The 121,826-nt window shown below is 42.6% G+C and overlaps 1 protein-coding gene across 2 annotated transcripts; it reads left to right on the forward strand.

Annotated features, from left to right (window-relative positions):
- Positions 1-43,733: 43,733 nt before the first annotated feature.
- RNASEH2B (ribonuclease H2 subunit B) lies at positions 43,734-111,050 on the forward strand. Of its 2 annotated transcripts, XM_058670810.1 has the most exons (11): positions 43,734-43,957; positions 62,807-62,878; positions 64,977-65,084; positions 68,826-68,902; positions 73,893-74,007; positions 85,135-85,199; positions 87,472-87,577; positions 89,781-89,862; positions 90,932-90,974; positions 95,312-95,392; positions 97,772-98,204. In XM_058670810.1, the coding sequence occupies exons 1-11, from the start codon at positions 43,894-43,896 to the stop codon at positions 97,877-97,879; spliced, it is 921 nt and encodes a 306-aa protein (XP_058526793.1). In that variant the 5' UTR covers positions 43,734-43,893; the 3' UTR covers positions 97,880-98,204. The 2 variants fall into 2 exon arrangements, with proteins under 2 accessions (XP_058526793.1, XP_058526794.1); XM_058670811.1 differs by lacking the exons at positions 95,312-95,392; positions 97,772-98,204 and adding an exon at positions 110,462-111,050.
- The last annotated feature ends 10,776 nt before the right edge of the window (positions 111,051-121,826 follow it).

A 121,826-nucleotide genomic window follows, 5' to 3' on the forward strand; every position in this document is an offset into this window, starting at 1 on the left:
CACCTGACAAAGAAACTTACAGGGAAATGCAAAGGACCCAAGATATCCAACATAGCTTGTAGCAGGATGATGTTGTTTTCAAGGTTTTTTGAGGCCATAGTAAGCAGGACAGTGTAGTATCAGAACAAGCTAAGCAAACAGAGAAACAGAATAGAGTCCAGAAATAGTCCTACACATATGTAGTCAATTGGTTTTTGACAAAGTTACTAAGACAATTAAATGGGAGAAGAGCTTTTCGATAATTGGATACTGTAACAGAGGATTTAAGGTTAACTTTACATAAATTTCCATGATTTTTGGTAAATGTACTGAGCTAATTCAAAGGAAAAAAATGTCTTTTCAATAAAATAGCAGTAAGAATGTAGCAGTCCTTTTATAATTGCCTAGCAGTTTTCCAGTTTTTGCCAGAAGACCACTCTTTTAAAAAATACAATAATCATACTAAAATTTGCATGTTTATATTAAGAGATTTCCACTCCTATGTTTTTCTTTAGAGAAAAATTAATTTGGGGTGTATCATAACCTTAAATGTGAAAAAAGTGTAGCCATACGGTTTCTAGAAATCTAGCTAAAATATTCTTACACAGAATTCTAAACCTACTAACCATAATAGCAAAGTATTGATAAGTTGGATTTTACCAAAATTTGTTTTTGCTACTCAATAGCCGTGTCATTGAGAAAATGGGCAAGTCATGGATTAGAGAAAATATTCACAATGCATCTCTTATAAGTGACTTGTATCATATGATATTTGCAAGCCCACAATTTGGAAATTCCAATTTTGCAAATGGAAAAAATATTTTGAATCTTTTACAGAATAAGACATCTCAACCAGTAAAAAGCACAAGAAAAGTAGCTGAATGTCATTAATCATCTGGAAGTGCAAATTAAAGCTGCAGGGAGATATACTTCACACCCACCAGATTGACCATACACAAACAAAAACAGACGAAAACAAATGTGAGGAGGCTAAAGAGCAGTTTGAATCCAGACATGGCTGATGGGAGTGTAAAAAAATTATGTAAACAATTTGGAGAAGTGTTTGGCAGTTTCTTAGAAAATTAAACATACATGTCCCCCATGTCTCAGCAGTCCCATTCCTAAGTCTTTACCAACAAAAATGTAAACATATGTAAACAAAGCGCTGATAAGATTGCTTATTCTTATTCACAATAGCCAAGGATTGGAAAAATACACGTCAGTCCACTAGGAGTGCAAAAACAAACTGTGATCTATTCACAGCATTGTTACCGCTCAAGAAAATATGTTAGTACCAAACTACTGATAATTATAAAAATATGTTAGCATTTTATAGAAAAACACCTGATGGCAGGAAATTAATAGAATATTTACCATAAACCTCACTTTGGCCCCTGTGATTTTTGTCTTGTAGTGCTTGTGGGTATGTTGCATTCCACAGCCAAAGGGACTTTGAAGATGTAATTCAGGTTACTTTCCAGTTGACTTTAAGCGAGGGGGTTTATTCATGTCCACTAGTAGACCCAGTTAATCACAGGAGTCCTTAAAGCAGAGACGGCAGGGAGAAGTCAGAGGAATTCAAACTTTGAGAAGATCTCAGAGCAGCTTGGGATGGGAGGATTCCATGGGGAAGGTAAGAAGAAACAGGATTCTGTGACAGCAGGTGAGCTCAGCTCAACCAACACCTTGATTTTGGCATGTGTGACACTAGGAAGTGAATTTGGCCATCTTCTGCCACAAGTCTCACCAACAGAAACTGTTGGTCTACTGATTTTAGCCATGAAAATTCTGGCAATTAGACAGAGATGGGCAACTAACACACCCATGACACCATTGATTTTGGTTGTTAGAGGCAAAGTCTAGGGTGATGTAAGTTAGAAATAGTTGCCTCTTGAAAGAGAGGACTAACTCAAAGGGGCACAAAATATTTTTCTGAGGAACCATGAGTGGGGAACATCTGACCCAAAATCATTTGGTCTGGCCTTGCCAGAGCAACAAGAGATGAGACTTGAAATTCAATAAATCTATAGCAGGCTAATTTTAAAGTTAATTTTGTATTGTCCACAAATAGTTTCAGAAATATCCAAGTGGTCTTGGACAAAAACAACAACAACAAAAATAATGATCCCCAACCTCTATGTGACTGCCTGATGTTATAGAATTGCCCAAACTCATTTAGCTGTATATCTTCATTTAAAAAACATACACATTTAATAAGGCACCACTGCATGCCCACTAAAATGGTTGGATAAAAAGAAGAGAGACAGTAAGCATTAGAATAGGTGAGGGGAAATTAGTAAGAGTTAGGGTGAAAATATAAAATGGTACCATTGGGAGCCTGGTACAATGGCTCAATTGGCTAGTTCTCCCCTCTTCAAGTGCCAGGATCCCATATAGGTACCAGCGCATGCTCTGGCTGCTTCACTTCCAATCCAACTCCCTGCTTAAGGTCTGGAAAAGCAGTGGAGAATTACCCACAGCCTTCGGACCCAGTCCGTGTGTGGGAGACCTGGAAGAATCTCCTGGCTCGGGATCAGCTCAGCTCGGGTCATGTTGCCACTTGGGGAGTGAATTAATGAATAGAACATCTTTCTCTCTGTCTCTGCTTCTCTCTGTGAATCTGCCTTCCCAATAAAAAGAAATAAATCTTTTTTAAAGCAATGATACCATTGGGTTAAAGAAATGCTTGGCAGATCTTACAAAATTAAGTTACCTTCTCTCCTTAATTTAGGAATCCACTTACCAAAATTATATAAGAAACATGAAAAGTTACACTAGCAAAATTGCAATGTAGCAATGTTCATGGCAGCTTTATTCTTAATAGCCTTGAACCAAAAATGAAAAATAGCCATCAGTGGGGGAATACCTTGTTCGTTGACTCCTCCACTTCTGATCAAGTTTTCTGCTAACAAGTATCCAAGGAGACAGTAGTTGATGGCTCCATTACTTGAATCCCTGACACTCATGTGTATGACCTTGATGGAGTTCCTGGCTGCTGGCTTCATCCTGGGCCAGTCCTGGCTGTTGCAGGCATTTGCAGAGTGAATTTGTGGTTTCTCTCTCTCTGTCTCTCTGTCTCTCTGTCTCTCTCTCTCTCTCTGTATTTCTCTGCCTTTTTAAATAAGAAATGAAAAAAAGTTTTTAAGAGTTATTTATTTTTATGGGCAAGTCAGATTTACAGAGAGAAGGAGAGACGAAAATATCTTCCTTCTGCTGGTTCACTCCCCAAGTAATTGCAATGGCTGGAACTGAGCCAATCCAAAGCCAGGAGCCAGAAGCTTCTTCTTTGTCTGCTATGCTGGTGCAGGGTACCAAGGCTTTAGGATGTCCTCTGCTGCTTTCCCAGGTCACAAGCAGGGAGCTAGAAGGAAGTGGAGCAGCTGGGACATGAACTGGCCCCCGTATGGGTCCTGGTGGGTGCAAGATGAGGACTTTTGCTGCTAGGCTGCTGAGCTGGGCTCAGAAATAAAAATAATTTCAAATAAAAATTACACAATGTTGATTCAGTTAGATGAAATTAGTGAACAGTAAAAATTATTTCTAATGATAAAACTCAGAGAATGCTTGTCCCTGAGTTTAAGGGAAGTTAATTAATGGGAAAAGGGTGGAAAGAAACTTTCTGATGTGACATAAGCTTAAATATTTTGGGGTTGAGATGACATGAAATTAGGTTAATGATAAAACTCACTGAACTAAATACTTTGTATTCTCTACAAATCATATCTCATTAAAGCAATGAACACAAAATCCCCAGAGGTTAGGACTAGTATTTATTTAATCATCATTCACTCTGAGTGCCTACATGTGCTGAATCCTCAAATAGGACTTTTAGCACAATTCTACTTTGAGGAACATACCTTAAGATAGTAAGTAGGGGTGGGTGCCTAAAAAGGTTAACACAAACATATTAGTGAGGGCATTATTTATACTTTAAGTAGTGGGAAGTAATCTGTGTAGCGACCATAAGGTTTAGTTAGGTAAATTATGATGTCTCCAATTAGTGGACCACTGTGAACCCACAAAATCTGTGTTTTCAAACAAGTGAAGATATTTGGAAATACCCATGACATAACATTCAATTAAAAATCAGCATACCAAAATTACATTCAGAATGATCTCAATGTGCATCATGGCACGGTGGATGGGATTGGGGATGGGGCAAGCTTGGAATCTGGGGATTTAAACTTCCAGCAGCCTTTTGGCTGCTGGTTGGTGCCAGGCCGGGATTGTCTCCATGCTCGGAGCCCTGATTCCAGTCACCGCGTCCATGCAGTGACCTGTCCCTGGACAGCCAGTGCGCCATTCGGTGCCAGGCTCTGCTTGTTGACTGCCTGGCAGCCGGCTCTGGGATTTTGGGCTTTGAATTGCTGCTTAGGTATCTCCATGTCAAGCCCACTGTACTTCTGGGATGTCAGTCAATCCTAAAGAATCCCGATGACAGAGTAACTTTTCCTTTGAAGGTTAGCGAGGGTAATGAAACCTAGTAGGTTGGAGGAGAGGGACCAGATGATCTTTATGGATAAGACTGATATACCAAACTCCTTTAAATACTGTGTAGTACTTGTAATCACCGAACACCAGTCCATGCAAAAGCTGAGGCTCGGGCTTGTCTAGCAGGATCATATCCTATTACCTGACATGTTGATGGATCAGGAAACAGGTCATATTAGGCAGGGCCATGAAATTAAGTAGCACACGAGAGAACCATATCCAGGGATCGATTCTGTGTGGGATGTGTGGGCCAAACCCCCATGGAAATACTAGCCCCACTGGTTAGCTCAAGAGTTGAAGGGGTGATGGATTAAATTAGGTGTGACCAAGGAGCCTGCCATCACTCACAGGTAAAGGAACCCACAACATTCTGGACTGGTCAAGGCAGCAGCACCCGAATGTGCATCCTCAATAGAGTGTGGGGTGGACTGGGCTGCGGTGTTCACCAGCTCATACAAGGCCAAATGGAAGGCCAGACTTCGCCAGACACTGGCCTAAAACCAACTGGCATGTATGAGAACTGGGTCCGGGAGTGGGTCAAGTGGAGGAACTTGGGAAACTCCCCTAGTGGGTCATAACTCCCACTGGTGAACACATGGTCCTGACCTGGGGGTTGGACAAGCTGGACAAAGTAGCTCCAACAGCTGGCTAATGTGTAGATTGGTAATGGACTGGGGTGGACTGGGCAGGACTGAACAAACCTTAGCCCACAAGGAAGATTGGAAACCAGGATGGAGCACAGGACATGCCCAGCTAGGCTGTTGCACCAACTGGTCTGCGTGAGCCAGGGACACTAAGCACTGTGTAAGGCAAGGACCAGGACAGGTGAGGGGCTGTGCCAAGCTGAGTCAGAGCAACCACTGGAATATGCTCAATCTATGGCTGGGAACAGGCCCGGTTGGGGAGCTAAGGGGACACCCTAACTGGGTGGAGGTTCCCACCAAGGGGCGCATGGGCTGGAATGGGGGTTGCGTTCTGATCAAGATACAGTTGTAGTCTCACTTAGCACAAGTGTGGACTGGAACTGGATGCACCAAGCTGGGCCAGACTCCACCACTGTCTGGTGTCCTGGAAGACCAGGGTAGATGTGGAACGGACTAGGCTAGGTCTCAACCCCTACTGAGCCATGTGTGAGCCATATGTGGGTATGGACAAGCCGTGGCTGGGCTGAAATATCCATTAGTAAGAATCAGCTTGGGTTGAAGGCCACTCAGGAAAAGCTACTGTTCCTTCTAGGACAGTAGGTGAATTGAGTAGGGCTGGCTCATGGACCCCCTGGCATGTGTGAAATCTGACACTAGGAGAGGTCCTGATGGAGGATCCTGTGTCCTCTGGCAGGACACAGACCCTGCGGGTAAGCGCAAGAAGCATGGAGAGAAACAGCCCAGAACAGGCCATGGAAAGTGTCCCACTGGCATACATTTGGCATGGGTCTGGGGCAAACCAGGCTGAATCAGTTCACATCTCCACTGGTGAATCCCAGCACCAGAACAGAGTGTGGGTCGAGTCAGGTTCGGTCATGGCAAAAATCAGTACACATTACAGAATGCCAAGGTGAGGTTACCTGTACCACATGTGACCGCAGCGCCCAACCAGCACATGTGAGAACCAGGAAGGGAGGGGGCAGAGCCGGTAGAGGGAATACAGGGGTACTCCCCTGCTGGACGGCTACTCCCACTGGAGAGCATGAGCTGGGATGGGGGCAGACCAGACTAGGCTGGGCTGCAACACCTGTGCACTTCATGTGGACTAGATCAGGGAAAAGCCAGGCTGGGCTGGTTATTCCTACTGGTGCAAGCATAAATAAGAGTGGGTGAGGGTTGTTTGGGCTTTGCTGCAGTATCAACTGGGAGATGCTGGCACAGGGGGGCAAACTCTGTTAAGTTAAACTGCAGAACCACCTGGAGAGTGCATAATCCAGAAGTGGGAGTGGCCTAGAAGGGAAATAGTGGGCTCCTCCCTCTTGGGTCACCACTCCCACTGGGGAGCACAAAAACCAGAACAGGGGCAGGAGTGGCCAGACAGAAAGACACCCAACAGCATGTGTGTGGGCTGGCTAGTCAGGCTCGTTGGGTTGAAGTAGGCTTCATTTTCCATTGACATGTAGGAGAGTTGAATGGGATGTGGAACAGACTGGACTAGTCTGCCTCACATACTGGCAAACCAGGATAGGGGGCAGGGCTGGTGGGGGTTATTGTGGGTCTCTCCAATTAGGCTGCAGCTCCCACTGGTTTATGTGAGGGCGGAGTATGTGCTGGGCAGAACCAGGCTGGACTGTAACACCCATTGCTTTGCGTGGAAGACAGCGCTGGAAACAGAACCAACCCAGCAATTGCAACCACCAGCTGATTGGGCAACGGACTGTGCCAGGCCCTGTACTTGCTAGTGCATATAAGAGTCTAGTCTGGGAACACCTCAGACAGAGTTTCTTTGGGGATCCCCCCAATCGAACTGCCGGACTCAGAACCCTAACCATGAAAAGACAGAGGACAGAACAAGTCAATCAACCACCTCAGCTATCTGTTAGCAGAGAAATACTGGGCAAATGGAGACTCTATGATGGACTATGTCAATCAGTGGATTCTCCAACGACCTCATCATGCTTAGAATGTCAAGATTGGCAGCAATTCATAACTGTTGAACTATCAAAATCACTTGAGCAAGACCCTCGGAGCATGCCCCACATCAGGGACCTGGGATGGGTAGGTGGGAGACTGGGTGGGGCTTCTCCCTTAAAATCAACTTTACCTCAGATACATGCAGGAAACAATGTGGAAGCAATAGTCTGTAGCCCTTGAACGTTTTTACCCTAATTAACTATGTAAAGATTGCCAAAAATATAATTTAAAAATGGAGGAAAAAGAGATAAGGGAAAGGCTAATACTACAAAAAAAAAAAAAAAAGTAAAGAATGATCTCGATGTGACAAGCATCTGTGCAGCCACACTGCTGAGCAGGCGCACATGGGATACTGGCTGAAATTGAATCAGAATACAAAACAAATGTAATCTATCTGAATGAGATGGATATCCTGTGATAGGATTCTTGCTTACAGCCTTTTTCTAATATCCTGATGAACAGCAAATTGAATTTTTTCCCCAGCTTACTACATATTGATATATTTACCTAATGGAGTGTTAAGCCTAGGATTGCAACGTGAAATGGAAAGATACCATTGTAAAAAATAGGGAGACAAAAAGAAATAAGAAATACTGGTATGTGGGGAATGGGGGGGAGGGTAGGTATGCTCCATGAAATTTACACACTGTATATAAAGAAAAAAAATGAATCACAGTGTCAAGCTTTTTCTGAGTGATGAATTCATGGATAATCTGTAAATTGTCTCAAAGATTCCTGTATTTTGTGGAAGGGAAAACTGTCCAATGATACTTGTAAAAGCACAATCAACAAGGCTTGATTTAGAATGGCCAAGCTAAATACAGGAAGCACATCAACAGGATTTTGCAGTAGGAGGAAAGGAGAAACTTGCAGCCTGGGTGGAGGGGTTCAATGTGGAAAGCACTCAGGGGTGAAGGTCTTTTGAACTGAATTAGCAGGGGTTTTGTTTGTTTGTTTTTGATAAAACAAGGTTTCACAAGGTGGGCCTAGAAGGTTCAGAAACCTGACAAAATTTTGACTGAGTTTTGGCCCTGTGTCCTTGCAGATACTGTGTCTGAGTCCGGATCAGAAGATGGAGGGTCCCAAGTCCCTCCACAGTTTCTGATTTGGAAGGGACATTTGGCACAGCAGTGAAGACTCCGCTAAAGGGGCTGGTGTTGCATTGCAGAGGGAAGCCACTGCCACTGCTTGTGTTGCTTGGCATCGTGTAACTGAATGCTGGTTCAGTCCTGGCTGTTACATTTCTGGTCTAGCTTCTTGCCAGTATGTCTTGGGAAGACAGCAGAAGATGGCTCAAATACGTAGGTGCCTGCCACCTGTGTAGTAGATCAAGGTGGAGTTTCTGGCTCGTTTTTAGCCTGGCATGGATCTGTCTGTTGTAGCCATTTGGGAAATGAACTGGTGAATGGAAAATCCCGCCCTCTTGTTTCTCCCTGCCTCTCTGTCTGTCTTGCAAATATGCTGATTAATTTTTATAAAAAATAAGACTCTCTTAGGATGCCCGTATTGCACCTCACATTGCCTATTCCAGGTGAAATTCTACTTTGGGTTCCAGCTTCTTGTTGCTGTGCATCTTGGGAGGGAGTGGGTGATGGCCCTTAAGTCTCTGTCCCCCTTGTGGGAGACATGGACTAAGTCCTGGTTCCTGACTTTGACCTAGCCCAGCACAGGCTGTTGCAGGTATGTGGGAAATTAACCAGTGGGTAGAGCTATTTCTGTATATCTCTCTGTGTGTGTGTCTCATTCTTTCAAATCAATAGAATAAATAAGTAGAAACTTTTTTGGAAGTATAATCTTTGATAACCTTCCTGTTTCTCATTATAAAATATGCTCATATATTTTATAGTATAGTTTTAAAATCTTGAACCACATAAGAATAAACAGTGAAGTTCCCAATTTACATTCTTTTTTAAGATTTATTTATTTTTATTGGAAAGACAGATATACACAGAGGAGAGACAGAGAGGAAGATCTTCCGTCCAATGGTTCCCTCCCCAAGTGACCGCAATGGCTGGAGCTGAGCCAATCCGAAGCCAGGAGCCAGGAGCTCTTCTGGGTATCCCACATGGGTGCAGAGTCCTAAGGCTTTGGGCCATCCTTAACTGCTTTCCCAGGCCACAAGCAGGGAGCTGGATGGGAAGCAGGGCCACCGGAATTAGAACTGGCACCCATATGGGATCCCGGGCGCGCAAAGCGAGGACTTTAACCACTATGCCATTGTGCCTGGGTCCCCAATTTACATTCTGATGAGAATTGATTTCCAAACCACTTTGTATGTATTTTCATGTGTATCAATGAATAAAACTATTTTTAAATTACTTCATTGAAGTATGACCTACACATAATAAACAGCTTACATTTAAATTAATGAGTTTGTCAGACTTACAACCTTATTAAATCTTCAACGTAATCCAGGCACAGTACATTTTCATCAGCTCCAAAACTTTGTTTATGCCGCCTTTGCAATCCAGTAATCACATTTTTATTACTAAGGATGAATTTGCTTTTTTCTAGACCTTTGTGCAAATGAAACTATAGCATATGGTCTTTTGTATCTAACTTATTTTTCTCACTGTTATGATTTGAAATTCATCCATTTGGTTTTGCATAAAAAATAGTTCTTTTCTTTTTATTACTGGATAGTATTTGATTGTGTGGGTACACCATGTTCTGCTTATCTGTATACCTGTTGAAACGCTTGAGTTATGTCTAGTTTTTACTGTTGTGAACAAATCTGCGGTGACCATTGTGCACAAGTATTCATGTGGATATATGTTTTTATTTTTCCTGGCTAAATACCTGTAACTGTGTAATAGCCTGGGTTCTCCAGAGAACTAGAACCAATGCGTTGTGCATGTGTATATATATAAATCTATTCATATTCATATTCGTATTCATATTCATGTATACATTGTGAGCAGTCAGTTGGCTCATGGCACTCTGTTGTGTGTGGTCCACATATGCATATGTTGGTCTTACTCAGAAATATCCTCACAGACTCACCCCAAACAATGTCTTATGAAGTTTTCTGGGTAACTCATGACACAGTGGAGTTGACACATAGTATTAACCATCACACAATGGAAAGGTTGGATCATGGAAAGCTTTAAATTTTTTAAAGATTTATTTATTTGTTTGAAAGGCAGGGTTCTATACAGAGAAAAACAGAGAGAGAGAGAAATCTATCTGCTGACTTACTCCCCAATGGCTTCAATGGCTGGAGTTGGGCCAGGTTGAAGCCAGGAGTCAGGAGCTTCATCTGGGTCACTCACCATGGGTGCAGGGACTCAAGCACTTGGCCCATCCTCTGATGCTGTCCCTGGAACATCTACAATTAACTGGATGTAAAGTTAAGCAACCGAAACTTGGACCCAGTGCCCATATGGGATGCCAGTACTAATATAACCAGTCTTTTTAACTTAATCATGCTAATAAGTGTGGAGTGTTGATTCATTGTGATTTTAATTTGCATTTTCTTGATGACTAACTATGAGCAACTTGCACATATTTCTTGATATCTGCATATGATCTTAGCTAAAGTAGATGTTCAAACATTTTTTTGCCAAACTTTGTGTTATTTCTACCAAATTTTGAAAGTTATTTATTATCAAAAGTATGATTTAAAAGTCTTTTCTCCAAAGCTGTGACTTCCTGTTTCACTCTCTTAATAGGGTCTTTCCAAAAGCACTTTGTAATTTGGATATAGTAAAATTTGTTTTATTTAATAGTATTTGATTAATTGCTTATTTTGAAAGGCAGAGTTGGAGATAGGAAGGAAGAGACATACAGAAGAGATCTTACATTTGTTGGTTCACTCCCCCAAATGACTGCATTGACGAGAACTGGACCAGCCTGAAGCAGGCTCCTTCAGAATTTCCCATGAAGGTACCAGGTCCCAAGAACTTGGGCCATCTGCTCCTGCTTCCCAAGTGCATTAGCAGGGAGCTGATTTGGAAGCAGAGCAGCAGGGACTCAGGCTGGTGCCCATATGGGATGCAGGCATCACAGGTGGAGTTTACCCTAAGCCACAGTGCCAGCCTCACAATTTGTTTTCTATGTGTTATTGCCTGCTCAAGATAACAAAGATATTCTCTGTTTCATATTTTAAGATGTATTTATGTAAGAAATTCATTTTTAGTTAATTGAGTAATGCAAGCTGTAGGTCAAGGCATTTTGGTTGTTGTTTTGTTTTGTTTTGCATACAGATATCCAAATGTTCTAGTACTGTTGTTGCAAATTTTTACCACTAAGCTGCTTTATCGCTATTGAAAATCAGTTATGCATAAATGTGGCAGTCCCTTGTTAAATGTTCTGTGAATTTTTTTAGGTGATGTCTATCAATAGCTGTTTATGCCAAATCAGACTGTCTGAATTAATGAAGCCAAGTACTCAGCTTTGAAATCATGGAATCTAGGCCTTCAACTTATTTTTCTTTTTCAAAATTAATTGAACTATTTGAGATTCTTTGCATTCCTATATGCTTTAGAATCAGCTTATCATTTCCTATCAAAAAATGCCTACTAAGATTTTATGTAGATCAATAGACGGTGTTTTAATACACCGGACATTTTAATAGTATTTGATTCATTCATGAGCATGGTATCAAGGGTATCAGGATCTAAATCTATCTACCTATATCCTTATCACTTATCTTAAACTTTGCTATAACTATCAGACACAGTTGATACATGCACATTTTTGTTGTATGTTAGTCATTGTGCATTAAAATATATATATATAAACTGAGACTAAACATGTTTACTCCTATAGAATGTCAAGACTACTCTGTCATTTCTCTCTGAGAGACAGAGTGCACTGATCCATCATTTCCCTGGGTGCAAGCTGTGTTGTAGTCAGTTCCTAAGTGGTTTCAGTATTTTAGCAAAGAGGTCAAGACTTTCCTTTCTTGAAATCCTAGATCCACTGCTCAGAAAATTTCCTTAACCTTACAGTTCAGCCCCAACTTTATAAATGTTGGCAAATTTTTTTATACATTAGTCAGCCACCATCTTTAGGAGTTGCTGGGACTTCTTTGCATTACCACTCTACCTCCACATTTCAGAACCATAGTCTATCTCTTTCTACTCTGTTGTCCCCACCTTATTGTGTGTGCAGCAGGTATCTACGATGTCCTCAGTCAAATGCTCAGGTGCCTGCTGGAGGCAACCTTTCTCTCAGCTTTCTTGGCCACACTTGTACTTGGAAAGCCCCTTGTCCCATAGGAGAAGATTTCTCCCAGCGTACCTTCCTTGTCTTCAGTGCTTACAGGCACTGCCTTGCAATCAATGCCATTAGTATTCCTTTGAGAATTCCTATCACCCTTCCTGACTTGCTTCCAGTTTCCCACAAACTTGAAAGACCTGGAGTATCTTTGCAGGGTGTTTCTCAGTTTTTCCCACCCATTTTCAGGGTGCTACTCAAGGGAGGCTGGGAAGGGGTGACGACCAGATCTGTTACTGGGGTACCTGGTGGGCCTAATCTATTATGTCAGTCCACATAATAGTCATTCAACATTTGTTTAAGGAAAGGGTTGGTTTTCACTTTCCTTTCAGTGATCCTTCCAATATATGCCTAGGGATAAAAGCCTTAAAGTTCAACACTCATGTTAAACGCGGAGGAGCTAAAACTTCCTTTGGTCTCTGAAACTCCCCTCTAACATCCTCTGTATTTACAATGGAATTCACACAGTATGTTTACTCAACAGTATTTAATGTATTCCCACTATGTGCTAAAACCTGCTTCAGGACTTGAAGACAAGAAAAGAGTCCTCTAGAACTTACATGCTGATAAACTTCTGGAATATCTAAAGTGTTGCGTGGTAGCCATGTACACACATGGTGTGTGAGTTCAGCACAGTTGAACATTTGAAACAGCCATTTCAGGAGCCAACTTATTAAGCATAATTTATTCCAGATCTCAGCAGAAATAAACAGTGCTTCTGAGTTCTGTGCAGATGGGTAGCCAGTTGGGAGCTGCCTGATCCTATCTGTTTTTAGTCTTTCTTCAGCAAAATCAGAGTTCCACATGGAAAACCAAGTACTTGTGGACTTCCTTGAATATTTAGGCAAAACCTGAGACTCAAGCTAATTAGGAGATTACATTCTTCTTTGCATATAATTTTTCATGTGTGACAGATTAAATGTAGATAATAATGCCCAGTGAATAAGCAGTATGGGATGTTCAAACAGAAGATACGACTGTAAGTTATAGAATCTTCATCTATGATTTTTAAGACAATTATGTGTGTGACAGAGGAAAACAGTGGTCAAAGAACTAACCTAAAAGCAGCAACATCCTACCTGACTTTAAGCATGCACTTCTTACATTTAACCAATTGAGACCATGAACAGAAGAGTACACTTCAAGGGAGGTATAGTTTGGGTATAATATTAAGAGCTTAAACCAAAGAGTTATGCTATTCACCTATTAGATATGAAGTCATGCTTACTTACACAGTTTTCCCCTGCCAACTAAAGTAGGTCAAAATCATAAATAGTTAAGGCTTTACAGACTATAGTCTTAGTCACAATTACTCAACTATCTGTTGTAGCATGGCAGTGGCATGTCTGTGAGCATGTCTGTGTTCCAATAAAACTTTATTTATACAAACAAGTGTCAACCCAGATTTGACTTGTGGACCATAGTTTGTTAACCCTGGGAGGGGGGGAATGGGAGGTTGAAAGCATTGGGCTTATAATTATACTCCCATCTAAGAGCCAGGGGATTTTCGCAAGCACCAGATGGGACATTGGGCAAGGCTGTTGATCAGAAGGAATTCTCCGTGAGGGAGTTGGCTATGAGCTAACTGTGAGTCAATGCTTCTGAATTTGGGGGTGGGAATGGTAAATGTTCTGAGAATCTGGGGAGCACAGTGCAGAGCCCACTACCTAAAATGACTATGATTAGTATTCACGTGATTACATTTTAAGCACAACAAACGATGTTGGTTATGTATATGTAAATGTATGCTAGCCTAATGATAAAGTAATACTGCCTTCATTTTGGAAGATCCTCAATCCTATAGTTGCCCGCTCCCTCCCCACCTGCCAGATATCTTAATTGCTGCTTGAGGAAAATTTTAATTCCATGTAGAAGTGAATTAGTCCTCCTAGTGAGTAAGAATGCATAATCAATCCTTTGTCTCTCCTCTTCCCCCAGAAACAACAAGAAGAAATAGAAAATTTGGGGGAAAAAAAAGATTATCAATGAGACAGCACAGTGTTTGTGATTGGCTGGGGTGGATGACAGCACCTGAAGGAGGTCACTCTCCTGGTGTGTGGGTAGGGTCCAAGGTGGGGCTAGGTAACTCTCTAAAGAAGTAAAAACAACTATAGAAAAAAAAAAAGAAAAGATTTATCTAGTTGAAATTCAGACACAAAACACAATAAAAGAGAATGAGAGAGAGAGAAAGAGAGGAGAGAGAACTCTTCCATCCGCTGGGTCATTTCCCAAAAGGCCATCTGCATCTCCCAAGTGGGTGACGGGCCCAAGTACTTGGGTCATCTTGTGTTGCTTTCTAAGGTGTATTGTCAGGAAGCTGGACTGGAAGTGGACAGCTGGGACTTGAGCAGGTGCCCATAGAAGATGCCTGTATTGCAGGAGGCACTTAGCCCTCTGTCACAATGTTCTTTCTTTTACTTTTTATAATCAGTTATCAGTTTTTCTCCTACATGTATCTAAGGCATATGGATCACTTTCACTAATCATAAAACAGATCTTTAATAAATATTTGCTAGTTGTCTGTTACAAGCTAGGCACTGTTCTAGGCACATGGGATACATACATCAGAAGCTAAAATAGATAAAACTCCCTATATTACGCACCACATACTAGGAGATGTGCAAAATACATTTGATAAAGGACTCATATCCAAAATATAAAAGAACCCCTGACATCCAACAGTGAGAAAACAACCCAACTTACAATAGGGAAAAGATCTGACAAAACTGACTGAAGAAGACACTAGATAGAAAATAAGAATATGAAAAGATGTGACACATCATATGTCATTGAAGAATTACAAATTAGAACAACCATGAAATATCACTTAAGGTCTGTTAAAATAACTATAGTCCATAACACTGACATCATCAAAGGATGCTGAGGATGTGGAGCAAAAAAAAAATTCTTTGCCACTAAGAATTCAAGATGGCGGGCCTGGCAGTGTGGCCTAGCAGCTAAAGTCCTCGCCTTGAACATGCCCGGGATTCCATATGGGCGCCAGTTCTAATCCTGGCAGCTCCACTTTCCATCCAGCTCCCTGCTTGTGGCCTGGGAAAGCAGTCGAGGATGGCCCAAGGCTTTGGGACCCTGCACCCGTGTGGGAGGCCCAGAAGAGGTTCATGGTTCCTGACTTCAGATCGGCACAGCACCGGCCGTTGTGCTCACTTGGGGAGTGAATCATCGGATGGAAGATCTTCCTCTCTGTCTCTCCTCCTCTCTGTATATCTGACTTTGTAATAAAAATAGATAAATCTTTAAAAAAAAAGAATTCAAGATGGCACAGATCTTTGAAAGTCTACTTGATAATTTCTGTGAACCTAGTCATCTACTCATGGTGTTTTCCATGTAGTCTAGCAGTTACACTCCTTGGTATCCAAATGAATTGGAAATTTATATCAACCTGTAAACATGCATGTTACATTATTAATAGCTTTACTAATCTTCCTCAAACTTGGAAGCTAACTGCACATCTTCCAGTGGGTAGAGAGATAAATAAATTGTGGTGCATCCATATAATAAAATATTATTGACCAGCAAAAAAGAAATGAGCTGCCAAGCCACAAAATGACATGGAAGAACCTTAATTGGATATTGCTAAAAGAATAATTTATTCTGAAATGGCAACATTCTGTATGATTTCAACTGCTTGACATTCTTGGAAGGGCAAAATCATGATGATATTGCAAACCTCAACGGGTTCCAGGGTCAGAGGGACAGAAAAGAGAGATGACTAGGTAGGGCGGAGTGGGTTTCTTGGGACACTGAAACTGTTCTGCAAGGAGGTAATTGTAGATAGAGGACTTTAGACATTTGTTCAAACCTATAGGAGTATACAAAATAAGGAGTGAACTGCAAAGTCACTGTGAACTTTAGTTAATGCTAGTGCATAGTATTTGTTCATCAGTTGTAACAAATGTTATCACTTTGATGTAAGTTGTTCATAATAGCAGAAACCATGGCTGCAGGGGTAATGTGAAGAGAAGGAGAATATATATGGGTACTTTAAAAATTTTGTGGAATAGGGAATTAGAGGGGAAGTTTATTTTGGTGCCAAAAAATCAAAAGCTATGCATAATTTCTTGTAATATACTTGTAAAATTTCATGTATGCATGTTTTTTATTTTTTCTGCACCAGGATAAATTTATCTTTTAATTCTATTTTCTATGAAATTTCTGAAGCCTCTCTTACATGGGACTCTATGTATTTTTGATGAAATTTTCTGTGCCCTGGAACTACTCTATAAAACAAACAATTAATTAGAAAAAGAATTTCTGCCTTTATGGAGCTTACACAATGGTTTAATACACAGACTAACTGTGATCTGTTGCATGGAAAAACATGTTTAGAGTGGGAACTAACTGGATGCAAATTTCCACCAGAAATGACATTTAAGAATCAAGAAAAACTCAAATTACTTCTGAGGAACTAACTCATCAGACCTCATTTTCTTTCGCTAAGATTTTATTTCATCGGGAAAGCTGAGTTACAGAGAGAGAAGGAGAGATGGAGAGATCAGAGAAAGAATCTTTCATCCATTGATTCACTCCCCAAATGGCCACAGAGGACAGAGCTGAGTTGGTCCAAGCCAGAAGCCAGGAGCTTCTTCTGGATTGCTCATGTGGGTACAAGAACCCAAGAACTTGAGCCCTCTTCCACTTCTGTCCCAAACCATAAGCAAGGAGCTCGATGGGAAGTGAAGCAGCCAAGAATTGGCACCCATCTGGGATGCCAGCACCATAGTCAGAGGATTAGCTTGCTATGCTGTCGTGCCAGCCCCCAATCATTTTGAACGAAGCTTCTGTCCAAGACCCAAGGAAGCAGCAGAGAAAGTATAAATTAGCTAACAACACTCAACCCTTAATCCATGTTGACATCATTGCAAATGAGCCAATAGACAACATGTGCTCCTGAAGGAATGTGATGAGAAGCCCATAGAGGGACCCTGAGGAAGTGCATCTACATCTAAGTAAACCTCACACTCAAGAAACAGGCTCCTGGACAATGTATGGTACAAAAGAAGTTGGATTAATGGGTTGAATGAGAATGCAATCACAAAGTTCATCTTGGGGGAAACATGGTGGGAGAGATTCGACCAATGTCTTCGAATAAAATATGGCTAAATGAGAGGAAGCAAGAGCTTGTATATATTAGGACCTACTCAAAAAACGTTCCCAGCCAGGGTAGCCAGCTTTATTCTGTGACTTCAACAAACTATAATGTCTTTCTATTCAAGAACATGTACTAGAAAATAGATGAAATTTTACAATTAAAGTTAATTCTGCTAGATTTGATCCTTCAGTTGTGGATGTATGGTTTTAAAGTCCATGACTGTTAGATTTATACACTACTGAAATAATTGTAGATTGAACAATAAAATGTAAAAAAAAAAAAAGTAGATAGGGGGATGATTGCCTTGGTGCAGTAGGTTAAGCTTATGTGCTGGTTTATGTCCCAGCTACTCCACTTCCCATCCAACTCCCTTGCTTATGGCCTGGAAGGGCAGAGGAAAGTGGCTTAAGTCTTTGGGCATCTGCACTCTCAGGACAGAACTGGAAGCTTCAGGTTGGCAAAGCTCCTGCTGATGTGATTATTTGTGGAGTGAACAAACAGATGGAAGATCAGTCTTTGTATCTTCTTCTCTCTGCAACTCTGTCTTTCAAATAATGTGTTTCAAAGGAGTGGGTTAGGTCTCCTAGAACTGCCTATGTTATCACAAGAATAGATTTTTCTAAAGCGAGTTAGTTTTCTTGGCTTTCTCTTGCTTTCTCTCTTGCCATATGATCTTTTTTACTCTGTTGTACCTCCTGCCATGCCAAGTTACCCATCACATTAAGAAGCAGCAGGAGTTCCTGGCCAGATATATCCAGTCAGGCTTGGACTTTTCAACCTGCCAAACTTTGAGCCAAACAAACTTCTTTTGTTTATGAAGTACCGGGATTAGGTAGTTTATTTTAGCAATATCAAGCAGGCCAAGATGCAGTCTCCCTATCTTTGGGTATGTGAGAAGTTGCATAATAGAAAATATCAAGAGATACTAAAAAATGAAGAACAGTCTAAGAGACTGTGATTCTCAGTGTTCTGTGCTTTGTTTTAAGAATAATTTTTAACTGGAGGAAAAAAAACAGATGCTAACTAGCTGTAATGGAGGTAAAACCCACTCTTCCTATCTGGATACATGGTCAACATTAGAATTTGGAATTCATTCAGTTAAACAACTATTTTGATGGCTTGCAAAGTGGATAATTCTTAGTCTTTGGGATTTGCTGGATACTTTTACATACTAGAATTTGCAACAGTAGCACCATAGAAAGAATTAAGAGAACACTAAAACAGAATAACAATACACTAAGAGATCCACAAAAGATATTGCCAATGAATATATTACTTCATTTCCCTGGTCTATTGTCTGCCAATTTGTATTCAAACTCAGACTCCAGATTTTGAGTCCAGTAAATGGATGCTACATAGATATAGTTCAAATTGTTGCCACTTACTTTTTCTCAATGAGCACAGGTGATTTTTGCTCCAACTTTGAACTTTCTGTTCAGTGTAGCACATAGCCAATCATTTTACAGAACACCATTTAGAAGGGAATCTGAAAGAGTTATCATCAAGTTAGAAATAAAAAAAAGGAGTATTTACTGAACTATACTGGAACGTTGCCATAAATACGAAGGCTATGGAATCACACTCAAATTTTTTGGAAGCTGAATTTACCTGCATTTCCCACCCTACTTACACCTTCTACGTCATTCTAGACATACACTTTCTACGTCATTCCATATACACGTTGAAAGAATTGTGAATTAGTATGCTCTTTGATAAATTACATAATAAAAGTTGCCTGCATATTATTTTGGAAATATATTTGAGAGATGCTGTCTGTTCAGTGACGACAGTAAAATTGTACTGTTAGAATGGTTGTTTTGTTTTACCTATAAATGATGTTGTTTCCTTGTTGTCTTGACCTTTACATATGTCAGAGCTAATTTGATGTCACCATAATTAATGTAGTTCTTCCTGCATAAGTAATCATGTTCTCATCTGTTGCTGGCTTAATTTTGTAGTCCTAGTTATTTGATTGTTATGGATGTCTTTTTTCTTTTTTGCCTGCCTCTCTTCTGCTAGTAGTACCATCACCTTCTTTCTGATAAAATCTCCTTCTCTCACTCACCCAACTATAGTCTGTTGTTTCAAGAAGACAGTCAGCCTCTATCCTCTTCCTGTTTCAAGCTTTGGCCATGGTGCTTGTCAAATCCAGAGTCCTTGCCTTGCATGGTTTCCAGTTCGAAACAGGGAATCGAGGAACCAGGTATCTTTTGGACTGGCAGGAAATCAGATGTCTATAATCTTGAAAGATGTGGGAGAAGATAGCACAGAAAAATACAGAGACACTGTCTTGCCTCTGGAACCATCTGCCTCCTGCCTTTTCTACCTAGATTACCTGAGTGATAATGATCCTTATGGCTTCAATGAGTTTCTGATTAGGTCTCTTATTTGCAAGCAAAGGCCTAATACAACACCTTACCCTGAACTGTCTTGAGCTTATTTACTTATTCATTCATATAAGATGTCCATTAAGTATCTCAAATAAATATATAAATACCAACTCTGTAGAAGATCCTCCTAGAGAAACAATATACAGAAAGCACAATGAAATCAATTTGGAAAATAATTATATTTCAATCTCTAACACACCTCTTTCAGGCTCCCCCCAGTTTCTCTGGAGATCCATAGAGAGATGTAAATATTCGTTACCGTTTAAATATGTGTAGAAGCATTAATAGTAAAAGGAGCTTCTGAGGTTATATTGGTGTCTCCATCAATTGACATATCAAAACCTAGAGTCGTTAGATCATCAGCCCAATATCACACAACTGTGTCAGACCCCAAGCTAGAATCTGGCTCTCCGGACACTACATCTGTTGGCTTTTCCTCTGCACTGCATCCACAGCCCTTTTCAAGACAGTTATTAGGGAAGTGATAGACAATTCTGTTTAAACAACAACAACAAAGGCATTAAAGCCTGTCTGTTAGGGCTTTTCTTGGCATCCCTATGTCTTCTGAGATGGAGACCCTTTATTCCTCCAATACAGGGAGGCCACCTCTCAAATGAGGGTAGAGTGATCTACTTTAGAGGAAGCTCGAAGAATTCATTTCTGTTCTGCTTCAGAGGGGGATGTTGGGAAAATATCAGAGAGAAACCTTTGTACACTTGCTCATCTGGGGTAGGTACCTTGGCCCCATCAGACCTCAGAGCAGGACACCCAGACTGACAGGCGTGAAGGTGGGGTAAACCCTTTGGACCTGGGCTTAATGAAGTCCGTGACATTTCTTAGCTTCCTTTATTGTATGTTTCATCATTTCTAAACTGATGTAAATAATAATGCATATGCTGTTCTATCTAACTCCAGAACTTACAGATAGGATCCAAACAAGTACTGTATGTAAACATGCCTGGGAGGAGGAGAAGGAATAATCTTCAAATGTACAAAAAGTCTCCTCTATAAGATTAGCAGGCTGTCACAGTGACTAAAAACCTGTTTTGTCTGTTTTTAGGACCATGACTTGCTATTGTGAGCTCTAAGCTTTGCCTTGCCTGGAATGCCTTCCCTCCTTCCTTCCTTTCCTTAATCCCTTTAGCATTCTCCAAGCACACCTGCTCTGCTAAAATGCCTATCTTTTGGGCCTGGCTGTGAGTCCCTTCTGTGGAGTTTGTGGGTTCTTACTGCACCCTGCTTTCTTGGGGCACTGCTTTGGGTATGTTTCTCTTTTAACCCAGGAGCACCATTTCATGTTCTTTCTCCTCCCACAGTACACAGCAGCAGTGGGCTTGCAGTGGGAAAATATTTGTTGAGTAGCTTCCTAGTCCCTGAGCTAGCAATGTTTGCTCTCAGAGCCAATACTGCACATCAGTTTTCAACTGTAGATTCAGCAGTATCAGCTTAGTAGCTTGAAATTGGCAGTGGTGGAAGCATTTACACCGCACAAATTGGCAAATGCTATAAATGTCCACCCACCTTGCCACTACCCCAGACAGCCTGATGCTAACAGCACGTTGTACCCTAGGGCAGCTGTAAGGCAGATCTTCAACATGACCACAATTCTTGAAACAGGAGCCACAGTTGGTAGATTTAATCTCATAAAAGGATCTCTCTACTTTAATCTCAGTGATTTCGTGTTTTCAGCAAAAGTATATGAAAGGGGATAGACAGAGAAGGGAAGAAAAGGAGCTGGCATCATTTCTGTCAGGTTTATAGCAATAAACACTCCCTTAAAAAATTCTTTGGAAAGATGCTTGACACATACAAAGGCCTGACAGCACTTTAAATGACATAATGAGTTGTGGGGGAAGATATGATTGTGGGGATTTATTTGAATCTCAGCATTCATGATGCTGAACATTGTTCTCAGTTTCACTATAGAAGAAATTTTCGTTTTGAATGAAGAGTAAATGTAAGCTGATGAAATCTTACACTTTCTGTAAAGGGCAGCATAAGGAAGTGGGTGAGCCTGGTAACTGACAAGGGCGCATCAGGAAGAGGATGGGGGTAGAGTGGAATGAGCCATAAGCTTTTTTATTCATTTTTTTCTTTAATCCCTATCTTTGCTGTTAATTATTCATTACATAAAATACTGCAGCATTAGAAATTTCTGAATTAAGAAATCGGATCACTCTAAACTTTATATCCCACTTGTTTGAGCAAATACACTTTTAAAAAAGATTTATTTATTTATATTGGAAAGGTAGATCTACAGAGAGGAAAAAAAGACAGAGAGAAATATCTTCCATTCACTGGTTCACTCCCTAAGTGGCCATAACAGCCACAGCTAAGTTGATCCTGAAGCCAGGAGCCAGGAACTTCTTTTGAGTCTGCCACATAGGTTAAGGGTCCCAAAGCTTTGAGCCACTCTCTTCTGCTTTCCCAGGCCACTAACAAGGAGATGGATGGGAAGCAGTTGGGACACAAACTGGTGTTCATAAGGGATCCTGGAGCGGACAAGGTGAGGATTTAGCCACTAAGCTATTGCACTGAGCCCGTAAATGCACTTTTAAAACAAGCATTTTCATAATATTTGCCTAAAGTCTCTGGGCATCTTTCATGAGAGACCAAGCCCACATCCCTTGGCCATTTGTGAAGCAGATAGTGTCCTCTGGGAGCAGAACAGGAGGTTGGGTGGTAGCACTCCTTTGTCTCCCCAGTCTCAGCTTTGATAGTTGAATCCTTTTGTGGAGAACATTGGGAACCTAATCTGGATTCAGAAAGATCACTTTCACTGTAGAGGAGATGGAAGTAAGAGAGGGGAAAGGAAAGCCAGTGTTGTGCTCTAGTGAGTGAAGCAACATCTACGTTGCTGGCATCCCTCATGGATGATTCTTCATGTCCTGGCTGCTTTAATTTTAATCCAGCTCCTGCTAATGCCTGGGAAAAGCAGCAGCATATGGCCCAGGTGTTTGAGCCCCTGCCACCCATGTGGAGATCATGATGAAGCTCCTGGCTCCTGGTTCCTGGCTTGGGCCTAACCCAATGCTGGATATTAAGGGTGTTTGGGGAGTGAACCAGCAGATGGAAGTCTCTCTGTAACTCTTTTGACTTTTGAACGAAATACATACATCTCACCAAGAATCAGGGGGTCGGGGAGAGGAAATCAAGGAAAGTGAAAAGGGGCTTGGAAGAGAAAAACCATAGGAGGAAACCGGATCCAAAAGGGTTGTCGAAACACAAATCCTGGGACACAAACAGGAGTTACATTCTGAAAGCTATGAGGCAAGGTCATGAGAGAACTAAAATCTTCAATCTGGAAAACAATGTATGAATTACAACAAATATTAAGCAAGTGACTCAAGAGAAACTTCTGAAAGCTGCTTAATCATACCAAAGGGCAGCTTGGCAGTAACCTCATGGTCATTGATACCCATCAAGTAAGAACAATAACCATCCATTGTGAAGCACTGAAAAACCACCTTCTGGGAAAAAGCAAGAGCTAGTTTGTTCTGGTATTGACTGGGGTAAGTGAGCTGCATTCGCTTCATTAAAGTCTGCAACGGTCAATTGACTTTTCAGATTCTATGAACCAGGGAGAAAATTCCAGCTCTGCTAGGGAAGCTCTCACTCCACAGTACTGGTACCAGAACCTTCTAAGTGTTTTTATAACAAGAAATCAATGCTGTTTAAAAAAGCAATCACTTGTAGGAAAAATTTCAAACAGAGCAGTAACATATAATGATGAAAATGCCGAAGATATGAGAAATAGAGACGAGTATTGCAAGACACCATGGCTCTGGATGTTTGCTTTTATGTGACAGATGTTTTTAACCAAAGCTCAGCACTGGCAGCTTGAATCCACTTCTGATTTCAATTTGTGTTCGATTTCCTTCTCCTATGATGTCTACTCTCACATCTGTGAAGGCTCTGAAACCTGAATTTGACAGGAGAAAGTGAATAGAGTGCTTTTGGAGTGTTTCCATTAAGTCCACGTAACAGACTGTTAACAAAAATCTTAAATGGTTATTCTGATCATCAACAGCAATCTTACACAAATTAAATTAGGCCCAAAGGGCCCGATTAACTTTAAAATGTCTTACAGGAATGTAACATAAATTAAATCTCCCCCCCCCCCTTACTTTGGAGTAGAAAAGGGATTGTTTAGTATGAGTCAGAAGCACAGTTAAAAAACATAAATGTATTATACACATTAGACTCATAATGACATAGAGACAAAGGTTTAATTTTATCTACAAGAAAACCACACTTGTGTGCATAGAAATTTAATAGGCCACTGCCATGCTCCTTGTTTACAAGTAAAATGGGTTCATTCTGAGATGAGGGTTTTCACAGAAGACACAGCTCCTCGTAACTGTTCAAGAACGCCCTAATTACTGTAGAAAGGAGACCAGGAGTTTGTAAGCTTGCATAATGCTAAAATGATGCCACAGGCAGAAGTAAAGATTGGGCCATCTTTTCTGTGGTTCCAACCCACCTATCAAGACATAGGTATAATTCATGATTTGGAATGTAGTCATAGCATGAATCACAAAGGAAAATACTCCTCTAAAAATGTCTCTGTTTCAGCCACATCTCCAGAGGTCTGTCCAAATATATTTCCTGAATGTTCACGCACCTGAAAGCCCAATCTGAGCTTAACATTTGCTGTAGAGTCCAGTTCTCACATGTGTTTCAGAGCTTTGGTTAGGCAGCTTCCTCCCCAGCCAAAGGATACACATGACCTCAGCCTTAATCGATAACCGTGAATGAAAAATCCAATTCATACTGCAGAGTATCAGTCAGGAGTATCAGACTTCACTTTGGTGGCCGTACTCATTTGAAAAGCACATGTCCTCTCTCCTCTCTCACAGTTGTTCTGGATGTTCATGCTTCTCAACAGTCTAAGACTCCAGTGGACTCATGGGAAGTTTTTTCATCAACGAAGAAATGCTTTCTTCTCCCAACAGCTCAGTCCGTAGGTAGGAGTTGTGGAAAATGTGCATGGCCTGCAAAGTGTCCATCTGTGCTTTACCCAATTGGTTTTCAAACACCGACTTTTTTCCCACACTTCTGCAGGACATTTGATTCTTTAGGAGGACCCAGGCTGGTACTTGCTTAGAACTCAAGCCTTTGGAAGTTCCCATCGACAGAGATTAAACCAGGGGTAGACACACAACCGGAGAGGGTATAGGCAGACGAACTTGTATTTCTTGCTTTAGTGTAAACCAGGAATCGTGCATCTCTCGTTGTACTGGCAACCTCACTGCAAATGTGAGGAGATCAACCCTTAGGGTGGAACTAAAACTGCTTACCTTTGGAGGCCGGTAATGTATGTAAACACTGTTGTTGATTATACCAGCTTGAGTTGGGGATGTTCATTCTTTGTGGTTGAAGCTATTCAACTAATTCCAGTGTTTTATGAACAACATCTCCAACATTTTTCCTAGAATTCCATCATCAGTTGTCTGGACACAAAGAGGGACAACTCACTCAATTTGCATTCAGTATACACAATAGTCTCCAGGATTAGAGAATTGTGATGTATGCTCTCGTGTGGGCTCTACTTGACTTAGAACAGATTCTATTTCCAAGACAATTCTCTCATCAATCTTTTTTGTGGCCATCAGCCAAACAGACCCTGTTATACCTTAGAATGAGGGGCTGGAGTTTCTGATACATGAGTAAACATACTTCCAATAAGTATTTATTTGCCTTTATTTTATTTGAGAGATAGGAAGGAGGAAGAGAGAGAAATATATATATATATGTGTGTGTGTGTATATACACACATATATGTGTGTGTGTATATATATATATATATATATATATATATATATATACACACACACACACACACACACACACACACAGAGATGAACCATCCACTGGTTCACTCTCATGATAAAGCTTGAGTTGAAACCAGAAATTTATCCAGGTGTCCCTCATGCATAGCAGAACCCAAATACTTTGGTCATTATATGCAGCCTCTCAGGCTACAACTTGGCACAAAGCTGGATTAAAAGAGTGGTAACTGGGACTCTAGCCAGGGGCTGTGATAAAGGATGCCCCCATCGCAAACAGTAACTTAACCACTGTGTCAAATACCCAGTCTCGTGTGTTTACGTATGAAGACTGAGTTGAGCAACTCTTAGTTTAGCCAGTTTACTCCTTGTCTTTTTAGATGAAGTAAAGAATGGGAATATGACTTCACTAAGGAAACTACTGGCTGGAGACAGGATGGGGCCCAAGATTCACGCTGCCACTTCTGTGCTTGGCTTGTTGCCCCGCTCGTTGAGCTGTCTGCTCCATCCTAATTGCCCTTCCCCAGTACATGAACATTACCTAAGTGTTGTGTCAGAAATGTGAAATAAAATGTATGAATCAGTTTTAAGTTTATCCTGTCGCTGTCCTGCAGCGATAGACTTGGTGCACGGAGCCGATAATAACAAGTGTGGACCCTGACTGATGGTCGAAAGCCGAAGTTTATTACTGGCCTCGGACTTTATACATTAAGGCGCATATGGGATAAGGGAGGAGGTATTGAGGTATTGAACTTATCAACAAAACTCAGCAACTGTTTCTATACTTTTGTTTGGAACTCCTTTTGTTTTGTTTTGTATATTCCACCAAGTGTTCTCATTCACATGCTGTCCACTCAACTGTTCTCATACAAATGATATCCAATCAGTTATACAAAAAGTATCCATTCGGTTGTTCTCATACAAATATTATCCAATCAGTTGTAATCCTGTGCTTGCTGACCTTTCAGGATCATAATGTCCTTCTACATGCTTTCTGAGAAATAAATAGTTCTTAGTGCTTATATGCAGTGAAAACCTACAAGAAGTCAAGCCTTTGGGGTAGGATTTAATTTTTTAGTTTTTACTTTTATATTAAAATATATTAATATAGCTTATATATTAAAATATATTAACTACAATCTATTAAAATATATAAAATATGTTTGGATTAAGATATATTAAAAACACACACATTATTACATGGTAACCATAATGTTTTGTTACGTGTGTATAATAGGGAATGTTCAAATTTGGGTAAAAATGTGTTTCATCAACATTGAACATGGTTGTGAAAATGTTTAAAATCTAGAAAAGGGTTTTGAACTCCAAATTTAGATTCAGCATGAGTTGTCTGGTTGGCCATGAACATTGTCATTTGTACCATTGTACCTAATTTCTTAAGCATGTTCTAAAATAGTTAACAGTGACTGTTTAACCCCAAAACCCATTTATGTTGCTATTTTTTACAAAAAGGCAGAAAGGCATGTTCACCTTTCATTTTACACCTAATCTGTATGAAGTACTTAACAGGGAAAATGACTGCCAAATAGGCCTTGGAAACATGATTTCCAATATGTCTCTGCTTTATTCACAAGCACACACTGACTTCTTTGCCCCTTTATCCTTCAGCCTAGAATTCCCTGGCTGATTTTCAAAGCACTCTGTGACCACACACCACCAATTATTCAACCATTTCACTTCATCACCTCCTGCGCTAAAACATCTGCGCTGTAACCCAGAACCTTTCCTTTCGCAGTATACTCTGATACTCACGAAGGTTCCTCTCTCAGTTTTAGCTCATGTTTAGCTCACATCATGATTGCTCAAGTTTAATGCCTCCTGCAGGGCTTGTATAAGCCCCCTCTCCTTTTTCCCAAGAAGCCCAGCTACTTCTGTGCATTTAGTCCTCGAACCACTGCTGTGGTATCAATTGCTGTGCTATTTTTTTCTAATTGTTTCCGGAGTATGAATCTTTTTGGATTAGATGGTAAAATCCTTAAGAATATAGAACAATATGATAAAAGACAAATTTAAAAAAATAAGCAGTGATACTTTTCCTTATTGCATATGCTATAGCAAGAACAATGTGGTGTTCCAAAGGTCCCCTACATATGCTTGTTTTTAATGGTTGCCCAGAAATAACTGGAGTAGAAGTCAAGTGTTGCTCTGCCTTGCAACTCTGCCCTTCCCATGCCTGTGTTGCTGCTGGTTCCCTAATGGGAGAGGCAGCAGAGGATGGAAAACTAAGCTTCGTTCTCTTCCACAGAGGTTCTACTTTGCTAAAGCCTCTGAGCAGATTGGCTAAGATCTCTAGGGCCTGGCACTGCAGTACAGTGGGTTACATGGTCACTGACATCAGATATCCAGTTACAGTCCTGGCTGTTCCTCGTCCTTGCCATCTTCCCACCAATGCACCTGGAAAGATAGCAGAAGGTGGCCAAAGTGCTTGAGCCCCTGCCACCCACACGGGAGACCCAGAAGGAGTTTAGCTTGGTTTTAGCTTGGTCCAGTCCATTTGGGGAGTGAACCAATGGATGGAATACCTCGTTCCCTCTCTCTGTCACTCCCACTCTGTCTTTCAAGTAAATAAGTAAATTTTTGTTATTATGATTATTTAAAATGCTCTTCATACACAGAGTTGGAAAACAGAACCTGAAACCTGAAGTTTCAAAAGACATCAATGATATGGATACTGTCTTCTAGTTCCAAGTAGGATAGGACCTACTTTGTCAACAAAGTTCCCGTCTCAGAAATAAAAAATTTTGAGTGTCTGCAAAGATATACAGTTATTTCTAACTTCTAAATGTCTCCTGGCTGTGACTCAAGCCAGCTCCTTTGTCACAATTTAATGTAACAACAGGAACTAGAGCCTCATCTGATGAAAACAGTTGTCTGCACTATGTAACTACTCTTTTTTGTTTGTTTGTTTCAGACCGTGAGTAACTACTCTTTAAATGCATTTATCAGCATGCCCTCCTTTATGAGTTGGGTACATGGTATTGTGTATTGTTATTTGATATCAGTTTTGAAATAAATGGCAGGAATGGGCACTTGGCTCAGTGACTAACTCACTGCTTGAAACACCCACACCCTATATCAGAGTGCCTGATTCAAGTCCTGGCTGCTCTGTTTCTCATCCATCTTCCGGGCAATGCACATCCTGGCAGTCAGCAGGTGGCAGACCTTAGTGCCTTAGTAAGCATTGGTCAGAAGAGGGACTCCAGGGAACTACTGCTTCAAAATGGTAAGAACTTTCCTGACAGAAGCAACAATTGGTATCAACTTCTTGAGGGCAGATGGATGCGACCAACTGGGGAAACAGAAGTCCTAAGAGGTTGGAGTGCAGTGATGAAGTGGTAGGCAGGAGTCCTCTTGTGATGACTGAGCATGTCAGACAGAGAAGGCTGTTTGGCTGTGGATTGAAAGAATGTTAGAAGCACCTAAAGGAATCTGAGTAGAGAACTTGCTTTGTATTCTGTTTTGAAACTGTGCTGTCCAGGGATTGTCATTATGACATAATGGGTTAAAACCACTGTCTGTGATTATGGCATACTCCATGGGCACCAATTTATCTCCTGGCTGCCCCATTTCCAATCTGGGTCTCTGCTTAATGGTGTGGGAAACACAGCAGAAGATGTTTCAAGTGTTTGGAACCCTGAACACAGGTGGGAGACCCAGATGATGCTCCTGACTCCTGACTTCAGCCTGATCGAGTTCTAGCCATTCTGGCCATTTGTGGAGTGGAAAAGCGCTCTCTTGTTTCTCTCTCTGTCATTCTGTAACTCTGACTTTCAAATAAATAAAAATAATTTTTAAATCCTTCTATCCAATATGGAAGTCAGTAGCACTGTGAAAATTTTAATTAATTAAAAATGAAGTGAAAAATTCAGTTTCCTTCCAATGTTCAAAAGCCAAAGTGGGTCAGTGGCCTCCTTGACAGCACAGACGTGTTCCCACCCTTGAAGAAAGATCCACCTGCAGCTGCTATGAGGCAAGGGGTTGGATGGCAAACTTTAGTGTGATAGAAGCGCTAACGTCATCCAGCAGTGTATCTGAGAGCTTTCTACATCAGCAGCAGAAGATATTTAAAACTACAATCTCATTGAAAATGAATTTTTGAATTCCGAAAGGGCAATTTAGCAGCTCAGAAAAGCACCAGTGCTCATATACCTCTAAAATCATGATGCTTTCTCCTCTCTCTCTCTTTCAAACAGATTGATTGATTTACTTGAAAGGCAAAGTTATAAGGAGAGAGGAGAGACGGATCTTCTATTCCTCTCCCCAGATAGTCACAAAGCCAGCAGCCTTCAAGAATTTTCAGAAACTCTCAAAATATTTGTGAGCTATGGATCTAAAATTTGCAGTGTTTTCCCAAACCAAATGGAGCTAAAGATTGCTCTGAAGATAATGAGCAAAATCTATTAGCATATTTACTGATTGGAGTCATGTTGATGTATTTATGGAAACATTAAACATTTGTTTATTTGAAGTAAAATCTCTTTAGCCAGCTACCATAAATATTAGCTGCCTGTCAGAAATAATGTACCCAAATTTCACTTTTTACATTTCAGTGATGAGCCAGCCTACACAAAATGTTTATGCAATGGTAACTGTCTTGAAAAGCAGGCCATCTTATACTCACATTGGATTTGATTATGGAGCTAATCGTGGTTCCTTATGTAGAGTCATTAGCTCAATGCGGTTTTCAGATCAAGTGTGCTCAGAGTTCAAAGTAAAGTTGATTATGTTATTCTCATGGTAAAGTGTGGTCAAGAAGATCATTTTGCTTATAGACACATTCTTTTAGCTGTAGATTTCAGTCATTATAAGCTTGTAGAAGCCATTCATTCACTTTTATCAGTGTTGGAATAAATTAAAGAAACTCACTAGAATAGTACCATAGATATTAGGAGTACATGGAACACAGTGTGTAGTTATTACTTGATTACAAACTTTAATCATGTAATTATTGAGTCATCTTGAAGTATGTGGTTCTGTGGTGAAAATATGTTGAAAATATACTTAGTTTGTTTCAGGATTTTAGTGTTAAGTGTAATTATTCTTTTGGCATTAGCCACAGAATGATCCAAGCTGGTAAGTTACACTGTTATGCTTTCTTACCATTTGTTGTTCAGTAATTTTTCTTTTTTTCTTTTTTAGGATATACTTATTTACTTAGCTGATGGGCAGAATAGCAGAAGGGAGAGACCAACATGGAGGGAGATCTTCCATCCACTGGTTGACTTTCCAAATGGCTGTAAAAGCAAGGGATGGGCAAGGCCAAAGCTGGTAGCAGGAACTACATTGGGGTTTCCCACATGGATGGCAGGGGTCCACGTACTTGGACCATTTTCCCCTTCTTTCCCTGGTACATTAGCAAGAAGCTAATGTATTTGAAGCAGAGTAGTTAGTGTTGGAAACAGTACTCCATGGGATGTTTTCATTGAGAGTGTTGGCTTAACTTGCTGCACCCAATTGCTGCCCCCCTTGGTCAGTTCTACACTGGAACTCAGCTTACCTCCATCAGTGTCATGCCACAACCACCCTTCTCCAACCTCATGCCCCACTGCCCTTCTCTCCTTGCTCTTCCACAGTCTCTTTTGCTGTCCATGACATTGCCATGCCAGCTGCAATGGTGGAGCCCTAGTCTGGTGACTCCTCTGCCTGGAGCACACCTCCCTTGGATGCTCACACCAGAGTACTTCCATTCTTCCCAGGAAACTGTCACTTTTCGTATGAGGTTCACCTGGATCACTTTAACATAGCAACCCTCCTGTACTTATAAACCCTGATCCCAGGTGCACTGCTTTCCTCCGTAGTACTAGCCAGCCACCGTCACAGTTTAGAATTGTTTCATTGTATGTATTGCTTCTCTGCCAGCCTCTTCTAAATGTAAACTCCAGGCAGGAAACATTTTTGTGTGTTTTGCTTATGGATATGATTTAAGCAACTGAACAGTGTCTGGCATAGAGTATGTATCAATGAATGAAATTGAATTAATTCAGATTGGCCCGGAGAAAGATAGAGAGAGGCACCACACATCAACTGTAAGTTTACAGAAAGCTGCTATTGCATTTTTAGATCATTTCCTGTCTTTCAGTAAAACTTTCCAACTCTTCTTTGCAGCAGCTCTTGTTGTAGAGCCCATTGCTCAGCTGGCGCTAGAAGACATTAGGAAAAAGAGCTTTCACTAACTTACAGGAATCCATCCCAGAGGAGTGTACTGAAAGCTTCAAGTGAGCTTTTGTTTACAATTTATGGCCCTAATGTAACTAATCTAAGCAGAATCATCAAAATATGCAGCTTTGCTGATCTTACTTGTCCAACATAGGAAATGAAATAGTAACGGAAATCAGAAAAGGAATCTTGGGAAGTTGGTTGGTCTGCAGCATAAAACAAGGGAAAAAGCAACTGGATCAACATAATGGTCCTTGAGGTTGCTTTGTCTTTTGAATCCATGCAGTTTAGCAGGGAAAGTGACCCCCGGCATTGGCATTCCTGCTAGGGCAGGAAGGCTGTGTACGTGGAGCAGGCCTGGGCTTCCTGCCTGAAAGTTTTCAAAATAATGGAAAAAAGAGGCTGGCATGTCTCCCCATGAAGTCCCTATTGTGTACTTGCTCCAGGATGGTAGCTTGATGAGACCATGTCATAAGCAGCATGTACGATGTAACTTCTGATTTTGAAGAATTAAAAGAATTATTATTAAATACATCATTCTTAGAAATACTGGTACAAAATCCATTTTGAGTTGTGTAAGGAAAACCAGTGTATGTTGACTACCAGAAGATGCATCTGATCTTATAAATAACAAAGCAAGGCAACTTCAAATAGGTGAACCTCGCATAAATAGCAAGCAGAAAACCAAGAACTCACAAAAATTCAACAAGGGATGTCTGAAGTTTTGGCCATTCCTTATAATCATTGCTTGAACCTTTGCTTATTTATTTGACATACTGTTAGAATTTTGTGAAAAACAAAGCATCATTGATCTTTTTATTTTATCCTCAAATTTATACCTCTTTTCTCCCAAGATGTATTGATAGCCTGAGCAATTCGAACTTAAACTCAACAGTAGATCTCCCTTCTAATTCAGTGTGTCACTCTGAAGCCAGAAATATTGCACCATTGCTTGCTCTTAATTTTTTCTTTTAGTCTTAGCCCACATTTGAAATAAATGGAAATATATCTGGACACTTCCTATCCTCATAAAACATAGTTGCTTTCATAATAGACTTGTCATTTTTAGGCAGTTTAGTTACAGCTTAGTCAACTATTGCCAAAATTATGGAACAAATATTTTAATCTTTAAGAATAACACATTGGCCTGGCGTGGTAGCCTAGCAGCTAAAGTACTTGCCTTGTATGTGCTGGGATCCCACATGTGCCAGTTCATGTCCCAGTGGCCCCATTTCCTATCCAGCTCCCTGCCTGTGAACTGGGAAAGCAGAACGGCCCAAAGCCTTGGGATCCTGCACCCACGTAGGTGACCTGGAAGAGGCTCCTGGCTCCTGACTGGATTAGCACAGCTCCGGCCCTCGTCAGCAACTTGGGGAATGAATCAACAGATGGAAGATCTTCCTCTCTGTCCCTCCCCCTCTCTGTATTTCTGACTTTCTAATAAAAAATAAAAAAGATTTTTAGAAGAATAACCCTTTGGTTTCTTCCCAACTCTGGACAAAGGATGCTCTTGTTACACATTCTTCACCTCTGGTGATCTTTGTAAGAAATACGCAAGACTGATTTGCTGTGCCTGCAGGTTTTGATGATGGTGTTTCAAAAAGAATATTTGATATTTATGCTGAAAATGAAGACCTTACAACCAATTTTGAAAGACAGCCTGTCATTAAATCAGCCTGTCATTCTCAACGAGTTGAAATATTTGATAAACTACTGAAGACTAAATTTCCTAGTATGTTGGTCTTATATGATCAATATAATTGCAAGAGTGGACATGAAGTTGATTTTGCAACACTTCTTCCTTACATACTGAATCAAGAGAACTCATTTTTCCTGTTGAGCAAAACATTGGGTTATACTTCCACATTACCAGAAAAATCTTCCAATCTTTGGCAAGACCTAACTATAATTAGCAATTATTGTTCCTGTTTTTGGACAGTGTATTCCAATGTGTTAGTAAAACATCTTATTACTACTTGAAGGATAGGTAACTTATAAAGAGAAAGCAGATATGGACTGCTTTGGCTTTATAAATGTATGTGTGTCCTCCATAAGCATCTTCAATATGGAGACCACTGGTAAAAGCAATTGGAATTTATCAAGAGTGTCAGAATATTGGTTTTCAGGCACATAGGAGGAAGTAAAGAGTAAAGTAAAGGCAGAAAGTAATAATATTTCTATTATTAAATAATAATAGAGCAATGTTATTTAAAAAAAACTATTACTTTATTTATTTGAAAGGCAGGGTAACAGAGAGAGAGGGAGAAAGGAAAAGAGATCTTTAATTTGCTGACTCACTCTCCAAATGACCACAATGGCTGGGGTTGGGCCATGTGGAAGCCAGGAGCAAGGAACCCCATCAAAGTCTCCACATGAGTGGCAAGGACCAAAGTAGTTGGACCATCTTCTGTTGCTTTTCCAGGTGCATTAGCAGATACCTGGATCCCAAGTGGAGCAGCCAGTAGTTTGAAATTGAGTTCTTATGGGATGCCAATGTTGCAGGAGGTGGCTGAACTCACTGGTGCCACAATGAGGGCACCGTTGAACAATTTTTAAAGACAAATTAAGCGATTTATGGGCTATGATGTTTAGATTTTTAACCACCAATATTTTATTTTTATTATTATTTTTAGATGTGACATATTCTCTAAACATGTTTGTATCCTGCTTTTGAAAATAAATATTTTAATAAAAAGTAGTCAACCTTTCCCAGTGTATTAACTTGCTGGGGAATGCATAATTTGAAAAAAAAACATACTTCAAAAGCACTGCACTGTAGGAAATAAGAGTAGTGTATATAAAAATAAATTGAGAATAAGTAGGATGTCAAGTTATTGGAATTACCTGAGACATATGGTGATTGATGTGCCAAGCAGCAACGTGTGTGATTACAATTTTCTGATTCATTTGATCACAGTAGCTCCCCGAGCCAAAATACACTTTGAAGCTTGAATTGCCTACATTTAGTAGCTACCTTGCTTTTGTATGATCCTGATTGTAATGTTTACAACTGCATATATTTGTGTGCACTCAGACAACCAAATAGAAATATAGAAACACATGATCAGTAGGTGTTGGTCCAGGAAATCCCCTGCAGTTTGTTACTCACGGCAGCCAGGGAACCTCAGACCCTGGAGTGTGAAAAGGGAGCTATATAGGATTTGGAATTCTGTTGAGCAGTTTGACGGGCAGTCTGAGGAAGCAGGGGTTCATTCTGGATTGGATGCTGTTAGAAGAACCCTATACCTGGGTAGTTCAATGACTCATCAGCCATAGGGAGGGTGAGGGTGAAGCTGTAATTGATAAGGAAGTCTCAATCCTGAAGAGATGGAATCAGTGGTATTTGTGGATAGTACAGTATTCTTGTTTGTGCCTATGCTTTTGGCAAAATTAGACGGTGATTTTGCTTGGTCTTACATTATCACAGTCTCAGGGGTAGTCCTGTCTGAGGCTGCTATTCAGTGAGGTGGTTGACATCTCAGGGGGAAAGAACCTGGTCTTGCTGAGAGAGTGGGGCCAGCTCTGGACGTCAGGGACTGTTCTTGTCCCATCTCAGCAGCTTGAGTCATTCTTCTTCAATAACTGGCAGATCTCACAGCTCATGTGCACCTGTGTGCCACACTGCTCCCTTTGCAGCCAGTACACTTCAACCTCAGCCTGGGCTGGCTAGGAAAGGGGAAGGGAACATTCTCCCCAGAAGCAGTGGGTCAGTGTGACCTGTGAGCTCTGGGCTGCACAGTTGACTCATGTGAATGCTGACCCTTTTACTTCGTGTCTCATGCTTGAGTTCCATGTTGCTTTTTCCACTGTTACCAAATGAGTTTTTGGTCCCAAGACTGCAAACCAGGATAACAACTTTTCTCCTTAAACAAATGATGAGAAATGTAAATTTTTACTTTCATTTTGTTTGAAAGAAGTATCCTTGTTTTTAGTAATGTATGAACGGATATTTCCATTGCCCTAAGATTAAGATCTCTGTTCTGGTCATCACTACATCACTGTAGGTCAGTTATTCCCATCTGCTTCCAGTCCTACCCAGTTCCACCCTGTTTATTTTTGGCTAGAAAATGAACAGCCATTCTTTCTGGCATTTGAAAGGTTCTCTGTGAATCCCTCCTCAGTTGGGGTTGTTGTTTTCTTTTTACTTTTTGGAGATCAACCCATTAATCTCTTGATACATTATTATTACTGATAGGAACTAGCATCACAAGTAATTTGTGGAGTATTATATGACAATCTGTTCTTATTGACACGTCTTGGGAATATTCCACTTGCTTTTACTGTTAGAGAAAAGAAAAATGCTTTTTCTGAGTATATGCTATGTGCTCATACAGTTTTGTCCTGGGCAAATGGACGTTTGGGAGGGAGGAAGGTTAAGCACTCAGTGTTGGGAATTCATGCTCAGCCCCATGCCACGGGTGCCCCCACAGGTGATTTGATCTCTACATGCTGTGCTGTTACTCTACAGTATGACTGGTCAAGATAACACCTACCCTACAAACTGCTGCCAAGTTAACGAGGGAATCCAGATCAATGACCTAGCACAGTGCTTGACACGGTTAACACCCAGTGAGAGCCACTGTTAATTTTTGAGAGAGAAAAAAGTGAATTACTAAATGTTATCTTCCCTCTGAGCATTAGTTGGCTTCTCGGATAGCCAATAGAGGCCTCGTCTTTATTCTTTGTAAGGGTGTGAGAAATGAGAAGGCACAGTCCAAGGTAAGCTCTGATGGGTGACTAAAGATTGCCCTGATGCCAGGCAGGCAAAGGGAGGAGAGAAGAGAGAGGTTGGCAAACAGCAGGGGTGTCTCCGCATTGAAAGACAATGCGAAGTGCTGGATGGGACACAGGACAGAATGACAGCTAGCGCCTAATGAACGGGGTGAGGAAGGAAGGGAGTGGTGGGAACTGTGGCTGGAGGATCCAGCAAAGACCACGTGTTCAAAGCTCAGCATTTTGGGCTATAGGAAAGCAAGGAATTGGAGTCAATCTTACAGCACGACTGCCCCAAACCCTTTCAAGAAGCTACTCAGATAATATTTAAATCGGAAAAGGGGATGTCCATTTTGTGCTGCTGTAACACAATACCTGAAACCAGGTAATTCACATTGAAAAGTCATCTGTTTGGCTCCTGCTTCTGGAGGCTGAGCATGACTGTGGCCGCATGCGCATTACACATAGTTATAAGCATCACATGTAGTTTTATAAAAACAATAGTAGCTACTGGGCCGGGTGTGATAGCCTAGTCACTAAATCCTCATCTTGTATCCGCTGGGATCCCATATAGGCACTGGTTCATGTCGCAGCTACTCCATTTCACATCTATCTCCCTGCTTGAGGCCTGTGAGAGCAGTAGAGAATGGCCCAAAGCCTTGGAACCCTGCACCCATGTGGGACACCCAGAAGAAACTCTTGGCTCCTGGCTTTGGATTTGTTGCGGCCACTTGGGAAGTGAACCAGTGGACAGAGGATCTTTCTGTTTCTGCTTCTTTCTGTATGTCGGCCTTTGCAATAAAATAATAAAGTAAATCTTAAAAAAAGATGGGGGACTATTTAGGCAATTCAAGATTCAGGGGCCCCATCCTGTCAAATCCTGGCATGGTCAAGAGGCACAACATGGTTATAGCCTCAAGTCCTTTAATAATCATCATAAATCCGAGGGCTGCGGGAGAGGACGTCTAGCTCGGATCCCGAACCCAGTCCACCATGTGCCCATGGCTCATGGCGGGCTGGGCCCGGACATGCCTGGGTGCGGCCTGCTTCCTTCTGGGGTGAGTACGCCGAGGGGGGAGGCCTCCGTGACTGGGCATGTCCGGGACCCACCCAACACCCTCATTGGGTGGTGGGTGAACGGGATTGGGGAGGGGCGCAACCTCGGGCCTGCAGGATTTAACCTCCGGCTGCCAGAGGCGAGCCGAGGGCTGCGGGAGAGGACGTCTAGCTCGGATCCCGAACCCAGTCCGCCATGTGCCCATGGCTCATGGCGGGCTGGGCCCGGACATGCCTGGGTGCGGCCTGCTTCCTTCTGGGGTGAGTACGCCGAGGGGGGAGGCCTCCGTGACTGGGCATGTCCGGGACCCACCCAACACCCTCATTGGGTGGTGGGTGAACGGGATTGGGGAGGGGCGCAACCTCGGGCCTGCAGGATTTAACCTCCGGCTGCCAGAGGCGAGCCGAGGGCTGCGGGAGAGGACGTCTAGCTCGGATCCCGAACCCAGTCCGCCATGTGCCCATGGCTCATGGCGGGCTGGGCCCGGACATGCCTGGGTGCGGCCTGCTTCCTTCTGGGGTGAGTACGCCGAGGGGGGAGGCCTCCGTGACTGGGCATGTCCGGGACCCACCCAACACCCTCATTGGGTGGTGGGTGAACGGGATTGGGGAGGGGCGCAACCTCGGGCCTGCAGGATTTAACCTCCGGCTGCCAGAGGCGAGCCGAGGGCTGCGGGAGAGGACGTCTAGCTCGGATCCCGAACCCAGTCCGCCATGTGCCCATGGCTCATGGCGGGCTGGGCCCGGACATGCCTGGGTGCGGCCTGCTTCCTTCTGGGGTGAGTACGCCGAGGGGGGAGGCCTCCGTGACTGGGCATGTCCGGGACCCACCCAACACCCTCATTGGGTGGTGGGTGAACGGGATTGGGGAGGGGCGCAACCTCGGGCCTGCAGGATTTAACCTCCGGCTGCCAGAGGCGAGCCGAGGGCTGCGGGAGAGGACGTCTAGCTCGGATCCCGAACCCAGTCCGCCATGTGCCCATGGCTCATGGCGGGCTGGGCCCGGACATGCCTGGGTGCGGCCTGCTTCCTTCTGGGGTGAGTACGCCGAGGGGGGAGGCCTCCGTGACTGGGCATGTCCGGGACCCACCCAACACCCTCATTGGGTGGTGGGTGAACGGGATTGGGGAGGGGCGCAACCTCGGGCCTGCAGGATTTAACCTCCGGCTGCCAGAGGCGAGCCGAGGGCTGCGGGAGAGGACGTCTAGCTCGGATCCCGAACCCAGTCCGCCATGTGCCCATGGCTCATGGCGGGCTGGGCCCGGGCGGCCAGTGTGCCATTTGGCGCCAGGCTGTGCCTGCTGGCCGCCCGGCCGGGGAGCTCTGGGGTATTGGACATCTGAATCGCTGCTGAGATAGCTCTAGAGTGACCCCACTGTTTCTGGGATCTGAGTGAATCCTAAAGATTCCCAATGCCAGTAACTCTTCCTTTGAAGAACTTCCAATCCCTTAATAATGCTGAGCTTTGAACACCTATCAAGTAAAAGATAAGCTCCGGCTTGTGTAGCAGGCTGGCACCTAATGGTCCTCGGAGCAACCACGTGCAGGTGCGTGATTTACAGCTAGGAACGGTCCCAATCTGGGATGCCACAGCTGGGATGAGGTTCCCACCAAGGGGTGTATTTGCTGGAATGGGGGCTGCATTCTATCTAGGAAACAGTTGCAGTCACCCGAGGCACTAGTGTGGGCTGGGATTGGATGCACCAGGCCGGTTCAGATCCCAGCACCATCTGGTGTTATGGAGAAACAGGGTAGATGTGGGACTGACTAGGCTGGGTCTCAATCCCCTTCTGAGCCATGTGTGAGCTGTATGTGGGTATGGACGAGCCATGGCTGGGCTGAAACATCCAACAACAAGAGTCAGAATGGGGTGAAAGCCAGCCAGGAAAAGCCACTGTTCCTGCTAGGACAGGAGGTGAACTGAGTAGGGTTGGCTCAAGAACCCCCTGGCAAGCGCAAAATCTGGCATTGGGAGGGGTTCTGATGGAGGAGCCTGGGCAACTCCTCTGGCAGGACACAGTCCCTGCAGGTAAGCGCGAGAAGCATGATTGGAAACAGCCCAGAATAGGCCATGGAAAGTTTCCCACTGGCATGCACTCGGCATGGGTCAGGAGCAGGCCAGGCTGAATCAGTTCATGTCATCCTCTGGCAAATCCGATCACCAGAACAGAGTGTGGAATGGGCCGGGTTTGGTTGCGACAAAACCAGTACACATTCTGGAACGCCAGGGTGTGGTTGCCTGTACTGGATATGAATGCAGCACCCATCCAGCACACGTGAGATCCAGGAAGGGAGGGGCAGAGCTGGCGGGGGGGTTAAGGGGCTGGTCCCCTCGCTGGACAACCACTCCCACTGGAGAGTGTTGGCTGGGATAGAGACAGAAGCAAGGCTACAACACCTGTGCGCTGCATGTGGACAAGATCAGGGCCACAGCATCAGCTGGCAGAAGCTGGCACTGGGGACTAATTCTGTCGAGTCAAATCACAGGACCACCTAAAGAGTGCATAAACCGGGACAGAGAGACCTGGGAGGGAAAAAGTGGGTTCCCCCTTCTTGGGTCACTATTCCCGTGGGAGGGCATGAAAACTAGGACGGGGGCTGGGATGGCTAGACAGAGGCACTCAACAACATCTGTGAGGGCTGGATGGTTGAGTCGATTAGATAGAACTAAGCTTTAATACCCATTGACAAGTACCAGAGCCAAATGGGATGGGGGACAGACTGGTCTTCTGCTACACAAATTGGCAAACCAGGGTAGGGGGCAGGCTTGGTGGGGGTTATTGTGGGTCGCCCCGACTAGGCTGCAGCTCCCACTGGTTGATGTAAGGGCCGAACCAGACTGGACTGCAACACCCATTGGTTCCAGTGCAACTCGGGACTGAAAACAGAACCAATACAGCAATTGCAACCACCAGCTGATCAGGGTGATGGATGTGCCGGGCCCTGTGCTTGCTAGAACATACAAGAATCTGGTCTGGGAATACCTCAGAGTATCTTTGGAGATCTCCCCACTTGAACTGCTGGACTCAGAATTCTAACCAAGAAAAGACAGAAGACAGAATAGGACAATCATTCATCTCAGCTACATGTTGGCAGCGAAATATGGGACAAATGGAGACTTCATGATGGACCATATCAATCAGTGGACCACCTCATCGAGCGAAACTGGCAGTGACTCATAACTGGAGAACTATTAACTCCACTTGAGCACATATCTCAGAGCATGCCCCACATCCGGGACTTGGGGTGGGCGGGAAACCGGGTGGGGCTTCTCCCTCAATATCCCCTTTTACCTCAGATACATGATGGAAACAATATGGACATAATAGCATTGCCCACCTCCCTATCCCCCTGAACCTTTTTTTTTTTTTCCTTCTCTTTCTTGATTTTCCTTCAACTATAGTTAACTATGTAAAGATTGTCAACAACAATAAAAAAAAAAAAATAATCATCATAAATCCACTTATCAGCATGGCTCTTAGGGTCTAAAGATCTCCCATTAGGTTCTGCCTCCCAACCTAGTTGCATCAGAAATGAAGTTTCCCACACATGCTTTTTAGGGAGCACATTAAAACCATAGCAAGGGATCCAGGAAGCTGCAGCCAAGAGGTGGAAGAGTTCATTGTTCTTCATAGGTCATGCTGACTACTGCCCCCGGGAGCTCACTGTTACATGGTTTCTCCTGTTTCCCATTCCCTTACTATTCATTCTACCACCCATGTCCATTTTAAAGAACCCATTTTTTTTAATGTGCTTGATATGTGCTCTTAAAAATGCATGGAGTGGGCCCAATGTGTTGGCCTAGTGGCTAAAGTCTTTGCCTTGTATACGCTGGGATCCCATATGGTTGCCGGTTCTAATCTCGGTAGCCCCGCTTCCCACCAGTCTCCTTGCCTGTGGCTTGAGAAAGCAGTGGAGGACAGCCCAAAGTCTTGAGGCCCTGCACCAGTGTGGGAGACCTGGAAGAAGTTCCGGATTGGCTTAGCTCTGGCCGTTGCAGCCACTTGGGGAGAGAACCAGTGGATGGAAGATCTTTGTATCTCCTCTTTGTATATCTGCCTTTCCAATAAAAATAAATAAATGTCAAAAAAAAAAAAAAACTAAATGCACAGAGCCATGTGAACCACAACAGTATTTTATGCATGCTTTTCACTTAACTACATGGTACTGTGCTATTAAGTATTTCCTGTACGTGATTTTCTTCTTTTAATAAAAAGTATCCGTGTGCTATATGCACATATGGTTTATTGCTTCAATTCTGCTGCATGGTCCATATATAAGTATACATTGTAGCATTATTTATAACAGTTCTGAGTAGCCTAAATATTGCACACTAGGGAATGGTTAAGTAACCCTGGTACATTAGCCATGTGAAATAACATGCCTCCAGGAATGACAGCTCTAGAAACCATGGGGAGCATCTTTATGGCAGGCAAAATTGTCTTTACACTGTGAAAACAACTGCATAAAGTATGTATTCATATAGCCAAGGACCGGAAAGGAGAGGAGGACTATGAAAACAGTTTGTGTAACTGCAGGAACTGCAGGGCAGGCTTCTCTTCTAGCTGTTGGTCAAAGGCCATGTTGTCTCTGGGGATGGGGCCTGTGCAGCAGAGCTCTTTCCACAGCACAGTCTGAGACCTAATGCCTGCCCCAGAACTGGCACAGGGCACCCTTCCCAAAGCAAAAGGGCCTCTTCTCCACTGGGTGTGTTCTGTGGTCAACCTCAGTGACATTTACGTCCCCCCATTTGGGAATCAGGCTTGACATCAACAAGCTTTGCAGCAGACTGGGAAAGATCTACCACTGTAAAAAGTATCTGTTCACAAGCTTAAAAAAAGGAAAGCAAAGGTCATAGGAATTATGCATATCCTTCTCTCACTTCAAAAAAAAAGTCCTACCAAATATCATGAACTTGTATTTGCATGTGAAGTCTCAAAGTACAAATTATCAATAATCTGTCGGAGATCTGAGTAAGAAAGAGACATACTTTAAAATATATTTCTTTTTCATCTTAAAAACCACGTTTTTCTTTACTTTTTCAATGAACAGTTTTTTTCAAAAGCTTAACCTCCCCCACTTCACTTCATCACACTAAATTTTTAAACATTGCCTTTAAGGTGTCTTAATTTTCATATTGCAAAGAACTCTCTACAATACAATCATATTTTGTATTCTTTGTTGTGTACTTATTAGGTGGTGAGGGTTAAGCTGCTCTGAGGACTGCTGGCAGGTGGAACACACACCAATCTGTTAAGAATGTCAGTACAATGCCACTGACATGTCACAATGACAAAAAGCTAGGGGCCTTGTCTAAGTGACTTTAGGATCTGGGTGTGACAAAGGCTGTCCTTAGGGCTCGCTCTCCTTACCTACAGCCATGGCTTGACTTTACGAAAGTAAAGCTTTTGTCAAATGGAAAATATTGAGAGATGTCTGCTTCTTTTTTTAAAAAAAGAATTCTATTGTTGTTTTCCATGAGAGTTTTGTAGCTGTAGGGATTCCTCCCTTCCCTTCATTCCCCCCATAGTATCACAGTGTTGTGTAGTCCTTGACTAACAGTCTGTAGTTTATTTTACTGAAGCGTAACCTGGCATTGTAGGTATAGACCAAGGTACCAAATGTAGTGTCACAGTGACAAGGATACTCAACTGTTTCATTTGAAGTCCTCCTTTTATTTCACAATAGGGATGCTTACTGCAATGTATCTTCACTTTCCGGTACACTAGTCTCCATTATACAGTTCATTTATGAGAATATGTGCTTATATGTGCTCACCTATATGTCTGTTTTGTATTTTGCATGATGGTTGTCTTACATCAGAGACAACACACGGTATCTGTCCTTCAGTGCTTCATTAATTAAACCGAAGCCCTCAGTTATTATTCATGCTCCTTTGCATTTTACTACAATAAACTGAGACCGGCCAACTCACCAGGGAGGGCCAGGTTACTGCCCAAGTGAGGCTGGCTTGCTCAAGGCCAGTTTGAGGAATCCCCAAACAAGCATAATGGAGCACTTTGAACATTTCGGTCAGTCGCAGACTCAGCAGTTTGCTATGTTTCCTCAGTACAGACAAAGCAGAAGTCCCGTTTTACCGGCTGAGTGGCACGGTGAGCGCCCAGCCCCGGCGGAGGAGCGGAGGCGAGCTCCCGTGGCACGGCTGGGGCTCCTGCTCGGTCGGCCCGGCGCTCAACTCTCCCGGAAACGCCGCGGCCCGGCCCTGCCGCCTTCGGGCCCGGCGCGCGCCGCCGCCCGGAACAGCCTCTCCTCCCGCCATTTTCGGCGCGCGCTCAGGTGCCGAGCTGCCGCCTGCGGGTGCCGGGCTTGGGAAGACGCGCGCAGCCATGGCCGCGGGCGTGGACGGCGGGGACGCGGCGGGCGCCCGGCAGCACGTGTTCTTGATCCCAGGTAAACACGCCCCCCGCGCGCAGCGGCGGCGCGCTGGGCCCGGCCCGCGGCTGCGTGAGGGCGGGCTCGCCGGTGCGGCGCTCCCGGTGCCGCCGCCGTGAGCGCTTCCAGGCCTGCCCGCCGCGCCGCCCCGGCCCTGGACTGGCTTCCTCCCGAGATGCCGGGCTCTGCATCACGGTCCCACGCGGCCTCTGGCCGGCCAGGCGCAGTGTGCAGACCCGGAAGAAGCGCAGAGAGGGAGCGAGCGCCCTTCTGCAGCTTCAGGGCCCTGTGGGTGCCGGGTCTCAGGTGTTCGGTGTCCGCCCTGGGGTTAACTCTGAATCGCTCCACCAGGCAGCCCGCCCAGCGTCAGGGATCCATTAGGTGCCTTCAAGGATCCAAGGTGGCCTAGCCTGGCTTTGGAGACTGCATCCTGGGACCGGCTTGGGGTGGCCAGGCAGGAGGGCAGCTGGAGGCTCAGCTTAGCTAGGAGTGATCCAGAGTTATTTCTGGTTGGCCAGAGCTAGGCCTTACCTCCTGACTACTGGGGTTTGGGGATGGTGAGCAGCCAGGGCCACAGAAGGAGGGTTCTCAAAGTGTCCGGATAGGAATCGGGAATCTAGAACAGCAAGGTTTGGCCCTCTTAGGGAGGATCCTTTTGAGGGTGCAGCAGTGGGAAGAACAACCCCGTGCGCATTGTGTTTGTTTAATCTGAGATCCTGGGGGTCGCGTGGCTTTGCAGCCAACACACTCTGACACTGGTATCCCTGTGGTATCATAGGAACCTGATAGGTCTTGGAAATGCCTGTGTCTGTGGAGTGTCTTTTGCTCAAGTCTTTAACTCTCCGTCCTCTGTGGAAAGGGTATGAATTTTGAATGTGAGGTTCCCCACTGATCCAGAACTTTCTGAGCTGTTCCTCATGCCTGCTCTTGGGAATCCTCCAGGAACCTTTAGGCTGGCCCACATCCCCAGCTGTGGTTGTGCGTGCTTGGTTCAGAGTGTACCTGTCTGTACCTGGCCTTGGCTTGCAGCAGTGGTTGGGTTGGGTGGCTGGTTGGGGTTTCCCCCGCTGCTTTTGTTCTGTTATGTGGCTGTCCCTAACGTGGGTCTCCACTCTGGGGGTGAGCCTGTGGATGAGTTCCACAGATAACTGCTGTGCAATAGACTTGGTAGAACACAGTTTTCTGAGGTTCCTGGCAGACACAGGCACTCATTTTTCTGTTTCCTAAAGTGGGATGGCTGAGTCTGGGTGCTTCTATGCTGTTGGGTAATAGCCAGGTGGGTTTTCACCAGCAGTGTAGGACCTGGACAGGTTGGTGGGAAGATGGAATGGGAATGGCAGGGCGGTTTCCATGGTGAAATGCCTAATGCACAATTCAGGTTTGGGCAGAGTTTAGCAAAAAAAAGGCTTTGCCTCCTCAACGTTCTCTCTTCTGGCTTTGGTCACCCCAGTACAGCGACCTTATCAGAATGCTGAAAAACTAGCCAATGTGTGAGAATCAAGTATTGCTGTTATCATTCAGATATCCAAAACAGCTGCTGTTTGTTCAGTTTCTTGTATTGTTCTGATCTCCATTAAAGTGTCCTCTCCGTAATCAGCACAAAAATCCTCAAAAGAATGAAGCATTCATTGGGTCCCTGAGTGTAATAGATTTTGTGTATCAACTGCTGGGTTGTGACCTATAAAAATACTGTGTGCAGCGGAGAGGGTGGTGGCTCTCAGAGGCTAAGAAAGAGCTGATAGAATGATTGCTGCTGGCCTCTGGCAGAGCGAGCTTTGCAATCCTGCAAACTAGAGCCTCTGTCCTTGTAATTCTTAAGCCGGCCTTTACCGCCACCTACAGGCTGTGAGGGTGCAGGAGGAGGTTGGTGGCTATGGAAGCCCTGCTGTGGTTCTCCCAGTTAGGGTGGGTTATGGGGCCACTGAGTGGCCTCCAGGAGATCCTGAGCAGGGACCAGGGGATGTGCATTACTGATCAGATCCCAGCGGTTGCCACTGCTGCTGTTGGACCCCAGTCCAACACTGTCCCCAGGAACCCCACTGGAGTGTGGATCAGCTCTCAGGAGCTAGTGTGGGATGAGGACATGGCCAGACACAGGTTTGGCTCTGCAAGTACTTGGCCAGGATTTCCAAGGCCCATTGTCACAGATGTACTGTTGTTCCTGCAGAGGGGAAGTCAGCCCACTTAGTAAGGCATGCATTGGCTGGAGACTGGCTGCCCTGGACCAAGAGAACGCCATGGCCATGGTGAAGTTAGGCCCTTCATAAACAAGAACAGTTTCCTTAAAGCTTTGAAAACATGCATGGGTACTTTGTAAGTTTGTGGGGATATGAAATTAAAAGATAAGTTTTGTTTGGTATAAACGTTTTTTGGAATCCATGCATTTTCACAGAATACTTTGCAATAAACTTGTTTAGTACTATGAACTTGTTGAAGTCCCTCTTGTGTGGTGGCAGCAGCCTGTACTCAGTTTTAGAAAATTGCTGGGTCTGAAGAACTCTCTCTGGGTCCTGGAAAGTCAGTACGTTGGCCAACAGAGCAGCAGAACTTTAAAGGGATTTACCCAGGAAACAAATGCAAAACCCTCCGAACCATGTGATGATATTTGTAGCCCACATTTAGTTCACATCACGTGAAAAGTTGCTTACCACAGCACTGTCATGTCTTGAAGGATGTATTTAAAAGTTGGATTTAGGTCTGTGTGCCTCTAGTGTGCATTTATTTGGAGAAACTGAACACTGCAGATAAACAAAAGCTGGAACTTGGAAGGGATGCTTGTGGGGTCTTTAGTTGCAGGACCTTGATTTTCATAGGCAGGTGGAGACAGAACTACCTGTTTCAGCAGTCAGTCAGTCCTTGACTTTGGGCTGGTCTCAGCTGCCTCTCTAAAGCGTCTTGGTAACTCTAGCCTGTTTGCGGTGTTTGTTAGCGTGCAAGCCTGTAAGCGTCTCTGGGTTTGGACCATTGCTCCTTGCTGCTATAACAGTACGTGTTACGATAATATCTGCAATGTTCTGCAGCCCAGGTTCTGTATATTTGTCAGTTCCACTCAGTGAAGATGGAGCATGGTGTAAGAGAGGCCCATTGATCCGGTGGGCATGGGATAGACGGCGGAATTCATTGCCCCTGGATGATAATCATTCATAGGATTTAGCTCCAATGAAATACAAAAATATTAAGAAACTATACATGTCTTCTGAGGTGAAAAATAAAAATGATTTCAGGAAATTGGTATAAAGACTTGTTTGTGCCCATGTAGTCTGATTAAAACATCAGCCCCCCCGTTTCTCCAGTCTCCAGATCACACAGGCCTTTGCACTGAATTTTCACTCTTTTTTTTAAAAAAACTGATTTATTTTTATTGCAAAGGCAGATATGCAGAGAAGAGGAGAGACAGAGAGGAAGATCTTCCATCCAATGATTCACTCCCCAAGTGACCACAGTGGTTGGAGCTGTGCCGATCAGAAGCCAGGAGACAGGAGCTCTTCCGGGTCTTCCACGTGGGTTCAGGATTCCAAGGCTTTGGGTCGTCCTTGACTGCTTTCCCAAGCCACAAGCAGGGAGCTGGATGGGAAGTGGAGCTGCTGGGATTAGAACTGGTGCCCATATGGGATCCAGGCGTGTTCAAGGTGAGGACTTTAGCTGCTATACCACTATGCTGGGTCCTGCACTGAATTTTCAATTATGTTTTCCAGCCAAGTTATTCCTTTTGGTTTGTGACAGTACACATTAAAAACTGTGTCTTTGGAAATCGGTGTTGTGGAGCACTAAGTTAAGTTGCTGCCTGTGTTGCCGGCATCCCACATGTGTGCCACATGTGTGCCAGTTCCAGTCCAGGCTGCTCCTCTTTGCTCCAGCTTCCCCATAAAGTGCCTGCAAAAGCAGCAGAGGATGGCTCAAGCGCTTTGGTCCCTGCCATCCAGGTGCAAGGCCCTACATGGAACTCCTGGGTCCTCGTTTCAGCCTGGTCCAGCCCCAGCCATTGCGCTCATATGGGTTGTGAACTTGTAGATAGAAGATCTCTCTCATTCTGACTTTCAAATAAGTAAATAAAACTTAAAGTATTTTCAGAAGGGTTGTATTCGTTACATATTTCCCCAGAGGTAGCAACAGTACTGGCCAGTTGCTGGGAGGCAGACTGTGCCTTGCTCCCCAAGGCGAGTAACAAGCCCAAGTGCTGCCTGCCTTAGCCGGTTGGGATGCTCATTGAAGGCCCCTTCTGATGGGACATCCTGTGATCATGTTGGTTTGTCATGGCAGGATTGTCTTTCCCGATGGCAAGCAAGAGATGGATGTGAAAACATGGTGTGAATGCACACTGTAGAACCATATTGTATTTTAAGGTTTAAACCAGAAATGGTCTCCCCAAGAAACTGTTCAACCCATCTGGACAATAAGTAGCTGGACTCCATGCTTAGTATATGTTTGCAAGGAAAGAATCTTGATTGAATTTGAACTGTAATGCTGCATCAAGGTGGAGGAATCCACCAGGGGGGAGGGGAGGGGGAGGGGTGGGGGGGTTCCCAGAGCCTGTGAAACTGTCACATAATGCAAAATATTAATAAAAATTTTAAAAAATCAATATAAAAGGAACCAGTAGTTTTCAACTTAATAACAGAGAAAATTCCTATCAGTATTGTTACCTGTGTGATCCAGGGAACTTTTTAGAAGTCCCAAAACAATTCTTCTCTGGGGGTGAGGGGGAACATTGGTCAACATGTGAAGTGTATAGCAAATAAAAAGCTATTACAGACTTTATTGACTTTTCAGTTACCCTAATAAAAAAGACATTTTTTCAGCCTTTACCTTGGGGGCTGGCACATGGTTTTTAGTATTGTGTGAGAAGTATAGAGAGGAACAGCTCCTGTCTGTTGGTTCACTCCCTGAGTGCCTACGGCAGCCAAGACTGAGTTGACTAGCGTCAGGAGCTGGGCGGTCAATCGGGGTGTCCTCTGTGAGTGGCAGGGGAACCAAGTGTTTGAGTCCTCCTAGGCTGCCTCCCAGGGTATGCAACAGCAGGAAGCTGGAGCTGTGAGTTGGAGCTGGGAATCGAGCCCATGGACTCCTATATGAGATATTAGTGAGCAAGCCACTAAGCTAAGTGCCTCTTCCCTCTCTCATTGCTTTATGCTTTTTTAGTGCTATCTTTTAAAATCTGCTGTGTACTAGTTAATTCTGCATTTCCACATTTTTCTCCCACTGTTTTCTTCAAGAACTTTTAAAAATTGGGCCCAGCAGCGTGACCTAGCAGCTAAAGTCCTCTTGTTGAATATGCTGGGATCCCATATAGGCACCAGTTCTAATCCCGGCCAGCCTCACTTCCCATCCAGCTCCTTGCTTGTGGCCTGGGAAAGCAGTCGAGGATGACCCAAAACCTTGGAATCCTGAACCCACGTGGAAGACCCGGAAGAGCTCCTGTCTCCTGGCTTCGGATTGGCACAGTTCTGACCACTGTGGTCACTTGGGGAGTGAATCAGTGGGTGAAAGATCTTCCTCTCTGTCTCTCCTCTTCTCTGCATATCTGCTTTTGCAATAAAAATAAATACATCTCTTTAAAAAATTAAAATAGTCATACCTATCTTGGATAGAAACTTCAGTGTTAACAAAAAGAAGGAAAAAAATACTTGCCCATCCATGCTGCCATTCAGAAAGAATAATTTTTGAGATATTTCCTTTCAGTCTTTGTGTTGTGTGTCACAAGATTTCTGTGTTGTCAGATATTTCCATTTCTGCTTTTATTTCACTATGTATTTATGACTTAATAGTGATGCCAAACACTCAGTAGTATGTGGTACTGTTTATTTCTACATTGGATCTGACAGTTACATTGATAAAGAGCAAGTGGGTTAGATGCTGATATGAACAAAGTTGACAAAATCTGTGGGTCACATTTCAGGTATTGAGCTTTGTATAGTTACAGTACAACTGTAATTATTAAGTAAGGGTTGCTTCGCGTGATGGGCAGCACGTGTTTAGAATGGGTTCTCTTTTAAAGGGGGATAAAGATTGAACATACAGAAAGGTCCAGCCGAGGTGAAGATGAACTCAAAGAGCCATGATGGCACGACAGCAAAGCAGGATGCTGTGAAAGCCGCTCAAGGAGGAGTGAGCTTGGGAGGGTAACCGTAGCCTCCTGCAACCCCTCCTGATATTCTGGCCTTAAACAGGACACCGGTTTGAATGCCCCCCACATCTGCCTTGGGGTTTTAAACTATAGAGTCAGTGCATCCAAGTTGTGTGTTGTAAGATCTGCTGCAGCCCTTTCCAGGCATTCTTGGAATGGGTTCACACAGCTGGCCTTGTGATGGGGACAGGGGTGGTGGCACAGTGGTTTCAAGGAACCAAGGGAGTTGGAGCAACAGTAAGTTCCAGGTTTGTGCTTCCCTCAGTGCTAACTTCCTCTCCTCCAACTGCTTCCTCCTTGGTGAAAAACAGACTGGGTGCTGGGCTTGGCCTCCACTCTTTGGAGTCTGCCAGGCAGGCCTCATCTTCTCTGAGCTCCAGTCTGAACCTCTTCAAAACGGCCTGACAACCCCATCTCTGCTGGCAGTGCTGAACCTCTGGGGAAAGGAAGGCACATGGTCTCGGGCAACATTAGCAATCCTGGAAGGTGCTGGTACCTTGAAAAGGAGAATTTCTTGGCAGCTGAGCAGGAAGGAACCAGAGGCCTGGCCATATTCTAATATCCAAAATGTGGAGAAAGTGAACCTGACCATTTGGGAAGGCAGTACTGTGTGAGCACCAGAGTGGTCTCTTCATCTTTTGTGGTTGTTCTACCTGATCTTCCTAAGAAACCTGGGCGGCCTTGGTGGTGGTGCTTTGGTGTCTGTACTTCCTTCTACACCTGCAAGAGAATGTGCGTTTTTCAGTGCTCATCTCTCACATGCCAAGAAGCAAACAGGGCCTCCAGCACGTGTCCAGTGCTTCCAAGCCATGAGAACACTTGGCACCAAGGTGCTGTGCTCTTGCGTTCATCTTATGTCTGTGAGTTTTAAATGAGAAGTTTGTTTTAACCAACAGAAGGGGATAGGAAAGCGTGGCCAAATTTTAAAAAGCCAGTTGAAAAATAACTTCATCAGCTGTACAACTACAGAGTCCGTGCATGAAAACAAATAGACCATTTGGCTGACTTTATGACTTAACTTTTCAGAGTTACAGAGTGATTAAATCTGTTGCATAGCCTAATTTTAAAACACTGAGATGTCACAGATAACTGGGAAGATATATGCAGCTCTCTGCAAGGAACATTATAACCCCGATAGGAAGATCAACTTTTCTTGCCGTTGATCAAACTTGGGATTATCTAATTTAATTTTTAAGAGTTATTCATTTGCATGGCAGAGGGACAAATAGTACTGTCATTCACTGGTATATTTTCCAAATGCTTGCAAGGGTCAGAGCTGGGCCAGGCCAAAGCTGGGAGCCAGGAACTTACTTCAGGACTCCCACTTGGAGGACAAGGACCCAACACCTTGAATCAATGCTTGATGTCTCCCAGGGTGTGCATTAGCAAGAGGCTGCATCAAAAGCAGAGACAGGACTCAAAGGAAGGCATCTGATGTGGGATGTAACTAATCACCTGCCCCTACTTTATCTGTTTCTGCTGGTAGATGTTTTTTTCATGCCTCTTTCTTTGTACCCTCTGAAGGCTCACCATTGCGGTGTGCCAGCTGGATTGAAGTGAACCAGCTGTGTCTTCTGATTCCGAAGCTGAGAGCACAGCACAGGACAGGGAAGACTGTTTGCAACATGTGAATCATAGGGAGCAGTCCTTTCAAGATAACGAGTGTGCTGCAGAGCTGTGGTGTGTTTTCTGAGTTAAGGCGAATGGGATGAAGAGTTTCCCTTATGGTATCCAACTTTGGGCTGTTGGCCCTGAGAAAATACTTGCTTAACTTTCAATTCTGGCTCTCCCATTGACCACTGGTATTTTTCCTCCAACGGGGGAAAAATGGTGGGAATTAATACTGTGGCATAAGGCCTGTTTAAAAGACTTGAATAGTACCTGGGAGGCAGTAAGTGGTCAAACGTATGCATATATGAGCTACTATTTCTTATTTCGCACTCTTTGGACACAGTTACCTCTTTTATATATATATATATATATATATATTTTTTTTTTTTTTTCCTTTAAAGTTCAAATGTCAGGAAAGTGACAAATGGTTTCATTTGGGGTTAAAACGTGTAGATCAGGTGAATGAGCAGAGGGCAGATTTGCTGTCAGAGCTGATGATGACCAATAGGACAAGAACTTGCATCGTGACAGGGAACAGAGAGCCCATTCTGCTGGGAGTCAGATAAAAGGACCTGGAGGAGTGGGGCGTGGAGTGATCAGCTTTAACAGGCTGTGGCAGCTGGGATGGCCAGCAAGACCGCTACCTCTGCTACCTGCTTCTGGTTCGCCTGTTTTTTGTTTGTTTGTTTTTTTTTTCTTTTGCAAAAAATACTCTTTTAGCCAGTCTAACTTATATCCACTTAGGACAAGAGAAAAGCTTTAAAAAGGAGAAAAATGCAAAGCTTATTACTCTTGAGAACAGAGTGTGGAATGTTGTCTTTCAGCATAGTTTTGGAAGAGAGCATTTTGTACGTCGATTTGCCAGAACTTTGATGCTTTAAGTATCAAAGCTTGATTTTGTCATTTCTTATTGGGTATTTTCTGAAATGGAACAATGCGTTCATGTTACATTTACTGAGCTCATCCCTCTCAAGTGTCCAAAGCTCTGCTGGATATTTTGCATTATCTTAAGTTTTACACATAAAAATGCATTGAGTTCTGGGTTTTTCACGAAGACACACCAAATCCCTTCCTGGTAGGCTAATTGCTACACCTTTACATAACGTCTTGGAATTGTTGGCAGTTACATTTTGGTCTTAACGTTGCCTTGAGATTCTTGACTTTTCTATCTATTTCAAAGAAGGGAAGCTGACTCTTCATTGAGTGTTTATGACATGAACTAGGCACTTTTCGTTGCATTTTGTTTTAATCTAACAACATCCTATAAAGTAGGAGTCATTAGGCACATGTTATAAATGAAGTAAGTGAGGTGCAGAGAGGTTTAGTCTTGTGCCCTGGGTCACACTGCTGAGTAACAAGGGGATCTGGGATTGGAATGGGGGCCTCTAGGATTGCAGACCAAGTGTTCTGTCTGTGCTGATATTCTAGAATGGACTGTGATTAAAAATTGGTTTGTAGATAAGGACCCTTCCCCACATTCTTCTCTTTCTGATCCTTTTCCATTACCCTAAAAGCAGAATCTTTTTCTTTCCTATGAATTTAACTGTTACTCAGTTGTGCTAGGAACAGGTAGAAGAGTAGAAATTAGAAAACGTGTGATGCTCCTAAGCCTGATGGACAAGGAGCAAGGCCATGGGACAACTCATGGTTTTCTAAATTTAAATGAAACCTCTATTCTAATAGAACCTTTAATTTATAGTCATATAATTTGGTGATTGTACCAGGTATAGATTAAGAAATTTATCAGAGGTATCATAGCAATATGGGTTGTTTTTTTCATACCAAGCCTTCAGAATGCACTGTGGGTAAGTCACTCCCTCCAAAATGTCAATACAAGCACTAGCAAAGATGGGGAAAATCAAACTTTCAGAACTCTTGAAGTTAGCTGAAGATTTCCAACAGTCTCATGGATATTGACTCAGGAACAGCTACTGTACTGATGTAGCAAAAGCAGGGTTTGTAGCATCCTAACTTTAGCTGTCCCCAGCCCCGTCTCCTGCACTTTGGAGTAGCCCTGAAAACCAACAACCTTGCAAACCCGGGCCATGGGAAGACATGAGCCTTGCCAGTGCAAGACACAGTAGACTGGCTTGAAGCTTCTCAGAAAGTGCCATGATAGAGCCATGTTCCTCCTTGACAAGTCTCACAGCTCCCTGAAAAAGTCTCATTTGCAGGACATTATTTGATCTGATATACAGCTAAGAGATGTTTCTGAGTGAAAAGCCCTGTGCCCAGGGCATTTGTTAAAAACAACCAGTGGCAACTGTTTACATTGTGCTTTCTGAGGGAGCAGTGCCCATTGGCCAAAAACATAAAGGGAAGATCCACGAAACAAGACATCCAGAGAAGCCTTGAGGAGCGCCACTGTACTCCTAAGGAATTAGAAGACATTGGATGTGCAGGACTGTGTGTCGATGCCAGGAAAGCACCAGCGGGCGGGGGGCTCAGGTGCTCATTTCTGACTAACCTTGAGGGCCTGGGAAAACATGTGAAAACTAAGGCAGAAGTTTAAAGGGTCTGCATGTTGAAGGTTTGCCCCAACACAGCTGCTCAGCAGAAGTTAGGAGAGGTTGTGAAGTGTCTGGGGACATCTGTGGCTGCCTCTTACAGTGAGTACAGACTTTACTGAGCTAGCCCAGGAGGATAACTCAGCAAAGATCAAATCCTGAGAGGGAGTTCAGCAAATGGAGTCTGGTTTCTAGAATTGCCACATTTATTATTGTGTTACTTCAAATACCTACTTTTTAAAGAAAAAAAAAAAGAGTATGAGACACAGGAAAGTGTAGCTGAGATGACAGACTTAATCTAAGTGAACAGAATCTGTGTCTGAGAAAGCTGGGATGATATGCTTACTATACAAAGGTGTTTTTGAAAAGATATTTATTTATTTGCTTATTTGAAAGAAGAGGAAGAGGCTGAGGAGGAAGTGAAGGAGAGTGAAAGATCTTCCATCTGTGGGTTCACTCCCCCAGATGGCTGCAATGGCCAGGCTTGGGCCATGCTGAAGGCAGGAACCTACAGCTCCTCTGGTTGTCCCATGTGAGTGTATAAGCCCAAGGACTTGGGCCAGCTTCCATTGCTTTCACAGGTGCATTAGTGGAGAGTTGGATTGGAAGCAGAAGAGCAGGGACTCAAACCAACCTTCATACAGGATGCTGGCATTGTAGGCGATGGCGTAACCCCTGTGCTATGATGCTAGCCCCTCTACAGGGATTCCAACCAGCTGTTACAAATATAGCCAAAACATGAAAGTAAGCCATGTCTAAAGAATCAAAAGTATGACCATGAATTCTTACCAAATTGTATCAACAAAGAGATAGAAATTATAAAAGAATATGTACATTCTGGCATTGAAAAGTATTATAACTGAAATGAAAAATTCACTAGTGGGCTCAAAAGGTTTGAACTGGCAAAGGAAAGGATTAACAGGCTTGAAGATTGTTCAAGTGAACTTAGTGACCATAGCCTCTGAGTAGGATGTCATCAAGCATAGTGATATACTCTCTCTCTGTATATATATGTAATGGGAGTCCCGAAGAAAAGAGAAGAGAGGAAAGAGGATATTTGAGAAATTAATGCCATATACTTACCAAATTCTGTCTTAAAAATCATTAATCTGTATATCTAGGAGTATAACAAACTCCAAATAGGATAAATTCAGGCAGAATGTGCCTGCATGCATTGTAGTCAAACTGTCAAAAGACTAAGAATCTTGAAAGCACCAAGAGAAAAATCGCTTGCCAGTTGAAAGGGATCATTGGAAAAGTTAGCCGTGAACTTCTCATTAGAAATCTGGAGGCCGTGGGCCCGGCAGCATGGCCTAGCGGCTAAAGTCCTCACCTTGAACGTGCCAGGGATCCCATATGGGTGCCAGTTCTAATCCCGGCGGCTCCACTTCCCATCCAGCTCCCTGCTTGTGGCCTGGGAAAGCAGTCGAGGACAATCCAAAGCCTTGGGATGCTGCACTCACGTGGGAGACCTGGAAGAGGTTCCTGGCTCCTGGGTTCGGATTGGCTCAGATCCAGCCGTTGAGGCTCACTTGGGGAGTGAATCATTGGATGGAAGATCTTCCTTTCTGTCTCTCCTCTGTATATCTGACTTTGTAATAAAAATAAATACATTTTTAAAAAAGTTTCATTCCTTATCTTAATAAAAGATCATTTAAAAAAAAAAAAGAAATTTGGAGGCCAAAACTCAGTGGGATGACTGAAAGGAAAAGACTGAATAAAAAATTCTACAGCTGTCAAAATTATCCTTCCAAAATGAGGATGGAGCAAGCGCATTGCTAGAATTCAAAACAGAAAATTCATCACTAGCAGACCTGATAGCGAGGAAAAGACTCTCCGTGGTAACTGGAATCTACACAAAGCATAAAGAGCAGTGCTAAAGACACAGGTAGGCATAGCACTGCAGGTATGTGTGTGTGTGTGTGACTGATCTTCCGATCGTCCTTTTCAGCAATAACCATCAAACTCTGTTAACAGGCTTATAGTGTATAAAGATACAATTTGTATGAGAATAATAGTACAAAGGGAGGGAGGAAAAAAGAATATTACATGAAAGAGTCTAGACACAGTCAGGTGGTAATGACAGGAATGTTTTGGCCCACGACAAGCCATACATGTGAGAGTGGTCCTATGAGATCATATCACCTTTTGTTTTTAGTCATCTTAGTTTGTGTAGTTAGTGCACTCTGTGATATTCACGTAATGATGAGCGTACTCATGAGGCAACACGTGCTTGTATGTTAAAACTGTGATTTGAATTATACTGTTGAAAGTTAAGATGGTAATTATAATTTCCAGGACAAGTACTAAGAAAATCACTTCCCCCACAGTGAAAGAAACAAGACAACTAACAAGATGCCCTGGAAAATATCTATTTAATACAAAAGAAGGCATAATAGAGGAACAAAGACATGACATATAGAAAACAAAGATATAAATGGCAGACATCAGCCCTCAGTGGGCCCAGTGCAATGGCTCAACTGGCTAATTCTCCCTTTGCAAGCTCTGGGATCCCCAATGCATGCTGATTTGTGTCCCGCCTGCTTTACTTCCCTGTAAGCTCCTGGCTTATGGCCTGGGAACACAGCGGCAGATGGCCCAAACCTTGATTCTCTGCACTCACATGGGAGACCCAGAAGAAACTCCTGGCTCCTGGTTTCAGATTGGCTCAGCCATGGCCATTGCAGCCATTTGGGGAGTGAATCATTGCACAGAGCTTTCTTTTTGTATCTCATTCTCTCTATAAATCTGACTTTCCAATAAAAATAAACAAATCTTTGAAAGAAATAAACCCTCCCTGCTCAATAACATTAAAGTATAAATAAATTAAGCAATCCTACTAAAAGACAACTTGACAGAATAAAGGGGGAAATTCCATGAACCAACTATTACCTACAAGATACTTTGAAGTTGGAGGCACAAATAGGTAGAAAGTGAAAGAAGGGGAAGATACCATGTAAGCAGTAATTAGATGAGAGTTGAAACAAATTGTAAGACCAAAAAAACTTTGTACAGGAAAATATTAAACATAGTCCAAAAAATCCCTGAAGCAAAAACTGACAGAATAGAAAATACAATTAAATAAAAATAGTGGGAGACATCAGTAACTAATCAGTGTAACTAAGAAGATACCATTATAACTAATGTATAGAACAACTAGGAAGTGGTTCACCAAGGAAACAAAAGGTGTTACTAACACCATAAACCGACTAAATCTAAGACAACAATGCAACACTGCACTTAACGGCAGTGGAATACATCTTTGTTTAAAGCAAATGTGAACACAACATGTGATGGGCCACAAATTTACAAAATCTGTCCTCCAGAAACAGTGAAATAAAAACAGAAGGTGATTACAGAAGGAGATTTGGGAAAATTCACAAATATGTGGAAATTAGATAAAACGCCTTGTAAAGAAACAAGTCACAGGAGAAATTATAAAGGAAATTAGAAAATACCTCGTGGTAATAAAATGCAACATAAAAACTTAGGGGATGTAGATAATAATGTTTAGTGCAAAAACATATAGGTATCTGTGCCTTTGTTTTTAAAAATTAGAAAGCTCGCAACTGAGCAACATTATTCCTCCCTAGGAAACCAGATTTAAAGCCAGCAGAAGGAAAGAGGTAAGGATTAGAGCAGGAAATAAATTGAATAGTCAGTGAGGGTAGGGATAAAGGACAGGTTCGTTGGCGGATGCAACATTACAAATAGGAGGAATAAGTTCCGTAGCACAATAGGATGGCAAGAGTTAATTGTTCTTTACTGTGTATTTCCAAGTAGCTATAAGAAGGGCTGGTGTTTGGAAAAACAATTTTGATGCAGTTGGGACAGCCAGCTCCGGTACTGTAGTACCTGAGGTTGAGTGCTGCTTCTACGTCGGAGGCCAGCTTCCTGCTAATGTATACCCTGGAAGGCAACAGTGAAGAATCAAGTGATTGGGTCCCAGCTGGCCATGTGGGAAACCTGGATTGAATTCCTGGGCTTTAGCTGTTACAGGCATTTGGGGAATAAACCAGGCATGGAAGTTCTCTTTCTGTTTCTTGCTGCCTTTTAAAATAAATAAATAAATAAATAATTAATTAAAAAGTTGGCAGGTTATTAAAAAGAAGTAACTAAAAGATGTTGAATCTTTCCAACATAATAATGTTTAATGAGGGGTACAATGATTTTCCTGTTACGAACATCACACATTGCGTATGTATATCAAAATACCATACTCGTCTCCCACACTTGTGTACAATTGTTAGGTAATACAAAACACATTTAAAAACAAAACAAAACAACCTTCCTGAGGCCTGGCCTTGGCTCAATAGCTGGCTGAAGATTTAATTGGTGAAACAAATGCATAATTTCCTTGACTCCTTAGCCATCAGCACTCAAACAGTGCTAGGTACAAGAAGTCATGCCAGACTTCATCTCTTATGCGTCTCATGTCATAAAATTCTTTTCATATTCTCTGCATTTCTTTTTCTAAGCAGTTGTTACATTTTTTGATCTGCATTGGTGTGTATGGTTACTTGATTTAAGATCTGTCTTTGGGGCCTGTGATGTGACATGTTGGGTAAAGCGCCACCTGCAACACTGGCATTCCTTATGGGCATCTAGTAATGCTTATTTCACCACCAGTTCACCTCCCTGCTAATGCCCTGGAAAAAGCAGTTTAAGGTGACCCAAGTGTTAGGGTCCCCATACCCGTGTGGGAGACTGGGAAGAAACTCCAGGCTCCAGGCTTCAGCCCAACCCAGCTATGGTTGTTGTAGCCATCTGAGGAGTGAACCAGTGGATAGAAGATCTCTCTCTGTCTCTAGCAATCTGCCTTTTGAATAAACATATCCTGTGGGGGGGGAAGGTCTGTGTTTTCATGGAGCTGCCTAATGGGCAAGGGGCTGTGTTAAATTTTGCTGGTCAATGGTGAATAAGCAAGTGAAGTGAAGTGGGCAGGTGAGATGACTTTGTAGTGAAGACAGGCAAAGCAACTTGAATGCAGTGTCCCACTTGGAATTCTATGCTGATAACTTCAGTCCAACGGCATATTGTCTGTACATTGTAAAAAATATATATATTTTTCCTCCATTAAACAGACATTTTAGTGTTATCTATATTTTTATATCCGAAAGCATATTTCAGAGAACATTGGCATTTGCAACATAGCACATTAATGTCAGTATTTATTTGTAGTTAGTAATTCCAAAAGTTCTTTTAGCTTGACATTTTAGGCTATAGCTAATCCTCTGGATTTACTACTCTTCATGGGAAAAATAGAAGCATGGCTTTCCTTGGAGAGTTATTACAAATACATTTTTCAGACTTTTGGCATTTAAAATTTTTTAATTATGTTAAGCTCCGGAGAAATGGGAAAGATGAAGGAGAATGTGTAACTCACCACATTCAAAATTTTGTTTGAAACCAAGGAGATAAACGTCAACAATAATTTACCAAGTTTTAAAAAAATTCTACCAAGGCAGTGAAGTCAGATAAAGTGTTGGATGCTCTTGTAGAGTCAGTGGGCTCTTCTGGGGATGCGGTAGAGACCTGAGATGCTGGGAAAAGGAAAAACAGCAGGGGAGGGGAGACACCACTGCTCCCCTTTGTCTTTAGGAAGAATTCTCAACAGGGCAAGCTTTATCCTTCATATTCTTTTTTGTTTTCTTATTTGGAGTAGATTGCAGAAAGGGAAGCCTTTAAAGAGATTCTTGAAATTGAATCTGTATGATTCCAATGATGTAAAACCCAGAAGGGCAAAATTATAGAGCTGGAGGGCAGATCAGTGCTTGCTAGCAGGGAGGAGTAGACTGAAAGGTTCTGTCGGTGTTATGCTTTGGGCTTTTTGCAGCTCTATATTTGATGCGTAAAGATCTCAGCCTGTGCAGTCCTCTTGGTTCTCTGGTTAATTGGCCCTTCTCTCCGTGTGAAAGGACTGCTCCTGTCCCTGGTGATAGTCCTTCTCTGTTACTAGCCTGCGAATGCTTCCTCTGGCCTTTGATTAGTTAGCATGATAGAGATTCTTATTTTTTTACTTATGTAAAAAGGGCAAAGTTACAGAGAGAGGAGTGAGGCGAGACAGTGTGAAAGATCTTCCATCTCCTCAATTGGCTGCATTGGCCACGGCTGTGTCAGACCAGAGCCTGAAGCCTGGAACTCCGTCTAGGTATCCCATGTGGGTGGCAGTAGAGTGAGTCCTTGGGAGTAGGTGCAGTCCAGGCCCTTGAGTGAGGGCAGTGATGTCTCAATGAGTGTCAACGTTGGACCTTCTGCTTGCCTGGGAGTTTCATCACATGTGGGCACTGATGGCTGCTCCATGAAACACTGAAACAGGACTTGCTACTGAAGTCTGGGATGTTTTTTCCCCATAAGTGTCTGCTTCCCTGTGTGCTGGCTGCAGCCATCTCTGCCAGTCTGTATAGAATTCTCAGCCATCTCCCTTTAACTCAGGGGTCAGCCCCACTATCCTTGGGGTCTCCCTGTGCCACACAGAAGCCTCCTCAAGGCAGGAAGCAGGGACGATCAGATTCCACCTCATCCCCTGCCCCCTCAGCAGTCAGTGTCCTGCATGACTCAACATCCAATGTCCTGAGAATGGTCATTTCATGGGCCTGGCATGATGGTTCAGTGGCTGAATCATCACCTTGAACACTCTGGGATCCCATATGGGCATCGGTTCATGTCCCAGGTGTTCCACTTCCAGTCCAGTTCCCTGCTTGTGACCCGTGAAAGCAGTTGAGGACAGCTCAAAGCCTTGGGACACTGTTTCCATGTAGGGAACCCAGAAGAAGCTCCTTGCTCCTGGCTTTGGATTGGCTCAGCTCTGGCTGTTGCAGCCACTTGGGGAGTGAACCAGTGGACAAAAGATCTTTCTGTTTTTCCTTCTCTCTGTAAATCTGCCTTTCCAATAAAAATAAATAAATCTCAAAAAATTAATAATGGTTGTTTTATATATTTTGTCTGCTTTTTTTTTCTTTTCAGTTGTTTCAGGCAGGAGGGTACATCCAATTCCTGCTACTCTATCTCAGTTGAAAAACCAAATGAGGCTGTTTTTCCCTTTAAATTTTTAACGCCATTACTGATTTAACAAAAGGTGTTGTATTTTAATTATTGATGAGTAAAGCCAATTTCTCACCATAGTTATCTGTATTGACATTTATGAAATGGAGCAAAGGGAATGGGGCAGCAGCAAAGGAGAACACACAAGTTCCCTTCATTCCCTGGACTGTTCTGTTTGTTCCGGTGGACTGTGCCTCTGACCCCTCCTCACTCCTCACAGCTCCTGTGTTCCTGGTAGAGAGGAACTATCTCAAGGAGTTCTCTTACTGTGTCTCTCCAAGTGTGCTGGATGTTTTCAATAAAGTCATCGTGGTCACTGTGTTTTAATCTACGTTGACAATTGGGTATCGTGGAGGAAGCACAAGGGGCTAACCTTCCTAGATAACATTTAGATTGTAGGAGTTAAACTGTTGAAGAGCTGACACAAATACAGATAGATGAGTGTATCAAAATAGAATGTCCTTAGACTTAGAAGTTTATTTTAAATATTTAGAATAGAGATAATGCGCCAGTAATCAATTATTCAGTAGATGGTGTTGTTCATGGCCAACAAACTCACTGAAAAAAAATTGGATTTATTTCCTCTTCCTATTTTATATCCATAGGTCTTGGATAGGGTAAAGGTAAAATTTTAATGTTAGAAGAAAATAAAGGTAAATCACTTAATCATAAAGAAGAGAAGGCTAAGTGTGTCGCAAAGTGTACAATCCTATCAAAAAAGATTGCTATAATCATGCATTTTATATCTGCATTGTAGGAAAAAATTACAATGGGAGCTTAAGGCAGAGTTGATATCATGTGAAGACTCAGTAGTAAAGGGAGGGAGGTTGAGGAAAGAGAAAGAAAGGAAGGAAAACAGTATTCACTGCCTAATAAATATTTTTTAAATAACCTACTTCCTAATTTTAATAATAATGTCAATAATATATCTTATTTATTTTTCATTTATTTTTCATTTCTCTTTGATTGTTACAACTTGGATTCCTTGGGAGGCACGTGTTCTTTGACACAGGAGGTTAAGGCTGTCACAGAGGCAATGCTCTGTGAGTCCAGCTTATAACCCAGGCCATCTACAGCCCTCCTCCCTCTTCAGAGAAATAAATCAAGACTCCCTGTAATTCTACCTTCACTTTAGAAAAATTGGCAATTTGCTTAAAACCTGACTTTTTTTTTTTCTGAAGACTAATTTATTTTGAAAGGGGGAGAGAGAGAGACTGAATTTTCTATTCGCTGATTCTCTGTCCAAGTGACTGCAGCAGCTGGGGCCGGGCTAGCTGAAGCCAGGAGCCCTGTCTGGATCTCCTTGGGAGACCCAAGTAATTGAGCCATCATGCTCTGCCTCTGAGGTGCATTCACAGGGAGCCAGATCCAAAGCGGAGTAGCCAGGACTCGAACGAGCAAGTTGGTATGGGAACAGGCATCCTCAGGTGGAACTTAAGGTGCTGTGCCACAGTGTCCTCCTTGAGGCAAAAATTTAGGAGGAAAAACCATGTATGTAGGTTAAAAGAAAGGTAAACAGGATAAAGGCTGAGCAGCAAAGCAAGTGTCTTTTGGTGCTGTAAAGTCACCTTTTCTTTTCAGAATCTGTAAAAGATGCTGCAAAGAAGATGAAGAACGGGCTCATGTTTGTCAAGCTGGTCAGTCCGTGCTCAGGTAAGCTCCCTCTGCTCTGCTTCCTCTCCTCCCTTTCCCTCTCCTCCCTTTCCCTCTCCTTTCCTCTCCTCTTCTATCCACTTCTGGTATTTTCTTTCTTTCCCTCTGGTGATAGTAACCAGAAAACTTTAAACATTGTGAATGTCAAGTGTGCAACTGATTCTCAAATATTCATGAAAATGCATATTATGAAAAAAGCCTGCATGGATTGCAAAATTCTTTGTACCAAAATAAACTTATATTTTGATTCTGCAAATGTGTTGAAATTCTCTTGTACTCTTTTCCTGCGTGTCTTCTTTCTGATTAGCTTTTGAAGTCAAATGGCAGGTGAATAAGGCAAGCCAGTGACATTACTATTTCTTCAGTATAAACATTTAGAAATTTTCTTGTAATTGTAATCCCCAGAACTGTTCAGGCATCAGGATTACTGGTGAAATGAAAAAGTAGTGTTTAAATTTCTCTGAGAGCAGATTAATTTTCTTTGAACTTTATAAGCCAACATTTCTTAGAGTAGTTATCCAACATTAGCCTCCATTTGTGTTCATTTGATGCTCGAAAGTAAAATAAACAACTCGAGTAAAAAAGCAGAAGGCTTCTACTTAACCTGCCAAGATTTGTATTACTTTTATTTTTGACTCTACTTTCCACATTTGTTTCCAGAAAAAAAGTATGTTTTTTCCTAATAGAGAATAGTAGTTTTTTTTAAGTTATAAGTATTGTGTATTACAGAAATTCCTGTTTTATTGGCAGTTTTATTCTAACTACATGCAGTACATGTTCTGTTTTTTCTTCTAAACTTTTTAGGCAAACATTAACTATAGTCTACATAGTGACATTGATAATACTGCTTTTCCATTAATTCATAAGGGTTTGAGTAGACATCTCACACGGCCAATCACAGTGTTCTGCTTGTCACTATAATATTACACAGTACAAGTGCAGGGATGCCAATGGGTTCATTTTTTGTTGTAAAGACATAGATAAAAGCAACAAAGGAAGAAAAGAAGGTCTGCCCTCCTCCAGTATTCTTTTCCTCAATGGAAAATTGCATTTGGAGGCCTTGATTATTTGGAACTGTTAGTTTTGCCTGAGGAATATTTCTACAAGAAAACTTTTAGGTAGCAGAAGAATTCTGGAGCATTTAACACATATGGATACGTGGGAAAGCCAGCCACAATATCCTTCCAAATTCTCTATCTCAATATTTATAGACAATAGAGAAAGAAATGCTGCTTGGTGTATTAGCGTTGAACAACTGAAGTCTAGTATTTGGTGAGCATTTGCTATATGCCAGAAATTGTTTAAAGAAATAGATGTATTTTCTGTCCATAAACCCTTAGAAAACTCTATCAGTAGGTTTGCTGTTACCCTCATTTTACTGTTGAGGAAACAGGGCACAGAAAGGGTTATGTAACTTCCCCAAGGGCACATGTGGTAGAGATAAGATTCAATATTACCATCCTTGACTCCCAGGTTTGTGCTTTGGTTGGGGAAAGAAAACTTCTGCGGGTTGTAGAGATAAAATGTGCAGGTGTGCATACATTTCTACCACTCATGTATCCTTCCCTTTACTACACCAAGGGAAAAAAAGAGGAATCCCTGCAGTTGAGTGGGGCAAGCACTTGGCCTCTACGATGTAAAGCTGTGCCTTTTTCACTAGAGTTGGCCTTGGTCCCCCTTTTAGTTCCCAAGTGTGGGGAGCCTCATGATGCCTTGGAGACAGGGTCCCATGTGCCAGCTCAGATCATCTGGCTGGAGCATTAGGTCTTGATAGTTTAGGAATGGGCTTTCACCCCTGATTTGATGGAGGATTTGATGAGAGGCCTTGTAGCAGTTAAGATAAATGACTTGCACTTTTGAATTCTTTGGTTTAAGTTCAATGAGGATTACAGAGCTGGAAAACAAGCATGTGTGTAATAGCTATAAGCTTTCCTTGGAGTCAGTTTGTGTAGAGTGCATTTATGTATGTTTATGTTCATATTAGGAGCATTCCTCAGAACTCTTGGGTAGTCTTTTGATCTCTGTGTGTGTGTGTGTGTGCATGTGCGAGTGTGTGATAGAGAAAACCTACAAATAAAAAGCAGATTTGTTTTTACAGGGGAAGGAGCCATGTACTTGTTCAATATGTGTCTGCAGCAGCTGTTTGAAATCAAAGTTTTCAAGGAGAAACACCATTCTTGGTTTATAAATCAATCAGTTCAATCAGGTGAGTGACTAACTGTATATATTTCCATTAGCTAAACACACAGTCCGGTTTTGTCATCCTTCACACATGGAGCTGTGGGAGTGTCCGCTGCTTTGGAATCCAGTCAGTGTTCAGCTGTCCTTCACATCACAGCAGGGTTTAATCAAGGAGAAGGGAAAGATAATTTGAGGACTGAGTCCAGGTAGGAACTGAATGTTTAAAATTTGATACCATCAAAGGTAACCTCTGTCCTTGACCTCCTAAAACACCCACACATTTTCATTCAGAAGTTTAGTTACCTTTGGACTGTTGTGTTGACTAGGGACTCTTTCTTGAAAGATCTGCAAGTTTGAAGGATTCTAATATATGGGGCTGGGGCAGTGGCTGATCCTCAGCCTACAGTGCCAGCATCCCATATGTGTGCTGGTTCCAACTCTAGCTGCTCCACTTTGATCCAGCTCCTTGTTTATGGCCTGGGAAAGCAGTAGAGGATGGCCCAAAGGCTTAGGACCCTGCACCCATATGGGAGACCCAGAAGAGGCTCCTGGCTCCTGGCTCCTGGCTCCTGGCTTCAGATTGACTTAGCATCAGATTGACATCATTTCAGAAGTAAACCAGTGGATGAAAGACTCTGTCTCTCCTTCTCTCTGTAAAATTTTTCAAATGAAAGTAAATCTTTAAGAACAACAACAACAACAAAAAAAACCTGTTAAAAATACTAAAGTGGATACTCATATAGCTTCTAAAAAATGGTAGAAAAATAGAAGGTAGGGCTTTATTGATTCTTTGTCATGTGAATTCCTCCTACCTCCACTGAAGTTCTGGCCTCAGATGGGAGAAGGATCCTGCCTGACCCTGTTCTACTTAAGTTCCAAGATTTGTGGGTGCTGAGCAGGTATTGGAGGTCCTGCACCTGCCCTCTGCCCACGCTCTCATGGTTTCCTGTAAGTACTTTCTGTTTCTCCTTAAGCCTTCGGCTGTCTGTTGGCTCTCCGTGTTACCACTTGCCTGCTTTCTACAACACTCCAGGAGAAGCATTTATCACTCACGGTGAATTCTGTGTATATGTATGCATGAGAACCTTGAGGGATGCTCCGCCTCCAAATGCAATGGCAACCTGGATCCAACCAGGTAGGGGAGAAGCATAGATTGGTTCTCATCATTGTTGCCATCTGCTTGCTGCCCTAGGCAGTCCGTGAGGGTCACAGCTTCTCTTGTGACAGTATTGCACCTGGATACAGCTAGAAAGACACAGAAATATCCAGATGGAAGCTGAAAAATATTGGGAGGCAGGGATTGATTGTTCTGGAATGTTTGAGTTGGTCCCTGTCATTTTAAAACACAGAATTTAATTTTTAGAGAAGTCTTCACAGTGGAAGTACTTACTTTTTTTTTTTTTAAGCATTATCTTCTATTTTAACTTAATCCATAAGAGCTGATCTTCAGAATAACCTCCAGGGTATTGTTTCTTCAGCTAAAAAAACATTTCTAATTTCTGAAGATACATGCCTCCCAAAAAATGAACTTCGAGCTTCTGTGAGGCATTCTCATATACCTGCTAAAAATAATTCAGTGCTATCAAGGTGAAATTACTTATTGTTTGCTTACTATGAAATGGACACATGCATAATATAATGCAGGGTTAGCATTTTCTGACTGTAAAATCGGTTGCTGTCTTAGAAAATACATTTGCTTATGTTTGGATAGGGGTTTGTTTCCAGGAACCCCCAAAAATCCAAGGATGCTCAAGTTACTTCTTTGAAATGGCGTAGTATGTGCATACATCCTATGTACATGTCTAGGTGTATAGATGTGTTGTATGTAAGTAGCTATTACTCAGCTACTTCAAAAGCTTAATGGGAAGTGGGAATGAAAGGTAAGTTGAATGGGTGCCTGTTTGGGACAGCAGTGAAAGATGTCACTTGCGATGCTGCATCCCATTTAAAGTGCTTGGGTTCAAGCCCTCAGTCCACGTCAGATTTAAACTTCCTGCTAAGGTGCACTGTGGGATGTGGCAGATGATAGCTCAAGTAGTTGAGTCCCTGTCACCCACCTTCAGATACAAACTGTCAGGCTGCTGGTTTCAGTCTGACCCCAGCCTTGTTTACGGGTGTTCGAGGGGCGAGCCAGCAGGTAGAAGAACCCGCTTTCTCTGTCTCTGTGCCTTTGAAAGAGAAGGAAAATGATTTGTAAAAAATGTGTTTCAGAAAGTATTGAAATGCATGCAAATTTTTTTCATAAGATTTAAAATTTTTTTTTTAATTTGAAAATCTAAATTAGAGAAAGAGGGAGATCTTTCATCTGCCGGTTCACTTTGTAAATGGCTTCAACTCCCAGGACAGGTCAGATAGAAGTTAGCAGCTCTCATATACATACCTGCATTCCAGGCCACTGCTGAGCTCACAGTGCCACAACACCAGCTCCTTCTGTAAACACTGAAGACCCTTGCATACTCTATTATTTAGGGAATAATATTAAGGGTAAGCAGTGTCCATGTTTATTAGTCTGCCTAATATTTTCAAGCTGTGATTGGTTGAATCCATGGATTCAGGAACCCTGGGCTTTATAAAACCAATTGTGCATGTTTTTTTTCCCCTGGAGTCAAAATAATATGCTTTGGAGAGGATAGAAGAATCATTCATCTTTTCATCTCACAAAAATCCCTCTTGTGGTTCACTTCTTTGGGTAGATCTGAGATGCCTGGAGGAGAATTCCACAGAGGACAGAGAAGTGGACGCAGGTAGATCACCTCCATTTGCTCTTTGTGCTCGCAGCCCGGGAAGCCCGTTATATCCTGCAGCAGTTTGGGGCTTATATTTGCTCAGTCTTGTTGGGCTTAACACTGCTCTTCTGCCTTAATTATACAGGATTGGACTTGGTGTGAGGTTCCAGTTACTACCAACCTATACACTGAGTCATTGGCACTTGCACGGTGGACTCACACACCATAGATGTAGCTCTGTTGCTTCCCCAAGGCTACACGCTCAGAACATTGCATGTATTGTGGTTGTGTAGACAGACACCTTAACACTGACGTCTGGTTGTTTGCCAGGTTCATCTTCCCTGCTTCCCCAAAACCCTACCCTTTGAGAGGTGGGAGGAGGCTCTTTAAGAATGAATTCTAAGGAAGACATGAAAATACAAAGAATCACATCCTTTTGCTGATTTTTATTATTATTATTTATTAGAGAGAGAAAGGGAGAGAGAGAGAGAGAGAGAGAGAGAGAGAGAGAGAGATGCTGCTCCCATTTACTGGTTTGTTTCTCAGAGGCCAGCAGTGGTTGAGGCTAGGGCTGGGCCAGGGCAGGGCCATAGCCAGGAACACAACTCCCAGTCCCCATACTGGTGCAGGGATCCAGCTGCTTGAGCCATTACCCACTGCTTCCCAGCATCTGCATTGGCAGAAGGAGCCAAGGGCTCGATCTGGTTACTAAGCCCAGGCACTGCTATAAGAGTTACAAGTAGGTTAACCAATGTTTTTTAACTGCTGGACCAAGTGCCTACCCTATTGGTCAACTGCAGGATCTCGGCTGTCCTCTCCATCCAAGGATTTAGAGCTGTTTGGGTGAAATCTCAAGCCATGTGATCTGTCTTTTGAGAGTGTCACCTGGATTCTCAGACCTGTATATGAAAAGATGTTCTTTTTGGAATCTCACACATACTCAGGTTTATCAACACCTGGTTTCCACATTGTAATGAAAGTGAAGTAACTAAGTTGTCTTGCCAAGGTGTTTAATTCCTGTGTCCTCTTCTAATATATAGGAGGTCTTCTCCACTTTGCCACACCCATGGACCCTCTATTTCTGCTGCTGCACTACCTCATGAAGGCAGATAAAGAGGTAAGTTTTCCAGTTGGGGTGATTTACAGGGAGCAGACTGTTCATTGTTTGCTTGATATTCTTCTGTCCTTTGAATCATCCACATGTACTCTTCCCCACACCTCTGACTTAATTGGGTGATTGTAGGCCACATGTTACCGCATATGTTCATGGGCCAGCGCCAGAGGGCCCTCACCTGCATCTTCCTTGCTTGTGGCCTGGACAGGCGCCTGGCGGCTCAGCCACCTGACTCTCAGTGAGGTGCACCTTACTGTTGGAAAAGGGCTCCCGAAGACAGTTGTTACTTGTAAGTCTGGCTTAGATTGAGAAGGAACAGGTATTTAACCTGGTGGCTAAGAACAAGCATTTATCCTGCATCTCATGTAGTAATCCTTGGTTTTGATTCAAGTCTCCTGCCCTTGACTCTAGTTACTTGCCAGCGCTAACCCTCCAAGGCAGCGGAGATGGCTGGCAGTTGTGTCTCCCCCGCATCCACAAAGGACATCTGGATTGATTTCCTGATTTCCTTCCCCAGCCTCAGCCCAGACCCCACTATCATTGGCATCTGGGGGAGCGAAACAATGGAGTCCTCTCCCCACCCCATCCCCCAAGTAAATTTTCAAAAAAAAAAAAAAGAGAGAGAGAGAGAGAGAAATTAAAAATGCATTTGTCTTTTTTTTTTTGGAAAGTCATATATACATGTTACATCCACTTGATTGCTAAAACAGAATGTTACATTCACCAGTGACAGTCACAACACACAAAGTTTTATTACAATGAGAAGTATGGCAACCAATGGGCTGGCTGGCTGGCCAGCCGGGACCAACACCACTTACTGGAGTACGGCCCCAAATGGCACATTGACAGGGTTTTTATAGGGGTAGTTTAAAACAGCTCTAAAGGGGCAATTTACAAAAGCTCTAAAGGGGCAATTTACAATAGCTTGTAGGGTGAGGGAGGAAAGACCACACATTCCCTGCTTATCTCAGTTGGGCAGCCCCTGCCTGGCTCTTCTCCAGTCTGGACTCCAGCCTAGGTGCCACCTGTGGGTTAATTAGGCTGGCCCTTAATCCATGGGGCTTGAGGGCCAGCAGCACTAAAGGTCAGTAGGCCATTAGGCCTGTGAGCTCACACAGTTTCTTAGCCAAGCAAGCAAAGCAGAAGTTAACAAAAGTCAAAAGGATTGTCATTAACAATGAGCCATGTTTACTCCATTTTGATTTTAGCACAACATACAGAGAGAGGGAGAGACAGAGAGGAAGATCTTCTGTCCACTGATTCACTCCCCAAGTGGCCACAATAGCCAGAGCTGAGCCAATCTGAAACCAGGAGCCCGGGGCTTCTTCGAGGTCTCCCACATGGATGCAGGATCCCAAGGCTTTGGGCCATCCTTGACTATTTTCCCTAGCCACAGGCTGGATGGGAAGTGGGACCACTGGGATTAGAACTGGCACACATATGGGATCCTGGCGCTTTCAAAGCTAGGACTTTAGCTGCTAGGCTACCACGCCAGGCCCCTTTTGTCTTTTTAAAAATACAAATCATAACCCTGTTTCATGTTAGCATAAATAACATATGTTTAATGCAATATCCAAATTCAGTGAGGCATGTGGCATTTTTGCATTTGTAGGCATCTCTTTAATGTTTCACTTGACAAAGACAACTTGTTCCTCAGGCCTGGTGCTGCACTGGGTCTGTTTCTATATATTGTTTTGGTAAAAGTATATGAGGAATGTGTGGCCTCCCAGTTTCCTAGTTACTAAGTGGAGGAATGCAGCAACAGCTTTGTTCCATAATTCTAGATTTCTTCTTTGATACTTCCTCAAAAATCAACAAAGGGTGGGTTTCTTTTTTTTTAATAGATTTGTTGGATGATGGTGGGATTGGAAACCTTGTTAGTGTACCTTGAATGTTCTCTTACGTAAAGATCCACTGGTCTGACTTGTACTAAGAATGGATCTTCAGTGCCACTACTGTGGCCCTGCAGGTGGAGCTTGCCATTACAGAAACTTGTGTCCTTCTTGTACCTACGTGTCCAGCTGCCCATTAATGCACCTGGGAAATGGCCAAGAATGGCCCAGTATTTGAACTCCTTCAGACATGTGGGCCACCCCGATGGAGTTCCAGGTTCCTGGCTTCAATCTAGCCTAAGCCTGGCCATGCTGGCCATTCTGAAAGGGAGCCAGCAGACAGATCTCTGTGTTTCTCCTCCTATAACTTTACCTTTCAAATAAGTAAAACAAAATCTTAAAAAAGGAATATCTCTTGCTACCCATGTATGATTTTTTTAGCATCATATATTGGTTATTTGGAAAATTCTGATTCCCTGAGTTATATGGCTCTTCTTGTACATGCACACACACACACACACACGTATGCCCTTTGAAAATATCAGCATTGACTTATTGAGAAAATTCTTGCAGTATAGGGAAGCAGTTATTGAGACAGATATATACATTTTGTACACTTCTGATTTTTGCTTAAATGTTTACATTGTATTGCTGACTACAAGTATAGTGAGTAGTTCCCCACTTCATTCTCATCTGTCCAATTACCCAAGGCTGAATGACCAAATTCATAGTGGGTTTTTCAAGTACGGTTCCCAGAGGAAGCAAGCAGATCTGTTTGCTGCTCAGTCCACCCAGTGCATCCTCTTGAAGCGGTCATCATACCCTGGCTTGTGGCAGAAATGCTTTTATCTTATACACTGATTATTCATTTCACCACCTAATTAAAGATATTCTTAAGTGAAATCATTTTTCCCCAGCTTCAAGTACTGGTGGTAAAGAATACTATGACTAGAAAAGCTTTGTGCCAGTTGTATCCACTGGTACATTTGGGTCATTGCTGAAGACAACAATGCAGGGAGAAAGCAAATAGCTTCTTAGCATTGTTGGGAATATCATCGTAAGATCAAAAAAATCCCCGGTGGGATATTGGGAACCCTTACAATTTCATCAAACACACTTTGAAAATCTTTGAATTAATAATGTTATTTAAAGACTTAGGTAAATCTGTCTTTAAGTCAAAGTTGCTTTAAATATTGGCAGTAAAAAAAGGTGGCTTGAATTCCCACGTTTCCTTCAAGTGTTGGTTAGCTGCTGTTATTCTCCTCTTTTTCTGCTCATTGCCGTTTTCCGGGACTCAAGGACATTTTATTTCTGATGGGAGGAAGCTGAAAACTTCAGTTGTCTCTCATAGGTGGTATATTCTAGGGTAAATTAGCTGAGGAAGCTGTTGGCCAGCCTAGGTGCATGTATGGTCATACTTTTAACTCCTCTTCCACCTGTTGGTGATGCTTCCCCAGCCACCGTTAAGAGCATGGCTGTGGAGCTAACTGCACTGTGGCCCTCTGCAGGCTGCAGTGGACAGCTGCAGAATGGAGTGGAAGTGCCAGAGAGGTGGCTGGTTTTCCTATTAAGCAATCGTAATTTCCCTAACACTAACGATAACCTTTACAGTAACACACAAGATGTTCATCTGTTTCCTGCATTTTAGACATGGTCATTTCCTATTTAGTTAAAAAGTTGGCATCCACTTTTGATATTTGACCTGCTCTCTTTGAGTCACAGGATTTATTTTAACATCAGTAAAAGTAACTCTTCATTCTAGCCATCCCAACTGTTGTTAATTTTATCTTCAAAGCAAGTTGCTTGTTGCATTTCCTCAAGGGAACGCTGGTTGTTTATGGAGTTATTTTCTGCCATGATACATATGACTTACACATAGTTAGAGTGTTGTTTAAAACTAATGAGTAGTAGTGGGTGTTTGGTACATCTGTTAAGATGCTACTTGGTATAATACTTCATAAATCAGAATGCCAGGGTTTAAGCCCAACTCCGCTTCTAACTCCTGCTTCCTGCAAAGGCACACCCTAGGGGACAGCAGGTGATGGCTTGAAGCACTAGAGCCTTTGCCACTGACCTGGGAGACCCTAGTAGAGTTTCTAGCTCTGGACTTCAGTCTGGCCCAGCTTTAGATGTAGAAGCATTTAGAATGTGAACTAATGGACAGATGTCTGTCTTTTCCCTGTTTTGGTTCTCATTCTCTGTCTCTCTGCATAAGACAGAAATGTTGGAAATATTTTGGATTGTAGAAGAAATAGACCAAAGGTAGAAATCTGAAGTCAGTAAGGCTTGGGAAATCTGTTATTTGAAGGAAAAGGAAAACAAGTAAATTGAGACATTTCTTACCCTAATAGAACGTTGGATTAGCTGGTACGTGTGCTACCCCATGAATGAGAAGCTGTCACCCTCCAAAACCAAACCAAGAAAGCTGCAGGGGTTTTTTTTTTCCAATAAGGGAGCTGACCGGAAGTGGTTTCCCTCTCTTAAGAAAGAGTAGTCACTGGAACAAAAAAGTAGGACTGAGCTAAAGTGAAACCTGGTCGGAGCCTGTGTGTGTCCCCATCAGGGAAATGTCTCCCTACTGTTAGCAACAGTTAAGGAAAGCTAAAGCTAACAGAGAGGAGTGATGTTCCGGCCTCTTAGCCGACCTCACCTGGTGAGCTTACCTGGTGGAGCCTGACTCAGCCTCTGTGCAGGCAGTCTCCTTCGGCTAGCTGATTCTGGTCTGAAGTTGGGAGCATCATCTTGCCTTGGAATGAAGACTGGAGGCAGGAATCCATTCTCGGCCGCTCTGCAGCTGCTCCAGGCTTGTTGATGATGGGTGAGACACTTGCTGTGTGACCATAGCAGTTTCATCTTCCAGTGGTGTGCCAGCAATCTCTACCCACTTTGTACATTTCTGGGCTTTCTTAGCATTTTTCTGGAATTGTATCCCTGCCCCATCAGTGACTGACTCCCTGAATAGAGGCTGGGATGCTTGGGGCCCTTGTGTTTTCTAGCACTTCCTTTCATTGGGCAGAGCAGAAGAGGTGTGGATCCTGCCCCAAGTCAGGGACTGCTCAGAAGGAAAGCAGCTTCAAACTGTGAATGTCAGAGACCTTCTCATCCCTCTGTGCTCCCCACCTGCAACATCTGCCTCATGACCAACCCAAGTGTCTTTTCAGGGAAAGTTTCAGCCCCTGGCTCAAGTTGTGGTGGATGACATATACCCAGATTGTGTATTGTTGCTGAAACTTCCAGAACTGGAGAAGCTACTTCGCCATGTGACTGAAGAGAAAGGTAGGAGCTGTGGGCTAGTGAAGCCAGGCCACAGCTGGGAGGGGAGACTGTACACAGATTTGCAAATATGGTTGCATTGGACCGACTGACCATGGTGCTTATTCTGTGGCACTGAGGCTGGTTTCCACCTGCCAGCACTGTATCTCATTCACCTTGGATGGTTCAGTGTCTGAACCTGCAACCAGTGCTGTCTGGTTGTTTCTCCCTGGGGGTAGGAGCCCAACATGTGACTTATGGCTCAGTTCCTCTTTGAACTAGTTTCCGTGACTTGGGGCAAGTAACTTAGCTGGTTCCTGCTTAGATTTTTTTTTAATTAATTAATTAATTTTTTTTTTACAATCTTGACATAATTAGGGTAAAAAGGTTCAAGTACTACAGGAAGATGGGCAAGACTATTAGTTCCATATTGTTTCCTTAATATATCTGATGTAAAAGGTGATTTTAAGGGAGAAGCCCCATTCAGTCTCCCACCCACCCCAGGTCCCAGATGTGGGGCATGCTCCGAGGGTCTTGCTCAAGTAGTTTTGATAGTTCAACAGTTCTGAATCCCTGCCAATCTCACCACTCCAAGCACGATGAGGTCATTGGAGAATACACTGATTGACATAGTCCATCTCAGAGTCTCTGTTTGCCCAGTATTTTCATTGCCAGCATATAGCTGAGGTGGTTGATTGACTTGTTCTGTCCTCTGTCTTTTGATGGTTAGGGTTCCGAGTCCAGAAGCTTGATTGGGGGGATCCCCAAAGAAACTTTGTCTGAGGTGATCCCATACCAGATTCTTGTATGTACTAGCAAGCACAGGGCCTGGCATATTCCATTGCTCCGATCAGCTGGTGGTTGCAATTGCTGGGTTGGTTCTGTTTCCATTCCTGTCTTCCACTGGAACCAGTGGGTGTTGCAGTCCAGCCTGGTTCTGCCCAGCACACCCTCAGCCCTCACATAAACCTAGTCAGAGCGACCCACAATAACTCCCACCAGACCTGCCCCCTACCCTGGTTTGCCAGTATGTGTGGCAGACTAGTCCAGTCTGTTCCACATCCCCTTCTGCTTTCATGCATGCCAATGGGTATTAAAACCTTGTTCCATCTAACCAGCTCAACTACCCAGCCTTCACGGATGTTGCTGGGTATTTGTCTAGCCACCCCAGCCACTAGCCTAGTTTTCCTGCCCTCCCGTGGTAGTGGTAACCCAAGAGGGAGGAGCCCACTATTTCCCTGCCAGGCCACTCCCACTCCCAGATTATGCACTCTCCAGGTGGTTCTGTGGTTTTGACTTGACAGAATTAGCCCCTAGTGCCAGCTTCTGCCAGCTGATGCTGTGGCTAAGCCCAAACAGCCCTCACCCACTCTAATTGTAGATTGCACTAGTAGGAATAATCAGCCCAGCCTGGCTTTTCCCTGATCTGGTCCACATGAGGTGCACAGGTGTTATAGCCCTGCCTAGTCTGGTCTGCCCCCATCCCAGCTCACGCACTACAGTGGGAGTAGCTGTCCAATAAGGGAACCACCCCTTATTACCCTGCCGGCTCTGCCCCCTCTCTTCCTGATTCTCACGTGTACTGGTTGAGTGCTGCGGTCACATGTGGCACAGGCAACCTCACCTTAGCATTCTGTGTTGTGCACTGCTTTTGTCGTGACCGAACCTGACTCAACCCACACTCTGTTCTGGTGCTGGGATTCGCCAGTGGATGACATGAACTGATTCACCTTGGTTTGCCCCCGACCCATGCCAAATGTATGCTAGTGGGACACTTTCCATGGCCTGTTCTGGGCTGTTTCTCTCCATGCTTCTTGTGCTTACCTGCAGGGTCTGTGTCCTGCCAGAGGAGTTGCCCAGGCTCCTCCATCAGGACCTCTTCCAATGCCAGATTTTGTGCATACCAGGGAGTCCATGAGCCAGCACTGCTCAATTCACCTCCTGTCCTAGCAGGAACAGTGGCTTTTCCTAACTGGCCTTCAACCCATTCTGGTTCTTGCTGTTGGATGTTTCAGCCCAGCCACGGTTTGTCCATACCCACATATAGCTCATACATGGCTTAGTTGGGGTTGAGACCTAGCATAGTCCATCCCACATCTACCCTGATTCTCCATGACACCAGATGGTGTTGGGGTCTGGCCCAGCTTGGTGCGTCTTGTCCTAGTCCACACTAGTGCCAAAGGAGACTACAACTGTATTCTGACCAGAACGCAGCCGCATTCTAGCTCGTGCGCCCCTTAGTGGGAACCTCACCCCAGCTAGGTGTCCCCTTGGCTCTCCAGCCGGGCCTGTTTCCAGCCATAGATTGAACATATTCCAGTGGTTGCTCTGACTCAGCTTGGCACAGCCCTGCCTTAGACACTGTGACTTAGCGTCCCTGGCTCATGCAGACCAGTTGGTGCAAGAACCTAGCTGGGCATGTCCTGTGCTCCATCCTGGTTTCCAATCTTCCTTGTGGGCTAAGGTTTGTTCAGTACTGCCTGGTGCACCCGTTCCATTGCCTTTCCACACATTGACGAGCCGTTGGAATTACTTTGCCCAGCCTGTCCGAACCCCGGGTCCAGACCACCTGTTCACCAGTGGGAGCTATGACTCGCCAGGGGAGCTTCCCAAGTTTCTCCCCTGATCCCCTCCCAGACCCAGTTCTCATACATGGCACTGGGCTTTAGGCTAGTGCCCGGCACAGTCTGGCCCTCCCCTTGGCCTTGCATGAGCTGGTGAACGTTGTAGCCCGGCCCACACCACACCCCACTCAGGATGCACACTCGAGTGCCGCTGCCCCGACCAGTCCAGACTGCCGTCGGTTCTCCAATCTGTGATCGATGACAGGCTTCCTGGTCACACCTAGCTTAGTCCACCACCATTCCATCTCTTGAAGTAACCTGTGGGGCTAGAATTTCCATAGGGTTTGGCCCACACATTCCCCACAGAATCTTCCCCCAGATATGGTTCTCTAGTGTGTTAATGTCATGGCCCTGCTTAATGTGACTGGTCTCCGCTGGGTCAGTTCTATTTCCATCCACTTGGACCAATGGGTATTGTGGTCCAGCTTAATCCTACCCACTTCATACCTGGTCCTCATGCAAACCAGTGGGAGCTGCAGCCTATCCTGCCTCAGATTTTGCATTTGTGTGATGACATGAGACCCATGCTATCATTGACTTGAGTGTTCATGGAGAACCTACTAACTTAGGGAATATTTGTTGAACATGGACACTAGGCACTATGGTTTATGGGTACTTAGAATAGAGGCAGTCCATTCTCTCACTTTATTTCAAATATGATAGGTTTAAATGCCAAAAAGGGTGTTGACAGAACAGTGTAATGGAAGTGAACCCTGGATTTTCTGGGAATGGATAGGACAGACCTGGGTTACATGGTAGATGGGAAGCATTGTGTAGCTTTCCTAGTGGGGGCAGAGAGGACAGGGAAATGACCTCTTAGTGGAGTCCTGGAAGGTTGTGAAAAGTTTGTCATGTTTAGGAAGTTTCGAGGAGTTCAGCATAGCGAGAATGTAGGATTCTGGGGAGAAAAGTAGATTGGTAAGCAATGAGGTAATACAGCAAGATGAAGCTCTAGATGGTAAAGGACTTGACCCCTCCAAAAAGAGGTATATCCATGAAGCTTTGAGCAAGTTAGTGCAATAGTACCAAGGCCAGGTGCCCAGGTGCCCAAGGTTGGTGCACTGATCTAGACACAAGCTGAAACCTAGGTGACAGAAATGGAAGGAAGTCAGCACTTGGAGGTGGTTCCACTCACAGCTGATGATGCACAGTATCAAGGAAAAGGAAATGTCAGGCATGACTTCCGGACTTGGGCCGTGGGCCCACAGAAGTACAGTGATGGCTTCCTGAAGTCAGGGAATGGAGAGGCGGGGAGGGAGTAGGAGTGGTTGTTAAAAGTGCAGCTGGAGGAATGAAAAGGTGGGATTTTGGTATTACTTACACTTTGAGTGGAGACAGTGGTGTGTGATTGTGTCTTGCCTGGCTAGCAATGCTATACAAACTGAGCGCCAGTGTCTAAAAACCTCATCTGGGTAGTTTAATGGGTTAATCATAAGCACAGCCTGGGTTGTAGGTAGTGTGGCTAAGTATGACAGTTCTGGAACCCAAAAAAGTGTGAGCTCATGGTGGGACAGGGAGAATCTCCTTGGTTCACTGAGTTGCATTTCACGTTGAGGGCTCAGCTAATTACGTAGCCACACTGGGAGTTCCAGCTTGGATCTGTGAGGTATACATGGTGCCAATGTTGAAACAGAGCAGTCCCGTTCGAAGACATTCCCTGATGCTGAATATTCCAGGAGCTATCAATCCTTTTGTGGGTAACACATGAAGTAGCTTATAACCAACTGTGAAAGCTAAAATAACAAATAATTACAAGTTTAATTTTTATCAACTCAATTAAAAATTTTAAAATGCTGTTAGCTTTTATGCTGAGCCAGCACTGCTGTTAACAGTGTCGGAACAGTCAGCTTAGAGCAGGATCCAGAAACCCAGATCTCATCAGTGAGCTAATGGCTGGGCGTTTGCTCACTCCATTGGCGTCTCTGAGCAGCACCTCCTCTCTTGCTTTCCATTGTGTGCACAGAGCCCTTGACCACTCGCTGTGTAATCACATGAACTTGTGTTCTCATCTCCTTCCCTTCTCCTCACTGCCTGACTTTTGGAAGAGCTGTCCTTCTGTTTTCAAAGTAGTTACATTAGCAACTTTGAAATACCAGGTTCTAAAACCCAGACCTCACATTTTCATTCCTTTTTTTAATTGATAATAAGACAAAGCGAATTATTGCAGATTTAAATTCCATATAGTAAAAGACTTGGCACTTTTCTTCATGAAATTCTTTCCTTAATAACCTGTAGCCTATAAATCTTGAAATAAGAGAAGGTTTTAAAATAAAACCAGGACATTTTTAAATGGAGAATAAAAGGAATTAAAAATTTTCTTATGCCTCATCCTTAAAAAAGTCCTCCTCATCAAAATCCACTTAAGTCATTCTGTTCTTGCCGTACAGAACTATGTGAAATATTTTTCTTTATGTAAGGTTTGTGCGCAAGGTCAATGTACGGAGACTGACAACTTTTCCAAGAAGATCCACAGGGGAAGGCTCAACATTCTAAAGTTTACAGCTGGTTATCAGAGCCTGTCAAACTAGATATGTGTAAGACACACAGTGAGATCCAGTATTTAGTCTGTACTGTGATGTTCTTTCATTGTTGGTAGAACTTATATTTTTGCAAATGTAAATTGTAAAATAAAAGAAAAAAGAAAAGAAAGAAAAGCAAGTAAATTGATTTACACTGCAGAATTTGAAGTGGTAGAATCCAGATTTGAACTCATGTCTGTCTGACCCTGGCACATCTCCTTCCTTCTCACTGCAGTGAGGTGCTCTGGGGTTTTTAGGCATGTCCCAAGTTGAAATAGAAGCTAGATTTTCTTTCGATCATATATATCAAATATATATATATATATATATATGATACATATATATCATACGTATCCCCTCTGAACTCCCTTGTTTAGTGAAAAACAAGGAGACAGAAAAAAAAGGAAAGGACTTTGATAATGAAAGAGAAAGGCACTCCTTACTCCTTCACTGAAGTTTTTAGAATTTTCAGTCCCCATGTTACCTTGAGTTAACTTTCAGTGATTATGTAAGGCATTGGCTGTTATTGAGAAATTGGGGTACTAAGCCATTTATAAATTAGTGTTAGTATCATTCTGTGCAGTTGACTTACAGACTTTTCAAGAATCTTTTTTTTTTAACTTATTTATTTGAAAGAGAGCGTGTGCATCCCTTGAGTCACTCCTTAAATGCCCATCACAGCCTGGGCTAGAACAGGTGCAAGCTCCGACCCCAGAACGCCGTCTCGGTCCCTTCATGTGGGTGGCAGAGACTCAAGTGCTCGATTCATCACTTGGTGCCTTCCACGGCACACATCAGCAGGATGCTGGAATAGGGAGTGCAGCCAGGATTCAAACCGAAGCACTCCAATGCGAGACACAAACATCTCAAGTATTATTTAAACCTCTCTGCCAAACACCTACCCTTCCTAGATTTCTTTAAAAACAGACTGCTAATTTAGTGGTCAGGTAGTGTGCGTGACAGGGAACAAAAGTGAAGAAAGTAGATTTTAAGTTCCAAACTTTCCACAAACACTAGTGTAGAAAGAGTATAGCCTGAAATACGCAAAATCTCTGCACAGCTATTTTGATGATTAACTCTGCATGCTATCTCAAATATTTGTGGCTTTCAAGATCTGCTTAAATCTTCTAGGTTTTGTGGGAACCATACCTTCTCCCCTTCTCCCTGATGAGGAGACCCAGCCACAGTTATTTGTACCCTGAATGATGATAGCCACGACCTTAGCCCCAGCCTGCTTTATTACCGATGGAAATGATGTGTCTCTACTTGCTAGCTCTGGGGCCCGAGCCTGTTTCTTGCCAAAGAAGCTCAAATTCAGTGGAGAGATGACACGGGAAAGGGCTAATAAAGGGTCATGAACTTTATCTTGAATGTAACATTCTGTTTCTTGTTGCAAGCCAAAGCTACACTGCGCTGTCTGATGTGATTAACAGGAGGGACCAGGAAAACTTACCTGATTAAAACACCCCAAGTGCAGTTGCCAAGTTTCTGTCCCCACGAGGCAAGGGAAAAAAGAGACTGTATGAGTTTCTCGGTTATGGAAAACATTGAGAAAGTAGACGTGAAAATGTGCTCGAGGCAGTTTGTTCAACAATACATCAGGGAAATTCAAGTTTGTGAACTGATTACCCAATGGCTGAACCTGTTATTTAATTGTGGACTCACTTTTATTCCATCTTTATTTTCTAAATCCAATCTTTCCAGATGTTTGAAACCAGTTTTATAGGCACCAGACATATAAGGGAAAAAACACTTTCCAGCATATGGACATATTATCTAGCTCACTAACTCTCCCAGATATTAAATTTAGGACTCAGATGAATAGGCAGTGGTATTTTTTATAATTATGTGTAGCCTGTGGCTCTTTGTGAATATTTTAAACCTCTTTGAAATTTGTAAATTTCAAACTTGAGCGGCAGTCTGTATATTCTACCCTTGTGTAGCATTTGGATATTAGTGATTGTCTCGTCCAAGGGAAGACTTACTAGAGAAAAGAATTCATAATTTTAAAATCTCCTGGAAGGTAAACTCCAGGATCACTTTGACTTCATTGGCGAATTCCATTGTATTTTAAAGGAGAAGTAATATTAATAGAAATAATACTCGTTCATATTCTTTTACAAAGCAGATGAGGAAGGAAATTTATGAAATTACTGTTGCCAGTACCAAGACCAACATCACTATAAAAAGAAAACGAGGCTCATGCCCCCTCATGATCAAGGATCAAAACAATCCTTAACAGAATATTAGAAAATCAGCTATATGGAAATCACATATGTAAAGCCAAAGAACACAAATTTAGTTCATCACTACAAAATAGATCAGTAAATTTCACTCTGTTAACATACTACCCAAAACACCTGCATGATCATGTCAATAGATATATAAAAATTGTTTGACTAAAATCTGAACATAATATAAATTCTCAGCAAATTAGACGTTAAAGGGAACTTCCTCTATCTGGTAAAAGCGTCTTGAGCAAGCTGCAACCAGCATCATCTTCCCTGTAAGACGAACACCTGTTTTCCCTAAAACTGGGAAACAGACAAGGATGTAGCAGGTTCATCAAGACAAGAGAAAAAAACATGTGCAGCTTTGAAAGCCAATAGTAAAAATGCCTGTATTCATAGATAATGTAAAAAAAGGTCAAAGGAATCCTTTTAAAAAGTTACTGAAACTAATCAGTGAAGCATCAGCACACATGATCAATAAGCCAAGAGTAATGTTTCTGCTCATTAACAATGAAGAGCTACTGACTTGGGAGATCAGGAAGGACCTTCTCCAAGATTCCAGCCTGGCTAGCCAGGAGGGTGGCTTGGGAAGATAACACACTATTTGAGTTTAGACACATTGAACCTCAGCTAAGGGTTTGCAGGTTTCTCGTGTGAGTTTATTGAGTCTTTTGGAATCAGGTTGAGGTCGCCAGGAGGAAGGTCTTGGAGGAAGGAACAGCAAAGCTGGGAAAAGAGGCCAAAAAGTCATCAGAGGTTGAGAAACACAGGAAGAAAGCAGCTTTGCAGATGCTGTGCCAGGGCGGTGGTTTCCATATAAGGAAGGGCTGATCAGAAGTAATGAGGAAGGCTTGGGCCTTGTTGGTCTGAGAAAAGTGGAGCTCACATCTGTGGGTTCGAGTCAGCTTGGGCGGGAATACCGGTACTCCTGTTTAACCACCCAGTGACTTTGGGCAATTTGCATCATGTTCTTCACACGCAGTGCCCTAAGATGGGCACAAATAATGCTTTTCACTTGAGATTCGTTCTGTTCATTCAGTGAAAAAGTGTATACAAAATACTGAGCACAGGCCTGAGAAAACATGATTGGGGAGGTGAGGGGCGAATGGTTCTTAACAAATTGTCACATTCTCGTTTTTCTGACTTAAGATTGTGATTGTGCGCCATCTGTGGGACTGTGCTGCTGTAGGCTGGATCTGCATCATGGTGCTGCATGTCCCTAGAGAAAGTAGCTTGTAGGCTTGAGCAATGATTTCCTGAGTTGGCAGTGCATGCTAGGGTGTGCCTGAGCCTGGGCACGATGGCTCGGGCAGACTCTCCACCTCTCCTGAGAGAGCTTGCCTCAGGGAGCTGCTGCAGGCCTGCCCGAGGGCTCAGGCAGCAAAGCTGTAACTGTGGATGTTCTTGGAGGGAATTGGGGATATGTGCAGAAGAGAAGTGAGCCAGATGCCTGGAGCGTATTTTTTAGGAGAGACTTGAGCACTGAGGTGTTTGTAGATTCTTGGTGTTAGAGGGTGAATGGAACTTCTACCAGCCACTGCGTGGGATGTCTTTTCGTTGATTGTTATGGACTCTCAGAATGCCTCTGATTTGTACCTAGGAATTGTGTCCAGTCTTAATGACCTTGCTTCTCCAGTAGGCTGTCTTCCCAGGGGACTGGAGAGCAGACGTTCTCACACTTCTGCTTGCAGGCCACTCACAGCTGTCCCTCCTTGTGACTCCAGCTGCCCTGAGCAGATGGGTGCACAGGGCCAGCCATACTCCACCCTACCCCATCCAGCCCACCAGGGTTGATGGCCACAACCTAAAATAAGAAGAAAGAACAGATGTGGTGACTGGGTCCTCCCAGCCCCTGTTCCTTACACTATCTCTACATAAGCAGTTTCCTTTCCCTCTCAAGTGGGGAAGGGAAAGCGTCCCTTTTTTTCACTTGGACATGGTGAGCATGTGCCCAATTGCCGGGTCTCCAGGCATCACCAAGGAGCTTCTCACCAGGATTGCCACCCCTCGCCCTCCCCATAGCTTACTGCCCACCCTGCAGATCTGGGTTTCTCCTGCATGCACTTTGTACCCCCTGGGCAGCCCTACAGAGTCTTCAGCTATTGGCCCTCTTCACTGCTAGAGTTGCACAAGTCAGTATGTCAGCTGGGCTAAGAATTAAGAGTGAGAGCATGTTCATGGTGTTGCGTAAATGCTTACTAGAGTTAACATAGAATAGCTGGATCAGGTTCAGGTTGGGCAGGGCCACCTGGGGTCCTAACCTACTGTGAGGGTCATAATTCTTAACCCAAAGAGCTTTCCTAAGATGCTGGGGTAATGGCTCAGTACTGCTCTGGACATTAATGTGATGCTTTGGAAAATTCCTGGAATCCTAGCCCCAAGGAATCCTGGAAGCCTGAACCTGACACAAAGTCAGGGGAAGAATAAGGGGTGGGAATTGACCCTGGCCCCCTTCACCCTGGAACTGCTTTGGCAGAGTGAGTTCATCGCTAAATGGAGCAGACTGACACCCATGATGGGCATGGGAATGGCAAGCTCAAGGAAGCCCAGGGCTGCTCAAGGGCACATCCAAGCCACAGGGGCTCAGTTTTGTGGCCACTTGATACCCAGAGAAGACTAGAAGTGTTGAGACTGGCATGAGTCGGAGTCTCTCAATATTTTTGGATAGGGCATGAGTGGAATAGCAGTCTGCTGAATGTATAATCTGAGTAAATAATGTAAGTCAGCTGTTAAGGGCACTTGTGTGGGCATCTGGGGTCAGCGGGTAAACCACGTGTTGAATGCCTGGGCTCCAAGATGCTGGGACTTAGTTCTGTGTTCCAGCTAATACTGTCCACTGGGAGGCAGCTGGGAGTGGGCCCCAATACCCACCTGGAGCCCAGGATTTACTGTCCTCTCTGGCCATTATGGGCATTTGGGGACTGACCTAGCAGATAGGAGGCTTTTCTCTTGGTTGAAGCAAAGTTGCTTTAAAGAAAAATGAAGAAGAAGAAAAAACAAAAACAAAAACAAACTCGTGCCTGGAGGAAGGTGGCTGGAGTGGAACTGCCACCTCTGCTGATTACACAGACAGAAGAAACCCTAGGGTGGAAAACACTGTAAAGAGGACACCCAGGGTTAATGATGTGAGCCATAAAGCTGGGTGGATTGAGAGGGGAGGAAGTATAATTTATCAGAGGTGAAGCTTTTATCCCCATAAAGGACCAGGTTGAGCCTACCATAAATCTCAATTGCCCTGAAATGGCTGCAGTCCTATTGGTACTGCATTAAAAGACAGATCTATCTTTTATGCACCATTAACCCCATGAGGGCAGTACTGAACAGGGTTTTCTTCCCCAAATGTGTTCAGCAAATGTCACAGGCACCTGTGTTTAGTTTCAATTTTTCTTTCTTGGGATTTCTATTTTTATTTTAGAAATAAATCATCTTCACTGGAAACACTGAAGTAAGCTCAAAATTATTTGGAAAAATCAAAGTCGCTTGGCACATCAGTTTGGTGAATTTTGAAAACTACTTTTTTCTACAAAGCTTTGTATAAGTTGAGGGTTTTCTTAAATTCCCACGAATTTAGCAGTTGGATGAGTTCAGAGGTTGGCTTGGGATTTCTGTTTTGTAATATCTTAAGTATGCTCTGAGGTTTATGCATTGAGTTTTTCAAGAATATAAACTATTATGAAATAATCTTAAATTGTCAACTTGTGTATGATTTAACCTTTTGAGTCCAGTCTTTTGTTTTAACCCATTTATTGAGTTTTTTTCCGTTTTAATTTAATCCAGAAATAGACAACAGAAAATATTATAAATATAGCAAAGAGAAGACCTTAAAGTGGCTGGAAAAAAAGGTATGTCATTACTCTAGTACCTTGTAGTAACAACAAATGTAATGTTCTTTTAAAACAATATTTTTGGATAGGGCGGTAAGTCTGAATTCAAAGAATATTGTGTATATCATATGAAAAGTGGAGAGCTGTCTAGTGACAGCCAAGGCCAAGAAGAACCTTAAACTTTTTCTCCTCCCTAACTTCTTTTATCTCTAGACTAAGCTCAGTGTTTTTCTTTTGATCTGCATCCTCAATTCCCCCTGGTCCAACCACTGAATAAACACAGGATTCTGGTTTCTTGCTATTCGGTGGCATAGATTGGGGTATCCCAAGCCAGATGGTGTCAGGCCCCTTGTTCTTTGCTGCCATCAGGCCTGTGGGTGTCCCCATACGGTGATGTCACTCACCCCAGCCCCATGAGGCATCAGAGGCAGAAAGCGTTTGGACTTGGACGAGCCGTGTCCCAGTCTCAGTGTGTGGAGTATCTAGATGCAGAAGAAATTATGGTCTTCTCTGGAGAGGGCATTGCTGCGTCTTAGTAATTCCAGGAGTTTTGACGTCATATCAGGTGTGGGCCGATGTGCTCCCACTGGACATGCTAGGTCACAACCAGTGTTTTTCTTGGAACCAAGTGGAATAAAATGGATTAGGGAAGGATAGCACAGAAAGCGAGTAAGTGTTCATTGTGGCTCCATGAAACATAACTTCATGTGTGTGTTTGTATATTGGATTCCTGTATACAAAAAGTTTTCAAAAAGTTTGTTGAAAATGAAATTAAAAGATAGAAGTATTGCTGAATCCGTGCATTGTTTTGTTGTAGTGTATCTTTTCCATGAACTTGTCAATGACCCTAATATTTCTTACTGTGGGTGTAGTTTTAAAAGAAACAGAACCTTTGAAAGCTCCTGTCTGAGTATATCATAGAGTTTCTTATTGATGAAGAATCTTACTAAACCCCATCTGTTCATAACAAGCTTTTATGAGACTGGTGTACACCATTCCTTAGAGGTCTGTGAGTTTCTTGGGATTCTTGTCTGTCTAAGATGTGAAAACCAAGTTGTTTGTCACATCACGCCACCAGGCACATGGGGGACCTGGGAACATGGAAATGAAGCCTTTTGAGTTCATTCGACTGCTCAGGCACAAAGTAATGAAAAGGTTGGAAAGATGCCATTGTTTTCTACTCTTCACATCTTACGTGGTGGTAGTACTTGATACAGGAGAACAAGTGTAAGTTTTGGATGAAAACTTGGCATTAGTTTTGCTGTTAGCAAATTAAAAGGATATGAACAGCAGAATGAAATGTATACGTGTGTTTCCCAGGAAGTGAGAAATATATACTACCTAGTTTGTTTAGACTTTGTGTATGTTTCTTTGTGTCTATTTTTAAGGGTTTAGTGTATATTAGCTCATTTAATCCTTGAAATAATCCTTAGAGGGAAGTATTACAAGGTTATTCCACAAAGTTCTCAGAACAATGAAATAAAATTATTTTGGTGTAAAAAAATTTTTTGAAGTCCATTGTATAGATTTTCTATAACACACATTTTCCATGAACTTTTTGAAGAACACCTGTGTATGGATTCCAAATGTTTTTGCACCAAAGCTCATTTATCCTTTAATTTTATTTCCTCCATGAACATTTTGAGGTACTGTTGTTTGCCCAATTCTAAAAGAGAGGCTCAGAGAGGTTAAGTAACCAGCCTGTGGTCACAGAGCAACCCAAAGCAAGCATCCTGAGTTGGGAGGTCGTGTTCTCAGGCCCCACACCGTGCCGCTTCTCGTAATGCATTACTCTGAGAAATCCATGTGTTGAGCTCATCCAGAAACATTGCTGCTACTCAGTCTGTCTCCAGATGGATGTGCAGCTCCCATCTTCTGGTATCCAGTGAAGCTGTTGTAGGCTGTCAACTGGAGATGAATGGAAGGCCATTGGGAAAGTCCTGGATTTCTGAAATCGAGTTGAAAACACAGGTTGAACATGCCTTATCCAAAATGCTTGATACCGGAGTGTTTCTTGATTGGGAAGTTTTCAAATTTTGGAATGGTATAATATGCACTGGAGATATATCCTGGATAGGCTATCGATTCCCTCTGTTCATGTACCCCTTGTACACATAACATGAAGATCATTATACGTATTTTTGAGTGTCCCCGTGTATTGACTATGACCTGTTTCATGAGACCAGGTTTTCACTCTGAAATGTCATGTTAGGGCTTAGAAAATCTCAAGCTTGGGATTTTTTTGATTAGCTTATATCCTGATTTTTCCCCCAATTGTTTTACTTTACAGGTGAATCAAACTAAGGCCGCATTAAAAACCAATAATGTGAATGTTGGTAGCCGGGTCCAATCAATAGCATTTTTCTCTGGTAACCAAGTTGCCAGTGACAGTGAAGGTAAATAAATCATTTCATTGGAATTGATTCTTGTGTAGATTTAAGTTGATTGTATATAAGTACTTTTTTTTTCCCTGAAAGATTTATTTATTTTTGTTGGAAAGACAGATTTACAGGGAGAAGGATATATACAGAGAAAGATCTTCTGTCCACTAGTTCACTCCCCACATGGCCGCACCAGCCAGAACTGAGCTGGCCTGAAGCCAGGAACCAGGAGCCTCTTGCAGGTCTCCCATACTGATGTAGCGTTCCGAGACTTTGGGCCATCCTCCACTGCTTCCCAGGCCATAAAAGGGAGCTGGATGGGAAGTAGAACAGCCAGAACATGAACCAAATGCCAGCACTTTCAGGCAGAGGATTAGCCAGTTGAGTCTCCATGCCAATCTCTGTAATTTTCTTAGGATTTAAGAATCTGAATGTCATGAATGCACATTCTGGTCCAGGTGCTCATAGATATTGGGGGCAATGTGCATGTTATTTCAGAATCAAAAAGTAATTCTACTATCGATCACTCCATCACTAAGATAATGATTCATTCAGCCAGTAATTCTTTTACACTCATGGTGACAGAAAGCTTAACAGCCTGGCTGTTGTTTATGAAGGATGTGTTGCTTGCAGGCTCTTTGCAAACTTGTTGGTATACAGACTTCTCATCTGTGCCTCCTACTAAGTCCCGGGGGAGTTAAGGTTCTATCCCAAGTGACACCCCGGTAAATGACAGAGACTGGTGAGTGGCAGAGCCTGCCTGGCCCTGCACCCCAGGCTCATCACCTTGATGCCCTGGTCCTGTGGCTGCAGCTCGGTGCATTTTATTCCCAGCAGCACATGTCCTAACTCTGAGTGTGTGATTTTACATCACAGCGTCTCTTGCTAGGTGGTACTGCAGCAAATTCTTACCTGAGCTTGAAGTCAGGGGAGAAAGGGAGATAGTAGGTGAATGAATGAATATTTTAGAGACAAACCTGGGGTCTGCTTTTGACGTTTTGTATCCCCTACAGTCATCCCATTTTTTTGATTCAGCTTGAATAGCCTTTTGTTCTGTGGAAAATACTTTGAATTAAGAAAAATTCAGAGAGATTTTATTGTCTTACATAACTGTCGGTAGTTGATGTTGAAGTTGGATTTTTTTTTCTTCTAAAAGTATTGATTGATTGAATCAAAGGGAACAGTCATAGAGACAGATGGAAAGAGACACAGACAGCAGTACCTTCCATCTGCTGGTCCATTGCCCAGATGGCCAGTGCTGGCAGGAGCTTCATCAGTGTCTCCCATGTGGATGGCAGGAACCCAAACACTGAGCCATCTTCCGTGGCTTTTCCCAGGTCATTGACAGGGAGCTAGTTCATAGCTTGACCTCTCAAAGTTGCATTTTAACCCTGAGACTCTAGATGCTCTACAATCATTCATTATACATTCTACTGACTTAATTTTCTCTCTTTGTTGTTCAGGATTCTTAAAAGCAAACCAGGAAAAGACATTACTACATAATACTTTACTTCTCTTAAAAATGATCACATTCATTACTGTCCATTGATGAAATTTATCCTGTATTGAAGTACACTTAGACAATATTAGCCTTTAAAGAGGACATGGATACTTCCTGTTGTTGTAGGAATTTTTTAAAAGAGATTTATTTTTATTAGAAAGTTAACAGAGAGGAGGAGAGACAGAGAGAAAGATCTTCTGTCTGATGATTCACTCTCCAAGTGACCACAATAGCTGGTGCTGCATAGATCCGAAGCCAGGAGCCAGGAGCCTCTTCCAGCTCTCCCACGTGGGTGCAGGGTCCCAACGCTTAGGGCCATCCTCGACTGCTTTCCCAGGCCACAAGCAGGGAGCTGGCGCCCATTAGGGATCCCAGTGCGTTCAAGGTGAGGACTTTAGCTGCTAGGCTACCACGCTGGGCCCAGAAATTTTGAACTTTATTTGTATTCAGGGACTTCAATGTTGAGCACAGCCTCAGGTGTCTGTGATTACCGTTATTACAGTGTGTCTTTGATTTCATCCTGTATCATGTCTTAACCATCCCAGCATTCTATTCCGCTAACAGTTTATCCTCATTTTACAAAGAGAGGCTGAGACTAGAGCTTAAGTGAATTCCCTAAAGTTACACAGAGTGGGAACTTGAACTCAGGTCATTTGACTGTGAAACCACTACCGTTATTATTCATTCTGATTTCACTCTGCACTCTGTTTCTTTCAGAGGATTATCTGCGCTATGCCCATGGTCTGATATCCGATTACATCCCTAAGGAATTAAGTGATGACCTATCTAAATACTTGAAGTAAGTGCCATTCATCCTGTGCCTTTGAATTTCTTGATTTCCTCAGCAGTGGGGTTTCTTCACAGCTTATCATGTTTGTGATAACAGATTATTCCCGAGTGAATAACCAGGGTTGTACTCAGGGTTGGAGATGATCTTTCATGGGCATTGATTTTCTTTCTTAGTTTTATTTATTTGAAAGAGAGAGGAAGTGTGTGTATGTGTGTAAGAGAGAGGAAAAGAGAGGAAGGGGAAAGAATTTGAGAGCGAGAGAGAATCTTTCATTCACTGGCTCACGCCCCAAATGGCTACAGTGGCCTGGGCTGGGCTAGGTCTAAATCAGGTACCCGGAACTCCATCTGGGTCTCCCATAGAGATGGCAGGGGCCTAAGAACTTGGACCATCCACTGCTTTCTCAGATGCCAGCTACGTTAGCAGAGAGCTGGATCAGAAGTGGAGCAGCCAGCATGAACTGGTGCTCACATTGTGTGGGGGAGTGGGGCACTGGCATAGGTAGTGGCTTAATCCACTGGGCCAGGAGCTGGCCCCATCCCCTGCACTCCTTCACTGCTGGTCTGATTAGACACCATAGGTCTACCTTCTGTTGCAATTTACATTCACTTCTTTTCTTCTGACTGGACATTTTTAAGTTTTGGTTAAAGGTTTGGGAAGAATGATAAGCCAATTAAACTTCTCTTAATGGAAGAAGAGATACTTGGTGTGGCTTTTTGTCAACTGTTAAAATAGTCTTCACTTTAAAATATAAACTCACATTTTCATTTATGAAAATAAAGTGCTCTAACACCAAAATGCAAATTTACACAAGCCAAAGAAAATCGATTGAGTTCCAACATTGGGTTCTAATTTTACTTTTTTAGTTCAGACAATTCCAACAGAGTTAAGTAACAAAATGAAGATTTGTTCATCTAGAGTTTCCTTCTTCACGCTGAGGTGATTGAACCGTGGAGATAGATGGTGAGACAGCTCTACAGTGAAAAGTAGGACTCACTACATCTTGCATTGGCCTGGTTAATCTGTTTGCTTGTCCATGAAAAACCATGACTGTGATTCTAATTTTTACCTTCCTCAGGCTGCCAGAACCTCCAGCTCTATTGCCAAATCCTCCAGCAAAGGTAAGAAACTGACCAAGAGACCTTTGGGGGACTTGGAAAAATATTACACTTTCACTGCATAAAAAGTTCATCTTGCATGGAGGGATGAATATAGCTTACACTGGGCTCGCCATCTGTAGTTTGTTATTTTCATGGGTTTTACCTAAGCGGTAAATAAAGTACTGTGAAAATCAAGTTAGTTTATCAAGACACCCCTATAAAAACATGGTAGATAAATGTTTAAAATGAAATCATCTTTGGTTAGTGCAATCACTCAGTTAACTTTATTAACTACCAAAAATACTCTGTTTATATATCTAAAACTCATTTTGCCAAATCTAGTTGCCGCTGGGACAAGCATGCACAGAGCATAATTTTTGTTACACAAACAGTCCTTTGAGCAAGCATAACTACTTTTTTTTTCTTTTTCTGAATTTGAAGTGGTTACGGAATTTGTCATTTATTTATATGTGTATTATTTCATGTGTTTAGTTAGAGAGGCAGAGAGAGAGAGAGAGAGAGAGAGAGAGAAAGCAAGCTGCTATTTGCTGGTTCATTCCCCAGGCTGAAGCTGGACTAGGACTCCAGGTCTCCCATTTAAGTGGCAGGAAACAGTTACGTGAGCCACCATTGATGCTAGACAGGTCCATGTTAACAGGAAGCTCATCAGGAGCTGGAGCCAGAGATCGGATGCAGGTGCTCTGATATGACCATAAGGGTCCAAACCACTAGGATAAACATGTGCCCCCATGATAAATAAATTTGTACATCATTTTTATCTGTGAGAAGAAATCCCTTTTCTAGCCCCAGATGTTCTCCAACCGTTACCCACAATGCCTCTGCAGCTTGAGTTCTGCCTTGCAGACTGGGGGAGCGGAGAAGCCACTCATAAACCACACGTGCTTGCAGACCATGGTGTCTCTAGGCCAGATAGCAGATGATGCAGTGCTGTTCCGACAGAGAAATCAACGCACACTGGCTGATCCCAGCTTACCAGGGCAGTCCTGCTCCAGCTAGCAGTCACCAAGGCTTGTGAGAACCTCCATGTTCCAGGATATTAAACAGCCTTCTCTTCCTCCTACATTCATTCTTGGGCCTTCTAACTGGCCAAAGGGCTCAGGATCTTTTAGGTCTTGTCCTATCTGGAGGTGGTGCTAGCTCTACAAGCACTCCTTACTTTGCTTATTAGGGCTGAGAGTGAAAAGGGCATCCATTGTGATAGGGGAGGAAGGCACACATTCAGTGTTTTACTCTTGCAGAGTATTTCTGGGTGGAAATCAGCTGCGGTGAGAGCCAAGAAAGGCTATTCCAGGCCAGGCTCCTGCTGCTTCCTATCCAAGCGTTAATCTCTGATCAGAACTCCAGGGCACACAGAGGAACAGAATTCTCTTGCTCTGTCTAAGAGTTTAGGCTGTCTGGAATTGTTCTTGTTTCTCACTCCAAAAATTAAACAAGGTTCTTTCTCTCAAATATGAGTCTTCCTTAGGAACTTAGAGATCATTCATAAATGGATCTAAAGCTATTCTTGAAGCCTTCATAAAGCTTCTAATACCTTCTAGAGTAATGCATTTCATGAATTTATTCTCTGCCCCAGTTTTTTCTTGTTTTAATTTCCAAAGCGTCACTGTGTGTGAGTTTTGTCATATACAGCTTAGCTCAAGGGTCAGCAAACTTTTTCCACATGTAGCCCAGATAGTTAATATTTGAAACTGTCTAAAGCCAGCAGCCCCCTGTTGCAGCCACACAGCTCTGCTGTGTGCAAAACTAGCTACGGACTATACATAAAGCAGTGCAGCCAGGTTCCAGCAGAACCTGGTTGATACGGGTCAGCAGCCAGCTGGATTGGCCCCGGGAGCCACCGTTGCCAAACTCAGATTTAGATCCCAGCCAGTTCCTCCTAAGCCCCAGCCTCATCTGCTGCATAATTTTCTCTGCTTTTCCACAGTCATCTCCTGGGGTCTGTCTCCCTGGGGTTCTGGTGTGCACGTTACACAGCGTCCTGCAGCGTGTACTGCCACAGGCATAGGATAGATCCTCCACCAACTTTCCTGTGCATGCTCAGGATGCGCTCCATTGTTACAGTTCATATTCTCAGTGATTTTAAAGAAATAAAATATATCCCATCAGCCGTGAAATGCCTCTGCAGCTGTGATGTAACTGATAGTGTGGAGCTGGTCGTCCCTGCCATGTTTTCTCATTATTCTCTAACTACTATCATGTGTCTGTCTGTTGAAGCCCAGTTTCCACCCCTCATCCCTTCAGTCTCATTTAATTTGGCACTGTCAGCCAGCGGAGCTGAGCAGAGCATGATTGTAGGGTGGGAGGTGTTCCCAAGCCCCTTCTTGCAGATCGTTTGTAATAAGCAGCCCGGGCCCATCCTTAAATCCCACCGTACACTGCCGGCTCTTCTTCCCACCTCCCACCACACCGTGCCCATGTGGCCAGAACCACTGTCATGCTGTTTCTGAACCACTTGTCTATTTCCGCAGAAACATTCCTCACTCCTATAAGGATTTGGTCTTCTAAACAAACACTCATTTCAACAGATATTGTGATCCTTGTATTTTTCAGTGTATTCAACAGTGTGCTGGGAATGCTTAAAAATAAGTTAGGTACAGAAGCTGTTGCTATTGTTATATGTTATATATGTTATATATATATATATATATATATATGTTATATTGTTATATTGTTATATGAACTCCTGCAACTGCTGCTGTCTGGCTTGGTTGTGAACATTAAGACACTTGAGCAAGCAGGTCCTCTTAGTAAATGTGGTTTATTCATATGTGAGTATCTTTCATCTTTCTATGAAGTGTTATTTGTTTCTTTAAAAGGCAGACAGATACAGAGAGATCTCCTATCTGCTGATTCATTCCCCAAATGCCTGCCACAGCCAGGGTTGGGCCACACCAATGCCAGGGGCCTGGAACTCCATCCAGATCTCCCCTTTGCGTGTCAGGGACGCAAGTACTTGGGCCATCATGTGCTGCTGCCCAGGGTGTGCATCTCTGAAAGCTGGGTCAGGCCTCAAGCCCAGGTACTCTAATAGACAAAGTGGGCTTTGAGTTCTACTCTCCTGGATGAAAAGACCTTTTCATGTACCTTTCCATACATCTTCCATACACCTTTGCTGTCTCAGTGAAAACAGGAATTGTAAAGAAAGTTGTGTGTGTGCACACACTTGGTGCTGGTAGGTAGTTTCCACATGATAAGCTAGATGTTTTCTTTTGACAATTCATGGGCTAGATGTTGCTACAGAGCCAAAGGAAGGTTTTGCCACATTATGTGATATATTCCCAGGATCCCCCTTTGTTTTCTACAGGAAAGAAATTCAGGACACGTTTTTTTTTATCCCCTTGTGTCAAGTGGACGCTGGCATCTCAGCAACCCCACCAGTTCTTTGTTTAGCAAAAAAATAGAATGTGACAAGTGAAGGAAATAAATAGAGTTTATTTCCTAGGGTTGGCTCTTGTCAACCTGGTTCTCCACAAAGATCCTGAAGATCTGCGGAATACGACTCGTGGTCATTGTGCAGCCAGTTCTTCATGTTAAACAACAGGAGTTAGCAGCCTTGATGTTGTGCCTCTTCTCTGTTTTGGCAGAGTATGATGTCTTCTGTGTCATGATCATTAAGGACACAGTGAGCTCTTGACAAGACTCTCACATTCATTGGCTCAGGATGTTCAGGCGAGAGGTGCTAGTATTCAGTGATGGCTTGACATAGTTGCATTGGACCTACTGGAAAAAGAGCTTGTATAAAAGTTGTAGGGTCAGCGCATGACCTCTGTGCCCTGTGCCTTCCTCTCCTGACTGCTGTGTGAGGTTGTTCCTTTGTAGGTAAAGTCCAGTAGCTTAGTTGAAAGGAGTTAAGGACATGAAGCTGGTAAGTGATAGAACAATGCTGTCTTTTTTACCCTAGGTAGACTCTAAGTCAACTCAGGAGATAAATGATAAAACCAGGAGTTCCAGCTAAATAGCTGCCCCCTTGAAGGGTAGCACTGACTTCACTGGTCTCGTATGTGTCCCATAGATTGTCCCTGAAGTCAGCAGCCACCTTACATGCTCACCGTCCCAGAAATAAAATGTGTATGTCTGTCTGACCATTACTGTATGAGCTGAGGAGCTGGGTCATGTGCCCACCCAGTCATACCACACCATCATGAAGGTTTCTTCTTATTTCCCTACATAACTGGCAAAGCATGAAAGAGCTCTTGTGAAATGTAAACCCAGTACAGGTCTGTGCTTCATTGGACCTCTGTGTGGAACTCAACTACGGATCTTTATTTATTTACTTTTTAAATGAGTTGATGTGTCACAGTGACATTTGACACTACTTCGCTGCTCTAACATTGCAGAAAATAAAGGTATCAGATGAGCCTGTAGAAGCAACAGAAGATTACACTAAGTTTAACACTAAAGATTTGAAGACTGAAAAGGTATGTGTGTCCAGGTGGAAGGCATACTGCATGGACTTGGTGGGTGGTGCTACCTGAATACACCAGACGCAGTTGCATGCTTAATGGTGTGATTACAATTTTGACCATGAAGAGTTAGTACTTAATACTGGGACTTAATACTTAGTTCCTAGTGTTGCTTAAAATGAAAATATTAAGTAGTTGACTTTTCATGAATCAAAGGAAGTAAACAGGCTTGGCAAAACTGCCCAAACTTTGCTAGTGACAATGTCGGATGGAAAGGAACCTCTGTGAGTAATTTTTGGTCAACCCTGCTGCCCAGAATCTTCCCAAGAATTCTAAAAACAACAAAAATATATTAATGACTGCACTAATTAGCAATCACCCCAGCAAATATTTTGCATTTCTTACTGAATAAGCACTTGTAGCCTTTAAAATTGGCATGATAATGCTTATATAGGTTTTGGTTCTGCCGTCTTCATTAGCTTTATATTGTTCATATGTTCACACAACATCCCTTGAAAAATTGTGATTCTGTGGTACTCAGTCATGTGTGTTATTTTATTTCCTCATTTGGAAGATTATTTAATTAATCTCCTATTTTGGGCAGAGTTCTGATTTTTTAAATTGTTTTAATGACATAATACACATTCTTATAGCCTACTTCTCCGATTATTTCTTTGCTACACTTGAGAACTAAAACGAAGAGCTTAGAGAAAGTGAGCTACTTCATAAGTATTGAAATATGTGTAGCTGAAGGGCTTTCTAAAAATGTACTCCAGATTTGTAACCCCAAGAGGCATTGTCATGCATTCTTGATAACCTTGTTTATTACTTTTATTCTGGATAATTTTTGTCCATCAAAAATGTATTTTACTAGGAACGTCAGTTTTTCTCTCTACCTTTCAAGTGCTTGTTGCTGTTTTGCATTTTTGTGAATTGTCCATTACCTGTTGATTCATAAAAAAATCAATTCTAAATTAAGATTACTAGCACCTCATGGTACCTGCAGGGCACAAGTCATTTTCCAGTATGTTTTTAGCCTTTGCATGTGATTTTTCTGTTGGTTTTTAATTTTTCTGGGATTGTTTTTCTTTGTGATTTTCTTATTGTTTTTATGCTTATAGAGTCCTTGCTCATCCCAAGAAAGATTAACTTCCACCTAGACTTTTATTCTAGTTACTCCCTGTAGAACTTAATGTACTTTAACAAAAAATTATATATATGTATGTATGTGTGTATGTGTATATGTGTAAATATATATAAGTTATATAAATAATATATATATATAACAATATATAACTATATATGTTGTTCTTTAATCTGTTTGTAAACATGTTGACATATGACATTGGAGCACAATCCAATTTAAGGTCTGACCAGCAGGTTCTCTCAGTGCTCCAGAATAGACATTCTGGATTTCCTTGAGAGAAGTCTTTTTGACCCCTTCATGGAAATGGTCCTTCCCATTAAAGCACCAGTGAGAGACTAGGGATGGACTGGGGAGGCAGCTGAAAGCCTGGGATAACTAAAAGAAAATTCATTTTTTACCGTCCAGTCAAAAATCAGCCAGCTAACATGGCAGCGACAGCATCAGAGAGAGGCAGGGTTACAGGAACCACGTGCCCAGCCCTCAGAGGATGCTCGGCCAGTGCACCTGTTTCCTACAGCCCCCGGCGAAGGCAGCTGATGTGTTTGCTCTGCCGATGCCCGTAATTTGTGCTACTTGGGAACAAGTGGTAATGCCTCAAAGTAAAATCAGCGATTTTCCATCCTGTAGTGCTTTTGATACGCTGTAAGGGGTGGGGAGAGGAGGTGGCTGGAGAATGCAACAGCCAAGAAGAGATACGGGACAGAGTCATTTGGAGTTTGCCTTTTTAAGAAAGTATTTCTTTGTTGAAAGAAAAATGGGACAGCTAGCCTGCTGGTCCAGGATGCTTTGCGATACAGGGCATCTTCTGAATATAATAGGGTTGTCCTTGGTTTCCCGTAGAGCGAATGAATAAAATCAGATGGTAAATTGCTGTGAATTATTCATCAAGTGGTAATACCAGGCTGTAATTCCTCCCTGTGACAATTGCTGCCGCCTGTGTCAGTTCCATTGTCTGGTACTGCACTTAATGCACCCTCCAGAATTAGCCCCCTTGAAAGTAGACCATTGCTCGTAGCATTCCACTTCTCGGAAGGCGGCATTTTGGTCCTAACGTATTCTGTCTCTTAGGTCTGGATTCTGAATAGAAATAAGGAGGTTTTTCTGTCCCGCGTGAAGCATGGGAGTAGCAGACGCCTGCCTCCCGTAATGAACCGCGAGACATGCACAGTCTTGTTTGATTTGCAAGTATGATTTATAAATGTTACATTTGTAACAAGCGTTTATCTCTCTCTTATTTTCATTAACAGAAAAATAGCAAAATGACTGCAGCTCAGAAGGCTTTGGCTAAAGTTGACAAGAGTGGAATGAAAAGTATTGATTCCTTTTTTGGTGCAAAAAATAAAAAAAAGAAGTGAAAGATTTGGAACTTTGTAAAATGAAGTTTAGCAAAATTGACTTGGTTTTTATATTCTCTATTTTGATCTTTTTCAAAGCCACGGTACTTCCTGTCAGTATCTTTTGGGTGGAAAAAATGAAACAAACAAAAGGCAAGAGCTTTCAGGTTTTTTTTTTCTTAACATTTGATTTTTGTGTTTCTAAAGAAAATCTGGGAAAATAATTGTTTAAATTCATGGCAATGGCCTCTGGAGTGTCAGTTGCCATAATGAAAAATGATCAAGTGAGCAACATTAACAGTGTCATCCCAAATTCCTTAATAAACTGATCTGTGACAGTTTTTAAGCATATGCCTTATTTTATGCAATTTTGCCACACAATAGCTACAGCAGTATGGTTTTCAACATCCAGGTCTCCTGTGTAGGCGGCAGGATTCTAACCGGAAACAGTCCTTGCTGCCTGCCTGGATCTGCATCAGCAGAGAGCCTAGTCAGGAGCCTGAGCTGGTTGTCAACCCTGGCACTCCAGTGTGGGACGTGCTGTCTTAGCTAGGAGGTCAAAGGTCTGCCCCTGATGATTCAATGACAATGAACTGGTTTCCACATTTGTATGATTTGTAAGAGGTCATGGAAGAATCAGATTATGTGTAAATATTTGTATACGTCAGTGTTCCCTTGGAATGGAGTTTTTACATGTGGGTTTATGGGTTCAAAAATGAATTTTTCAAATGCAAATTTGTGGGAATTCATTTCACAGAAAGCTAACAGTGTCTATACACCAACAAATAGTAAGTGCAAGTTCTTTTCTCACTAACTACTGCCTCGTTGGCTTTGAACATGAGAGGAAAAAATATACTTGATTGTAGCTTTAATTCACATTCCTCTGCTAGTAATAATATTGAGCATTTATTCCCACATCTACTGATTGTCATCTTACAGAGAATTGTCTGTTTTGTGTCTTTTGTTAAGTTATTAGGTTGTTAGTATTTTTCTTATTGCCTAAAAGTTGTTTTCTATCGCTTAAGGGTGCTCTGTATTCATTTTTGTCCACCAAGTTCATTATCATTGTCTTTTCTTGGTTTGTAATCTGTGTTTAATTTTGTTTGTGACCTTCTGATATGGAGATATTCTTAGCTTTTAAGAGGATATACACCGGGCCTGGCATGATGATGGTTCAGTGGCTGAATCCTCACCTTGCAAGTGCTGGGATCCCATGTGGGTACAAATTTGTGTCCCGGCTGCTCCACTTTGCATCCAGCTCCCTGCTTGTGACCTGAGAAAGCAATGGAGGATGGCTCAAAGCTTTGGGGTTCTGCATTCGCGCGGGAAAACTGAGGAAGGCTCCTGGCTCCTGGCTTTGGATCGGCGTAGGTCTGACTATTGAGACCACTTGGAGAGTGAATCAGAGGCTGAAAGATCTTTCTCTCAGTGTCTCCTTCTCTCTGTAAATTTGATCTGCATTTTAAAAAACAAATAAAATAAAAACGGGACAGACACACACACATTCCTTTTTCTTCACTTAGTTATTTTTATTCTATTTTATTTTTCAGTTATTTTATTTTTTTATTGGAAAGGCAAATGTATACCAGAGAAGGAGAGAGAGAGAAGAATCATCCATTTGCTGGTTCACTCCCCAGGCCACAAACAGGGAGCTGGAAGGGAAGTGGAGCAGCCGGGTACAAAGCAGTGCCCATATGGGATTCCAGCAGATGCAAGGCGAGGATCTACCCACTAGGCTATTGTGCGAGGTCCAAAATAGGTATTTCTTTCGGAGGAGATCTAATCACTTTATTTTTTTTTAATTGTTTTTAAAACTTTTATTTGTTGTATTTGAAAGAGGGAAAAGGAGAGAGAGTGTATTTATCCACTTATTCAGTCCCTAGATGCACTCAGCAGCCTGGGCCAGGCTAAAGCCTGGATCTAGCCACTCAGTCCAGACCCCTCCTGTGGGTGGCGGGAACCCAAACACTTATTCCATCACGTGCTGTTCCTCAAGGGACGTGTTAGCAGAAAGCTGTGGCCAGGAGCAGGCCTGGCACGCCAACATCAGATGTGGGCATACCAGGCAATGTATTAGCTGTCAGTCCCAACACCTATCCCTCTTCGAATTTTTTTTTACTTTTTTTTTTTACATTTGATTACTTCAATAATCCAGAGAATTTATGTTTAAATATGCTTTGAAACAAAAACTGTAGTTTGGTTATTTTCTCACCAGTTTTTTCTTTTTCCATTTGATCTGCAGGATTATTTTGTCGAGTTCCCAGAACAAATTTCAGTGTTTTAACCCCCAGTGTTATTTTGGGGAAATCAGACACTTTTATGAAATTCAGCATTCTAATTCAGGAAATAGCATTTCTCCATGTTTATTCAGACCCTCTTATCCTTAACATTGGTTCTTCACCTTTATGTAGGTTATAGATACTTCATTTCGGGATTGTGTCTAAGGACTTTTGTTGCTCTTAATGGATTTTTAGGTTTACAAACTGGCCATTTTGTTGTAAAGTCTTACGTTTTTACATACTTGTCCTTTAAAAAACTATTTACTTATTTGAAAGGCTGAGTCACAGGTAGACAGGAAAAGAGAGAAAGAGAGGTCTTCATCCAATGATTCTCTTCCCAAATGTTTCCATATTATTTATCTGGATTTTTCACTACATACCAAGGTGCGTACTGTTCTAAAAATCGTTGCAGTTTTTTTCCCAATCACTGTACCCGTTTTACAGATATACAGAAGCTTGAATATCCACAACAGTGTTAATAGTAGCATAAGTCATAGTTATCTCATTTGTGATTTTCTCTGTTTTCACTTTATTTGAATTCAGTTACATAGACTTGTTCCTTCCAGTCTGAATCAGACCGAAGCTAGGCTCCTGTAACTCAATCCCAGTCTTCCCCATGAGCAACAGGGACCCACATATTTCATCTGTTACCTGTTGTCTCCCAAGGTGTGCATTAGCAGGAAGCTGGATCAGAAGCAGAGGAACTGGGACTTGAACCAAAGACTGCAACATGGGTTATAGTCTTCCTAAGTGTTGTCTAAACAGTTGTGCCAAATGCATTCCCCCAACTTGATATTTTATTGCTATGCTTTACTTGTTAAAATGATAAAAACCCATCTTTTATATCTCCTTTTATAAGTAGTTCTCTTCACATTTAAATTATTAACTCATGTTGGTTGGTTTTAGATGTAATTTTGGCATTTGTTGAGGTGACTAGATGTATTTTTGGCATTGACTGTTTTGTTTTGTTCTTTTTTAATACAGAATTTATTGGGGCCCAGTGCTATAGCTTAGCAGCTAAGGTCCTCACCTTGCATGCACTGGGATCCCATATGGGCACCAGTTCAAGTTGTTGCAGCCCCACTTCCTGTCCAGCTCCCTGCTTGTGGCCTGGGAAAGCAGTCGAGGACGGCCCAAAGCTTTGGGACCCTGCACCAGTGTAGGAGACCCGGAAGAGGCTCCTGGCTCCTAGCTTCTGATTGGCTTGGTGCTGGCCATTGCGACTACTTGGGGAGTGAATCATCAAATGGAAGATCTTCCTCTGTGTCCCCTCCTCTCTGTAGATTTGACTTTCCAATACAAATAAATAAATCTTGAAAGAAAAAAAAAAAAAGACTTTGTTTTAGAGGCAGTGTTAGGAGAGAGCTTATTTCGTCACCTATTTTCTGCAAAAGTTTATATCTGATGAGGTTTGTTTTTTTCTAATTGTTGGTAAAATCCACCGGAAAAGCTATTTGAGCTTCAGATTTTCTTTCTGAGTAAGTTTTCTCATTGCGATTTCAATCCCTATACCAGATAGGAAGCTGTTCTAATGCTCTTTCTCTTGCGCCAGCTCTAGCTGTTTATCTTTTGAGAAATGTGTCTATTTCATATAGGTTGTCAAGCATGTTGGTATAAATTGTTCGTATGTTTATCATCCCTTTGATGTCTGCAGATTTTTACTGAGGTTCCCTCCTCCTGATCTCGGTCACTTGTGCCCTTTGGTTTGTTTCCAGGATTGCCTCAGAGAGATGTTTTTCAGTTCCCTTTATCCTTTCAATAAGGCATTGTCTCTGGCTTAGATAATTTCCAATTAGGCATCAATCATACTTGTCAGATTTCTTCCTTTTTATATTATGACCCCTGGGCTATCTGACTTATTTAAGATACCCTTTTCTTGCTAGTTTGCAGCATGTTGGTTCGGGTGTGCTGATGCGGTTCTCTTTGTTTTCATCTTTTTGAGTGGTCAGTAAAGCTTCTTGCACCTTTGAGTTTATAAGTTTCTAGCACTCAAATTACAGGTATGCTAGATCACTTGACAGAAGTCCTGACACTGCATTATTGCTCTTTTTAAGTGTTTCTTTTTTTCTCCTATTTTATTTTTAATTATGGTACAATTCCATAGGCTCTGGGATTTCTCCTTCCTCCTCCCCACATTCCCTCCCTCCAACTTATTTCCCTTATATTATTACAATAGTATAATACTTCTTAAGTTCATCATTCTGTTATTTCAGTGTGTCCTGACATTGCTGGTATAGACAATGACAGATAGTCCAGCATCCTATTGTCAAGATATATCCAACAGATGGGAGTCCATCTTTGATTTGGAAGTGGAGATGCATATTGCATTGTATCTTCACAATTGGATATAATAATCTCTATTATACAGTTACTATACATTCCCTTAAATGAGGAACCATGAAACAAAATCAACAACAGACATAAAGATAAAGCAAAAGATTTACAGCACCATGGAATTAAGTAACATGCTACTAAATAACCAATGTGTTGATGAAGAAATGAAAACCACAAAAGCTTCTTGGGTAAAATGATGTGACTGTGTGACCTATGAGTCAGGGAAGAATTTAATAAGAGAAAAGAAACTATTTTGAAGAAATGAAAATAAACATAATATCAAAATCCCTGGCTTGCAGCAAAAACAGTATTGAAAGGATTATTGATCTTACAGTTTGCATGAAGGTTGCCTTATATCAGAGAGAACATATGGTATTTGTCCTTTAGGGATTAACTTATTTCAATGAGCATAATGGTCTGTAGTTGGAACCATTTGGTTGCAAATGGTGGAATTTCATCCTTTTGAATGGCTGAGTAGTATTCCACTGAGTAGATATACCACAGTTTCTTTAACCACTCCTCTTTGGACAGGCATCTGGGTTGTTTCCATGTTTTTGCTATTATAGATTGTGCTGCTGTAAATATAGGATTACAGATCCCTTTCTTATATGCAGTTATCAATCTTTTGGGTATATTCCTAGAAGCAGGATACCTGTGTCATATGGCAGGTGTATTTGTTGTACTAGCCTACACTCCCACCAGCAGTGAAGGAGGGTACTTTTCACCCACATCCATGCCACAAGATGTTGTTAATAGAGTTCTGAATGTAGGCCAATCTCATTGGAATTAGGTGCAACCTCAGTGTGTAGGTTGTTTCTCCTGCTATATTTCTATTTCATTTAGATGTGTAGTGTTTCACTCTCTAGCCATCTCAGTAAATTTTTATTTCAAATACTGTAATTCTTAGTTCTACATATTTTGATTCTTTTTGAAATGTTTTTATCATTCCTCTATTAATTCTCTTTGTGTTTTCCTTTAACTATTAAATGTTGTTGTCTGCTTGAACTTAATTGTCTTTTTCATTTATGGGTCTATTTCTTATTCTTTCTCCATGTTTTTTTTTTTTTTAATTTGAAGTGATCTTAGAGAAAGTTAAAAAAAAAAGTAGCAAATAGAGTTTACATATCTCTTCCAGCCACCTTCCCCTAAATAAATACCTTACATACCCATGGCAGTTGTAAAACCAGAAAATTACAATAATATAACAACATTGGGTAGTCTGTGACCTTGTTGAAGTTTCTGTCTTTAAATGATGTCACTTTTCTGCCCAAGAACCCAATCCATTGTCTCATTACAGTGAGTTGTCATTATGTCCATAGTGGTTTCCTTTTGCTTTTCTTTTAAGATTTGTTTTTATTTGAAAGGCAGAGAGAGAAGGAGAGACAGAGAGAGGTCCTCTGTGCACTGGTTCATTCCCCTAAATGGCCACAGGAGCCAGAACTAAGCTGATCTGAAGCTGAGAGCTCCCTCTCGGTCTCTCATGTGTATGCAGAGGTCCAAGGACTTGGGCCATCCTCCACTGCTCTCCCGGGGCAAAAGCAGAGAGCTGGATTGAAAGTAGAGCAGCTGGGACACGAACTTGCACCTATGTGGGATGCTAGTGCCACAGGCAGAGCATTAGCTTGCTACACAACTGCACTGGCCCCTCATTGTTTTCTAATGTATAAAAGCATTTCTGTGACTTTCAATGACCTTAACACTTTGGAGAGAACTGATTGGTAGTCTTAGAAAATGTCCCTTGATTTTTGTAACTGTGATAATACCCTATTTCTTACATGATCATATCACAATACTACTAGCAATCAATAATAATAACAAATATCAGGGAGTGTCTGTGTCTTTGTAGCTAATCTAAGTACATTTCTTTAATAACTTATTTAATCTCTACAACTCCAGCCATAGGGCAAGGTCCCCTAGTGACTAGGATGTGGTGGAAGGTGGAGGGGAGTCTGTAGACACACCTGCATTATTATTCCTGTTGGAAGTTGGCTCCTTGGCAGGAGAACTCTGTATTATTTGGATTTATATAGTGCACAATACAGAGTGGAGTGTGCAGTGGGTAAATGTTGAGTGCCTGATAGGCTGTTGGGTTGAATAATCTAGCTGAGATTCATCTGTCTTTAAATTCAAGGAAGAACATTGAGATTCTGATCTACACTGGGAACCAGTTTTCCAGCCTTCTCTTGGTCCTCGAATACGCTCAGCTTTTCCCACCTGGGTTCCCTTCTGTGGCTCTGTTGTCTCTGTCTCACTTCCCTGGATCTTCACACAGCTGATTGCATCTTGTCATTGCCACTTTTATCTCATGGGTCCTTTTGTTGAGAAATCTGAGCCCTGCCTTCTTCACTACCTCAGTCTTCCTCCTGCTCAGTCACTCAGTAGCTTCCAGTCCTTTCTTGTGCCTTGATGTCATGGACCTTGCTTAGCTGATTCACAGATCCACACACAGCATCTAACAGGGCAACACAGAATAGGCCTCCACCAAACATTTACTGCATGAGAGAACTAACCTGCCAATCAGCTGGTCTGTGTTGGGAAACTCAGACAAGTGTTCTGCAATACAGCCTTGGGATCCTTAACAGCCTTGTAGCTGAATCTGGAACCTTCAACTTGTATGTTAATGGTGCTGTTAGTAAATGACATAGCCTCTTTAACCTCTTTGAATCAAGACTGAATTTTCTGTGGTTGATTTCACCTTTTCTGCAGTCATTTTATGTTTGTGTCATGAAATCTGAAACTCAGATACATTGTTTCTATCTCTTTGGCTCTGCTAACATTAATACCTTGGCTTTGTTTTAAATGCACACTTTCTGTTACAATTTTTGTTTATTAAGTTTGATTTTACTTGAAACACAGGGCAGGGGAATGGAGGAAGAGAGAAGGAGAGGAAGAGAATGGCAGAGATTTATATGCTGATTCACTCTCCAAATTTCTCCAGCAGTTGGGTTTTGGCCAGGCCACAGCTAGGAGCCCAGAATGTAATGCAACTCTCACACATAAGTGACAGAGATCTTGAACCAACACCTGCTGCCTCCCAGAGTGTGAATCAGCAGGAACATGAGATAAAAATGGTGTGACCAGGACTCAAGACATCCAAGCGACTTGGCCACATGACACCCCAATGGGTTTGATTTTGCTTGGTGTTTGGAGACCGTAACAAGCCCACAACCTATATTATTAAAGCTTAAGAATATGTGTATTCTCCTATTTAAATGTATCATGACATTGTAGATATAGATAGTGGTAGAAAATCCAACATCGTATGTAACAGTTTCATTAAGAGTCCATTTTTTGTTTGGGAGTAGAGATGCATACTGCAGTGTATTGTTACATCTCAGTATTTTAGTCCCCATTATACAGTTTCTGTAGATGAATACATGGATGTACATGTTTACCTTGTAAGAAGTACTTCCATAAACTGTTATGTCACACCTCTCCCCCAACTCATATGTTGAAATTTAATCCCCAATGGTATGGTATTTGGAAATGGTTTCTTTGGAAGGGGAACAGGCCTTACTATTAGTGCCTTCATCCCTGGAGTTAACTTATGCACTAACTTACATAAGAGGCCCCAGCCAGACCTTCATCTCTTCTGCCATGTGAGGGTACATCAGAAGGATGGCCATGGGGAGTGGGCATTGTGGTATGGTAAGTTAAGCCACCACATTAAAGTGCCAGGTCAAGTCCAAACTACTCCACTTATGATTCGACTTCCTGTTAATGCACCTGGGAAGTCAGCAGATGATGACTTAAGAACTTGGGTCCCTGTTGTCCAGTGGGAGACCTAGAAGGAGTTCTTGGCTCCTGGTTTCAGCCTAACCCAGCCCTGGCTAGGGGTGAACCAGTAGATGGAAGAATTTTGCTCAAGTGTGCACAGTCTTGCTCTCTCTCATAGACACTCTTTATCTTTTTGTCTCAGCATTTCAAAAAAAAATGTATTTAAAAAAAGAATATGTGTATTCTCAAGGGTCATAAAATTCTTGTTTTCCCAGAAACTTTAAATACAAGCTCACATCAGAATTCAACCACAGACTAAATAGGAATTGGGAAGTTAGCTTTACATTTGATTCAGAGCTGAAGATTCTAATCTCACTTGCAAGATGCGACATTATAAAGAGTTGATTAGCAATTAGAAAATGAACAACAGAAAAGACAAAGGGCGTTGTACATGCCAGGTCTTAGTTTGGTAAATAATATTAGGAACATGTCCTAATTAGGAAAATAGCCTTATATACACACATACACATAGTCACCAAAAAAATGTGGAAAATGAAAAGATAAATTTATTTGGAGATCAACGTTTTTGAAAAATATGCCATTTTTTTCTTAATGGTCACTCTCCTGCAACTTAATGAAGATTGTCTGTGTGTGTGTGCATACACTTTAAATGTGTGTGTTTGTATGTATATGTGTGTGTGTGTGTGTGTGTGTGTATTTTTTTTAATTTGTTCAGAAATTTTAACCTAGAGGCTTTTTGGAATCGATTGCACTAAACAATGTAATACTTAAGCTTACTAAATCTTTGGCCTTTACATCTTTGCTTTTGATTAATGTGCTAGTTTGGGAAAGCTTTAAAAATTTTTCTGCAAGCTATAAAACTGTTTGGGTACACACACAAGAGTCTCTATCTTTTTTTTATTATTATTAAGCCATACATATTTCTGGACATGATCCCAGATCACCAGCATTATTTCCTTTTGTACTTCCAATTCATCTTCAGGTTTCATTTTCCTTGTGCTCTCAGCTCTTGGGCCCTTTCATCTTTCAAGGTTTATACTTTCCTGGTTCTGCATTCCCTAGCATCAGGTTGAATGTCAAGTATCACCTGGATTTGGCTGTGTTTTGTGGTGTGCTGCAATCCATTCAAGAACCAAAGAGCCTTAACCAAACACACGAGCCATCTGGAAGTGAGAAACACATGCATGCCCGTTGACTTAGTAACTGGGCAGTATGTTGACTCTGCATGTAAACCCTTGATAGCACCGGTCCTGAAGGGAGAAAGGAATGTCCAGTGACAAGCTGTGTTTCAAGCTCTAAAAGGACTGATGACGTACAAGGAGCAGAATTGTTCCTGGTTGCCATCCAAGTTCCCCCTTAACTCTGAGCCAGGGACAGACATCAGCATTGCTGGCCTGCAGTCACCTGGAACATGTGGGATGTCCTTTCCTGCCGTCACTGACCCTCAGGGACCCTGGTTTTCTTTACACCTAGAAGGAAAGTGCGGCATTAATTTTTGTGGAGTACTAGCCAGGCAGTCGTCTAGGCTCATTAAATGAATTATCTCCTCGATTTGGCTGGAAGAAAATGTAGAAGGGAATGCACTCCAATGCTCACAGTGGCTATTGTAGTATCTGATGTTTGTGTGTGTGGTGTGTATACATATATTTTATTTTTATTTTCCAAAGATTACCTGGCTTTTAAATGTAGAGAATCACAAAGTGCACATTTATCAGAAAGTAGTACCCAACACTGACTTTGCAACTTCTGAAATACCTTTCACATGAATTTGTGTGTCTAACTTTTCCAGAATCCATGTAGCATAAATAGTATTTATCCCACTTTATACTTGAAAAATGAAGGCCAGCTCATGTCCCCAATGACCTATAGCCCATAAGTAACTTGAGCCAGAACCTGAACTCAGAATCTGTGATTTCCAGACCTGCCATACCAGCTTTCCTTTCACTTCTGTTGTGTCGCATCCTAGCAGTGGTCTCATTACTAGACCAGAAGGACGGCCTCTCCAGCTCTTATTCAGGGATTGATCTGTCCTTTTATGACAGCTGACCTGGCTTGACCAGCCACCTTGTACCACATAGACTCACCCAAACCCCCTTTGTCCCAGACTAATCCAAAGTACAAAAGTCACAGGCCTTGGCTGCGTGGTGCTGAGAACCGCTTCCTGGCATACAGCTCCCAGGCTCCACAGGAAATGGGAAGGGAATCCTCTCAGTGTGCCTGGAAGATGCTCACTGGCCTCAACGCCATGTGAACCAGGCTTTTTCTACACCAAGACTGGAAAACTCCTCAAAGGCATGCCTTTGTGTAGTGACTGCAATAATCGCATGTTAGTATGTAATCTTTACAACAACACTATGGAGTAGTCCCGACTGCGTTATACCCCTGTTTTACCCAAGGTCGAAGTGAGGTTGTACAGACCTCCCCGGCAACACCTGCTCTCTGCACGTCTGCAGACTTCTATTCTGTGTCACCCAGGGCCACTGTCTTGAAGGAATCTGTCTTCGTTGCCAGTTTGGTTTTTTTCTGTTTCATCATCTTACTCTATTCCTGACAAATTCTGGAGGTCAGTTTGTCCTCGGCACCACAAGCCAGAAAGTAAGGAAAGCTGCTACTTCACAGGTGCCTTTGCACATCACAGCTTTAATTTTAGTGTTTGCTGTTCTCTTGTTAATAAACATTACTTAGAAGGTCTCATACTAATGAAGTCTGTCAGGGTGGGGAAGAGAAAGCACTAAATGAGGTAGATGGTTAAAAAAAAATGGTTGCTGGACACTTCTAAGGACACTTCAAAAGTTTGTGGGGATTAGAATTCAAGAACTGTTGCAGGGGGAAAAAAAAAGAATTGAAATCCAGGCCTATGAGGGACCTTCATAAAGTTCACAAGACAGTGCTGGCCCTGGCTACTCCACTTCCCATCCAGCTCCTACTTGTGATCTGGGAAAGCAGTGGAGGACAGACAGCCCAAGGCCTTGGGACCCTGGACCCATGTGGGAGACCTGGTAGAAGCTCCTGGCTCCTGGCTTCTGATCAGCTCAGCTCCAGCTGTTGCAGCTACCTGGTGATTGATCCAGCAGATGAAAGATCTTTCTCTCTGTCTCACCTTCTCTGTAAATCTGCCTTTCCAATACAAATAACTAAATCTTTAAGAAAAAAATTATCAGAAATTCATATTGTAAAGCAATCGTGCTGGATATCAAAATTTTTGAACTTGTATTTTCATTTCATTTTCCATGAATTTTTTTGAAATTCCCTTGTATGTTTTAATCAGAGGATATGTAAAATTCAAGTTAGTTGTACCAATAATTTTTATTAAAAGAAAGAAGAAATGAAGCCCAGGAATAAGGGTAGATTCATTAATTCCTTTGAAAGCACATGGCAAGTGCCCACGAGTGCCAAATGTCATTGTTCTTCCTAAAAACGAAGCAGTGAGCATGCCAGACCAAAGCCCTAGCCCTGGAGAAGTTTCCGTTGCTGGTGCCACAGGTGGCAGGTCAGATAGGGCTGGGGTATGGGCACAGCTGAGCAGGCAGAGGACAGAGTTCTGGGAAGGGTGTGGTCTGGAAGGCCTTGCCTCCCTCTTAGCTTATCCACACTCTCACAGAGAAACCTGGTTCCCATCTCCATGCCTCTGTGGAACTGAGAGCCTCAGAATGAATTATTTTTAACCAACTCACGACAGTTCAACTTGTTCCCTTTGATTCTTGAGTGACAGCAAGGTCTCCTCCTTCTACCAACGAGCAATGCTTATCCTGTTACTCACTGGAGTTTACCTGTGGTTTGCTACTTTTTAAGGAAAAAAGGAAGAAGAAAGGAAAGTGAGGAGAATGTGGTTTAAGAATTACTCATCTCAGAACTATTTGCATGTATTTCTTTTTTTTTTTTCCCCTGAAATAATAGTGTCCTCCCTCTAAGTTTGGTCAGTCCTACCTTTGTGTTGTATTTCACTCCCTTTGAACATTGGGAGAAAAATAAAGCTTCTTGGCTGCCCACTCTGCTGTTGGCCCCAGGATGAGGTGTCGGAAGGGCCCTTCCCTTCCCTCATTAGCAGGCCTCGGGGCAGCGGAGATGCATGGCTGCCCACTCCGAGGACCACACCAGCTGAAGGCGCGCTTTCCTGATGCACCAGTGCCCACTCTGAGGACCACGCCAGCTGAAGGCGTGCTTTCCTATTCCGGAAGCTGCAGCTGTTACTGGGGTTTCAGCTGCTGTTCTGCTAGCCAGGGCACAACCCATGTTTTCCTTTCCTCTCTAGATGGCAGCACAAAGACAGAAAAGGAAAACGTGAAGGTGGCTCCACCCGTTTGGCTACTTCTCCTGCAGCTTCAGACACTGCAAAAGCACTTAAGACTTTCTCTTCTGCACTTTCTGAAAAAGCACCAAATACCAAAAGGTGCATTGTCAAGAACTAGCTTTGTATGGTTAGCTCCTTGATAAACATCACAAGACTGTGGGCAGCGTCATTTCCACCTGGAACTCCCATGACCTGGAGTTCGACTGTGACTCCACATCACCCTCAGTGCTGGGTTATCCCAATACTCCTGTGCGATGTTTCAGATATGAGGGTTCCTCGTGAGATTGGGTCATTTTGTAAGCCTGGTCCTGTTGGTTTGTCCTTCAGTCGAGTTAGTGTATCTTACTTGTGCATATGGTGACTTAAGCTCTTGATTTGATGCTGAAAGTTTGGGTGAACTAAGTTTCAACCCTCACTTTAAATAACTTGCAAAAAATCCTAACCCTTTTTTATTCCTTATCAACCTGGCAGCCTCTGATTCATAACAGTACTTAAACATCTGCACTTTATGATCTCCTGGAGTTATTAAAAATGGCTTCATTTTTAAAAGGCTTGTCTGCTTTTGTGTATTCTTATTATTTTTTAGAGGGCATAAGATATAAGGGAAAGTTGGAATTCAATGCCAAAATGTAATTTAGTAGGGAATACTGGTGTGTGGCGAATGTGTTTTAGGAGGCTGTGAAGGTTTTGTGCAAAAGTTTCTGAACGGGCAATAGATGTATAGCCTGAGAATCGAGATGCCTCTGTCCCACATGGCAGTATCTGGATTCAGTTCCCAGTTCCAATTCCTGACTCCAGCTTTGAACCAATGCAGATCCTGGCAGGCCACAACAATGACTGTTAGGTTCTTGTCACTCCTATGGGAGATGGAATTCAGTTGCCCACTGCCAGCTTTGGCCTCATTGTCAGCCATTCTGAGCATTTGAGGAATAACTAGAACCTCTCATTCTGGCTCTGTTTCTGTTTCCAAGTATATATAAAAGGTTTTGTTGTTGTTGTTGTTGTTGTTCAAGTTTCTACATTTAAATACAAATGAAAGTCTGAGTGTTTGAGCTGGCTCATGTTCACTTGACATGCAGGAAGAATGACTTGATGCTACTCCGCTTATCTTCCTGCATCCGGGTGGGACCCCAATCTTGCTCTGCAGGAAATCATGCTATTTTTGAATCTCCAATTCCATCAGGTTAAATAAGACCTAAGTCTGGGTGGCAGTCTTTGATGTTTCCACACCCACTTTCACATGCAGAGATTCTTGGTAACCTCAAGGGTCTTTCAACCATCCTGAGCTTCAGTACAGGAGTCTTCCTCTCCCCAAATCCAACTCTAATGTCAGTTGTAGACTTCCAGATGTGTGAGTAATACAGACTTCCAGCAGGGGGTGCTCTGCAAAAATGATCTCTGAAGTCCAGGCTGTGACCCACAGTCTTGACCCAGGGTTGGAGTTGAGGCACAAGTTAAACCGTCACTAATGACACCGGCATCCCCTATAGGATGGCTGGTCTGCTTCTGATGCCCCTCCCTGCTAACGTGCCTGGAAAGCAACAGATGTTGACCCAAGTGCTTGCATTCCTACCACACACTTAAGAAACCCAGGTGGAATTTGGGGCTCCGAGTTTTGACCTGACCTATGCCTTGCTGTTGCAGCCATTTGGGGAGTGAATCCATGGATGAAAGATCTCTCCCCCTCCTCTCTTTCTATCACTCTGCCTTTTGAATAAATAAATCCATCTTTTTAAAAAAAAAAAAAGTATGTATGGATGTCAAACTCATTTATTTTGAATATTTTGTAACTGGTCAAGATTGTGATGAGGACACAAGTGTGATATATGGTGTTGGGGAAACTATCCATTTACCATTGCTAACCAACCCATCTCCAAGCAAGACAGCTGACTACAGAATGCATGAACCCTCGTTGGCAGAGCTGTGATTGACCTTTCTGCGTAGCACCAGCTTGCTGCTGGGGAAATGGAATAGGTGGAACCAGGATAGCTGAGAGCTGTGGAAAACTGAGTGAATGAAGTAAGGCCTTTCAGGCCCTGAAGCCAAGCAGAGGAGTTTGGAAATGCAGATTCTCAAGCAGAATAGAAAGGACATAGGAAGGGGGTCAGTGAGCTGCCAGCTATGGACAGGAGGCTCAGCAGAAGAGCTAATCCTGTGCAGCAATGAGTGGGATTCCAGTGTGTGAGGTCTGAGACAGGGGCCACAGAGTAGAAGGGAGTTAACAGCCACACATTTCCTGCACACCTGCCGCTTCACAGGAGTAAAAAGCAGTGGGGGTTCAGGAAGGTCTTGTTTCTGTGAATTTAGAGAACCTGGACACAATTTCACTTTTCTCCTCCCAGTGCTTCATCTAAAGATGATAACGGAAGTTTCAAGATAAGCTGTGGTTAGAACTGCAGGGCTGGCAAGCTGGCTTGCAGAAACATGGTCTGGTGGAACAGCAGTTACCTGGGAACCTCTGGGCTGGACAAGCCCGGGCAGGGCAAGTGCAAAGCCAGAGATTTAATTTTACCCAAGTGGGAATAAAAGTGCCAGCTTTCAGAGGGATCAAGCCAACTTTCCACTCTTAACAAGCACAGCAGAGGCAACTAGTAGATAAATGGAAACTGCTTCTTTCACTGCTTACCCTCTGCCCAGGTTAATACTTTTAGACGCTTGTAAAGGAGAATAGTATGCTTTTTGGGTGCAAGAAATTGGCCCCCACCTTACTCTACTTATAGGTTTCAAGGTCAATACTTGCAGGTTTATAAGGCCAAGACAGTCAAAAGGTGAAAAGAATTTCTAAGAAAATAAATTCTTAGGAAATCAAGTTTTTACTTAAAAAAATGGAAATTTCTTCATGTTGATTTTCTTGGTGAACTGCAAAAAATGAATGAAATTTTATCTCATTTTTTTAAATGTGAGAAGATGCACCAGTTGATTCTTTTTAAGTCTATCCTTCTTTGAGGAAATGATCTGAGTGACTATTCCTTAGGCTTTTAAAGATGTTTGCTTGGTCTGTGTTTAAAATGGAGGGCTAATGGTTAAGATGTTGCAGTTTGATTGCCTGCCTCCTACATCAGAGTTCTGGGCTCTCCACCTGCCAAAAACAGCTTTCTACCACAGTCAGGGCTCAGGTTGTTATTGATTTCCCAGGCTTGAACCTGACCAGCAGCCACAGCCACTCAAAGCATTTGGGGAGGGAACCAACCCCTGGAGTTGAGCTCTCTGTCTTGTAACAACAATGAAAGATGGTTTGGCTAAAATTGTTTTGTCATATGGTTAGTTAAGGACTATCCCCTTGCTTGGAGTGCAATTGCTTAATCACAGGTCCCACAGGCTAACATGGTTTCCCTTAGCACAGCCTACCTTTGGTCACTATGAACTAATAGCAGCGATTGACCTCATTTTGATTAAATTCAAAATAAGACTAGAGGCGCAGTTGGTGTGATGAGTATGAAGAGGTCTTGTATTTAAATAAATGCTATGGAGCTGGGGTGGAGGGCAAGGGGCAGAGGCAATAGAGGCTGGAAACATGAACACAGCCCAAGGACTTCTTGCATAGCTCAGCACATTACTTAGGAAGGCTACGATTCCAACACTGGTTTTATCATTTAACCTGCTAGAGTCTCATTGTCTGTGACTCTAATGAATCTGATGATAATACCTTCTCCCAAGAATACTAACACTGGTAGAGTCCCCAGCACAGCCATTGTTTCTCAAAACTGGTTAGTTTTCTTTCATTCCAAGACTCAATATCTCTGTTCTCCAGGAATCCCTAAGCCTAAATTGCACCACCAGTGATTCATAGCTCAGAGTTAAGCCTCCACTTATCCACTCTATCTTAAGACCTCAGTCATGCTCTCATAAGCCTTGGCTTTGGAAAAATGAGGTTCAGGGATATTAGAGTTCTTGCCCAAGTGATACACTAAGAAAGGACCCTGAATGTTTTAAAACCAGCATGAGGCTGTGTGTACTGAAAAGTCAACTCCATATTCCTTTTCCTCAGAAGGTTCTCAAAATTAGCTGCCTCCAAGCCTTTAGACCATTCCCACTGAAAGGTTGAAATCTTAACATCTCTGTGATATGATGGTGGACATGAGAAGTCTGTTTCTGTCTATCTCTTCCTTGAAATCATCTGAAAAGGAAAATAAGATATATTTTCAGCAAAATGAACAACAAATACAGGGACTGCAAAGAATAACTAAGTAAGCAAAGGTGCATCCAGGAGAAGGGGAAAGGGAGCGTGTGTGACTGCTGGAGTGCGATGGTGCCAGCTAAACCACATTGGCACACGTGGAGGAATGAGGTAAGGAGTGGAGTCTGCACTCCGGTTACAATCAAGGGAACAAGTATACACCAGGACCAAACAACTCCCATGGGCCCAATTTGGTTGTGTGAGGTAGAGGTGATTTTTTTTAATTGCATGTACACACACCACACTTAGAAGCCAAGCCTAAGCTGACAACACCAGGAAAGAAGAATATCGTTGTCTGTAAAAGGCCAATATTTTGCTTTATTAGCTGGGGGGAAATAAACCTTAATCTCACTCAAAAAACCTGATTTATTGTGAAAAAAACTCCTGGTAGATTGAAAGATGGTAATTAAACTCATGTTCCTCAAAGACAAGACATCAACTAGAACCAACCCAAGTTATGGAAAAGGCACAAAACCCAAGACAAAGAAAACATCAGGAAAAATGACTGGCAGACAGAATGTTGCACATGAACAGCTGAAATAGTAAACTGTATTCAAGTACAAACATGAAATGTCAACCAAACTTTGTGCTCAAAGCAGAGATGTAGGAGTCCATGGAAGTAATCAAAAGAGAAGAGATGAGGACATCCGAGCTGTTGAGACTCAGGGTGCATAAGGCAGAAAAAGGAAAACATCAAAGAAATCAAGATGAATTCAAAAGGAAAAGGGGCAATAATGAATGTATATGAGAGCAGAGGATAAAAATGAGAGGAGCAAATGAAACAATGGATGCTAGTGTCAGATTTGTTTCTGCAGGATATAAGATATGACAACCTGCTAATTAGGTAGTTTTTTTTAGAAGCATATTTAGAAATACCAATACAAAAACACTAGATAAAATACTACCATGTGGATTCAAACAACTCATTAGAAGATAAATACAATGGGACAAAGTGGAATTTGTTCACAACACTAAGCTGGTTCTATACTAGGAAGTTTAGGTTACCCCATCATATTGCTATGGTTTAGATGTGATTGGTCCCATAAACTTCATGTGTCAGGAGCTTGATCCTCAAGATAGTGTGTTATGGTGGGGTGGAACCTTTAAAAAGGTGAAGTCTAGAGCCTGGCATGATGTCATAGTGGCTAAATCCTTGCCTTGCATGTCCTGGGATTCCATATGGGCACCAATTCATGTCTCAGCTGCTCCACTTCTATCCAGCTCTTTGCTTGTGGCCGGAAAGGGCAGTGGAGGATGACCCAAAACCTTGGGACCTTGCACCCATATGGGAGACCTGGAAGAAGCTCCTAGCTCCTTAGATTGGCTCAGCTCCAGCTGTTGTGGTCACTTGGGGAGTGAACTAGTGGGTAGAAAATTTTTCTCTGTGTATCACCTTCTCTCTGTAAATCTGCCTTTTGCAATAAAAATAAATCTTTAAAAAAAAGTGAAGGCCACTGGGAAATCCTTAGGTCACTGAGGATGTACCCTTTTCTTTGTAAAGTTTGCCTGCCCCAGATACTTTGTTACAGTTTCAGAAAATGGGCTAACAAAATGGTTGATAAAAAAATTTCATATCCTCAGATCCTTAAAAGACATTTAGTGCGATTCACCTTACATTGTTGATCTAAAAAATATGTAGTAAAGTTTAGAAATAGATATTTATTTCTCTAACATATACCAGGTTGGAAGTCACCATTATGTTCATTGTATAAATACCATTAGAACGCCCATGAGAGCCAGGAGAAGCTGACATTGTGCTGCGGTGGGTTAGATCACCAACTGAAGTGCCAGCATCTCACTGGGCTCCATTTCTGCCCTCACTCCATATTAATGCGCCTAAGACAGTAATCTAGGTACTTACATCCCTGCCACCAACACGGGAAATCCAGATGGAGCCTCAGGCTCCTAGCTGCAACCTGGCCAGCTCTGGCTGTTGTGGCCACTTGGAGAATGAAGCCGTGACTGGAAACTCTGTCTCTTCCTCTGTCTCCAACTTAGCTTTTCAAATCAAGCAAACAATTCTTTGAAAAGAAAGCCAGAAATAAAAATAGTCTAAGCAAATAGATGAGAGAGAAAATAGGCATATAAAATTTAAAAATAAAATAATTATTTGCACATTATATGTATACCTAGCCACTCAAAAGAACAATTGAAAAGGATTGTGAAAACAAAGAAGTTGAGCAAGGTGGCTTTCTATAAACTGGCATGTAAGTATCAAAAGCTTCCATACATTTAAACAGTTGTTCTAGGTTAGATGAGAGGATGGAAGAAAAGACCATTTTTAAATTTGCAAGGACAGCAAAAAAGTTTAAAAAACTAAGAATAAATCTTAGAAATGTTCTATATCTATATGAAGACAGCTTAATCCTAAGAGACAAATCACCCTTTAACAAGCGCAAAGTTATATCATGTTCTTAGATAAAAGAAGTAAATGTTGGAAAGAGTCCACATCCCCACAAATCAACCTGTAATTCCACTTAATACTATATAACCAGGATATTTTTATAATTCAAGAGGCTGATACTAGAATTCATATGACAAAATGAATTAGGAAGACTATTCAAAAAACTCATTAACTTAATCCACCATAGCTATCTCTGATTTTTTAAAAAAGTATTTTAAACTATGAAAGTTAAAAGAATGTGGTTTTAAGTAAGTAGGTAAAGAACGCAAGTAAAAACATGAGAGATCCAAATACATACTAATATTTATGACAAAATTAGTATTTCAAATGGTAACAAAAAGATGGACTACTTCAATAAATGATTAGAGGAAAATTAAGTAGTGACATAAAAATAAGTTCAGATTCATAACTCCTACTTCAGGACAAATTCCACATGGATCAGAGATTAAATGTTAAAACATAGAAGCAACAAAAGGAATGTAAGCGGCTTCAAGTTCTACATGGCAAAAATCAACGTAAGCAAAATCCAAGGACAAAATAACTGGGAAAAAAAAAACATGCTGTCACAAAAACTGATTTCCTAGAAAATGAGAAGTAAAAGAACAAGGCTATAGAAAAATGAGTGAAAAGATAGGTACTTAGAAGAAAAGGAAATATTGCAAATGTATTTGTCATTTGACTCATTCCCATTCTGGGAATCTATAGACCCACAATAAAATTATATATCTATAAATAATAAATATATAATTTTATATATTATATATAATTTTATATGTATATAATTTTATATGTGCACATATATGTAAATACAATATACATATATCCATACCCATATATGTATATATATGTAAACATAAAATTTTTGATTGAAATACCAAATGATTGGAAGCAACTTGAATATTCATCTATAAGAGACAAATTAAACAAATCATGATGTAAATTTCAAAAGCTTTTCAACTTTTCAAAAATTTTGTTGAAAATGGAATTAAAGGATAAGCTTATTTTGGTACAAAAATTTTAAATGTGGCTTTTTCATACTATACAGTTTTCTGGTACATGGGCTGACATGGGGAAAGGCTAGAAACTGGCTGAGTCTCTAAATGTGACTGGTTTGGGCTTCCGAATAGCATGGTGGTGTCAGGGTGAGCAACAACACTTCTCTCCAAACATCTGGCTGCTCTGAAGGCAAATGTTCCCAGTAGCAGAGAGTGGAGACACTCCTTTGCCTAACAATGTCAAGGCACTTCATTCTGTTGTTCAAATAGGTCACTAAGGCCAGCCCAACGCCAGTGAAGGGGAAGTAGACTCCACCCCTCAGAGGGGAAGAGGAGCAAGGAATGCTGGGACTCTTTTTCCTGCTAAGTAAGGGAAATCTGCATGGCTGTAGAGGAAAAAAAAGACATTCCGATATTGGCGTGGAGAAACATGGGTTTGATTGTTACATGAACATAGCTAAGGACAGGGCAATATAAACACTGTAGTATCTTTTGTGTAACCGATGTGGCAGTGGGGAATAAAAATACCCACGCATGTTTGCTTCTATTTCCTCAAAGAAAATGTAACCAAGCTATCAAAGTTGATACCACTCAGGAGAGCCAGCAAGGAAAGGGACAGGTTAGGAGTGTGTACTGGTCAGCATTTCATCATCTGGCTGGAAGGCTCAAAAAAGACTTTTTGGGGGATAGCAAAGGTTTGTTTTTGGTGTACAATTTGAGGGTTCATGGTTCAAGATGGGACCACTTCATTAGTGTGCTATGCGGTCAGGGCAGGTGTTGCTGAACTTGTACAGAGGATGGACCACAAGGTGAGCCAGGAAGTGGAGATGCAGGAAACACGATGTTGCAGGGGCAAGTCCCCAGGGACCCACAGACTTCCACCCACCAGACCCACCTCTCAGAAGCAACCAGAATCGCTTCTCGGCCTTTTGGCTAAGATCATGTGTAGAAGCAGCCAGAAGACTAAGTCTCTACACTTAATTCACCAACTGTTATTAGAAGTTCAAGCTAAAATATCTGTGTAAGGTTGGGGATCAAGCCCTGATCAAACTACAGCCAGGTGAGGCATCTTACTATACCCCTTTGCTTATAATTTTGGATTTTGAAATAAAGTTTAAAAAAGAAAACAAAGTGTATGCACTTCTTCAGGGTAAAGCAGCAATTTGGGGATGGGTCCTGTATTTTCAGTTCTGTTGATTTCCAAATATCTACATTTTGCCATCACAAACAATAATAATCACGCTAAAAAAAGTCCACTCAGTCATGTGTTTAGTTACAACTAGTGCCTCCCCCCACTGCTAGTGTCACTTACAAATAACGCATCCATGGGTTTGCCCGACAGTGTGGCAAAGGGTATATTTTCTTTCACTGTCAAACCCGAACTCCCATCTACTATGCAATGTAAAATGTTGAACTTGTCAAAACAGAAAATTAGTGGCATGCTGCTCCATACAAACCATTTGTTGTATGTGTAGGAGTATTGTAAGCCTTTAAAATCAACACCACCACCCACTATGTGCCTAGAGCAGTGGTGTAGCACATTAATCCTCTACCTGCCATGCATGTTTTCCATATGGGCAGTAGTTCTAGTTCTGACTGCTCCACTTCCAATCTAACTCCCTGCTAATGGCCTGCGGAAGCAGCAGAAGATGGCCCAAGACCTGTGTCCCTACATCTATGTGGGAGACCTGAAGAAGCTCCAGGCTCCTGGCTCCTGGCTTTGGACTGTACCAGCTCTGATTCTTGTGATCATTTGGGGAGTAAACCAAAGGATGGAAGACCTTTCTCTGTCTCTCTTTCTCTATCTACAACTCTGAATTTCAACTGAAATAAATAATATTTTTAAGAAATCAGGACTATTAAAAAAACTGGTAAGTTAAGAATCTGGCATGGGGTAGATAGCAGGCAAAACCGCTAACTGGGATGTAAGCATCCCATTTTTGGAGCCCCAGTTGCTCCACTTCTGATCCAGCTCTCTGCTAATGGTCTGGGGACGCAGTAGAAGATGGCCCAAGTCCTTGGGCCTCTGCCACCCACGTGGGGGATTTGGAAGAAGTTTCTGACTCCTGGCCCGGCCCCTGCCATTGTGGCCATCTGGGGAGTTAACTAGGGAAAGTGAACTAAGTGGAAGATCTCTGGCTCACTTTCTCCCTCTCTCTCTGCAAATCTGTCTTCCAAATAAATAATCTAAAAAAAAAATCAGTCATGGGGGATAACAAAATGCATGTACAAATGAGGTAGTTTCTGATGGTAATGAATGCTAAGAGTAAAAGCCAAGGGATGTGTGTGGCAGAGGTGGACGTTGGAGGAGTGCTTCTTCCCCAGGGGATCTGGCAAAGTGGGATTAGAAAACCATGTTGGCTTTATCAGCAAGAATTCCACTTTGTCTGCTTTAATAAAATTCCATGTCAGACATGAGTCCTTTAAGGATCTGTCATAAATAATTAACATTCATTGCACAATTCCATGTGAGCGCAAGGCACTCTGTGCTTTGCAAGCATTTCCTATCCGAACATCCTAGTAGCTTTCCCAAGGAGGCATGGTGACGGTTTCCCTTCTGTGGAGAGAACACTGGCAGGAACCAAAGGTAAGAAACGGTTTGCACAAACCCACGAGCCAGACTCCAGATCCTTTGGCTTGGCTTCAGTGTCGCTCATTTCTGCTGATTGCTGACAACTCATCACATAGGATTATTGAGAACTCAGGCAAACCAAAAGCAGAATCATCAAGTCAACCACAGTCTGAGTACTTCAGATGACCACTACGAACATTGGGATCTAAATTAGGGACCCATGACCCTTGCTCCAACCAGCAGATCGGAGCCTCATGACTCATTGCCATGAGTAACACGCTTAGTCTAAAAGGATTTTTTTTCTCCTAGGTACAACAAGCACAATCTGAAAAGTTGCACATGTAGTTTGTATATGACTGTCCAGGGTGTGTTTGATCCTTCTTCTGATGAATTACATAGTATTTCGAAGTTCATGTAACCTGGGATTAGGTGGAAAGAGGCATTATGTTTTTTATCAAAATGATTAACCCTACTGATTTACTCCTTCCCTTTTGCTCAAACTGTGTACTTACTTTACCATGCTTAGGAGCCACGGTGATGTGCAACATAGTTACCTAGGTAGTCAAGATGAATATGTTACTTGAAAGGCTCCTCATTATTCAAAACACACATTTGCACATTTGTGCACATGTGTGCACATAGATAGATGCACACATATGTTCAGGAAACCTGAATCAAAGTCAATTTTGATTGCACCAATAACTCTGAAAAACTCAGTTAAAATGTCATTGTAATGCTTTCAAGTAAATGTGCTACAGATTAACAACAACAACAACAAAAGCAGGGCTGGTACAGTAGCACAGCAAGCTAATCCTCCTCCTCTGCCTGAAGCTCACATCTGAGCACCAATTCATGTCCTGACTGCTCCATTTCTGATCCAGCTCCCTGCTATGGCCTGGGAAAGCAGTAAGGAATAGCCAAAGTCCTTTGGACCCTGTACCCTCATGGGAGACCTGGAGGAAGCTGTTGGCTTCTGGTTTCAGATCAGCTCAGCTTCAGCCATAGCTGCCATTTGGGAAGTGAACAGGTCGATGCAAGATCTCTCTCTGACGCTCCTCTCTTTGATTCCACCTTTCAAATAAAAATAAATATTAAAAAAAAGAAATGTCAAATCCTCTTTAATCTGAGTTGTTTTAAAAATTATATATGTTTATGGGCAAAAGGTTTTGAATGGTTTT

Source organism: Ochotona princeps, chromosome 12, assembly GCF_030435755.1.
Source record: "Ochotona princeps isolate mOchPri1 chromosome 12, mOchPri1.hap1, whole genome shotgun sequence".
NCBI classification, from domain to species: Eukaryota; Metazoa; Chordata; class Mammalia; order Lagomorpha; family Ochotonidae; genus Ochotona; species Ochotona princeps.

What these genes read in the sequence shown, in the direction of transcription:
- RNASEH2B (XM_058670810.1), top strand. Translation starts at nt 43,894, where the DNA reads ATGGCCGCGGGCGTGGACGGCGGGGACGCGGCGGGCGCCCGGCAGCAC. An exon ending in GCTGGTCAGTCCGTGCTCAG is followed by an intron (nt 62,879 to 64,976) that starts GTAAGCTCCCTC and finishes TTGTTTTTACAG; the next exon opens with GGGAAGGAGCCATGTACTTG. An exon ending in AAGATTTGAAGACTGAAAAG is followed by an intron (nt 95,393 to 97,771) that starts GTATGTGTGTCC and finishes TTTCATTAACAG; the next exon opens with AAAAATAGCAAAATGACTGC.